The sequence below is a fragment of the Lynx rufus genome, unplaced genomic scaffold (genome assembly GCF_022079265.1).
Source record: "Lynx rufus isolate CCGP_SWC_20201006 ecotype Redwood Valley unplaced genomic scaffold, mLynRuf1.p SCAF_1, whole genome shotgun sequence".
Classification (NCBI taxonomy): Eukaryota; Metazoa; Chordata; class Mammalia; order Carnivora; family Felidae; genus Lynx; species Lynx rufus.
Genome location: NW_025814823.1, coordinates 766,476 through 910,654, shown reverse-complemented (window position 1 = coordinate 910,654; position 144,179 = coordinate 766,476). Strand labels below are relative to the sequence as shown.

The 144,179-nt window shown below is 37.5% G+C and overlaps 2 protein-coding genes across 8 annotated transcripts; both read left to right on the top strand.

The window, feature by feature from the left end:
* Positions 1-6,120: 6,120 nt before the first annotated feature.
* ZMYM5 (zinc finger MYM-type containing 5) lies at positions 6,121-38,321 on the top strand. Of its 6 annotated transcripts, XM_047077421.1 has the most exons (8): positions 6,121-6,278; positions 7,431-7,499; positions 15,626-16,145; positions 16,383-16,476; positions 28,863-29,148; positions 29,696-29,852; positions 30,792-31,004; positions 36,893-38,321. In XM_047077421.1, the coding sequence occupies exons 3-8, from the start codon at positions 15,636-15,638 to the stop codon at positions 37,643-37,645; spliced, it is 2,013 nt and encodes a 670-aa protein (XP_046933377.1). In that variant the 5' UTR covers positions 6,121-6,278; positions 7,431-7,499; positions 15,626-15,635; the 3' UTR covers positions 37,646-38,321. The 6 variants fall into 6 exon arrangements, with proteins under 6 accessions (XP_046933377.1, XP_046933384.1, XP_046933392.1 ...); XM_047077428.1 differs by lacking the exons at positions 6,121-6,278; positions 7,431-7,499 and adding an exon at positions 6,345-6,361; XM_047077416.1 differs by lacking the exons at positions 6,121-6,278; positions 7,431-7,499 and adding an exon at positions 11,192-11,208.
* Positions 38,322-59,256: 20,935 nt separating this feature from the next.
* On the top strand, positions 59,257-134,367 carry PSPC1 (paraspeckle component 1). 2 transcript variants are annotated; one of them, XM_047077401.1, is made up of 9 exons: positions 59,257-59,779; positions 68,390-68,691; positions 81,234-81,329; positions 85,392-85,588; positions 95,653-95,737; positions 109,906-110,011; positions 128,037-128,094; positions 131,664-131,833; positions 133,867-134,367. In XM_047077401.1, exons 1-9 carry the CDS (start codon positions 59,414-59,416, stop codon positions 134,050-134,052), a joined length of 1,566 nt encoding a protein of 521 aa, XP_046933357.1. In that variant the 5' UTR covers positions 59,257-59,413; the 3' UTR covers positions 134,053-134,367. The 2 variants fall into 2 exon arrangements, with proteins under 2 accessions (XP_046933357.1, XP_046933364.1); XM_047077408.1 differs by lacking the exons at positions 128,037-128,094; positions 131,664-131,833.
* Positions 134,368-144,179: the final 9,812 nt, after the last annotated feature.

Genomic DNA, 144,179 nt, shown 5'->3' with positions numbered 1-144,179 from the left:
ATAATTAGCAAACTAAAGAAAAGATAAACGAAACAAGAGTTTGGCGCCTGGAAGGGGGTGACGCTGTTATAAATTCCTAAAAATGTGCAAATGGCTTTGGAATTTGTGTGAAGGCTGGGAGATTTTGAAGAGGAAAAATTTCCCGATAAATACATTTTAAGTTACAAATTCCCTTTATATTTGCTTCGGGTTTTCTCATATATTTTAACATTTTGTATTCTAAAAAAAAAATTTTTTTTAATGTTTATTTATTTTTGACAGAGAGAGAGACAGAGCATGAGCAGGGGAGGGGCAGAGAGAGAGGGAGACACAGAATCCGAAGCAGGCTCCAGGCTCTGAGCTGTCAGCACAGAGCCCAACATGGGGCTCAAACTCACAGATTGCGAGATCATGACCTGAGCTGAAGTCGAACGCTCAACCGACTAAAACACCCAGGCGCCCCTAACATTTTGTATTCTTACTACCATTTCATTCTTAAGTATTTCTTCATTTTCTTGATAATTTCCTTTTACCCCAATAGTATTTAATAATCATTTATTTAGTATTCAAGTATTAGGGCTTATTAATTTTGTTATTAATCCTAAATATTATTAGATTACGGTTGGAGAATATGGTATCTATGATATTGATTTTTAGAATTCATTAGGGATACTTTAGGGCCAAATCTGATCTATTGATGTAAATATTTTTAATGTAAAAAATATCTATTTTCTCTTTGCTAATTCTTCATATACACATTAACTGGGTTAGTCAGATCCTTTTTTTAATCTCATCATATTTTTTAATTTCCTCGACGTATCAGGTTTTGAGAGTGGGTATGTTACAATCCTCAAATAATAACTGTTCATTGATTTATCTAAGTCTTACTTCATTTCCTTGTTTTGCTTTATAGCTATATTGTAGCTATATATTAGTTTTCAAGAGCTACCATAACAAATTGCTACAAACTTAGTGGCTTAAAACTACATAATTTTATTCTTTCACAGTTCTAGAAGCCAGAATTCTGAAATCAAGCTGTCAGCAGGGCCATGCTCCCTCCAAAACTCTAGTTTTGGAGTTCCCTGCAAAATTCAAGAATGATTTCTTGCCTCTTCCGGCTTCTGGTTTCTCAGGCATTCCTTATATTGTGGCAGCATAGCTCCAATCTTTGCTTCTGTCTTCACATGGACTTTTCCTTTGTGCGTTCTGTTTTAAGATCCTTAAGTATATGTACAAAGACCTTTTTTTCCAAATAAGATTACTTTTGCAGGTTCTGGATGAACATATCTTTTGGGGAGGGCAGCCTTCAAACAACTGAAAGTGCTATATTGAAGGTACATGTATGTATATGACAGTTGTACCTTCTTACTTGACTGTATATAATATGCCCATTATTTTACTTATATGTATATACATAACTATATAAAATGCATATACACAAATGTATACAATTATATACGTCTTATATCATGCCATGGAGGGGTAGGCAGCAGTGGGAATTTTTTGTTAGAAAAAATTTTTTTTAATGTTTATTTATTTTTGAGACAGAGAGACAGAGCATGAACAGGGGAGGGTCAGAGAGAGAGGGAGACACAGAACCGGAAGCAGGCTCCAGGCTCTGAGCTGTCAGCACAGAGCCCGACGCGGGGCTTGAACTCACGGACCGTGAGATCATGACCTGAGCCGAAGTCGGACGCCCAACCGACTGAGCCACCCAGGTGCCCCTTGTTAGAAAATTTTTAAAGTTTATTTATTTTGAGAGACAGCATGTGCAAGAAGGGGAAGGGCAGAAAGAGAGGGAGTGAGAGAGAATCCCAAGCAGGCTCCACAGTCAGCATGGAGCCCAACTCAGGGCTCACACTCATGAACCATTAGATCATGGCCTGAGCTGAAATCAAGAGTTGGACACTTAGCTGACTGAGCCACCCAGGTGCCCAGCAGTGGGAGTTTTCAATTGGGAGTTGCAGTGTCTGTAGGGAATTTAAAGACAATGATAAAATCTAAGAATTAGTCTGCATTTTATTATCACTATGGTCAGGCAATTTTAATTAATATCAGTGGTAAAATATTCTTAAAATGATCTCTTTTGTTGGTCTCGGTACAAAATAATTACTGCAGGTACTGTTGAGTATTAATAATAAACATGTAAATTCAAATTAACATGTTTTTATTGCTTTTCATTTAACAAACATTGTATTTTACATACAGGTTAATTCAGAAAACTCCCAATACCACTATCACCCTATAATACACATCAACTTATTTATACATCTTTGTTTTAAGAGTGAGTTTATAATAATTCTAAACCTTTAAAGCTTGCTTCATGTGCAGTTCAGGTCTGCAACCCTTTGGGAAACTACATATTACTTCATTTAAACAACAGGTTATAAATAAGTGATAATAACACAGTCATTTGAAAAAAATAAACAGAATTTGCGTAACCTTAATTCTGTTATCATATGTGACCACTTGGGTCTTTTGTCTCTGTTTAATAACTGCTTAATAAGAACAACAAAGCAATGTTATTAAATATTGATCTTTTGACATACTGCTCATGGAAAGGCAAACATTGTGACTGAGAATATATTCCCCAGAGCCAGATTGCCTGTTTGATCTTAACTTTGTCACCAGCTAGCTGTACGATCATGGGCAAGTTACTTAAACTCTCTCAGTCTCAGTTTCATCATCTTTTAAATGTGGGTAATATTGAAATATGGATTAATAAAAATACTTTAGAGCATTTCCTTGTGATTTAATGAATTATCACACATATTGCAGTTAGAATTACACCTATAACATTGTAAGAAATTGATAAATTTTAGCTTTTATTATTCTAATTCCCAAGTGGCTCAGTGGTACATCAAGAAAAAAATTCTCTGGGGTGCCTGGATGGCTCAGTTGATTAAGAGACTAACTCTTGATTTCAACTCAGGTCATGATCTCATGGTTGGTGAGATTGAGCCCTGCATCCCTGCTTGGGATTTTCTCTCTCTTCTCTCTCTACCCCTCCCCCACTCCCACCTGATGGTTGGCTCTCTCTCAAAATAAATAAACATTAGAAAAAAGAAAAAAATTCTTCATAACAATACTTTGATGAAACAAAAATATCTTTAATGTAAAATTAATGTATATTATTGTAATACAAAAGAAAAGATTTGGGGTGCCTGGGTGACTCAGTCAGTTAAGCTTTTGACTTTGGCTCAGGTCATGATCTCATTGTTCATGAGTTCAGGTCCCTCATCAGGCTGTCTGCTGTCAACACAGAGTCCACTTTGGAATCCTGTTTCCCTCTCTCTCTCTGTCCCTCCCTATCCCCTGTCCCCACTAGCTCTCTCTCTCAAAAATAGATAAACATTTGAAAAAAGAAGAAGAGAAGATTTAATGCTTGGAATCAGTACATAAAACGAAGAAGCTTTGAGAAAATATACTTGAAACCAAAATTTACTCCTGGAAAGTGGCTTAGTATATAGTTCTAAAATCATGATCAACAACAACAACAAAAAATCACGATCCAAGTATTTCATAGAATATTGGATCAAAACACTTGTGGGGTGAAGGATAGATGAGAAAAGTGACTGAGGGAATAAATGCTTATCCTGATAAACCACCACCAACGAAACATATTTTAGGCAATAAAATAAGGAAGACTAGGAAAGAAGGAACAGATTGGAAGCTTAAGATGGCCGATTGGTTTTTCTGTCTTTTCCCCCACTCTCCCAATATTTAAGATGACTGCAGTGATTTACTATAGAACTTTATGTAATGGTGGAAATATTTCTTATCTATGCTGTCCAATATAGCAGCTACTAAGAATGAGAGAGTTTAAGTACCTAGCTAGCTGATGATAGTCAAAGGTGATCTGGCTCCAGAAAGTGTACCTTAATCACAATGTCTCTCTGCCTTTCCATGGGCAGTCAGTCTTTAATTATCAAAAGATCCATAATAAACAGCATTGCCTTGTAGTTATTTATCAGTGTCACAATTTTTTTTTTATTTGGACCTTACAACACCCTGCATTATTTAATTACAAAATAGCAAGTGAGGTGGAAGTGAGGATAGTCATGGGTTTGTAATTAGTAGCAGACAAATAAGAATTTGAATGCAACTCTTCTGTCCTTGGAAGCTCGATGTAATTTATCCTAGAGCCTCTTCGGTTTGCTCTTGTGGTCTGTATAGGAATCATTGTGTCTACCTTTAATAATGAAAAGTTATTCAGAAAATACTTTAAATGTATTGAAGTAAATATTATCACCAATGTCGACTTTTGTTGTTCTAATTCAACATTCCTTGAAATCACGGCAGCATATCAAGGAAAGAATCTATGGACCTCTTACTCTTGTCATTATAGAGAAACAAATGTTATCATTTTTTCATCTTTGAACAGTATCAGTGCCAGAGAATTGTGAGCAAGATAATGCCTCCAGAAATACGTGACGTGTGACTACTGAATCTAGTATCTAACGTCTCTGACACAGACCTTACTTTAAATTGTCTATACAACTCTACCCTGTTAATCCAACGTACCTCTCTGGCTTGCCTTTACCACGTGCTTAAACAGGATAGGGATGGTTATAATTTGCACAGTTATTGAAATGTTGGTAATACATTTTGTTGCTTCATTTATTTCCAGACAATAATTGAGGAGTTAAAACGTAAAAATCTTGGTGACATTAGGGATGTCCACGCAATCCAGCACTACATATAAAGACTCTCGTCCATCTATGACCATGCTTTTGCCTTAGATGATTTGTGTCTGTCGCTCAATAGGCCTGTGTCTTCACCATATCCCAGAAAAAGTAATGAGGGGGTTCAATCGGTTTTTAAAATCCGTTTGTGTCATCCGTAATGGTTTTTTACCAACTTGTAAACACCGTCAGTTGTAATCCCACGAACAACCGCTAGGGTGGGACGAAAGAGGCCTCGCTTTCATCTTTACACGGAATCTTGGATGTCGCACGGCACCCTGACGTGCGCCGAAGACGTAGGTGTAGACGGTGAACAAAAGAGAAGCCCCATCGTCGATGTGGCTTCTCCGGGCACACCCGCCCCGGGGCGCGCCGCAACGCCGCGCACCTTCGCTCGGCTCCCCGCAGCCAGGCCGGCCCCGGTCGGGCGAAGCGATGGAGCAGGCGGTGGAGCGGAGACCCCATCGACCGTTGAGGACCAGGCGGTGGTGGAAGGCAGTGGGGAGGCCGGGTAGAGGCTGGGGGAGGGCAACGGAAAGAGGCCGCGGAGGAGGACGACGGCAGCGGCGAGGGACGCACCGAGGGGAGGCTCCGGCCCTTCCAACAGGCGGGAGCCCAGCTCCAGGGGAGCCCGCAGCTTCCTCCATCTTGGTTGATGGAGGCGGGGAGCGGCGTCTGGGTCCCTCCACCGTGGCGCCCGTCCCCCAGGGCCCCTCAGACGCAGACGCCGGCATCGGGGGCCGTCCCCCCGGCCGAATGGCGGAGCCCAGTTGGGGCTTCGCGGGAACAAGTTTCCCAGCCCCACGGGGTCTGGTTTTGAACTGGTCCCAAGTTCCCACAGCAGTCCCGACAAAATGGAGGACGTCGTCTCCTCCTGCAGCCATGACGGGAGGTGGGGGGACTATTCCCCACGGGGGTGAGGCGAGGGTGGAAGCGCTCCCACTCCCCGCGGCACGTTCGGGAACCCACTTCACCCGCCGCCCCGACCTCCCACTTGCAATCGCTCCAGCCCGTGCCCGGGGGCTCGCCCCTCTCGGGGGGCTTCAGGAACTGGACAGGGAGGGCGTTGGGGACATCGAGGCCGCGTCTCTCCTCGGGCAGGGTCGTTGGGAGCGGCTGCAGCAGCCTGGGCGCCCAGGCCCGAGCCAGGGCAGGCGGCCACGGCCTCAGATTCGCGGGCTGTCCCGGGCCCTGGAGGGCACCCCGGGCGCCCAGGGCCGGAGCCCGTGGCCGGTGCAGCGGGCGGCGAAACTCGGGCTGCCTGACCCTGACGGACCCGGGGGTGGGGGCGGGGTGGGAGGCGGGGGTAAGGAGGGGAGGGGACGCGGCCGAGGGCCGGGAGCGGGCGGAGGGGGGGAGTGGAACGGCGACGCCGGGGGGGTGTGGCCTGCGCCTGACGGACAGCCTTTCGGACCACCCCCCCGAGGGGGGTCCTGAAGGAAGGCAGATGTAGCCAATGGACGTGCCCGAGGCGCCGCGGCCCGCCTTTCCGGCCAGCCAATGAGGGCGCGGAGGGCGGGGCCTCTCCGGGCTCGGCCGCACCGCCGCCTCCTCCGTCTCCTCCGCCTCCTCCTCCTTACCAGCGCTAAACCCGGGACTGGACCGAGCGGAGTTGTGCGTGTGGCCGATGGCGGGGTGGGACTGGGGGTGGGTCAGGGGAGTGGGGGTTCGTTCCGCGGAGCCGCAGCCAGAACCGGGTGAGGCTTATCCCCGCTGTCTTTGCAGTCCAGATTCGCCGGTAGTAGGGGTGGCTGGGTGCAGCGCAGCCTCGGGAGGAGGAGGTGGAGGCGACTGGGGAGGCGGAGATGCGTGAGCCTCCCACAGACCCGGGATTAATACCCCGCGGCGCGGCCGCTGTTGCCGCTACCGCGTCGGGGCCTCGGGGTCTGCTCCGGGCTCCGCTCTTGTCACAGGCGTCTTCGCGTGCGGCCCGAAGGGCTGCGAGAGTGAGGGCGAGGCCGGGAGGGCTGGGTGAGGCGGACGCCAGAGGCGGGGGTCGCTCGGGGGGCGGGGGTTGCCCGGGCCGGGGCGGTGGGAGGTCGCGGGGTATTTTTCCCTTTCTTTCTTGCGGGGGGGGGGGGGCGGAGGAGGTAGAAAGGTGGGGGGAGGGGCGCCTCAGTGCGTTCTCCCGCTCTCGGGGCTGCGCTCCCGCTGTCTCCGCGGTAGCCCGAGGTCCCCAAGTTTTTCGGGGCGAGGGTGCTGCCTCTTCCCCCACCGGGTCCCCTCCGTCCCTCTTCTGTTCCCTGGAGTTTCTCGTCTTGTCTAATTTGGGCGAGTTCTAATGGCGGACAGGGACTGCAAAGTCTCCGAGTCAGAGCAACTGCTTGGGGCAAATGTAGGAGATTTCACCCGGCGGTGACGTGAGCCGCTCCTTACCTCCGAACTGGTGTCCCGATTGACCGGGATAGCGCTGGGTGGGCAAATTTAGGAGGGAATACAACTCTCTTGCTGGCGTCGAGGGAACCTTTTGCCTTCCACCAACCCCGCCCTCCCCTTCCCTTAGAGCAGGCTTGTTCTCCACCTCCCATTCTGTAATTTGAGGAACGAGATTTAGCTACATCTAGTCGTTTAGATCCCTGTAGTAGTTGTTGTGTGTTTTTTTTAAACCTCGCTTCTCCACCGCTCTGGGTTGGGGGAGGGAAGAAGAGCACGGAAACTCCTTGACTTCTTACCCTTTGCTTCCTCCCTCTGGTGGTTAGGAGTTGGTGCTACGTCCAGATGGGCTGTAATTAAATAGTTTCGCAGCTCTCTCTCCTGTCATCCTAGGATCAGGAATCACCTTCAGGCCAGTCTGGTGGGGCTTTGGCAGAAATTAAGGAAGAAGACATACCATTTGTGAGTAATTTTACCCTGCTTTTTCATTTAAATGCACTTAGTGCAATAGTTAGTCGACTTATCTTTCTGTTATCTTGATGGCAGAGAGCTAGTTGCTTAGATGGATGGACCCTGTCCCCAGAGCCAAGCCAGGGTAATCCCTGGGAAAGCACTGGGAATGTATGCTGATACACCACTGGATAGGATTTAAAGTAGGTTTCACTTTAAATGCTTTGAGTGTAACTTTTTTTCCCCACCTTCTCAGTGGATAAAAATATTTTTTTTCTTTGCTGTAGGATTAAGAAAGAAGTAGGGGCACCTGGGTGGCTCAGTCATTGAGCCTCCGACTTTGGCTCAGGTCATGATCTGGTGGTTTGTGTGTCAAGCCCTCCATCGGGTTTGCTGCTTGTCAGCCTGTCAGCACACAGCCTGCTTGGGATCCTCTGTCCCCCTCACTCTCTCTGTCCCTCCCCCACTGGTGCTCTCTCTCTCAAAAATAAACATTAAAAAAAGAAAGAAAAATACTCTGAATTTTCTGTTCTTTTAAGGTTGATGAAGAGAGTATTTTTTGTATGTTTGTCTTACATCTGAGAAAGCTTTCTATTTAAGTGCCCTGATAGTCCTCCAGCCAGCATCACATCAGGAGGTACATAATCTAGTTGTCACACTACTTTTAGTTCTGAGATTGACCACGAATTGGTAGTGACAGCTGGATCTCTCCATTATGATGTTAATGTATTTTTCTTTGTACCAGGAAGTAATCTATGTAATGTTTCATTTTGGTGCAATAAAATGCCCAATTCTCTGTCAGTTAATTGTTTTTTAACACCAATCCTTGCCTGAATCAGTAATTTTATTAGGAGTCTGAAGATGATGATTTTTTAATGTTTAGTTTTGAGAGAGAGAGAGAGTGTGTGCATGCACGCGTGCGCAAACGGTAGAGGGACAGAAAAGGGGAGACAGGATCCCAAGTGGGCTCTGTGCTGACAGCAGAGAGCTTGACATGAGGCTCGAATTGGCGAACCCCAAGATCATGACCTGAGCCACCCGGTCGCCCCTGAAGATGATGACTATAAAAAAAGAATCACTGATTCCACATCTATTATCTGGGATTCAGTACAGTTTTAGGTCCTGCCTATTTTGTTCTTTAAAGCTGTTCCTACACCTTACAGTTGGCGATTGAAATGAAACTTGTGATTAGAATAACTCACATGGTAGTACCCCTGCCTTCTCTTTGGCCTTGTTCTCCTTACCAGTCTTGTCTTTGCACTTAATGCTGTTATTCTTTAGTTAGTTAGATCGAGGACACTGTGTCAGGATGTAGACTGCTGTCTAGCTTTCAGGAATGGATATTGTTTTAATTCAGTAATTTTTCTATAATCCCTGCGTGGTGATATTTCACATTCCCTGGAGTTTTGTGAGGTGATGGGATGTAGGCACTGTTCTAGAGCTCTGCTGGGTATTCACAGAAAAAGGGAACCAGTGAGGGGTGAGTTTGACGGGGTAACAAGTCACTGACTCAGTTATTATCACTTAGAAAAGCCATTTTTCTCAGAGTATTCCTAGGTATTTGCAGCATGATGTAGTATAAAGAACTAGGGTTTAGTGCCAGCCAGATTGGAGTTAAAATTGCTGCTATCTTGGGGTGCCTGGCAGGCTCAGTCAGTGAGGCATATTTGACTCTTGATCTCAGGGTCATGAGTTCAAGCCCCATGTTGGTCATAGAAATTACTTAAAAAGTGGGGTGCCTGGCACTTGTACCCCAGTGTTTATAGCAGCACTCTCAACAATAGCCAAATTGTGGAAAGAGCCTAAATGTACATCAACTGATGAATGGATAAAGAAGATGTGGTTTATATACACAATGGAATACTATGCGGCAATGAGAAAGAATGAAATATGGCCTCTTGTAGCAACGTGGATGGAACTGGAGAGTGTGATGCTAAGTGAAATAAGCCATACAGAGAAAGACTGATACCATATGGTTTCACTCTTATGTGGATCCTGAGAAACTTAACAGGAACCCATGGGGGAAGGGAAGAAAAAAAAAAAAAAAGAGGTTAGAGTGGAAGAGAGCCAAAGCATAAGAGACTGTTAAAAACTGAGAACAAACTGAGGGTTGATGGGGGGTGGGAGGGAGGAGAGGGTGGGTGATGGGTATTGAGGAGGGCACCTTTTGGGATGAGCACTGGGTGTTGTATGGAAACCAATTTGACAATAAATTTCATATGTTAAAAAAAAAAAGTGGGGTGCCTGGGTGGCTCAGTCAGTCGAGCGTCTGACTTCAGCTCAGGTCATGATCTCACGGTTCATGAGTTCGAGTCCCACGTCGGCCTCTGTGCTGACAGCTCAGAGCCTGGATCCTGCTTTTGATTCTGTGTCTCCCTCTCTCTCTGCCCCTCCTATGCTCATGCTCTGTCTCAAAAATAAATAAACATGAAAAAAATTTTTTTAAAGAGAATACTTAAAAAGTAAATAAAATTTCAAAACATTAACAACAAATTTCTGCTATCTTATATATTTGGAAAGTGCAAACTAAATAAAGGTAAATAAATGAACATTTATTATGGGCATTTTATAAATGAGTAAATTACGTATATCTTCCCAAGATTGCTGTTAAGATTTAATTGACTATAAAAATAGGTAAAGTGCCTGGTCCATAAGTTTTGGGACACACACATATACACATACATACTGTTAATGGTAACTGTAATTCTTATCCTCTAGGTTTTTGTGTTTTTGTTTTTTTTATTACGTGAGATTTCCTCAGGATTATCTTTCAACTTAAAACTAAGATTTCCCTTACTTTTGTTTTATTTTTAAAATATTTATTTATTTTTGAGAGAGAGCGCACGTGCGCACATGCTAATGGCGCAGAGCTCCACGTGGGGCTTGAACTCATGAACCATAAGATCATGACCTGAGCTGAAGTCAGATGTTTAACTGACTGAGCCACCCAAGCTTCCCATAAGTTTTTCCTTTCTGCTAAGCTTTTAATATCTGGAGGCTCTTTATTATGTTAGAAATGTTAATTTGGGGGGTACCTGTTGGCTTAGTTGGTAGAGTATGCAACTGTTGATCTAGAGGTTGTAAGTTCAAGCCCCACGTTAGACATAGAAACCACACAAAAAAGTTAATTTTCTATGATCTTTACTCATCACCCAGATAGAGTACTGATAATTTTGTAGTTTTTCATTTTATGTTTGTTTTTCCTGCATTTATCTATCGTTCTTTTTTTTTCTCTTTTAACTATTCCTATTAGAAGCTTTCCTCAGATATTTCATAATTCTTGACTGGTCTACTTGTGATTAAGAATTCGGAACTAGAAAGCAAATCAGAAAAGTGTGGTTGGGCTTTCAATTTGGGAACTTCACTGTAGAATGGTTCTTTTGGCCAATTGATGGAGAATCTCTAGAGTCATTATCTTTAGGTCTTTTCCTGTTTTGATTGGTTCCTAATTTCATAGAGAAGAGTGTTTCTGACGCGCCTGTGTGGGTCAGTCGGTTTAGCGTCTGACTTCAGCTGAGGTCGTCATGAGTTTGAGCCCCGCATCAGGCTCTGCTGTCAGCACATAGCCTGCTTCGGATCCTCTGTCCTCCTCTCTCTCTGCCCTTCCCCTGCTTGTGCTCTTCTCTCAAATAAACTTAAAACGATTTTTGTTTTTAAAACATAGGTGAGTGTTCCTGAGAAAGAAGTCTTCCAGGGAAGAGTCAGGTCCTGAAAGATAAAGGTCTGGATGCCACCTCTGTGGGAATCAAGTGGGAGGAAACATTTCGTATGCATGATATTCAACCATTCATCCATGCTTGGTGAACCCCAGACAAAAATCTTCTGTTCTATCCAAAGAATAAAAGTCTAGAACCTTGTGCCAGGGTAGGGAAGAACCTGTCATCATCAACATGGAGGGAGACAATAGTTCTAGGATCTCCCAACCTCATTTTAGCTCCCCCATCCCCTGTTCCAGAGATATCTGCACCTCCTGGTTTCTGAGCCTTTTGAAGATTCTACGGCATAATCAGGAAGTTTCTCTTAGCTTGTTCCATCACTATTTTAGTTTGGCTGTCTCAGATCCACCGAGGTAGTTACTCATCCATTTGCTCCTCAGCTTACAAAATCTTGTTGCTTTTTTTCTTGTTCTTCCTTTCCTTGTGTGTAGGAACCTTACCATTGTTTATGGGGGTTTTAGAAAGGAGTGAAGTTAGTTGTGTGTGATTAATCTACCGACTGAATCCCTACCAGGCTATTGATTTCTAGATAGTAATTTTGTACTTGAACACTTTACTAATTCTCTTGCTATTTGTTGTAGTTGTTCATTTGAGTCTTCTTTGTCCTATCTGATTACATTTTTATACCTCCAGAATCATAGCACACCTTTATTTTGTTTCTGATCTCAAATGGGAATGCTTATAGCAGATACTCACTAAACATGAGTTGGCTTTCGAGTTGAGATTCTTTTTATGTAAATATGTAAATATTTTTATAGTAAGACCTGTTCTGTGACAATATAAGTCCACAAAGATGCAGTAGGACATGTTCTAGGACTAATTAATGATTAACAACGGTTTTTGTGGGGCGCCTGGGTGGCTTGGTCGGTTGAGCATCCAGCTTTGACTCAGGTCATGATCTTGTGGTTCACAAGTTCGAGCCCCACGTCAGGCTCTGTATGACAGCTCAGAGCCTGGATCCTGCTTCAGATTCTGTCTCCCTCTCTCTTTGCCCCTCCTATTCTCATGCTCTGTCTCTCTCTCTCTCTCAAAAATAAATAAACATTAAAAAAAAATTCTTAACCGTTTTTGTAACCTATGTCCTAATTATCTTTTATAGAGCCTACAGAATATAGATGGCCAAAAAAATGAACCTTTGAAACCATAATTTTTTTTATGGTGTGATTTTTTTCCCTAAGATTTTATTTTTTAAGTAATTTCTATACCCACCATGGGGCTTAGACTCACAACCTTGAGATCAAGAGTCGCATGCTCTAGTGACAGCTAGCTAAGCACCCCAATAATTAATTATTTTTAAATACTTTACTGCTGATTTTAATTTTTGTAGATTCATAGAGCAAGTTAGTTTACCTTTCTTATATGTGCTAATCTTGTCATATTAACATCTCAGTGTTTCGGGGCGCCTGGGTGGCGCAGTCGGTTAAGCGTCCGGCTTCAGCCAGGTCACGATCTCGCTGTCCGTGAGTTCGAGCCCCGCGTCAGGCTCTGGGCTGGAGCCTGGAGCCTGTTTCCGATTCTGTGTCTCCCTCTCTCTCTGCCCCTCCCCCGTTCATGCTCTGTCTCTCTCTGTCCCCCCCCCCAAAAAAAAACAAAAAAAAACAAAAAACATCTCAATGTTTCTATTTTAGCTTTAAACCACTGACAGATTCTTTGTAATAATGTAAATTTTGTGTAATTGTATGTAAACATTGAAAATTGAATGGCTATTAAATCACTCAACTGATAAGAATATAACAAAAACTTTTGCAACTTTTAAAAAGCATATTTTAAAAATTGACCATGTATGCTTAAAAATGGTTAAAATGGCAAGTTTTATGTTATATATATTTTGCCACAAACTTTTAATTTCCTTCAGGAAATAAAAACAACTGAGATGTCACTAAAGGTAAATACAAAAGGGCAAAACACTCTTTTCTTTGTTTTAATAAGTCTTATCTGTACCCCTAATTAAATACCCTGTTAATTTTACAAAGTTGTTACCAATTACCTAGAGATAGTCTGCATTTAACATTCTTATTTGGTCTGCAGCCTAACTTTTTTGCATGGTGGTGTTATAATCTTTTATCAAATTTCTCTGTGCAGATTTTCCTTTCCTTTTCCATTACTTGAGATTATATTAATTTTCATTGTATCAAAATGAAAATATGTTAAACATTGGTTATCAGTTGTAGATGATTAAGATACCAAAGGAGACTAGCTAAATGTTTAAGATTAGACACTTGTTGAAATCCCAGGATGTAAGCAAAGTATTTGCCTGAATACCTTCTCATAGGAGAGGGATTTAACTTTTTTACTTTCTTTAATATGATCCAAGCAGACGCCAGGGACTTACATGTCCAGTTATCTGAATAAAAACCTTGGAATTTTATATTATCCCCATTTGCAGTTTATAGTTTAGAAAAATTAATGAGGTGAAGTAATTTGCTCAGTGCCACACAACTAATCGCTAAAGTAACTTTTTCTGTTTTTGGATATTATAGAAGTAGTCAAAACTTTTCTGTAGTCTTCTGTTTCTGAAATTAAAGTATTTGGTCAAATTATATGCACAGTGAGTTTTAGCAGTAGTTTAACTTTTTTATAATCTGTGATTTGAGAGTAGATGAATACTTAAATCTTTTTTCAGAGATGGAGGACTGCAGTGAGCAAAGCATGAAGAATGGTCTTTCTTTTAATTTCTTTGAAAAGATTAAGACATGTCACCAGAGGATACTGTGGCGTCAGCAATAGCCCTTTTCCAGAAGTTGTTCTTCTCTGTTGTAGGTTTATTCAAATATAGATACAAAGGACTAAGAGAATTCATGTATAACAGCTCTTATATGTCATAATTCAGTTTAGGCTAAATTATTGCCTCTTTCCTTTGAAAATCAACCATGTAACCAGTTTACTGGATGAATGTTAATCATGATCCCAACTTTTGTGGTTTTTATAACCCTTTTAAAGTGGTCTCTTAGATTTGTTATCTTTTCTTTAAAATAGACTTTCTGAATGTTGATTTTGTTTTAATAAATTTATCTTAATAAAAGATAAGTAATTTCTAAAAATTGTTTTATACATTAATTGCATATAATATACTGGCTATGAAATCGATTCTAGAGTCAGATTTCTTAGATTTCAATCCTAACTCTATCCTTTGGACATTTGAACAGGCTATGCTGATTACGTATCTTCTGAGTCTTCATTTCCTAATGGGTAAAATGGGAAAAAGAATAGTTTCACTTCACTTTTATAAGCATTAACTGAGTTAATATTTAAAGATATAACACATACTAAGAATAAACTTTACATGTTGCATGACTTTATTATCAATTAAAATTAGTTGGGAAAATTTTTGAATAGAAATGTTATGTAGCATATTTCATTATGAGTTGTTTAAAATGGAATGACGACTGCCATATGAAATGAGTTTTCTTAATAATTTAATACCCATACAGTTCCCACGTTCTTTATTCTTGAAATTCTAAGAACATTGAGGCTGTCATATATAAACTTACCTCAGCTGTTCATTTATCATTTCTATGTACTTACAAATATTCCAGTTATACTTAGCTTTTCCTTGTCTTTCAGATAGAGGTGATTTTTTTTACTCATAATCAGTTTCATTACCACCTGTGCACATATCTCCTGTCTACTTTTAAGATCCTTGCTTCATCGGTTATTTACTTTTCCAGATTCTTCAATTATGTCTGTCTGCTGGATCCTTTCCTTCGTCATACCCTAGTGCAGAGCAGGTTCACAGAAGTATTTGTTGAATATAAATGAATGCTAAGAATTTGAGGCCTAGAGTTAGGGCCTGGGGTTTAAGTTCTACTCAGTCTTACCTAGAACAATTTAGTTGGTTTTCCTTTCCTGATTTGTAAAGTAGATTAAGTTATACCTATATTATGGAGCTGTTTTCAGAATTTTACATGAAAAACCCGTAGCATAATGTCTGGCAATTTCTGGACAAGGATAAGGAAGATTTAATCAAAGTTATGTTAGAAACGGAGAATTTGAAAAACAGTGACAAGGACGCTAGAGCAATAAGGATTAGATGATAGTCACTTATTTTAGTAGACAAAAGTATAGTATAGTGATTGTATTTGGATCCTGGGTGATTGGTATTTGATAGAATGATTTTGTTACTATTTCCTATTTCAAAAGAAGACTTAGATTTTTTTTTCATTGTAAAGGGTAAGTTAAATTGAGTACTATGAGTGCATTTTTTAAGGACTACTACAAACTGTATGATTAATTTCCATCAAACTCTGAGGTAGGCATTAAATGGTTAATGAGAGAGGAAAAACAAAATGAGTAACAATATTTTCCCTGAGGGTTGGATAAAACTCACCAGAATTTAAAATTTCATTTGTGCTATTTCATTGCAATAAAACACAACGATCATAATATACTAGAACTTTTGTTATTTACTTTCCTCTGTTACAGGTTCTTTGGCATGGATAAATGTTCAGTGAGAGGATTAGACTTGGCTGAACAGACTCCTGTTTTATTAAAGAGTAAAGCCATGGCAGCTAGCCTCATGGATGTTGGAAATTCATTTGGTGGCCCAACTAGTTCTTTAGTTAATAGATCTAGAAACTCATCAGTGGAAGATGATGATGATGATGATGATGGTGATGATGATGATGATGTTGTATTTATTGAATCTATACAACCTCCTTCAACTTCTGCTCCAACAGTAACTGATCAAAGAAATTTTATATTTGCTTCATCAAGAAATGAAAGTCTACAAGGAAATTATTCCATAATTCTTCCTTCCTCAAGAGATTCAGCTTCTCAGAAGGGAAATATAAGTGAGACAATTATTATCGATGATGAAGAGGACATAGAAACAAATGGAGAAGACAAGAAAAATTCTTCCAATTATATTGAATGGGGACTTCCTGGAACTAAAAATAGAACCAAAGATTTGGATTTCTCCACTTCCAGTCTTTCAAGAAGTAAGGTAAATGCAGGAATGGGTAATAATGTTATCACTACAGAATCGACTCTGAAATGCCTATTGCTAATGTTACAACCTTAGAAACAGGTATAAGCTCTGAATGCTGGGCGAGATATGAACTTAATGATTACACGTATAACATCACTGTAGAATACCAACTTGGGAGATGTCGCTAAAGGACTTCAGTCAAGTAATTTTGGTGTTAATATACAAACATACGCCCCATCTTTGACTTCACAGACCAAGACTGCAGTAGGACCTTTTAATCCTGGTAGAATGAATGTGGCAGGAGGTGAATTTCAGAATGGAGGATTTACAACTCATCATAGTCCTGGTAAGCAGTAAGTGATTTTATTGATCTTCTATACATGAAATACTTTTTTTTCTTGACTTTCATATTAAGATAGAATATTTTACTTGCAATCTACTTGGTCCCTGATTTTTCAGAAATTAAATCTGTTTTACCCACTGCGATTTACATCTGAAGTGTTTTAATTGAAAACCTCCATAATTACTACAACCACCTACCTAGTTTTTTTTTTTTTTTAATTTTTTTTTTAACATTCATTTTTGAGAGAGACAGACTGAGCATGAGCGGGGAGGGGCAGAGAGAGAGGGAGACACAGAATCCAAAGCTGGCTCCAGGCTCTGAGCTGTCAGCACAGAGCCTGACGTGGGGCCTGAACCCATGAACCACGAGATCGTGACCTGAGCCGAAGTCAGCCGCTTAACTGACTGAGCCATCCACGTGCCCCTAGTTTCAAATCATAGAATAAAAAAATGGATAGTGAATTGAAGAAATAAAGTAATATGTAATGATTTAATTTTATTTAACTTGTAATAACATAACTTGAAATTTCAATTTTTGCATTTCAAATGTTTACTTTTGGACTGCTTGTCTCTTTATTTTTGTTTTAAAATCAGCATATTATTAGTTCCTTTATTTTAAAAGTTATTTTGAAAACCCTATATAGTTTTTTCATTTTTTTGTCTATTTATTTATTTATTTATTTATTTATTTATTTATTTATTTATTTATTTTTGAGAGGGAGCAGGTGAGCATGTGGGAGAAGGGTGGGGCGGGGGGCGGGCGGAGAGAATCTTAAGCAGGCTCCACAATCAGCACAAAGCCCAGTGCAGGGCTCATACCCATGACCCTGAGATCATGACCTGAGTTGAAATCAGGAGTTGGACACTCAACCCACAGAGCCACCGACGCACGTATAGAGGCCTACATTTTTAAAGCTTATATGGACAGTCTTTTTCTGATAAAGTTAAAATATAATGAAAATTATTTAAAACTTAGCAGATCTTTTTGGCAGCTTTGTCATGATTTAGTGTGGTGTTTGAGAGTTAAAATTTTTGGTATTGGTTTTTGGTCATTTTAGTGCTTTAAGCTATTGACCAACTTAGAAGTTTAGGAAAGGACTGAAAAGGAACTAGATTTAAGAGCCTCATTTACTGCTTTTAATGGAATGCCAGAATTTTTTTTCTTTTTTTAAATTAATCTTTTTCTCTGGTTATGAGAATACTACATGATTATTACAGAATATTTGTAAGAAATTATGGCTAGAAATAAAGTATCTTTCACCTTATCCTACCAACTAGCAAGGACTACTCCTAAAATTTTGTTTTCAGTCTTTTGCCTCCATGGTTTTAAAAAATATAATTTAGAGCACATTATATATAATTTTGTGTTTCTGTTGGTTTACTTAATCTAGATTTTCACATCATTTTAAAAATAGAATTTTCCATGTGTATAAGATTTTTGTCTGAGATAACACATTCCTCTACCTTTTTATTAGCATTTGTATAGTATCCCATTTTTTACTGTTGAAACTGTCCACTAAATTTCTTTGTCTACGTTCTTTATTATTTCTACAGGACAGTTCTGAAACATTTTGGGCTCAGTTTCACTCTCAAAAATAATCGGGGGCCCCCAAGGTTTTTTAAATTTGTATCAATTATGTTATTAGAAATTAAAGTGTAAGACATTTTCTTAAGTATTTAACAATAATTACATATTATATGACAAAATATAATTTTTAATGAAAACTATTTTCAAAATTTAGTGAACAGTGCCATTTTTTCACATTTCTGCAAATCTCTTTAAAGTCTGGCTTAATAGAAGATAGTGAAGTGTATGGTATCTCCTCACATCTATCTATTTCTACATTGAATCTGTTGCAATATCTTGTTTTGTTTGAAGTATAAAAAAAATCTGGCCTCACATAGGTATTTGGTTGTAGGAGGGAGTACTGTTTTAGTGATCTTTTTAGAGAATTATGGATAGGTACGGGTTTTTTGATAACAGTCCCAAAACTTGATAAGTGGCAGTTTCTTACAGGTTCTTAACAATGTGGAATCTGAAATCATATAACGAAGTTTTCATACTTACTACATTAAGATTCATTGATCTGTGGATGGATCTTTTACCTTTGTATGATTCGATTACATTGTGCTTTGGTCAAATGAAAAATATATATATTTTGAAAATATCCATTCATTGAACTTCTAGATGTTGATGTGTTATTTTAAATGTTGACACTTTAGAAAGCTGTCAAGGTGACAGTGGTGGATACAGGTTTTCAAAGATGTTGATTTTCACTTGAAAGCTCAAATTTTCTCTTAGCAACAAATACTGTCATTTTTCTTGAAGTGAATTTTTCTTGATTTGTTTTCAAGAAAATGTCAGTAATCAGTTTGTTAGTTATTCTTTTAAGTAAAAATGGTATTTCGTGAAAAAAGCCTAGTTTAGCTTGCAATGTAACTATTTTATAAGTGCTTTTCCTCTTTGCCTTCAGACAACCATTGTATTTTGGTATGAAACAGAAGTGTTTTAGGCATGCTTCCCTGTTCATCACACAGAATATTAAGATATAGTCAAAGGCTGAAATCTAGTAAAATCGATACCAATTTTTATTATTTCATCGTGGACATCTGTTTAATAAATAATAACACTGGCCTTTGTCCTTAGGTCTTAGGACAGAGACTAAGTCCTTGGAATTTCCCAAGTATTGGGATTGTCTTTTCTATTTACGAGCCCTTTGGATCACATCTGAATTTGTTTGGGCGAAGACTTTGATCAGAGGAAGGCTGAGAGAGGGTCATCAGAAAGACCCATCATGTGATTAGAGTGTTGGAGGTTTTAGCCAGTCCAGCCTCGAGGGAGGAGAGGAAGGCTAGAGATTGAGTTCAGTCACATGCAGTGAATAAGTCTGTCAGTCATACCTATGCAATGAAACACCAATAAAAGCTAGACACTGAAACTCAATGCAGCTTCCTGGTTGTTGAGCTTATCAATGTGCCAGGTAGGTAACACACCTGATTCCAGAGAGAGTAGGCACAGAAACTCTGCATTTGGGACCTTCCAAACTTTACCCTTCTTTATCTCATTTGATTGGTCCTGATCTGTATCCTTTATATTAAAACTGTGATTGTGGGGCACCTGGGTGGCTTAATCCGTTGAGCCTCTGACTCTGGATTTCAGCCTAGGTCATGATCTCACTGTTTGTGGGTTCGAGCCCTGCATTGGGCTCTACGCTGACAGCACAGAGCCTGCCTGGGATTCTCTCTCTCTCTCTCTCTCTCTCTCTCTCTCTCTCTCTCTCTCTCTTTCTCAAAAATAAATAAAACTTGGGGGAAAAAAAACTGTGATTGTAAGTATAGAGCTCCTCTGAGTTCTATGAGTCATTCTAGCAAATTATCAAAGCCGAGAGGATAAATAAATCGGGAACCTCCTTGATTTATAGCCAGTTGGGCAGAAGTATGGGTGGCATCTGAAATGACTGGCAATCTTGTTGGGGGCTATGCCATTTAAACCTTTGGGGTCTGATGCTAACTCCTGGTTAGTATTAGAATTGTATTGACCATTTGGTGTTGGAATAACAACCATAAATAAGTGAAGGTGATACTTTTTCTTTTCTCAGATATATGGTAGTGAAGAAATACAGTTCAGTTCCACTGCCAGCAGTTATACCATCGCTGCTTTTGTTACCATTATTGTAAATGCCAACAGTGAAAAATGCAAATAATCTTAGTATTATTATGGAAATAGTTTGGCCTCACAGATCCCCTATTATTTCTTTTTCTAATACAGTGTTGAATAGAAATGGTGAGAGTATAGAGCCTTGCTTTGTTCTTGACCTGGGGTTAGGGTAGGGGGGCATTTGACATTTCATCATTATTAGTTCTTGTCAGATATAATTATCTTTTTTATGTTTATATAATCATTTGTTATTTGAAGTTGTTTCTAGTCTTTGGAATTGTAAACAGGTTTTTCATGAATATCTGTGTAAGTTGACACACTTCTTTAGAAAAGTTTCTGTAGGTGGAATTGTTAAGTCAAAGTGTCAACATATTTTTATTTTTCATTTAGTTTAATAATTTTAGTTGGTTTTTTTTGAGAGAGAAAGAGAGCACATGTATGGGGGAGGGGCCAAAGTGGGAGAGAGAATCTTAAGCAGGCTCCTTTCGCAGCGTGGAGCCCACAACCTCAGATTATCACCTGAGCTGAAGTCAAGTGTCAGACGATTAACTGACTGAACCACCCAGGTGCCTCCTCATCAATGTATTTTTAAAGGTTTTGATGGTTAATGCAAAATTGCCCCCACCAAAAAATGGTATTACTTTCCTTACAGCATAAATTTTTTCTCCATATTGTAAGCTTGGGGATAGGAGTGTTAATGTTTGCTGAACTGATCATTAAAAGGTGGTGTCATCTTAATTTACACATCATTGAATTTTAAAAAATATATTTGCATACTTTTTATGAATTTATGTTTGCATCTATTTATTATTATGTACATCTTTTGTTTATTGAATAAGAATTAAACCTGAGAAATCATATCATGAAAACTTGTGATCTCTTTGATGAAACAGTTGAAGATGTTGAAGACTTGAAATAATGTCCACTGAAAATCATCCTTTTGGATCTGTGTATTTCTTTTACTTACATTTTATTTTAGAATTATTTATTAAATTTTAAATAGCTATTTGTGTTAGCATGAATTCCATCTTATGTATATATAAGCTCTTAAGTGCAGTTAAAACCAGAAACCTTGCCATGTATTTTTTTATGTTTCAACCTTGGCCATTTTTCACCTTCTGAATAAGTTTAAGTTGTGTATTTATTGGTAAATGTGGATAAGTAAGATGCTTTTCAACTTAAAAGCATAGCATAGACTGATAATATAAAAAGCATCCTGTAGTTAGATGCTATACCATCATTCCACTGAAATTGTGGCTATAATTGAGACTTGCAAATGTTATTTGGAAGTGGTTTTGATTACTCTTGGCTTGTCATCCCTTTATCTCACTAATTCAAAGTGTATTTTACATTTTTATACTTTTTTATCATTTAAAGTATCAGTGATTTTAAAATACAACAAAGAAAACATTACATGGCTCAGTTGACACTCATTCATCTACATGGAGATGTTCTTAACTACATATGTTTAAACTGTTTATGATATATGACAACAAATTTCTATTGTTTATGAAGGGTAGATGAATTTACAGTGTTCCTGAGCTCTCTAAAATTCTGTTTTTGGGGACAAAAGTGACAGAACTATATCCTTTAAATAATAACCGTGTAGAATTCTAAAAAGAATGTTTACCAAGTTGTCAAGTGAAGAGTGATGTTTGAAGCTGGGGCTTCTGGATGGCTCAGTTGTTGGAGTGTACAACTCTTGACCTAGGGGTTGTGAGTTCAAACCCCACGTTGGATGTAGAGATTACTTTAAAAAAATAATAAATTTAAAAAATTTGTAAATGTTTGAAGCTTTCTTAAGTGTTAAGTCAACTGTGAAAAGGACAGTCTTTTTGTCATTGTTGCTATTTTTCCCTCTTTAACTTGAATATAGCAAGCATAGTAATAGTTGTCTAATTTTAGTATTGGCCCTAGGTTTTGTTTTTGCTTTTGCTTGCTATTAGCATTAGTAAAACTAATTTCTGCCGGACTTCTAGAAGAAGATGGCACCAATTACATTATTATTATAATTTTTGTTACTTAGAGCTTCTCCAGAGTGTCTTATTTTAGTTTATCTGTGTGTTCTACGTCTAAAAATTGAAGGATTTCCAAAAAAGGAAAAAGAAAAAAAATAAGAGCAAGATGAAGATTTTTGGAGTTGAGTTACATAAAAATCCAGGGCTTATAGGTTCAAATTTCATCATACAAAGTTATGGCTTTGCATAAAGTACACATAAAATTTTGCATTTCATCTTATAAAAATAAGATTATTGTCCATTGACTGGACCTTTGAATCGTTTAATCCTTACATTAACTTTTAGTGTTGACTCTATTTCAGTGAAAGTTATATATTCATCACCTATCTTTATATAAACAGCAAAAATCTCATCACAGAAAATACCTATAATGTAGAAATTGCTCTTGCATCTGTTTTATTTTTTATTGCATTATAAACATTTCTGGCCATTATTCTGATTTTAGGGCATTATATTTCTGCTCATATAAATATAGTGGAAAAATGAGGGCTCTAAGATCTAAGAGAAGGAGCTGTTACTTGTGGCTGCTTTTCTCTTGTGGGTGTGTGTTCAGGTCCAGAAAAAACTGCAGAGAAAGGCTGAAAATCTAAGTGGAACTTTGAGTAGATTCACAGAGGCCCACAAAGAGGGATACTGGTAAAAAACAAACATGGGGCACCTGGGTGGCTCAATTGCTTAAGCATCTGACTCTTGGTTTGGGCTCAGATCATGATTTCTCTGTTTTGTGAATTCGAGCCCTGTATTAGGCTTGGTGCTAGCAGCACAGAGCCTGGCTGGGGTTCCCTCTCTCTCTTTCTCTCTCTCTCTCTTTCTCTCTTTCTCTCTCTCTCTCTCTCTCTCTCTCTCTCTGTCTCTCCCCCCCCCCCCACTTCTCCCCAACTCGCATGGTCTCTGTCTATCTCAAAATAAACTTTAAAACATTTTTTAAAAACAAACAAAAAAAACCCAAACCAACAAACACAACCTTTCCAACCTTTAGTTTGGGATGCTGACCTAATCCAGAGCCTCAAATTTTTTTCAGTTTTTTATTTGTTTGTTTATTTTTGAGAGAGTGCAAGTCAGTGAGGGACAGAAGATCTGAAGTGGGCTCTGCGCTGACAGCAGTGAGCCTGATGTGGGGGCTCAAACTCAGGAACTGTGAGATCATGACCAGAGCCAAAGTCAGATGCTGCCAACTAGGTGCCCTTCAGTTTTTCATACAAACAGAATGAAAAGCAATCAGCAGCATGAAGATCCAAGGCCGTACGCCAGAAATCAAGAGGAAAACAGACAATAGAAGCAAGGTTTTGGGATCCAGATAATAGGATTATCAGACAAAGATTCTAAGGAACTAATCCTTTTAACTGCAGGCTGGGCAAAGCTGAAGAGTTGTAAGTGAACTGGAAGAAATCTCAGAGAAAATCATCCAGATTGAATCAGAGAAGTCAAAAGGGTGGAAATCCAGAAAAGAATGTAAAAGATGTATGACACTTGATGAAGAGGACATGTATTTAATGTTCCGGAAAGAAACAAGACAGAAGAGGTACAACTGAGAATTTTCTAAAATGGAGAGAAAGCATTAACTTACAAATTAAAGAACATTTACAAATCCAAATCCCAAGCAAGATAAATACATTAAGAAACTATTAGAAGACATATATAGAAATCATAGTCAAAATTGGAAGCAATCCAAATGTCCATCAACAATAGGATGGATGGGGCGCCTGTCTGGATCAGTTGGAAGAGCAAGCAGCTTGGGATCTTGGGGTCATGAGTTTGAACCCCACAACGGGTGTAGAGATTACTTAAATAAATACAACTTAAAAAAAATAGGGCAGATAAATAGTACTAGCCACATAATGGAATTTTCAACAGCAGTGCAAAATAATGAACTATATATTCAGTGTGAATGAAATTTACAGACAAGATGTTGAGTTAAGGTAATCAGGCACAAAAGAGTACATACTGTATGATTTTATGTATGTGAATTTCAAAAAAAAAAAGAGAGAAAACTAATCTTTGAGGTCATAATACGGATGGCTTGTGGGAAAGGCAGGAAATTATTCAGTGAGAAAAGACCAGGCTTCTGGACGGTAGTCATGCAAGTATATTCATTATAGAAAATTTAATTGAGCTCCACACTTAAGATTTATAAACTTTATGCATACATGTTATTCTTTAACATGCAAAAACAAACAGACGCCACTGAGACACCAAAAGAACTTTTCACTAGCAGACCAACACTAAAGAAATACTAGAATATTTTTTAGGCAGAAGAGTTTAGATGCAGGAAGAAATGAAGAACACCTGAAAGTCAATAGTGTGTCTAATATTTATTAGATTTTTGGATGAGTAATGTAACTTCTAGGTCTTAATTTTCCTTGCATATAATGAGGGATTTGTACCAAACAATCTACTTGGCCCCTTCTCTTAAAACATACTTGGGGTAGGATATGGAAGAATTTGATTGAGAGGTTAAGTTTAACCTGTAGACACAAATACCAAAAATAAAATGAAATAAAAATTTGATGAAATAAGAAACTCTGAAATTTCCAGAAAACAAATAGTTGTGGTATTAACAAAGGAAGCATTTGCTTTATGCACCAAAGCTAAAGTGAAAAAGAAATTTCAGAATCTAATTACTGTCCTGAGCATACATTGATGTCTCACATTCCGTAGTTGTATATAAATATGCTTCCCTTAAGTATGGATAACTCCCCAAAATTACAAAAACCAGTATTTTTTCTTTGGGGTTCTTATTTCTCCCATATCAATGGTAATAACAAATCTTGTAATGGTTCCTATCCTTTGTTTCTGTCATTTATTAAATCTAGTTTGGTATCTAGATGATACGCAGGGAACTTTGATCCCAGAAGAAGATGATACACAACCTATATTTGTTATATAGATGAATATGTAATTTTTGTTTTCTTTGGAATGGTTCAGAAGTAGGAAAATTGAGTAGTAATGAAACTTCTGAGTACTAGGTGATAAAAAAAAAAAGTTCATTGTACTATATTCTGTATTTGCCAGCATGTCATCCTATGGTCTGAGAGAGTTGCTTTTGTTACTTGTTCCATTCTATTTTTGCTTGTAAGATAAAGGTATCTTGAAATAGGACAAAGAAAATTAGAAGCAGTAGGTGGGTAATTTAAAACTGAAAGTATAGTTGTTAATGTTAGTAGTACTTTGAAAGGCCTTTGAGGATGTGATAGGTGGAGGGGGGCCATAGACTTCTTGTTAATGACCAAAGCTATTTTTGAAGAGAGGTGACAGAATAATTCAGTACTCTAGGGCCTCAAAGCTTCATCATCATGCAAGAGTTAGTTAGAAAGGGAGAACCCTGGGGCACCTGGGTGGCTCAGTCGGTTAGGCATCCGACTTCAACTCAGGTCATAATCTCACGGTTTGTGAGTTCAAGCCTTGCATCAGGCTCTCTGCTGTCCGCACAGAGCCTACTTCAGATCTTCTGTCTCCCTCTCTCTGCTCCTCCCCTGAGCTTGCATGTGTGCATGTGCTCGCTCGCTCGCTCTCTCTCTCTCTCTCAAAAATAAACATTAAAAAAAAAGAAAGAAATGCAGAACCTCAGGCCCTTCCCTAAACCTGTTGATTTAGAATCTATGTGCATGTATGTATGTATATATTTTTAAATATTTGACTTTTAAGTAATCTCTACACCTATTGTGGGGCCCAAACTCCCAGCCTCGAGGTCAAGAGTTGTATGCTCTACTGACTGAGCCAGCCAGGCACCCTTAGAGTCTCTGTTTAAACAAGATTCTTAGGTGATCTCGTGAATGTTATGAGAAGCATTACTACCTGTACATAATATTGTACCATTTTGAAGCTAACAATAATATATGATGGAGGAGTCCGTGTGTGAAGTTAGGAAAACTGAGACTTTGCAGAATAATCCATCACCTATATTAATGATTATGAAATAATATTTAGAAGGCTGAGAAGAAACTGTAGAAAGAGTTGCTTTAAAAAGTATTTTGGAAGGGTGCCTGGCTGGTGCAGTTGGTAGAGCATGCAGCTGTTGATATTGAGATCATGAGTTCAAGCCCCACATTGGGTGTAGAGCTTACTTAAAATGAATAAATGAAATTTAAAATAAATAGTGGTGCCTGGGTGGCCCAGTCAGCTGAGCATCCGACTTAATTTTGGCTTATGTCAGTGGTCTCATGGTCGTGGAATCAAGCCCTACATTGGGCTCCGTGCTGAGCATGAAGCCTGCTTAAGATTCTGTCTCTCTCTCTCCCTGCTCCCCACCCTCTGTCCCTCTCTTCTGCTTTTGCTCTCGCTCTCTAAAATAAAATGAATAAGAAGTATTTTAGAGGGGAGTATAATGATGTTCTGCATTTGCTTGAAATACACAAAACACATTGTTTAGAGGGATGAATAGATGTTGATAAAGCAAAAATAGTAAAAGGAGAGAATAGACTTGGTGGGCATATGAGTGGTCACTGTAAAATTTTTTCTTTTCTATGCTTTATATTTTTCGTATTAGGGAGGAAGTGGTTATGAAAATGGACATCACATACCAGATTCTGTACTTATCTTTGATTTGCATATTTGCTTTATTTTGTAATATATATATATATATATATATATTTTTTGTAATATATTAATACTTTCCTCTTTGAGACAAAAAAGTGGCTAAATATTTTTTTTGCAAATGCCCTGTGTACCAAACATACTGCTTTACTATATGCATTATCTCATTTAGTCTTCATAACACTCCGATGAGTTAGATATCATTTCCAGTTTGTAGTTGAGAAAACCAAAACACAATTTAATGTACTTGCACCATCTAGTAAGTCAGGAAATGCATTTTGAACCTAGGGTCCTTAAGAATTGATAACTACCGCATTGCACGATTCAAGGGCCACCATTTACAGTTTGGGCACAATAGAGTATCGTTCAAATACAAAGTGGATAGGGGCATCTGGATGGCTCAGTTGGTTAAGCTCTGACTTCGGCTCAGGTCATGATCTCACAGCTTGTGAGTTCGAGTCCTGCATCAGGCTCTGTGCTGATAGCTCGGAGCCTAGAGCCTGCTTTGGATTCTGTGTCCCCCTCTCTGGCCCTCCCCTGCTTACTCTCTCTCTAAAATAAACAAATGGCACAAAAACAGATAGTCAGATCAATGAAACAGAATAGAGAACCCAGAAATGGATCCACAAACGTATGGGCAACTAATCTTTGACAAAGCAGGAAAGAATGTCCGATGGAATAAAGATAGTGTCTTCAGCCAGTGGTGCTGGGAAAACTGGACAGCGACATGCAGAAAAATGAGCCCAGACCACTTTCTTACACCATATACAAACATATTCAAAATGGATGAAAGACCTAAACGTAAGACAGGAAGCCATCAAAATCCTAGAGGAGAAAGCAGGCAAAAACCTCTTTGACCTTGGCTGCAGTAACTTCTTGCTCAACACGTCTCCGGAGGCAAGGGAAACAAAAGCAAACATGAACTATTGGGACCTAATCAAAATAAAAAGCTTCTGCACAGCGAATGAAACAATTAGCAAAACTAAAAGGCAGCCAACAGAATGGGAGAAGATATTTGCAAATGACATATCAGATAAAGGGTTAGTATCCAAAATTTATAAAGAACTTACCAAACTCAACACCCAAAAAGCAAATAATCCAACGAAGAAATGGACAAAAACATGAATAGACACGTCTCCAAAGAAGACATTCAGATGGCTAACAGACACATGAAAAGATGCTGAACATCACTCATCATCAGGGAAATACAAATTAATACCACAATGAGATACCACCTCATACCTGTCAGAATGGCTAACAGTTAACAACTCAGATAACAGCAGATGTTGGTGAGGATGCATAGAAAGAGGACCTCTTTTGCACTGCTGATGGGAATGCAAACTGGTGCAGCCTGTCTGGAAAACAGTATGGAGGTTCCTCAAAAAATTAAAAACAGAACTACCCTATGACCCAGCAATTATACTACTAGGTATTTATCCAAGGGATACAGGTGTGCTGTTTCAAAGGGGCACATGCACCCCAATGTTTATAGCAGCGCTATCGACAATAGCCACAGTATGGAAAGAGCCCAAATGTCCATCGATGGATGAATGGATAAAGAAGATGTGGTATATATACAATGGAGTATTACCCAGCAATCAAAAAGAATGAAATCTTGCCATTTGCAACTATGTGGATGGAATAGAGGGTATTATTCTAAGTGAAATTAGGGAAAGACAAATCTCATTATTACTTCACTCATATGAAGAATTTAAGATACAAAACAGCTTAACATAAGGTAAGGGAAGCAAAAATAATATAAAAACAAGGAAGGGAACAAAAGAGACTTTTAACTACAGAGAGCAAACTGAGGGTTGCTGGAGGGGTTGCCTCCGGGAGGGGGGGACAGGCTAAATGGGTAAGGGGCATTAAGGAAGGCACTTGTTGATATGAGCACTGGGTGTTATACATAGGTGATGAATCACTGGTATCTACTCCTGAAGTCATTATTGCACTATATGCTAACTAACTTGAATGTAAATTAAATAAAATGAAATGAAAAAAGAATTCAAAGTGGATAGTTCCCCTGGGATTGTGCCACAGGGTTGCCTGGCTCTGACCATTTGCTTATAGGGCTGCCTCACTATTCTGTTAAACTTGCAAAATGAAAATTTTAAAATATTTTTGTGATGTGAATTTTGAATTGTTCCATGACTTTTTCTTGTATGTTTTATTTTTAAGATTCTTGGATCTCCCAGTCAGCATCATTTCCCCGTAATCAGAAACAGCCAGGGGTGGATTCTTTATCACCAGTGGCCTCCCTTCCTAAGCAGATTTTCCAGTCTTCAGTCCAACAGCAACTTACTAAACCAGCTAAAATCACTTGTGCACACTGCAAAAAACCTTTACAGAAGGGACAGACAGCTTATCAACGAAAAGGATCAGCTCACCTCTTTTGTTCTACCACCTGCCTTTCTTCCTTCTCTCATAAGCGCACTCCAAAGAAACGCAATGTAATATGTAAAAAGTAAGCTGTACTTTTCAACCTGGCTCCATATAATTGAATACTGGCAGTATAGATGTGGGTTGAATGTAATTGAGAGCTGTATAGATTCATGGATACAGTTGTTGCAGAGATATCTTCAAGTTTATTGAGCTTGAGTTATCCTAGAGTGTGTCAGAGCTGTGAGTTCATTTGTGCTGTCCTTACTCTTGGCAGGAAAGGAGAATGTAAAAATTGATCCTCTCTCTGCCACTGACTTTGCCTTGCTCCTTCCCATCTTTTACCTTCGTTCTACCAAGTTGCTACCACCTTTTTTGAGTCCTTCAAAAATCATAATAACCTGTGAGAAGGTTCTTGTGCTACAAAATGTTTTTACCTCCAAATCATCTCTTGCTGTACTATTTAGGAACTCTTGACAGTGAAACCAAAGGTGGGTTTTGCTAGATCCAAAAATTACAGTTGATTCCTAGGATTAAATCATGAGAAAATGAAAAATGTCATTTCTTGTTCATATATTTGACTTTTATTAAAATGTAATATTCTTAAGTTTCATCTGTCCCTTGTGTTTCAGAGATGCACCTACAAAAAAAGCTACTACTGTTCAAGTTGAGTCAAAAGAATCCTCCCAAGAATTTTGTCGTACATCTTTGCCTCCCTGTGAAGACAACCAGAATCTTAGAAAAAGAGTTAATAAATCAAGATGTATAATCTGTAGTAAACTAACAGAGGTCTGGATTTTTATATCGTATTTAAGCTACTATGTAGGTTAACAAGGATAATTTTAAGTGTTATTATATGTTCTGCCATCTACATAATACGCACGTCCTGGATCTACACAATGAAGTTAAAGGAAAGGATGAGGATATGTTAGAACTGTTTTGTGAACAAATATCCCATTTGCATGCTATGGAAAGTACACAGCTATTTCCATGGAAGTGGATATACTCCTAAACAAAGTAATGGTGAATTTTGTTCTTACTAGCCACTCTAAATAATAAAGTGTAGTTTCAGGACACGAAGGAAGCAACCAATCCTGGTACAAGAATATGTAGAACGAGTGGAGTGTAAGCGTGTTGAAAACTTCACGTTTCTTAAGTGGTATTGCCATCTTTCCAGTTGCCTAAAGAAGAAACATGCATACAGGCAGTCTTTACGTAACAAACGCCTTGGCAACTGAATTTGGTGTTCCTTGGAGCCATGCAAATTGAGGGCATGATTTTATCTCAGTTACCACAGAGCTGAGCAAAGCGAGAACCGTCTTATTTATGCATGTACAGACACCATCCTGAATATAGTAATACTGATTCTTTTAGCACCTTCCATGAATCTTCTAGGGCAGTGAAGTTTATAATAACAAAAATTACCAATCCATTTCTTTTAATTAGGTCGTATCAAGATCTTCTAAACAGTTTGTTTCCTCTAGTTTTTAAGTGTCTCTGGGGAAGTTATTACTGACCTTATAGCTTTTTGTTCCATGAATCTTACTTTATTGTAAGATCAAAGATAAAAATGAAAGAATAACAAAATGTAATTTTTACTCTTTTCCCTGAATATTTCTTCCACTGAGAAATTATTAGAGATTGTTTCTTTTTGAAGAAACTAGTTATCTCCTTGCTTACTGTGCTAATCTGGCTCATTTATTTAATAAATTCTGGCTTTTCTTTTAGATTCGTCATGAAGTCAGCGTTAATAATGTAGTACATAAACTGTGCAGTAACCAGTGCTTTAATAAGTACAGGTTAGCCAATGGTCTAATAATGAATTGCTGTGAACAGTGTGGAGAGTACTTGCCTAGTAAAAGTGCTGGAAACCATGTCCTGATGATTGAAGGTCAGCAGACAAGATTTTGCTGCCAAAGTTGTGTTAATGAATATAAACAGGTAATTATTTTCAATGCATTTTAAATGATTAAGTATACAATAGCTTTTCCCTGTTAGCTTACTTTAACCAGATTTATCTTAGAATCTCATTTAGTTCCATTTTTGTCAGTCACTGAGCTGTCGCATCTCAAACGAGTATTGAAATCAATTGATTGTTCCAAGCTAGTCTTCCTTCCTCTTCTGTGGTTTAGAATAGCTTGAAAAGAATAGGTATTAACATAAATGCTTGATGGAATTCACCTGTGAAGTGAGTCCTAGACTTTTGTTGAGAGTTTTTTGATTGTTGATTCAATTTCAGTACTAGTTATTATCAGTCTGTTCAAATTTTCTATTTCTTCCTGATTCAGTTTTGGAAGATTATATATGTTTCTGGAATTTACCCGTGTCTTTTATGTTGTCCGTTTGTCAGCATTTAATTTTTTATTATTGTATCTCCTTATAATCTTTTGTATTACTGTAGTGTCATTATTTCTTCCCATTTCTGATTTTATTTGAGTATTTTTTTTTTAATGAGTAGCTAATGCTTTATCAATTCTGTTTATCTTTCATAGAACCAGCTCCTGGTTTCGTTATTCTTTTTTTGTTTGTTTTGTTTTTTTGGAGAGAGCACGTACAAGGGGGTAGAGGGGCCAGGGGGGTGAGAGAGAGAGAGGGAGAGAATGAATCTCAAGCAGGCTCCATGCTCAGAGTGGAGCCCAGCACAGGGCTTTATTCCATGACCCTGGCATCATGATCTGAGCCAGAATCAAGAGTCAGATGCTCAACTGACTGAGCCACCCATTGTTTTTTTTTTTTTCCCCTATTGTTTTTCCAATCCTTATTTAAATCTATTTGTACTCTCATCTTTATCATTTTATTAGCTTTCAGCTCACTGTTCTTTCTCTAGCTCTTTTATGTATATGGTTAAATTGTTTTAGATTTGGCTTGTTTCTTGAAATAGACCTGTATTGCTGTAAACTTCCCTCTTAGAACTGTTTTTGCTGTATCTCAAAGATATTGGACTACTGGCATTTTGTCTCCATGTATTTTTTTTTTATTTCCTGTGATTTCTTCATTGACCCATTGATTGTTTAGTAGCATGTTGTTTAGCCTTCATGTGTTTCTGTTTTTTCCCATTTTTTTCTTACAATTGACTTGTAGTTTCATACTGTTGTTGTCAGGAAAGATGCTTCATATGATTTGATTCTTCTTAAATTTACTGAGACTTATTTTGTGGCCTAACATATGATCTGTCCTGGAGAATGTTCCATGTGCACTTGAATGTGTATTCTGCTGGTTTGGGATAAAATGTTCTATATATACCTGTTTGATCCGTCTGCTCTAATGTGTCATTCAAAGCCACAGTTTCATGTTGATTTGCAGTCTGGATGATATATCATTGATGCAAGTGGGATGTTAATGTCCCCTCTATTACTGTGTTACTGGCAATTTCTCCTTTATGTCTGTTAACATTTGCTTTAAATATTTAGGTGCTCCTATGTTTGGTGCATAGATATTTACAATTGTTACATCCTTTCTTGCTCTCTTTCCTTGTGGTTTGATGGATTTCTTTAATGTTATGCTTGGATTCCTTTCTTTTTTATTGCGTATGGATGGTTTTGAGTTGTGGTTGCCATTGGGTTCATATATGACATCTTATGTGTATAGCAGTCTGTTAAGTTGATGGTTGCTTTATTTCAAACACATTCCGAATGCACTACATTTTTACTACCTTCTCCACGTTTTATGTCTGTGTCATATTTTATATCCTTTTATTTTGTGTATTCCTAGATTAATTTTTGTAGATCTAATAGATTTCCTACTTTTGTGTTTTAACCTCCATACTGGCTTCATAGTGATTAGTCCTACTGCCTTTACTGTATGTTTGCTTTTACATGTGAAATTTTTCTTTTCATAATTTTCTTCCATTTATGGCCTTTTTTTTCCAGTTAAAGAATTCCCTTTAACATTTCTTATAAGGCTGGTTTAGTGGTGATGAACTCTAACTTTTGTTTGTCTGGAACTTTCTTGTATTCTGAATGATAGTCTTGCTGCATAAAGTCTTCTTGGTTATAGATTTCTTCTTTCAGCACTTTGAATGTATCTTGTCACTCTTTTGGTCTGCATTGTTTCTGCTGAAAAATCAGCTGGTAGCATTATGGGGTTTCCCTTGTATGTAACTGTTTTGTTGTTTTAAAAGTTCCGTATTTATCATTACTTTTTGCCATTTCGATTATGATGTGTCTTGGTGTGGCCCTTTTTGAATTCATCTTGTAAGGGGCTCTTGGTGCTTCCTAGACCTGAGGGCTCTCGGTGCTTCCTTCCCCCAGATTAGGGATGTTTTCAGCTATTATTTCTTGAAATAAGTTTTTGCTCACCCACTCCCCTTTCTGGCATCCCTATACTGCAAATGTCATTACCCTTAATAATGTTGCAGAATTCCCTTAATTTTTTTTTCATTTTTTATTATTCCTTTCTCTTTTTGCTGTTTAGCTTGAATGATTTCCATTACTTTGTCTTCCAGATCACTGATCTGCTCTACTTCCTCTCATCTCCTATTGATTCCCTCTATTGCAATTACTAAATTCTTCAGCTCTGAGTCCATTCTTTTTTATATTCTCTATCTCTTTGTTGAAGTGCTTACTGAGTTCATCCACTCTTATCTCAAGTCTAGTGAGTATCTTTATGACCATTCATGAATTCTTCATCAGGCGTGTTGGTTATCTATATTTTATTTAGCTTTTTAATTGTGATTTTGTCCTGTTCTTTCACTTGGGCCATGTTCTTCTATCTCCTTATTTTGTCTAATTTTCTGTGTTTGTTTCTATGTATTACGAAGGTCAGCTACATCTCGTCTTGAAAGTAGTGGCCTTATATAGAAGAGGTCCTGTGGTGCCCTTTTCTGGCCAGTCTTTTCTGGCCACCAGAACCAGGTGCTCCAGGTGTCCCTTGTGTGGGCTGTGTGTGCCCTCCTGTTGTGACAGAGCTGTGATTGCCTTTGGCCCAACCATCTGTAATGACCTACTTTGTTTCCTGTGGGCCCAGTGGGCAGGATTTGCTTCTGATGCCATTGAGAAGCCTGTCATAGTTGTTATGGGCTCATTTGTGGGTGGGGTGGCATTCAGCCTAGCAATTTGCAGTTAGCCTTTCTGTCACAGCTGCAGGGCAGGGCTTGCTCCCTGTGCAGCCAGGTAAGGATCCCAGTTGCAGAAACTGCAGGTGTGTTATTTCTCCCGCTTCCCTAGGGCAGGAATCACTTTAGAGTGGTCCCAGTCCTGGCTGGGGCAGGGCAGACGGTGCTAGCAAGTTAGAGGGAGAGTGTTAGCGTTAGCTTTTGCAAGCAACCAGTTATCTAGGCTGGGGGCGGTGGGGAATGCTACCCATCAGCACTTTTCCTAGAGTAATCTGCAGATTATTCTGGCACACTTCCCAAGAGGAGTCAGTAAATCTTCATGTATTCCTCAGATGCTTTTCAAACCGCTGCTTCTCTGGTGTGTCTCAGGTCAAGTTATTTAGTATATAGATTCCTTTAAGGGGGTGGACTTCATTTCCTATCATCTTCTTGCTATCCCAGCATTAAACCCACTGGTTTTTGAAGCTCCCAAGGCTTAAGCCCTACTGAATTTTTCTTCCTTCCTTCCTTCCTCCCTTCCTTCCTTCCTCCCTTCCTCCCTTCCTCCCTTCCTTCCTTCCTTCGCAGAGGCATTACTTTATTCAGGCAGGGATGAGCCAGACACAACATGGTAGGAATACAGGGGGTCAGGACATGGAAGCACACCCTCACCCAGTCACCCCAAGAGGGTGCAGTGAGTGGAGACGGGGTTGGCGAGCCCTATCACAAGGACCACCACAGCCCCCTCCTCTGGGAGGAGCCTTTCCCAGCTGACAGGAGGGAGAGAAAATGGGGTGCAAGTAAAGGAGCCTAGTCTTACAGCGGTTCAGCTAAGCTCCACTGATTTCTAAAGGTTTTGGAGTTAAGCCCTGCTGGTTTTCAAGGCCACACGTTATAGTGACTCAGATCCTCGGTGTCAAGAGTGCACAGTGTGGGGTCTGAGCCTCTCTTTTCTCCATGCTTGTGTTGTCCCTCTTGTTTGTGGTTAGTTACACCAGGTGTTTATTTGGTTCCCAAGCACATCTCGTCAGTGTGGACTTATCTCTGTGATTAGCTGCGGTCTTTAGGTCATTTTCAGAGTTCATTGTGTAGATGTAGCTGTTCTCTTGTTGTGTCCATGGAACGAGGTGAGGTCAAGATCCTCCATCAATTGGTACCAGATCATTTTTATGGGAAAAGTAAGATCTTTCTTGTTTTTATGTTTATTTTGAGAGAAGTGGGGCTTGATCTTACCAAGTGTGAGACGCTTAACCAACTTAGCCACTCAGGTGCCCCTTTGATCCCATAGTTTTAATTAATATATTTTGATGATTTCTAAAATATATCTGTAGATGATATTTTTTCCTCTTTTTTTATTTGAAGGTTGTTTTGTGTGTAGATATATCTTTCAATTTCAGACTATTCTATCCATCTGTAATCTCCATTTTAATGTTCCACAAATACCTCATATTCCATGTCTAAAGCTGAAACTCCAAACCTGCTTTTATTCTGTTTCCCATATCCTTATCTCACCATTCAGTCAGATGCCTAGGCAGAAACTTAGGGCTATTCTTTACTCCTCCTTCCTTAACCTCCAGAGTCACTCAGTTACCAATAATCCAGATTCTACTTCCTAAATATCTCTCAACTCTATCCTATCTCTATTCCTATAATCCTAGACGAAGCCACCATCATCTTTTCCAGAATGACTACCACAGTTTCCTGGCTGTCTCTGTACCATTTCATCTTCCTTACAGTTAGAAATGATAATACCATCAGAGCAGTCTAAGTACAAACTTGGTTATGTTGCTCCTGCCTTTTTTACTTCAGTGCTGCCAATATTGCTTTCAGGATTAAATCAAAACAAAATTCTTATAAGTTTTTTAAACTTGAACGCAGTGTTCAATTGTGCTTTGTAGAAAAATATTATACCTAATAGGATGCATTCACATTATATACATCTTTGTTATTTTGATTTTTTAAAATTTTATTTTATGGACTCTAAAATCAGTTCTATGTCTTTATTAAATGGAATCATACAATATGATACTTTGTGGCTGGCTTTCACGTATTGTACTGTGTCCAAGTTTCATCCAGGTTGTAGCATATAACTTCACTTGTTTTTATTGCCAAATACTATTTAATTGTATGGATAATACACACATATAAAAAAATTTTTTTTTAACGTTTATTTATTATTGAGAGACAGAGACAGAGCATGAGCATGGGAGGGACAGAAGCGGGGAGACACAGAATCCGAAGTAGGCTCCAGGCTCTTAGCTGTCAGTACATAGCCCAACGCAGGGCTCAAACTCACAAACCTCAAGATCCATGACCTGAGCCAAAGTCGGATGCTTAACTCTTGAGCCACCCAGACACCCTTTCCCACATTTCTTGTTTATCCATCAGTAATGGACATTTGAATTATTTCTACATTTTGTCTCTTATGAATAATAACATTGCTGTGAACACTTTGTACAAATATGTGTAGACCTCTATTTTCACTCTGGCGTTGGTGGGTCATATGGTAACTCTAACTTTTCAAAAATTGCCAGGCTGTTTTCCAAGGTACCTGTACCATTTTACATTTGCACTATCACCTTAGGAAGGTTTCAATTTTTCCACATCTTTGCCAACACTTGCCATTATATCACATATCTTTTATTATAGTCACCCTAGTGGATGTGAAGTGGGATGTGGTGGTTTTGATTTATATTTCTTTGATGACAAATGAGCAACTTTTCATGTGCTTATTGAGCAGTGGCATATGCATTAATCTTAACAATTCTAACATAAAATTGTAATCTGTTTCTCCCAGATGATGGAAACAAAATCAAAAAATTTATCAGCATCAGAAAACAGAAAAAGGAATGCTATTAGAGAAGAAAATGAAAGGAAATTATATGGATCATTGAATACTCTTTTAGGAAAAAAAGAGGGAATACCAGAAAAAAAGGAAAAGACTTCAGAGCTACAGGTGTTGGCAGAATGTAGGACAGATGATATGTCACTGATCAAACAGGATGTGAATTTACCTTCTATAACCATAGCTGATAAATTTCAAGAGCAACTGGAAGAGAAAAAATCAGAAGACTCCATTATATCGGTTGTACTTTCTGCAGACCCAGGTACATGGCCCCGTGTTTTAAATATTAAACAACGGGACATTCTTGTTGAAAACGATCCACCTCAAGTAAGAAATTTTAACTTTCCAAAAGACAATACAGGGAGGAAGTTTTCAGAAACTTACTATACACGAATTCTTCCAAATGGTGATAAAACCACTAGATCCTGGTTACTTTATTCAACTTCAAAAGATTCTGTGTTTTGTTTGTATTGCAAACTCTTTGGGGAAGGAAAAAATCAATTGAAGAATGAGAATGGGTGCAAAGATTGGCAGCATTTATCACATATTCTTAGCAAACACGAGGAAAGTGAAATGCACATTAACAATAGTGTTAAGTATTCAAAATTAAAATCTGATTTGAAAAAAAATAAAACTGTGGAAGCTGCAGTACATGGATTACATAAGAATGAGAAAAATGATGGTGTGCTCTTGTTGTACACATAATATACCTGATGTGGTTTTGACATAACAAGGTCATACATTTATTCAGAAAAGATCTGTAACCCTAACAGTACCATTTGTTGTTGTGAAGCTCCTATAACTTTCAACAGTTCATTAGCAATAAGTATAATAGCAAATAGTAAAGAATGTTTCTGTTTCAAATTCTAAAGCTAATTGGATTCAATAGTAATTAATGCGGGTTTCAATAAAGGCGATTGTTACTTTTTCATTCTATCAATTCACACCTTTAAAAATTGGCATTTGAGGGCTAACATTTGACAGGTTTGGTTAATTTTCTGTTCTGATTACTTTGAAAAAAGGAGAGAAAGGCTTAGATTTATCAGTAGTAGTTTGAACAAGATACTATGTGAACATTCTCATTATTATTAAAGTAAAAACATTTAGAAACAGTTTGAGAGTAGAATGGAATCCGAAACTGCAGCTTTTTGCTATTAAACCAAATACCTGCGATTTCTTTCTTTTGGGCAAAACATTGTTTTATTATTTGGGCAAAATGGCATTATTTGTTACTTCATATTAAGGTGATTACTTTGCATTTTATTTACTTTAATTTATAAATATTTTAGATTTTATTCTTGTGTGAGAAGTATAATAAAGAGTGTATACCTATTTTTATGTTAGTACAAATATAAGAAATATTAAAAATATATTAAGTTAACCTTTAGGTTTTGTGGCAATTTTTTTTTTCTTCTGAAGACTACATGCTTGAAATTTGAGAAACACACTAATGAAAATTAAGGCTGTCCACTTTTTCAAATGATCAGTGCTCCCATTACTATATATTTAGTAATTCTCCCTTTATATCTGATTTCGGATACCGACTTTATCATATATTAAATTCTTACATATACTGGGCTTTGTCTCAAAGCTTTGAAACAGAATGACAAATGAACAATGACTAGAGCAGAACTAGGTGTATTCTTTTTGGTGAGTGACACTAGGAGTACTTGGAGACTCTGTCACTGATGCCAGTGCTTAAAGCTATTATTAGAGGACCCACAAAAATCATTATCATTAATGTATTATAACCATTTTGTTTTTTGACAACTCGACCATTTCAGTCTTTCAGAGTTGGATCTGAATGAGGCTTTGGGACGTTACCAAAAATCCAATTTACTCTTAAAGGCCTAAGAGAATACTCTAGAGAATATAACACAGGATTTGAAGTTCCTTTCCAAATGTTTAATGTGCCCATTATTTCACTAAAACTTACCACTAATTGAATGACATTATATGGTTATATTCGATAGACGCTTGGTATCAGTGGTATCTGAGCAAGCTAATTAAATCAACCAGTGGCTACTTAAGATAATTTGCAAAAACATCAAATTTATCCATTGAGAAAACAAAATTAAATCCTGTCCTTTAAATTCTTATTTTATGTATGTATGTATGTATGTATGTATGTATGTATGTATTCTTATTTATTTTTTGACCATACTATGAGGCACCATAAGCTCTTGATGTAGTAATGAATTAAATGTGAAAAATTTGGGGGAGCCTGGATGGCTTAATTGGTGAGTGTCTGATTCTTGATTTTGGCTCAAGTCATAATTTCGTGATCATGAGTTGGAGCCCTGCATCAGGCTGTGCCAATAGCACAGAACCTGCTTGGGATTCTCTTTCTCCCTCTCTCCCTGCCCTTCCTCTGCTCACATGTGTGCATATGTGTTCTCTCTCTCTCAAAAAAATAATAATAAACATTAAAAAAATTCAAAAGACGTAGATGCTTGGGTGCCTGCATGGCTCAGTCAGTTAAGCGTCCAACTCTTGATTTCGGTTCAGGTCATGATCTCATGGTTTGTGAGTTTGAGCCCTGTAATGGGACTCAAACTGATGGTGTGGAGTGTGCTTGGGATTCCTGCTCTCTCCCTCTCTGTCCCTTCAGCTCTCTCTCTCTCTCTTTCAAAATCTTAAAAAAAAAAAAAAAAAAAAAAATTAGAGGCTGGGTTTTTCCATATTTACTGTAAATTTCTCATTCAACTTTTTGCTGTGTAAAATTTTTCATAATATTCATAAAATGTTGAGGGAAAAATCAACTAAATTCAGAACATAATAAAAACAAACATCTCCAGGCAGGGGAATGATTTTTTTCCGCCTTATCAAGTTTTTGTTTTTTTAAGTTTATTTATTTATTTTGAGAGAGAGGGGGTGGGGAGGGAGAGACAGGGGGAGAGAGAGAATCCCAAATGGGTTCCGCACCATCAGTGCAGAGCTGGACACAGGGCTCGATCTCAAGAACCATGAGATCATGACCTGAGCCGAAGCCAGATGCTTAACCAACTGAGCCATCTATGTGCCCCAAGTTTTGTTTTGTTTTGTTTTTTTATAAGATGAGTATGTTCTCACTATAAAAGGAAGAAAACAGTTCAAGTCTTGTTACCATCTCCTACTTTCCCTACAGAAGAATTTGTCAGCAGTGATCTGGACTATACCCAGCATTTGTTTTCATCTTTTTAATTTCATTGAGAACAGGCATTAGGAAATATTATCTCTTGCCACTAATTTAATATCAAAAATTAGTAAAGACAATTCAGAATAACAGTCCATAAGAAGTGGCAGGGGCACTTGGGTGGCTCAGTTGGTGAAGCGTCTGACTCTTGGTTTCAGCTCAGGTTATGAACTCCCAGTTCATGAGTTTGCTTAGGATTTCCTCCTCCCCCTCTCTATCTGCCTTTCCCTACTTGTGCTGTCTCTGTCTCTCTCAAAATAAGTAAACTTAAAAAAAAAAGAAAAGAAATGGCAATCTATTGGTTTTCTCATTTCACAGAAGGCAAGTGAAAATATTTTTGTAAATTTTTTCAGATTTTCTGTCTTTAAAATTCTTACATTTTACCATTTTCTTCCTGTGATTCCTAGACTCACCCCTGCCCCATCTCAGTGCTGAAAGCCAGTAAGAGCCGCTAATAGCTATTTTATATATACAAGGTAAAATTTGCTACATAGGATGGAAAAGTGGATAAGTGATTGAAGTAAAGACGTCAATAAAGAGTAATGCTTTATAATTTCAGGTCATGTCACTCTTCTGTTTCAAAGCTTTGAAGTTCCCCATTGCTTTTATTTTAAAACTGCAACTCCTTGGCACATCATGTATTGGTAGCTGCAATCATGAGTGGCAGATAATAGGGAAAAGTTGTAGACAAAAACAACATGAAGTACAAAATTGTAGAAATGGAATAGTGTTCTATAATTTTGAATTATAAAGTATGCCCGTGTTAGGATGAGATTAAGAATTTGAGAATATAACTATGGCTGAAAGAAGAATCTAAGCCAAGTACCCAAGTCTTTGTGTTCAAAAAATTAGGTTAGGAAAATAGTGGTGTAATATTGAGGACAATAAAAGGTTTTCAAAAGCTTGTAAATGATTTTTTTTTTTTTAAAGCAACAGTGATTTTAAATCTAGAGCGTTCTGGAAGTCACATCTAGAATGAAGAGCAGATAATCCGGTTTGCTTCTATACAGATAAATAAAGCAAGGGAGACCTAAAACCTGGGAAATCAGACTCACCTCACACATGTAGATACTAAAAGACTTTCATGGGACACCTCACTGGCTCAGTTGATAGAGCATGTGACTCTTGATCTCAGGGTCATGAGTTCAAGCCCCACATTTTAAGCTTAAAAAAAAAAGACTTTAATAATTCATGTGCCTACAAATTAATAAAAACCAAATTAATAGGGGCACCTGGGTGGTTCTGTTGGTTAGGCATCTGACTTGGTTTTGGCTGAGGTCATGATCTCATGGTTTGAGATCGAGACGAGCTCTGAGCTGACAACATGGAGCATTCCTGGGATTCCCTCTCTGTCTCTCTCTGCCCTTCCTCTGCTCATGTGTGTGCAAACACTCTTTCTTTTTCAAAATAAATAATTTTTAAAAAGTAAAAATAACCAATATCAAGAATCAGTGGAAGGACAACTAGCTGGCTCAGTGGAGTGTGGAATCCTTGATCTTGGGGTCATGAGTTTGAGCCCCATGTTGGGTCTGGAGATTACTTAAAAAAAAAAAGAATCACTTGAGATCCCATGGACATTTAAAACATAAGAAGGTTATGGTGTACCTGGGTGACTCAGTTGAGTGTCCAACTTCAGGTCACAATCTCATGGTTCGTGGGTTCTAGCCCTGCATTGGGCTCTGTGCTGAAGAGCCTGGAGCCTGCTTCAGATTCTGTGTCTCCCTCTCTCTGCCCCTCACCCTCACCCTCTACTCTGTCTCTGTCTCTCAAAAATGAATAAATGTTAAAAAATATTTTTTAATTCATAAAATAAAAAATAATAAACTTTAAAAAAAGCAGTCATTACTGTGAAAGGAATTAGCCTAGGGAGGTATATGAAAAGTTTAAAGACAAATACTATGTCATCTGATGCAAAGAATGGCCAAGGTGCCTTAGAAGGGGTGATCAGCTGACTTAGTGCAGAGTGGGAGGACCTGTGAGACCCTAACTTAGTGCATATTCAGAGAGCCAAGACATGGAAAACACAGAAGTTAGGAAGCAACAGTTTGTACAGGTGTTCATTATTCCCAACTTCTTTCTACATTTTGTCAGAAAACAAAACAAAAAACCAGGACTTTAGTGAAATTGAGTTGATTTAGGAAAGGAATACTAGGACAAGGGATACATTTGTTATATCCTGGTCTTTTTTTTCGGTTTTTGGTTTTTGGTTTTTTGGTTTTTTTTTTTTGGCAGGAAGAACTGTTTCATTCCAAGAAAACACCTTTTCTTTACTAAACAATAAGTTAGTTTATATCTTTGATATTTTTTCATCAAAGCCTAAAATATTAAAGTGAAAAATATAATGTTTTTAGACGATATAATCTCAGAACATTAAATAAGTTACCATCCTTAATTTGCTGGTACAGACATATTTCCCATGGCTTTCTCAGAAAAAAACAATTGTTTTCAGAGATTTGGAGAAGTGTTCTTAAATTTTAGAGAATCTAAGACCTTGGGAGCTTATTTAAACTGAAATGTCTGACATGTGGCTCTGGAACCTTCACTTTTACCGTATTTTAGGGGATTCTGGTGCAGGCTGTTGCCAGATCACACTTTGAGAAACACTGCGCCTGGGAAATGGATTCCTTCCAACTGAATTCAGCATATGTGTGCTTCTGTTTTTGCTGCTGCTGGTGACAACAAAATCCTACCTGCCACTGCTGAATTTTTGTGTTCTACAGATGCCATAGCCATGTTTCACACATACCTGATTTATATGCTGTGTTTCATCACCTTCCATTCTCTATAGGCCTTAAATTTAATTTGGAAATGGATTTTTAATTATATGTATATAACAACACAATACATCCCTATTTCATTTTACCTTATGAATATGAAGTGGGACATATTTTTTCCTAATTTATCTTGTAAACAAACCAACCAGTGTAGTTGTTTCAAAGCAACAGTGTTTTGTAGTTTTCAATGTACAAATCTTCTGTCTCATTAAGTTTACTCCTATGTATTTTATAATTTTTGATGCTGGGATTGCCTTCTAAAAATTTGTTTTTAAGTTTATTTATTTTGAGAAAGAGAGAGAGCAAGCACTAGGAGGTGAGAGCAGAGAGAGGGAGAGAGAGATTCCTAAGCAGGCTCTGCACTGTCAGCAAAGAGCCCAGTGCAAGGCTCGAACTCACAAACTGTGAGATCATGACCTAAGCCCAAATCAAGAGACAGACGCATAACCAACTGAGCCATCCAGGTGTCCCTAAAGATTTTATTTTTTAAGGAACCTCTACATCCAACATGGGGCTTAAACCCACAACCCCAAGATCAAGAGTCACATGCTCTTATAAGTGTGCCAGCCAGGCGCCCCATATTGATTGATTTTCTGATATTAAAACATCCTTGCATCCCTGGAATAAATTCCACTTGATCATGTTGAATGATTCTTTTCATGTATTGTTGAATTTGGTTTGCCGATATTTAGTTGAGGATTTTTGCATTTGTATTCATCAGGTATATTGGCCTGTAATTTTCTTTTTTGTAGTGCCTTTGTCTTCTTTTGGTATTAGGGTAAGGCTAGACTTGTAGAATGAATTTGGAGGCATTCCTTCCTCTTCATTTTTTTGGAATAGTTTAAAAAGGATAGATATCAACTATTTTTTAAATGTTTGTTAGGGGACGCTCAGTCGGTTAAGCATCTGACTCTTGGTTTCAGCATAGCTCATGATCTTGTAGTTAGTGGGCTTGAGCCCCATGTCAGGCTCTGCACTGCCACTGCTCGGGATTCTCTCTCTCCTTCTCTCTCTGCCACTCCCCTGCTCTCTCAAAATAAATAGATAAAAACTTTTAAAAAATTAAAAAATAATAAATATTGGGGCACTTGGGTGCTCAGTTGGTTGAGCGTCTGACTTTCACTTGGGTGGTGATCTCATGATTTGTGGATTTGAGCCCCAAGTCGGACTTGCTGCTGTTACAATGGAGCCCACGTTGGAACCTCTGTCCCCCTTGCTCTCTCTGTCCCTCCCCTGTTTGCACACTCTCTCTCAAAAAAAAAAAAAAAAAAAAAAAAATTGGTAGAATTAACCTATGAAGCCATTTGGTCCTGGGCTTTTGTTTATGGAGTTTTTTGATTACTGATTCAATTTCACTACTAGTAATCAGTCTTCAAATTTTGTATTTCTTCCTGATTCTGTCATAGAAGAATGTATGTTTGTGGAAGTTTGTCCATTTTTTCTATATTGCCCAATTTGTTGGCATATAATTTTTTGTAGTGGCCTCTTATAATCTTTTGTATTTTCATGGTCTTGGTTGTAACTGCTCCTCTTTCATTATATTTATATTTCATTATATTTTCATTATATTTATTTGGGCCCTTTGGGCCCTTTATCTTTTTCTCTTGATGAGTTTGGCTAAAAGTTTATCAATTTCGTTTATCTCTTCAAAGAATCAGTTCTTTTTTTTTTTTTTTTAAAGAATCAGTTCTTAATTTCCTTGATCTTTTCTTTTTTTATTTTCAGTCTCTATATCACTTATTTCTGCTGTGATCTTCATTATATACTTCCTCCTACTTTGGGCTTTGATGTTCTTTTTGTAGTTACTGTAGGTGTAAGGGTACATTGTTTATTTGAGTTTCTCTTGTTTCCTGAGGTAGACCTGTATTGCAATAAACTTTCCTCTTAGAACTGCTTTTGCTTCATCCCAGAGATTTTTGTTTGTTTGCTGTATCCCAAAGATTTTGGAATGTGTTTCAATTTTTGTATGCCTCCATATATTTTTTGATTTCCTCTTTGATTTATTTGTTGCCCCATTGGTTGTTTAGTAGCATGTTCTTTAGCCTCTAAATGTTTGTAGTTTTTTTCCATTTTTTTTTCCTACTTTCTTATTACTTTAGTCAGTGAAGATGCTTGATATGATTTCAATCTTCTTACAAAAAATTTTTTTTGAGACAGAGGGAGCACAAGCAGGGGAGAGGGAGAGAGAGAGAATCTCAAGCAGGCTCCCATACTCGGTGTGGAGCCTCATGTGGGGCTTGATACCACAAACCTGGGATCATGACCTGAGCTGAAATCAAGAGTTAGCCCAACTGAGTCCAACCAACTGACCCACCTAAGTGCCCTTCAGTCTCCGTAAATTTATTGAGATTGGTTTTGTGGCTAACATGTAGGTCCATCCTGTGGAATGTTGCTTGTCTACTTCAAAAGAATGTGTATATTGCTGGTTTGGGGTGGAATGTTCTATATATATTAAGTCCATATGGCCTAATGTTCAAAGACATTGTTTCCATACTGATTTTTCTGTCTGGCTGATCCATTGATGTAGGTGGGCTGTTAAAGTTCCCTACTATTATTACTGTTGATTTTTACTTTTATGTCTGTTAATGTTTGTTTTATATATTTAGGTGCATTTATGTTGGGTTTGTTTTTTTTTTCAATATTTATTTATTTTTGAGACAGAGAAAGAGCATGAACGGGGGAGGGTCAGAGAGAGGGAGACACAGAATCCAAAGCAGGCTCCAGGCTCCGAGCTGTCAGCACAGAGCCCAATGCGGGGCTCGAACTCATGGACTGTGAGATCATGACCTGAGCTGAAGTCGGACGCTCAGCCGACTGAGCCACCCAGGCGCCCCTGCATTTATGTTGGGTTTATAGATATTTACAATTGTTATATTCTCTTAGTGGCTTAATTGCTTTATCATTATGTATTGCCCTTCTTTGTCTCTTGTTATAGTATTTTTTTATTAAAAAAATTTTTTTAACATTTATTATTGAGAAACAGAGAGAGACAGAGCATGAGCATGGGAGGGGCAGAGAGAAGGGGAGACACAGAATTCGAAGCAGTCCTCAGGTTCCAGGCTGTCAGCACAGAGCCCAACACTGGGCTTGAACTCACAAACCATGAGATCATGACCTGAGCTGAAGTCAACCGCCATACAGACTGAGCCACCCAGGAACCCCATTGTCATATTATTTTTTTAAAGTCTATTTTGTGTAAGTAGTGGTTCCCAGCTTTATTTTTTCATTTCTGCTTGCCTGGAATATCTTTTTCTATGTCTTTACTTTCAGTCTCTTATGTGTGTGCCTGAAGTAAATCTCTTTTAGGTAGCATAAACATGAGTGGTTTTTTTTCTTTTTTCTTTTTTTTTTTTTTTTTATTCATGTAATCACCCTATGTGTTTTCATTGGAGGATTTAGTACATTTATATTGAAAGTAATTACTGATAGTTGTTTTTGTTTTGTTTTCTGGTTGTTTTTGTAGTTCTTCTCTATTCTTTCTTTTCTTGCTGTCTTTTTTAGTGATCTGATGACTTTTTTATTGTTATACTTGGATTCTCTTTATTTTTTGTGTTTCTATTATAGGTTTTTGATTTGTGGTTACCATGATGTTTGCAAATAGCACCCTTTAAAAAAATGTTTGTTGGGGCACCTGGGTGGCTCAGTCGGTTGAGCGTCTGATTTCGGCTCAGGTCACGATCTCGCGGTCTGTGAGTTTGAGCCCCACGTTGGGCTCTGTGCTGACAGCTCAGAGCCTGGAGCCTGCTTCGGATTCTGTATCTCCCTCTCTCTCTGCCCCTCCCCCGCTCATGTTCTGTCTCTCTCTCTCTCTCTCTCTCTCTCTCTCTGTCAAAAATTAATAAACATAAAAAAATATTTTTTAATGTTTATTTATTTATTTTTGAGAGATAGAGTGAGAAAGTGTGAACAGGGGGAGAGGGCAGAGAGAGAGACACTCAAGCAGGCCCTGCACTGACAGCACAGAGCCTGATGTGGGGCTCGAACACACGAACCATAAGGTCATGACTTGAGCCAAAAACAAGAGTCAAGATGCTTAACTGACTGAGCCACCAGGCGCCCCAAAATCCTTTGTTTATAGCAATCTGTTTTGTTAATGGTCATTTAAGGTCAAACACATTCTAAAAGCACAATTTTACTTCCCTCACAACACATTTTCTGTATTTGACATCAAGTTTCACATCTTACGGTTTTGTGCATCCCTTAACTAATTATTGCAGATATAGTTGTTTTTACTACTTTTGTCTCTTAGCCTTCATACTAGCTTTATAAAAGATTACTACATTCTCTATGTGTTTGCTTTTACCAGTGAAATTTTTTCTTTCATAATTTTCTTACTTCTGGTGGTATGGCCTTTTCTTTTTGACTTAAAACAATCGTTTAATATTTCTTCTAAGACCAGTTTAGCAGTGATGAACTCCTTTAACTTGTATTTGTCTGGGGAACCCTTTATTTCTTCAATTCTGAATGATGATCTTGCTGGGTAAAATAGTTTTGACTGTAGGGATTTTTTTTCTGTTTGGCATTTTGAATATATCATGTCACTCCCTTCTGGCCTGCAAATTTTCTGCTGAAAAATCAGCTGACAGTTTTATGGGTGATCCCTTCTATGTAACTAGTTGCTTTTCTCTTGCTGCTCTTAGGATTCTCTCTTTAATTTTTGTGACTTTAATTATTATGTATCTTGGCATGGATCTTTTGGTGTTCATTTTGTTTGGGGTTCTTGATGGCTTCTGAATCTGGATGTCTGTTTCCTTCTCCAAGTTAGGGAAGTTTTCAGCTATTATTTCTTCAAATAAGTTTTCTGTCTCTTTCTCTCTCTTCTCTTTCTTGGACCCCTGTAATGCAAATGTTAGTATCCTTGATGTTGTCATAGAAGTCCCTTAACCTACCCTAATTTAAGAAATTCCTTTTTCTTTTTGTTGTTCCACTTGAATGATTTCCACTACCCTGTCTTTAGATTCATTCTTCTGTATCCTCTAATCTACTATTGACTCCTCTAGTGTATTTTTAATTTAACTTATTGTATTCTTCAGCTCTGATTAGTTTGTTTTATGTTTTCTATCTCTTTGCTGAAGTTCTCACTGAGTTCATCCATTCTTCTCCCAAGTTCGGTAAGCATCTTTATCCCCATTACTTTGAACTCTTTGTCAGGTAGATTGCTTATCTTTTTTTTTTTTTTTTTTTTTTTTTTTTTTTTAGTTCTTTTTCTGAGGTTTTGTCTTGTTCTTCTGTTTGGAACATATTTCTCTGTCTCCTCGTTTTATCTGACTCTCTGTGTTTGTCTTTATGTATTAGGTAGGTCAGCTACGTCTTGTGGTCTTAAAGGTAGTGGCCTTATGTAGAAGGTACAATTTCTCTCTGGTTACAAGAACCAGGTACTCCAGTGGTGTTCCCTGTATGGGCTGCATGTGCCTTACTGTTGTGATTGATTGGGTCATGACTACAGCATGTGTACTGGTGGGCTGTAAGACCTGGCCATGAGTGGTGTGGGTGTGCTGGTGGCTGGGTTAGCCTACACCGAGTGTCTCACTTCCAACACATGGCTGCAGGTGTTGTGGACATGCTGGTAGGTGGGATTTTCCCCCATCCCGGCCCCTGACTGTTGAGGGTGTGCTGTTGGGCTGAGGTGGCCCTCGTTCATTGGATCAGGAGTTACTTGGAGGGGTAGTGTTCCCTGATGAGGCTGCCTGCTGGGTATTGAAGGGCAAAAACTCATTTTGGAGGCGTGAGTAGTGCTAGCAACTTAGATGTAGATGGTCAGAACTGGTGCTTATCAGCATTAGGGCAACTAGACTGAAAGAGGGCAAAAAAATGACACTTATCAGTCCTTCCATGCCCAGAGAAAGTTTCTATAGATCCCTGCCCCTCTGGCACATGCTCTAAATCAGTCAATAAATTTTCACTTTTGGCCCAGGCTCTTTTCACACCGGTACCTCTTTGTTGGGCCTTGAAGTGAGTGAAATTGTGTGCAAGGCCTTTAAGAGTACTGTTTTGGTTTCCGCTAGCCCTCTGGCTCTCCTGGAGGTAAGCCCCACTCATTTTCATAGACAGACGTTATGGGAGCTAATCTATCTGGCTCAGATCCCCCAGGGCAGGGGTTGCCCAATGTGAAGTTTGAATTCTTACTCCTTAGGGAATACCTCTTTGCAGGTGACATACCTCTTGCTTATGGGTTGCCATGCTAGGGGTTTGGTTCCTGATTAGACAGTGTCTTTGCCCATCCTACCCTGTGGCTTTTTGTTTATATCTTCAGCTGTGGAAAAACCGTTCTGCTAGTCTTCAGGTCATTCTCAGAAAGAGTTTTTCTTTGTGTACTCACAACCATGGTGGATTCATGGGAGGAGGTGACCTCAGGATCTTACTACTCTGCCATCTTTCTCATTTTTCCTTGGCATTCCATGATTGTAAAAGGGTCAATTTTCCTAGAAGACATAATAATCTTTAACTTTTAATGTGCCTAACAACAGAGTATCAAAATTCATGATGGATACAGTTGCATGGAGAAATAGATGAATCCACAATGACAGTTGGAAATTTGAACACCTTTATCAGAAATGGACAGATCCAGCAGGCAGAAAATCAGGAAGGACACAGTTGAACTCTACCATCTTTCAACTGGATATAATTGACATCAATAGACTACTTCACCAGACAATAGCAGAGTACACATTCTTCTGAAGATCACATGGTGATCACATGGTGAATGCACCAAGAATGATCACATTCTCAGTCATAAAAAATACCTTAAATTTAAAAGAATAAAAATTATATATGTTATCTCAGATCACAGTGGAATTAACATAGAAATCAATAACAGGAAGATAACTGGAAAATCCTACAATACATGGAGATTGAATAACACATGAGTGAAAGAAGAAATCTCAAGAGAAATTTAAAAATATTTTGAAGGGGAATGAAAATGCAACTTATCGAAATTTCTAGGATGCAGCAAAAACTGCTTAGAGAAAAATTTATAGCCTTGAATGCATAAATTAAAAAATAAAGTCTAATCTATAATCTAGGTTCCATGTTAGAAACCTGGAAAGAGAAAAGCAAATTAAATCCAAAGTAAGCAGAAGAGGGGCACCTGGGTGGCTCAGTCAGTTGAGCGTCTGACTTTGGCTCAGGTCATGAGGTCACAGCTTGTGAGTTCGAGCCCAGTGTCGGGCTCTGTGCTGACAGCTCGGAGCCTGGAGCCAGTTTCAAATTCTGTGTCTCCGTCTCTCTCTGCCCCTCCCCCACTCACATTCCTCCCCAACCCCCCGGCAAAAGAAACATTAAAAAAATCAAAGTAAGCAGAAGAAAAGAAATAAGAACTACAGTAGAAATCAATTAAAATGAAAAGTAGATATTTTAAAAAATATTTTTTAATGTTTATTTATTTTTGAGAGAGAGAGAGGAAAACATAGAATCTGAAGTAGGCTCCAGACTGAGCTGTCAGCACAGAGCCCAAAGTGGGGCTTGAACCCATGGACTGCGAGATCATGACCTGAGCCAAAGTCAGACACTCAACCAACTGAGCCACCTTAAATTGAAAAGAAGATATTATAGGAAATCAATAAAACCAAAAGTTAGTTCATTGAAAAGCTCAGTGAAATCAATAAGCCTCTAGCTGGGCTAACTAGGAAGAAAGAGAAAGGACACAAATTACTAATATCAGAAATGAAGGAGGGGACATCATTACAGATCCCATGGATATTAAAAAGATAATGAAGATATACCATTAACCCTTCTATGCCCACATATTCGATAGCCTAGGTTTTTTTTAAAACTCATTTATTTTGAGGGGCGCCTGGGTGGCGCAGTCGGTTAAGCGTCCGACTTCAGCCAGGTCACGATCTCGCGGTCCGTGAGTTCGAGCCCCGCGTCGGGCTCTGGGCTGATGGCTCAGAGCCTGGAGCCTGTTTCCGATTCTGTGTCTCCCTCTCTCTCTGCCCCTCCCCCGTTCATGCTCTGTCTGTCTCTGTCCCAAAAATTAATAAACATTGAAAAAAAAAAAACATTTATTTTGAGAGAGACAAAGACAGTGCAAGTAAGGCAGGGGCAGAGAGAGAGAGAGAGAAAAAAAAAATCCCAAGCAGACTCTGCACTGTCAGCACAGAGCCCAACATGGGCTTCGAACTTATAAAACCATGAGATCATGACCTGAGCCTAGACCAAGAGTCAAAGAGTTGGTTGCTTAACTGAATGAGCCACCCAGGTGCCCCTAGGTGTTTTTTTTTAGATTTTTTTTTTTTTTTTTGAGAGAGCAGGGGAGGGGCAGAGGTGGGGGGGACAGAAGATCTGAAGCAGGCTCTGCTCTGACAGCAGTGAGCCTGATGCAGAGCTGGAACTCACAAATCGCAAGATCATGACCTGAGCTGAAGTGGGATGCTCAACCGACTGAGCCACACAGACACCCCGATAGCCTAGATAAAATGAACTAATTCCTGCAAAGGAACAGTCTGCCAAAAATCACACAAAAACTAATAGGCGATCTGAATAGGCCTGCATTTTTTTTTTTTTTTTTTTTTTGAGAGAGAGAGAGAGAGAGAAAGAGCATGAGCAAGGGAAGGGCAAAGGGAGAGGGAGCGAGAGAATCTTAAGTATGCTCCATGCTAAACACAGAGCGCAATGTGGGGCTCAATCCCATGACCTTGGGATCATGACCTGAGCTGAAGTCAAGAGTTGGAGACTCCACTGACTGACCTACCCAAGCTAGTATAATTAATAATCTCCCAAAAAATAAAGCACTAGTCCCAGTTGGGTTCACCGGTGAAGTCTACTAAACAGGTAAGAAAGAAATTATACCAATTCTCTATAATCTCTTTCAGAGAGTAGAAGCAGAAGGAATTCTTCCTAATTCATTCTATGAGGCTCACATTACCTTAATACCAAACTAGACAAACACATTGCAAGGAAAAAAAAAAAACACTACAAACCAATATCTCACAGGAACATAGATAAAAACATCCTTGACAAAATATTATCAAATTGAACCCAACGATGTGTAAAGAGAACGGTACATCAGAAGCAAGTGGGTTTATCTCAGGTATGCAAGCCTGGTTCAACATTCAAAAATCAATTAATGTAATTCATCACATCAACAGGCTTAAGAATAAAATCACATGGTCTTATTAATAGATGCAGAAAAGGTATTTGACAAAGTCCAACATTCATTTTTTAAAAAAAATTCTCAGTAAACTAGCAATAGATGGTAACCTCCTCAACTTGAAGAATATCTACAAGAAACCTATAGCTAACATCATGCTTTATGGTAAGAAACCCAAGTGTTTCCTGCTGAGATGAGGAACAAAGAAAGGGTATCCTCTCTCTCCACTGCCATTCAACATTGTTCTAGAAGTCCTAGATATGCAGTAAGACAGAAAAAGGAGAAACAAGGCATAGAGATTGGGAAAGAAGAAATAAAACTGTCTTTGTCTGCAGATGATATGAGTATAGCAAGGTTGCGGGACACAAAAATGATTTTAAAAGTTAATTACTTTTTTTAATATACCAGCGATGACCAAGTGGAATTTGAAATTAAAAATACAATATCATTTACATCAGTGCCTGAAAACATGGAATACTTAGATATAACAAATTACAAGATCTATATGAAGAAAACCACAAATCTCTGATAAATGAAATCAAAGAAAAGCTAAATAAATGGAGAATTATTTCATGTTCATGGATAGTAAGACTTAATATTGTCAAGATGTCAGTTCTTCCCTTGGGGCGCCTGGGTGGCTCAGTCGGTTGAGCGTCCGACTTCAGCCAGGTCACGATCTCACGGTCCGTGAGTTCAAGCCCCGCGTCGGGCTCTGGGCTGATGGCTCAGAGCCTGGAGCCTGCTTCCAGTTCTGTGTCTCCCTCTCTCTCTGCCCCTCCCCCATTCATGCTCTGTCTCTCTCTGTCTCAAAAATAAATAAAAAACGTTAAAAAAAAAAAAAGATGTCAGTTCTTCCCAATTTGTTCCACAGATTCAATGCAATCCCAATCAAAATGCCAACACATTTTATTTTTGATATAGACAATCGGATTCTTAAGTATACATGGAGAAGCAAAAGACCCAGAATAGGCAACACTATATTGAAGGAAAAGAATAAAGTTGGAGAACTAATGCTACCCAATTTCAAGACTTACTATAAAGTTACATTAATCAAAAAAATACTGGAGAAAGAATAGACAAATCAATGAGACAATAGAGAGCCCAGAAATAGACCATCATAAAAACAATTCAACTGATCTTTGGCAAAGGACAAAGGTAATACATACTATGGAACAAAGATTGTCTTTTCAAAAAATGGTGCTGAACAACTGGACATCCACATATTTCTACAAAGGAGAGAATCTACACACACAAAAACCTTACACTCACTCTTCACAGAAATTAACTCAAAATGGATCACAGACCTAAATTAAAACACAAAATTATAAAAAACCATGGAAGAAAAATGGAAGAACATTAAAAAAATTTTTTTAATGTTTATTTTTGAGAGAGAGAGCAGGGGAGGAGCAGAGATGAGAGGGAGACAGAATTTGAAGCAGGCTCTAGGCTCTGAGCTGTCAGCACAGAGCCTGATGTGGGGCTCAAACTCAGGAGCCATGAGATCATGACCTGAGCCGAGGTCTGACACTTAACTGAGCCACCCATGTGCCCCTGAAGAAAATTTAAATGGCTTTTAGTTTGGTGATGACTTTTTAGATACAACACCAAACCAAAGGCATAATTTATGAAAGAAAGAAGAATTTATGATGAACTTCATTAAAATTAAAAATTGTGGGGCGCCTGGGTGGCTCAGTTGGTTAAGCATCCGACTGTTGGTTTCAGCTCAGGTCATGATCTCATGGTTCGTGAGTTCGAGCCCCACATCGGGTTTCACACTGACAGTGTGGAGCCTGCTTGGGATTCTCTCTCCCCATCTCTCTATGCCCCTCCCCTGCTCACTCTCTCTGTCTCTCTAAAATAAATAAATAAACCTAAAAAAAATTTTTTTTTTTAAATTTCTACTCTGCAAAAGACACTGTCATGAGAATAAAAAGACAAGCCATAGGTTGCCAGAAAATATTTGCCAAAGACATCTGATAAAGGACTATTATCCAAAGTATACAGATAACTTTTAAAACTCAACAATAAGGAAACAACCTGATTGAGAAATGAGCCCATGGCTTTAACAGACACCTCAGAAAAGATATATTGATGGCCAGTGAGCAGATAAAAAGATGCTGCATGGGCACTTGGGTGGCCCAGTCAGGCATCTGACTCTTGATTCTGGCTCAGGTCATGGTCTCACAGTTTGTGGGTTTGAGCCCCATTTCAGGCTCTGCGCTTACAGTGAGGAGCCTCTTGGGATTCTCTCCCCCTCTCTCACTCACACTCTTTTTCTCTCTCAAAAATAAATAAATAAACTTAAAAAAGAAAAGAAAAAAGCTGCTCCATATGGATATTATCTGGGAAATGCAAACTAAAACAAGAGGGAGATACCACTACACCCTGAGCAGAATTGTCAGAATCTAGAACACTGACATCACCAATGCTAGTAAAGATGTGGAGAAACAGGATCACTCATTCACTGCTGGTGGGAATGCAAAGTATAGCCACTTCGGAAGACAGTTTGGCAGTTTCTCAAACACTAAACATACTGTTAACATGATCCAGCTATCTCACTGCTAGGTATTTACCCGAAAATGTTGAAAACTTATATCCATACAAAAACCTGCACACATATCTATGGCAGCTTCATTCATAATCACCAAACTTGGTAACAACCAAGATGTCCTTTAGTAAGTGAATGGATAAATCAACTGTGGTATATTGGAATGGATAATGGAATATCAGATAACGGAATATTATTCCATACTACAAAGAAATGAGCTATTTAGCCATGAAAATACATAGAGGAACCCTAAATGCATATTACTAAGCGAAAGAAGGCAGTCTACAAAGGCTACACACTGTATGATTCCAACTATATGACTTCTAGAAAAGACAAAACTATAGAGACAATAAAAAGATCAGTGGTTGCCAGAGGTTGGATGGGGAGAGGGATGTAGGTGGAGCACAGTTTTACTTTTTACTTTTTTTTTTTTTTAAGAGAGCAGGGAAGGGGCAGAGGGAGCGGGAGGGAGAGAATCTCAAGCAGGCTCCACACCCAGCACTGAGCCCAATGTCAGGGTTGGATCTCATGACTGTGAGATCACGACCTGAGCTGAAATCAAGAGTCAGATGCTTGACCGATTGAGCTACCCAGGTGCCCCCACAGAGGAGTGTTAGGGCATTGAAAGTACTCTGTACAATACTATAATGGTGGATACATGTCATCATAAATTTTTCCAGACCCGCAGAACGTACACCACCATGTGAACCCCATTGGACTCTGTGTGATCACAATGTGTCAATGGAGGTTCACCAACTGTAACAGAGGTGCTATTATTGTCCATTAGGCTGATAATGGAGAAGACTGCATATGTAGGAGCTAGGAATATATGGGAAATCTCTGTACCTTCCTCTTAATTTTGCTGTGAATCTAAAACTTCTCTAAAAAATAAAGTCTAAAAAAATGACAATAATATCTACCTTCAAAGATCGTTATGAAAATTAGTCAGTTAATAAGTGCAAAGCAATTAGAATAATGCCTGGCAGATTTTGCCTGGCATCTAGTTGGTAGAAGCCAGTGATGCTGCTGCACATCAAATAATTATTTGGTCCAAAATGTAAATAGTGTTCAGGTTTAAAAAACCTGCTTTAATGCTTCTGAGGTACCTTGATGTGGATGGTCTGACTAGGGAATGAGGGTAGCTAAAGAAGAGAGAAGGACTTAGACCTGTGTTCTTCAACAATTGAAATGAAGATTCCTAAGAAAGACATAATGACTGAGGAGTGGCCAGTGAAGTATAAGAGAGAAAGAATACCAGAAGAATATGATTGTACAGAAGACAGAATTGTGTTTCAAGAAGGTAGAAGAAAAGTGGCCAATAATAGTAACATTTATGGGGTCAGAATATTTTCCAAAGATTAGACCATAATTCATTTACTATGCACAATAACTGTCAAGTAGGTATTTCCCATGGTGGAACTCGGGCACGGATCTACAATGTCAAATGCTGCTGAAAAGTCTGAGATTTAACTATTGCATCTGATAAAGTAGAGGCTGTTGCCCATTGTGTCAAGAGAGGTTTCAGAGGAATGGAATGTGGGGATAGACATCCAATTAATGTGGTTTAAGGAAAAATAAAATGATGAGCAAATGAAGACAGAAAATACAAACAGTTCTTGGGTTTCCTTCCTTCCTTCCTTCCTTCCTTCCTTCCTTCCTTCCTTCCTTCCTTCCTCTCTAGTAAAGAAACAGCTAGAGAACAACATGGGTCTAAGAAGGATTTTTTTATTACTTATTTTTTAAACATTTATTTTTTTTAAAGTTTATTTTTGAGAGAGAGAGAGAGAGAGAGAGAGAGAGTGAGTATGAGCCAGGAGAGGGGCAGAAAGAGAGAATCCAGCACGGAGACTTACACAGGGCTCAATCCCAGGAACTGTGAGCTCATGACTGGAGCCTAAATCAAGAGTCAGACGCTTAACTGGCTGAGCCACTCAGACGCCCCTTTCCTTTTTTTTTTTTTTTTAATTTAAAAAAAAAATTGTTTTTAACGTTTATTTATTTTTGAGACAGAGAGAGACAGAGCATGAATGGGGGAGGGTCAGAGAGAGGGAGACACAGAATCTGAAACAGGCTCCAGGCTCTGAGCTGTCAGCACAGAGCCCGACGCGGGGCTCGAACTCACGGACCGCGAGATCGTGACCTGAGCCGCAGTCAGCCGCTTAACCAACTGAGCCACCCAGGCGCCCCGCCCCTTTCCTTTTTTTTTAAGGTGATAGTTATTTCAACAGTTTGTTTTGTTTTGCAAATGGAAATAGTTCAATACAGATCTAGTGACTGACTAGATAACTGCAGAAGCAAAGTGCTTGGAAAGAAGATGTTATCCAGTGGGTTGGCCTTAAGAGGGGATCATTGGCAATTCATTCTTGTAATAGGAGGGATGGGTAGGGAGGGTAGAGGTAGGGAGGAGTATTGGTTTGAGGAGAGAGAAAATAGTCTGAAATTGTTAGGTGAGAGAAATAACTAGGGGCTGAGGTCTTACCTGACATTTGTGGTTGTAAATTTAAAGAGTGGTGAGAAAGCTATTACAGGGAGAAGGGAGAGTGAAGAAGAGGGAGAGTGGGAGAGGGAGCATAAACTCATGCTTATGTGGTCACAAGCTTTTTGGAGCTAGGTTTTTTGTTAAAGGAGAGGGAAAATGTTCTCCAACTTGCAAGGGGTCATGGAAAATGTATCCCATCCTCAAGTCTGGTGACCCATAAATAGAGGAAAAAAACCCATCCCCTTCTAGGGAGCCTTCTTGGCTGTTAGGGAAACAGTCCTCAGAGGAAAACCATGTTCCAGTTAAAGCAGGAAGATGAAGATATTCAGAGAAAAAAATGAAAGATTGAGGATTTTGCTGATGACTTGGGAGTGAGATTCCAAGCACTCAACAGAAGGCTTTGGAGCAACTGAGAGGGCTGCGGGGAATTGGGTTAGACTCAGGAATTTACAGAGCTATACGGGGATTAGAGTGTGGATGATTAGAATTTTGGTGGCAACTAAGGTAAGTAGGAATTAGTCTTGATGGTATTTTATTTTTATTTCTTTGGATAGTTTGAAATTTTTTGTTTAAAGTATAATTTAGATACAGTAATGCTGAGCCTTTTAGTGCACAGTTTACCAGGTTTTGGTAAATACAGTTGTGTAGCCACCACCTCAATAGTTTCAACACTCCAAAAATTTCCCTGTGTCTCTGTGCAATTAACCCCTCACCCCTCCACACTCTTGGCAACCACTGATATATATTCTATAGTTCATTCCTTGTATTGGTGAGTATATTCTATTATGTGAGTGTACCATTGTTTACCTATCACTAGTTGGACATTTGGATTGTTTCCAGTTTTTACTAATTACAAATAAAGCCCCTATAAACACTTGCATATAGTTTTTTTGTGTGAATGCAAATTTTCACTTCATTTGGATGGTTAGGAGTAGGATTGCTTTTCTAAAGTAAGCATATGGCTTTTTTTCTTTTTTTTTAATGTTTATTTTTGAGAGAGAGAGAGAGAGAGAGAGAGAGAGCGAGCACGCACACAAGCGGGGGAGGGTCAGAGAGCGATAGGGAGAGACAGAATCCAAAGCAGGCTCCAGGCTCTGAGCTGTCAACGCAGAGATGGATGTGGGGCTCCAACCCATGAACCTTGAGATCATGACCTGAACCCAAGTTGGAGGCTTAACCAACTGGGCCACCCAGGTGTCTTTTTCTTGTTTTTTCTTGTTTTTTGTTTGTTTGGTGTTGTTTTTAAGATTTTATTTATTTGAGAGAGAGAGTGAAGGGAAGGGATGGGGGGGAGAGAGAGAGAAAGAAGGGGGGGAGAGAGAGGGGGGAGGGAGAGAGAGAGAGAGAGAGAGAGAGAGAGAGAGAAGAGAGAGAATCTTAAGCCGGCTCCATGCCTGCTAGAACTCACCACCCTACTATCATGGAGATCATGACCTGGGCTGAAATCACCGCTTCAGGGACTGGGCCAATCAGGCAACCCTAAAGGAAGCATATGTTTAGTTTCATGAGAAACTACTGAAATGTTTTTCAGAGTGTGAATTCATTTCTTTTTAACACTCACTGAAGAGTACCTGCCCATGTGCCAGGAGAGGTACTGGGCAGAACCGAGTAGTTTGGCACACGCTGTATGGCTCACAAATCTTAAAATATTTGCAGTCTGGCCCCTTATAGAAAATGTTGACCCTTCTCACAGAATGTGGTCCGTAAGAGTTCAGAATTTCATAAGCAATTTCATGGAGTCCTTCTCTGAGGTGAATAATCAATAGCACAATTATTTTATAGTCTCAGTAAATATAATAAAAAGCTTGCTGTCGAAACGGGCTGAAATAAATGTGTTTTTACGTGTTTCAATTAGTGGGAAACATCTTCTTCAAGGCTATGCATAAAATCTGCAAATTTTCATTTTTTCATAGTCACTGAAAATTGAGCAGGATATTTAAAATATGGATGTTCCCCAATCACTGTGTTTTCACACACTGCTGCACACATCGCACAAATTTTCACCCGACGCAGTCCAACACTCGGCTAGCTAACTTAGGTCAGGAAACCGCATTTCCGCCAGTCTAGGAGCTTGCTTGAACCCGCAGCTCTAGTAACGTCGCGCTCCGGCGCACGCTAGCTACCGTGCCGGTTAGCGCCGATACTGCGCAGGCGCGTCAGCTCCGGCGCCGGCCTTTGCGGTGGGGCGGGACTTACGGCCGGCGTCTCTTCTTGTAGCTGCGGCTTGTGGCAGCGCCATTTTGAACGTGCAGCCGCCTCGGGCGTGAGTCCTTCGGGGTAGGGCAGCCGGCGTGGCGACCTAGGTGTCTTCTCTGACTTTGTCCTTCCAGATTCCGTCTCTGTAGGTATATATAGTGATACGGCTATAGATCTAGAATTCTATCCGGTATAAGTGAACTCACTAAGATGATGTTAAGAGGAAACCTGAAGCAAGTACGCATTGAGAAAAACCCGGCCCGCCTTCGCGCTCTGGAGTCTGCGGCAGGCGAGAGCGAGCCGACGGCCGCCATGGCGCTCGCGCTGGCTGGGGAGCCGGCGCCACCTGCCCCGGTGCCCCCGGAGGACCACCCCGACGAGGAGATGGGCTTCACCATCGACATCAAGAGCTTCCTCAAGCCGGGCGAGAAAACGTACACGCAGCGCTGCCGCCTCTTCGTGGGGAACTTGCCCACGGACATCACGGAGGAGGACTTCAAGCGGCTCTTCGAGCGCTACGGCGAGCCCAGCGAGGTCTTCATCAATCGGGACCGTGGCTTCGGCTTCATCCGTTTGGTGAGTGTCGGGCCCGGCCGCAGCGTTGTCCGGGGAAGGGGGCGTGAGGGAGCGGGGCGCCGCAGGCAGCCTCCACGCCGGACGCCTCGGCGAAAGCCCTGGGCGCAGCCGCGGCCCTTTCTGTGGCCTGTGAGCATCGCGGCGCCTGTCGTCCCGGTCTTCCCCCGGCGCGGCGTGGTAGCCCCGTGTTTCCGACGAGCGGGCCCGGGCTCCCCGGCCCTCCGCCGTGGCCGTCGCCGACGTTTCGGCTGTGCGCGCGGCGGCCTCCGCTGGCCCGCGCTCCGGGGGCTGCGGCTCCCCCGCCTAGGGGTTCCCGTCGCCTGCTTCCCACCGGGGGCAGGGGAGGGGGCCGCCGTGTTTTGGGGTGAGACTTCTCCCGGCGAAACTGTGTCGTGAGGGCCTTAGATACGGATTTGGAAGGGCAGCTCCGGTCTCACCAGAAATTTCGTGGGGCATGGAAGAGCAGCCAGCGGACTCGCTTCTTAAAAACGTTTTCCGAACGATCTCCCTGGTTTCAGCCAGACTTGGAAGCGTGTAAAGGTAAACCGTGTCGTTTCTCACCCCGCCTCAGCGCAGCACATCTTAAACCGCCTAGTTCTGAAACGCTGCAGTATCTGGACGGCGTTGGATTATCGGATAGCTAATGTAATATGCGTCCTCTCCCAAACATTCTGGAAGTTTCTACGTTGTTTTTTTTTGGGGGGGGGATGAATTATATATATAAAATCATATATAAATATATTTAATATTTTATGGTCATGTTTTGTTGCTGGAAGAGTACACATTTTACCTTTTTTTTAGTCCAGATCTTTTCCGATATCATGCAAAAATTGTGCCTCCCTTCCATCGAACAAAAAAATTCATCAAACAGCGAGGGTATACTCTTCTTAACAGGGCAAATATCTACGCTCTTCAGTTTTCCTGAGTGCTTTGTGGTGAATCATTGTCACTTACACAGCTTCAATGTAATTCATATTTAGATGCTAGGCTTTTTCCCCAAGAAAATAACTTTGTTGGAGACATTTTTACACAAGTACTTTTTCTGCGTGTGTTGCCTTTCTAGTTTGACCCTCAAATTTTATGTGCTTTGCAGTTTGTGGAAGCTTCTTTTTGGAACTTTAACTTTCAAAATTGCGTTCTCTTCATGATTGACCCAGGCAAAATTTTAATATGTAGACAGAATTGATTGTAATTTTGTGACATTGTATTTTTTTTAGGGAGAACGTTTGAACATCTAAAATCTTAAATGGCTTCAAGAGAAGGGTAAATCTTCATAGAATATTAATGAGACCTGAAAATGTCCTTGAAATTCAAGTTAAATAATCAGTGCGTTTTAAACATAAAATTATAAATCATTACCTTTAGGACAGTAGGGAAACAGCCTGTCATTTGGTAAAGTTATTTTTAATATAAATCCAAAAGCTATTTTAAAGGAAGTGAGGTTAGGCAACTTTTAGTAAACTTTCCAAAAGGATGTTATTTAACATTTTCATAGTCTTTAGCTTCTGGCACCATGTTGGTCTGTTCTAAAGTTTACATTCGGGAGGAAGAATGGTGGGACTCCATTTCCCTTTGTTTTGGGAGCCTTGCACTTAAAAATAAGCCAATAGTAAATATCTTAACATGGAAAAATCTTACTCCTTTCTGTCTTTAAAGCTACTAAGAATCCTTTCTCCTTTAGTGTATTATTGGCCCTGCCAATAGAACTTTCTGTAGTGATGGAAAATGCTATGTGTATGTGCTGTCCGGTGTAGTAGCTACTAGCCATATGTGACTCTTGAGCGCTTGAAATGTAGCACTTGTGCCTGAGGATTTGAACTTTAAATTTTACTTACTTTTAAATTTAAATAGCCACCTGTGGTTAGTGGCTACTGTGTTGGACAGCACAACTCATTGCTATTAGTTTCTTTTTTTTTTTTTTAATTTTTTTTTTTTCCAACGTTTATTTATTTTTGGGACAGAGAGAGACAGAGCATGAAGGGGGGAGGGGCAGAGAGAGAGGGAGACACAGAATCGGAAACAGGCTCCAGGCTCTGAGCCATCAGCCCAGAGCCTGACGCGGGGCTCGAACTCACGGACCGCGAGATCGTGACCTGGCTGAAGTCGGACGTTTAACCGACTGTGCCACCCAGGCGCCCCTTTAATTTTTTTTTAATGTTGATTTATTTTTGAGACAGAGAGAGAGCATGAATGGGGGAGGGGCAGAGAGAGAGGGAGACACAGAATCGGAAGCAGGCTCCAGGCTCTGAGCCATCAGCCCAGAGCCTGACGCGGGGCTCGAACTCACGGACGGTGAGATCGTGACCTGAGCCGAAGTTGGACGCTCAACCGACTGAGCCACCCAGGCGCCCCTAGTTTCTTTTTAAAAAAAAGTCTTAATGGGATTATGAAATGGGGAGGTGGGAGGGGCTGCTGTTGTCTGCTCCTTTGGGATATGCTCCTCTAAACCTGTCATGTTATTTTTTGGTGTAGGAATGTTAAAAATTTGCCAGTAGGAAATTAGAATTTAGCTTAAAAGATTTGACTTTATGGATAACTTTACTGTTTAATCTGAGCTCTATGATAAACAGGTAAATTTAAAAGCTTTAAGTATTTCTGAGTTATGTATCTTTCTGCTTAGGAAAACAACATAGTGTATACCTGATCTGAACGTAAGTAATGATATAGTGGCTGTAGTGTGTAGTGGTGGTGTAGTGGCTCTAAATAGTGGCATAATTTTATCTGATATATATTTTTAGATTATATTTTCATTTAAAAAACAATTAAAAAATTTTAATGTTTATTTTTGAGAGAGAGAGAATGGGGGAGGGGCAAAGAGAGAGGGAGACACAGAATCCAAAGCAGGCTCCAGGCTCTGAGCTGTCAGCACAGAGCCCGATGCGGGGCTTGAATCCACAAACTGTAAGATCATGACCTGAGCTGGAGTCGAACACTTAACCAACTGAGTCACCCAGGTACCCCAAAACAATTTTTTTAATGTTTATTTTTTGAGAGAGAGAGAGAGACAGAGCCCGAGAGGGGGAGGGGCAGAGAGAGGGAGGACACAGAATCTGAAGCAGGCTCCAGGCTCTGAGCCATCAGACAGAGCCCCATGTGGGTCTGGAGCTCAAGAACCTAGAGATCATGACCTGAGCTGAAATTGGAGGCTTAACTGACTGAGCCACCCAGATGCCCCTGGAAATACTAAATGCAAATAAATTGTCTTACACTGGTAGTTGTCGTTTTCCAGTTAATTGGTAAGGTGAGACAACATTTTTGAGCTGTTATAGGGTCAGCATTGCTCATATGTAATGGTTGGGAAAAAGAATTTAAGTGGCATTTCCTCATAAGATCATAAAGCCATATTATGATGTGAGCCTGTGGTACTTTAGGGTTGAAATAGACTGTTTATTTTGGATACATTTTGTGGAATTTTAGACCTAAAAGCTTCTTTTTAGGTTTTGGCTTGTTACTGACAATTTAGATTGGATAAATTAACTGAAAAGTTGTAGTGCATTTTTTAAAAAAAAGATTATTTATATGTATTATAACCTTTAAAAAAAGATTATATTATATGTATATATGTAAGTAATCTCTATACTCAGAGTGGGGCTTGAACTCACGAACTCCAGAGCCGCTCACTACTCAGACTGAGCCAGCTAGGTGCCCCTGTGGTGCATTTTACAGCTAGTTTAATGTTGTTAAAACTGGTATTAGTTTGATCTGAACTCAGTTTCTGCTTTTATCTTTTTCTTCCCCCTACTTTTAACTTTAGTAGACCAGACTTCTGGAGCGGTGATTTATAGACGTGTGTTCCTGTCCAGCAGATTCAGGTATCCTCCCAGTGTAAGCAGAAGGCCACTTATATTCCCTACTATTCACGCTAGCAGTGCTAACTACCCCATCTAAAAATTGTCTCACCTCATCAGTTAACTGGGAATTTGTTGGAAATGCAAATTCTAAGGCCCACCCAGGATCCACTGAAACAGAAATTGTGGGTTGGGGCCCTCAATCTTGGGTTTTAGCTAGCCCTCCATGTTATTCTTATGTTTGCTAAGGTTTGAGAACCACTGTTGTAATTAAAGAGTTAAAAATCAACTGAATTTAATATAGTCATCGCGGATTAAACCCTTTCCCCTCGTGCTTTTTGTTTTTAAGTATGAAATGCTGTGTGTTTCTTATGGAATGTCAAACATTAGAGAAGATGTTGCACAATCTCCTTAGTAGGCCTGTCTAGCATATAATTTCAAATGCTCTTTTAGTTCAGGGAAGTTTTCTTACTACAGTTTTAATTTTAGTGAAAGATTGTCCCCTAACACATTAAATGTAATCACTGTTAATCTTTCATTTTTCCATAAAAATCAAACCATACTATATACTCTGTCGTGTTTTGAGGTTTTCATTTAATATATCTGGTATCTTTTATGTCATGAGATTGATTTTTAATGACCATATTGTATTTCACAGTATGAATGGACTGCCATTTACCCGATCAACTTTCTATTGATTGACTTGAAGGCTGTTTCCAATTTATCTCAGTGGATTAGTACTATTACAGTGGGAACTTTTAACTGTTAGTTGAACAATGAGAAAAATATCAGGTGCTTTGGAATGAGCCTTTGGAAAGGATCCAATGTACATCATTTGACCCTATTACAAGCAGTCTGTAACTTGGGATAGTCACCTAGTTTCTTGATACTTTTTGTATTATTTTTAGTTAAGAACCTGTACTTGTACTTTTTATACAGAGTAATGCTGGGACACTAGCTGAAAGGAGGGATTTATGATGTATTTGGTAGAGATTATGAATTTTGTATAGATCTTTGGCAACTTATTTCTTTTGTTTGTTTTTACTAAATATAATTTATTGTCAAATTGGTTTCCATACAACACCCAGTGCTCATCCTCACAAGTGCCCTCCTCAGTGCCCATCACCCACTTTCCCCTTTCCTTCATCCCCCATCAACCCTCAGTTTGTTCTCAGTATTTAATAGTCTCTTATGGTTTGCCTCCCTCCCTCTCTGTGACTTTTTTTTTCCCCCTTCCCCTCCCCATGGTCTTACAAGTTTCTCAGGAACCACATAAGAGTGAAAACATATGGTATATGTCTGTCTCTGACCAACTGATTTCACTTAGCATAATACCCTCCAGTTCCTTCCACGTTGCTGCAAATGGCCAGATTTTTTGGCAAGTTGTTTCAACCTCTCTAGGCCTGTTTACCTATAAGTGAAGTGGGGATAGTAATAACCCACTTTATAAGATTGTTGATGAGACCAGTAGAAGATAATGCATACATATTTGTGAATATATATAAAATAATGAAGAGCTGGAATATACTACCTGCTTAGTAAAAGTTACCTCGGTATCATTATTCTGAGTCATGAAGTAAACAAATATTTGGTTTCATTTCAAACACATAATTTTAATTGATTTTACAGATACTTTAGTACAGATTTACAGCAGTGGTTTTTGAGCACATGCATGCCAGTGGGGGAGGGGCCTACTGAAAGGGAGAGAATCCCAAGGAGGCTCTTTGTCCTTCCATCTCACAAACCTTACAAACAGTGAGATCATGACCTGAGTTGAAACCAAGAGTTAAGCGGAGGCTTAACTGATTGAGCCACCCAGGCATTGCAACCCCCCCCTTTTTTAGTAGGCTCTGTACCCAGCATGGAGCCCAATGCAGGGCTTGAATTTACCACCCTGAGATGAAGACCTGAAGCTTAATCAGCTGAGCTACCTGGGTGCCCCAACAGCAGTGGTTCTTACATGGAGTGGTTCTGCTTCCCAGGGGACATTTGACGATGTCTGGAGACATCTTTCATTGTCAGAAGTGGGGGTTGTTTCTATTGGCTTATTAAGTCTCCTGTAATGCACAGACCCCCTCCCTCCCCCCCCCCCCCAAGAATTATCTTGCCCATAATGTCAATAGTGCTAAAGTTGAGAAACTCCGGTGTGGGATTATTTAAAACCATGAAGAGTGTAAACTTTGAAGAAGGATCATGGCATTGAAAATTCCTGACAGCATAAACATTTCATTTGGCTCAAAAGTATTAAAAATTGAATTCATTGCCAACTGTAAAAAAAATTACTTGATTTAACATAAAAATTGGGGATTTTCTGCTTCCTCTGTGGAAAAACAAAATATATGACATTGTGATTATACTTGACTGAATTTGAAGAGGAGACATCCTCTGGAAGCACTTTTCACTTTTAGAAAGTCCTCACCAAGTTCTCTTTATTCTTCTACCCCTAACATTTTATTATGAAAAATTTCAGATACATAGAAATGAACATCCATAGATCCACCATCTAGATTCATACTTAAGTTTTCTTATAATGTGTTTTTCACATATCTATTCATCTTTTCATCCATCAGTTCTTGACTCTTAAACACTCCAGCATGCTTATTATTAAAATTTTTTTTTTAATGTTTATTCATTTTTGAAAGGCAGAGCACAAGCAGGGGTGGGGCGGAGAGAGACGGGGCGGGGGACACAGAATCTGAAGCAGGCTCCAGGCTCTGAGCTGTCAGCACAGAGCCTGACGCGGGGCTCGAACTCACGAACCGTGAGATCATGACCTGAGCCGAAGTCGGATGCTCAACCGACTGAGCCACCCAGGCGCCCATCCAGCATGCTTACTAGTAACTAGAGTCCAATATTATTTTTGAGGTATTTGACCTCTGCATACAGCAAAATGAACAAATTTTCAGTGTACAATTTGGTGATTTTAGATAAATAACATTTGTTTAATTCAAACTATCAGGATAGAGAATGTTACCATCTCTTGAAATTTCCTTCTGTCCCTTCCCATTCCCAATTAAACTTAACAGCATTCTTCTTATTTTTAATATTTGTTTATTTTTGAGAGAGAGTGAGCAGAGAAAGGGCAGAGAGAGGGGGAGACAGAGGATCTGAAGCACGCTCTGCACTGTCAGCACAAAGCCCGACGCGGGGCTCCAACTCACAAACTGTGATATTGTGAACTGAGCTTCAGAAGTCAGGTTCTTAACTGACTGAGCTACCCAGGCACTCCATACTTAACAGCATTTTAATTCAAGACTTCATTCTTAAAATCTACCTCTTAAGAGTTGTTGGGTCATATGACAGATTAGGTGCAAAGTGCCTATCCCCTGTTAGATATTTATTAAATGTTTGCTGGTATTACTATGTTAAGAGTAATTTTAATTAAAAATTTCTAAGGGTAATTTTTAAAAAAATAGCCATTTTGAGGGGCACCTGGGTGGTTCAGTCGGTTGAACATCCAACTTCGGCTCAGGTCATGATCTCACAATCCATGCATTCGAGCCCTGCGTCAGGCTCTGTGCTGACAGCTCAGAGCCTGGAGCCTGCTTCAGATTCTGTGTCTCCCTGTCTCTCTGCCCCTCCCCTGCTCATGCTCTGTCTCTCTTTGTCTCAAAAATAAATAAAAACATTTTTAAAAAGTAGCCATTTTGAGTATCTGTAAAAAGGTTAGATTTGTTGGGGCACCCCGAGGCCCAGTTAGTTAAGCATCTGACTTCGGCTCAGGTCATGATCTCACAGTTGGTGAGTTTGAGCCCTGTGTCGGGCTCTCTGCTGTCAGCACAGAGCTTGCTTTGGATCCTTTGTCCTCTCTCTGCCCCTCTTCTGCTCGTGCTCTTTCTCTCATAAATACACATTAAAAAAAAAGGTTAGACTTGTCTTTGTAAAATTAGTTCTGTAGATTTTTGTGTAAGTTGTAGTAATTTAAAGTTGTTGTATTTTAGGTATTAAATAAAGATCTGTTGTGACCTTAGGACTTTTTTCATAAGACAGTATATTTTTACTCTTACTACAAATGCATATAAAACCTGTTTAAATTCTCACTGTAGAGTTCTCACAACACAAAGGAAAAGAACATACTTATATTAAACTTGTTTGTTGATTATGTTTAGATGTCTGTATTCTATACCAACTTTGAATTCTTCAAGAAGGAAGTTCTCTTGTGGTTTCAGCATTGAACATATTTTCTAGTTTATAAACGGGTGTGCACTTGATTTTCTGTATAATGGAGATAACTCTTACAGCCCATGAATGTATGTGTTTGCTTCTCTCAATATAATGGAGAAATGTGTAGCCCATGAAAGTATTTTCAGGAGACCTGGTTAACAACATCTAATAGTAGTTTTCATAGGAAATGTAAAAAATGAAAGAGGAAAGGGGATTTGTGTAGCATTGGAGAGGTGGGTTGTTTTAATAAAAGATATAAATATCAAAAAACAGTATATACTGAAAATTATTCTGTTCAGTAATAGCTTCTAGTAACCGGTGCTTGGTCTCAAAAAGTAATTATGATTTTCTTTTAATATATGTAAGAGATTTAAAAAAGATACTGTTGTGAATATTTAATAGCTGGTAATTTGTGTATGAGTAGACCACCTTTGATGACTTGGGACATTGGGGTTGGGATTTTCTAATTAAAATGTTTACAGTTATTTTTTGAACACTTAATAAAATGCATGTGATACGAAAATCGAAAGACACAAAACAAAGTGACCCTATCAGCCATTTCCAAAAGCTACCCAGCTCTTCTCCCTAGAAACCACTATTTAAAAGTATTTGTGTTTATTACTATCATCTTTAAAAAGTGATTTTTCCTCCTAAAAAGGAATCCAGAACACTGGCTGAAATTGCAAAAGCAGAGCTGGATGGCACCATTTTGAAGAGCAGACCTCTCCGAATTCGTTTTGCTACACATGGAGCAGCCCTAACTGTCAAGAACCTCTCGCCGGTTGTTTCCAATGAGCTTCTAGAGCAAGCATTTTCCCAGTTTGGTCCAGTAGAGAAAGCCGTTGTGGTTGTGGATGATCGTGGTAGAGCTACAGGAAAAGGTTTTGTAGAATTTGCAGCAAAACCTCCTGCACGAAAGGCTCTGGAAAGATGTGGTGATGGGGCATTCTTGCTAACAACGTAAGTTTTAAACATCTCATCATCCTGTGCAGTTACATATGGGCTTCTCTCTCTGTGCTGAACTTCTGTCTTTCTTTATACAGTTCATACTGTCTTGTCATATGGTAAGTAGGTGTTGAATAAATATATAGTGAATATAAACAGGAATTTTTGTGTGATTCCAAGAGTCATACTTCAGACTTCAGTGTATTGATTCATACTTGAATCTTAGAAATGATTTGTATTACGATTTTTATTCAGTTTGCTGAATGTTATATGCAAAGTAAAATTTTATATTTAAATAATGAATGGATGAATTACATTTACTCAGGTTTTTTTAAGGCATAATTTGCATGAATTAAAATGTTCCCAATTTTAAACATAGAACTCAAGGAGTTTTAACAGATGTATGTAACCTAGCACCACAATCAAGATCTAGAACATTTTCATCATCCTGACGAGTTTCTTTATGCCCTTTTGCAGTTTCTCTCTACCCCTTAACCCTGTCCTAGAAAGCTATTGGTCTTTCTGCTCTTATAAATTAGTTTGTCTTTTGTCTTTTCTGGTTATTTCATATAAGTGAAATAATTTGTACCCTTTTGTGTCTCATATCTTTTGCTTAGCATAATGTTAATGAGATTCCATCCATATTATTGTATTAGTATTTTGCTCACTTTTATGGCAGTTTTATTCCACCATATGGACATAATTACAGTTTGCCCAGTGACCTAAGGGTGGGTGAATGTTCGAGATGCTCTCAACTATTAGCCATTGTGAATAAAGCTACTATGAACATTTCTGTACAGGCTTCTTGTGAACATTATACTTTCATGTGGCTTGGGTAATTAGGGATAAATGGCTGAATTTTCAACTTCATAAGAAACTGCCAAATTGTTTTTCAAAATGGTTGTGTCATTTTACATTCCTACAAGCAATGAGTGAGAGAGTTCTAGTTGCTCCATACTTTCACCAACACTTGATAGTTTTAGTCTTTTGGATAGTCTAGTATAGGAGTGTCTCCTGGTGAGTTTAAATTTTATTTTCCAAACAACTAATGATTAGCATCTTTTCATTTGCTTTTTGTCTATTTTTATATCTTTTGTGAAGTATCTTGAAATTTTTTGCCTATTTTTTAAATTTAGTTTTTATTTATTTATTTATTTTTTAACGTTTTATTTATTTTTGAGACAGAGAGAGACAGAGCATGAATGGGGCAGGGGCAGAGAGAGAGGGAGACACAGAATCAGAAGCAGGCTCCAGGCTCTGAGCCATCAGCCATCAGCCCAGAGCCCGACGCGGGGCTTGAACTCACGGACCGCGAGATCATGACCTGAGCTGAAGTCGGAGGCTTAACCGACTGAGCCACCCAGGCGCCCCTAGTTTTTATTTTTAAAAAATATTTATTTTGGAGAGAGAGAGAGAGAGCACAAGTGGCAGAGGGGCAGAGAGATAGAGGGAGAGAGAATTGCAAGCAGGCTCCATATGGTCATCGTGGAGCTCGACCTGGGGCTTGATCTCAGCAGACCATGAGATCATGGCCTCAGCTGAAATCAAGAGTCAGATGCTTTAATTGACTGAGCCACCCAGGTGTCCCTGTCTATTTTTTAAATTTTTTTTTTCAACGTTTATTTATTTTTGGGACAGAGAGAGACAGAGCATGAGCGGGGGAGGGGCAGAGAGAGAGGGAGACACAGAACCGGAAACAGGCTCCAGGCTCTGAGCCATCAGCCCAGAGCCTGACGCGGGGCTCGAACTCACGGACCGTGAGATCGTGACCTGGCTGAAGTCGGACGCTTAACCGACTGCGCCACCCAGGCGCCCCATCCCTGTCTATTTTTTAATTGGGTGGTTTGCCTTATCGAATTAAAACATCTGGATACAGGTCTGTTTTAGGACTATTTCTCCTAGTATGTGGCTTGCTTTTTAATTTTCTTAGTAGTGTTCTTCAGAAAGCAGCAGTGAAGTATAATTTACATTTTTTTCTTTTATGATTTATGTTTTTTGGATCCTTGTATGAAAATTTTTTCCCTTCCTAAGGTAGCAAAGCTTTTCTTGTCCTTTCTTAAGACATTTTATAGCTTTTTTTTTCTTTTTTAAAGTAGGCTCCATGCCCAGTGTGGACCCCAACGTGGGGCTTGAACGCATGACCTTGAGATCAAGATCCAAGCTGAGATCAAGAGTTTCACGCTCAACTGATTGAGCCACCCCAGCATCCCTAGCTTTTTTTATTTATACCTGTGATCCATTTTGAGTATGCTGTGAGATAGTAGATTTTTTTTCCGTATAAGTGCCATTTGTTGCAGCACCAGTAATTGTAAAGATTATGATTTCTCCTTTTTTACCATTTATCTTTATCAAAAATCGAGGGGAAGAAAATCTGCACTCTTTCATTTCACCGATTGGTGTGTCTTTTACACCAGTACTGTCTTTCACTCTTTTTTTTTTTTTAAGCTTTTATTTTTAAGGGGCGCCTGGGTGGCTCAGTTGCTTAAGCGTCCAACTTTTGGTTTCGGCTCAGGTCATGATCTCACAGTTCGTGAGTTTGAGCCCCACATCAGGCTCTGCTGACAGCATGGATCCTGCTTGGGATTCTCTCTTTCCCTCTCTCTCTCTGCCCCTCCCCTGCTCAGGTACTGTCTCTGTCTCTCTCAATATAAATAAATAAACGTTAAAAAGAAAAGAAAGAAAGATTTTATTTTTTAGTGATCTCTACCCAGTGTGGGGCTCGAACTTAAAACACCGAGATCAGCATTTGCATGCTTTACTGACTGAGCCACCAGGCACCCCACACTATGCTAAGGTTTGAAATCAAGTAGTATCACCCAACTGAATTGTTTTTTTTTTTTTTTTTAATTGTTCTGGGTGTTGTGTTTTTTGTTTTTTTTTTGGTATAGCCTTACTGATTTTATTTATTTCCCAATTTGAGTGTAATTAATGTACAATGTTACTTTAGTTTCAGATTATCTTTACTGATTTTATTTTATTTATTTATATGTTTTTTAAAGTTTATTTTGAGAGCAAGCAGGAGAGAGCATGAGTGAGGGAGGGGCAGAGAGAGAGAATCCCAAACTGGCTGTGGGGCCAAACTCATGAACTGTGAGATCATGACCTGAGCTGAAGTCGGACGCTTAACTGACTGAGCCACCCAGGCACCCCCTGCATTTTTACTGATTTTAAAATCACCTTGTCAATTGAAAAAAGTTTTTCTGGGCTTTTGATTAGAATCGTGTTGAGTGTTCAGGTCATTCTGAGGAACATTTTGACATCTTCATAATACTGACTTTTTTCTAGTCCATGAATGGTGTATCCATTTACTTAAAAATATTCGTAAGTAATTATAATAGTCATTCAACCTGTTGCCGTATTAACATGCCTTTGCTTTCAATTTGCCCAGGGTGGTGTTCTTGATGTTCATCCTTAGTCTTTAGACTGGATTTGGTGGAAAAGTTCCCTAGTTGATTGCTGCATTGATTCCTTTATCTCTGTTAGAGATAAAGTATCCATTTACTTTACTATTGGTTGGGAGTATTCAAATGTTTTAAGGTTTGGGGAATTGGACACAAGGTCAGTGTAAAACATCTCTGCCCCATGGAGCATAGTTTGGTGATACGTAAAGCATTTTTCAATTTGTTTGGGACTGTCAGGTGTTCATGCTAAAGCTGTAATTCGTGTTACATATGTTTTACAGCACTGCCAGTTCTCAGAGATTTTGGTCTTACACTCTGTTTAGAGAATGCTTGCTCTCCTTGTTCCACTTTATTCATATTTTGCTAAGAAACATCTTAGAGAAGCTGTTTTATCTTCATTTATTCATCCCCTCTGCAGTATCAACTGATACTCTCCAATTTATTTTTTGTTATAGCATTTACTGGTTTAATTTGTAGGTCTTTCTCTGCAGGAGAATGCCAAGTTCCATTGAGGGCAGGGACTTGGTCTTGTTCAGTACTATAATCCTAGCACCTGTATTTTTTTTAATTTAATTTTAATTGCAGTACAGTAAATATATAGTTTTATGTTAGTTTCATGTGTACATACAATACAGTGATTCAACAATTCTGTATATTACTCAGTGTTCAGCAAGATGAGTGTACTCTTAATTCCCTTTACCTATTTCACCCACTTACCCTGCTCTCTGTTGTTAAGATTGTTTTTTGTTTTTTCTTTTTTTTTTCTTCTTTGTTTCTTAAATTCCACATGAATGAAATGCTATGGTATTTGTCTTTCTCTGACTTATTTCATCTACCACGATACTCTTCTAGCACCTGTATTTTAATAATTCCTGGCTACAAATTAAGCTAATAATAATAATTTGTTAAAGTTTTTTTGTTTATTTCGAGAGAGAGAGAGAGAGAGAGAGCGCGTGATCAAGTGGGTGCATGGGAGGGGCAGAGAGAGAATTGTAAGCAGTCTTTGCATTGTCAGCATGGAGCCTGTTAAGGGGCTCAAACCCATGAACTGAGATGATGACCTGAGCAGAAATCAAAATTCATGTGCTTAACTGATTGAGCCACCCAGGTACCCCAGCTAATCAATTGTTTAATGAAGGAAGGAAGGAACTAAAAATACTCAAGGCATGTGATTAGTATTTTTTCCATTGCAAGCTTTGATTAATTGGTATTTTTTAAAAGTTACAGCCAGGCATTGGAAAACAACCATGTCTTACAGGTAGCTTTTAGAATAACTTAAAAACAATTTTGAGGGAGTGGGCAAGTGTTGACATTGTATTATCCATTCTGTTTCATAATCATGGTCATAAACATAAGCATGTTGGATTTTGTATTTTTCAGATGAGAAAACTGACCCAGAGATGTTAAATAATTTGTGTAAGATTGCACAACGAATAAATGGTGAATTTTAGCCTGATGCCACATCCCTTTTTTTTTTTTAATTTTTTTTTAACATTTACTCATTTTTTTGAGAGACAGAGCAGGAGTGGGGGTGGGGGAGGGGCAGAGAGAGAGGGAGACACAGAATCTGAAGCAGGCTCCAGCCTCAGAGCTGTCAGCACAGAGCCCAACATGGGGCCCGAACTCACAGACCATGAGATCATGACCTGAGCCAAAGTTGGATACTTAACCGATTGAGCCACCCAGGCGCCTCATCCTTTCTTTTCATATTGTGCTATAGGTGGAGTGATTTTTTTTTTTTTAGAGACTCTTCCTTGCTCAGGAACTTTGTTGTTAGTTAAGCCTTCTAATGGAACTCATGAGATCATGACCTGAGCTGAAATCAATAGATGATTAACTGACTGAGGCACCAGGTGCCCCTATTTTTTTTTTTTTAATTTTATGTATTGGCAAAGGTTTAAGAATACCCAGTGAGTGAAAGTGAAGTCACGTGAGTGTTTTATGAATCCTGGTGCTGATGGAAATTGGTCACTTGGAGGTATTTAGTTACTGAGTATAAAAACCTTAAGGTTGTTTTGCTGTTATAATAGAGGTATATTTTAAGTAAGTATTTGACTCAAAACTTTGGTGTATTGCTTTATATCTGGTTTATCATGATTGGCTACATCTAAATTTCTTAATAGAGAATTGAGTAAGTATATCATATTTCTAGTGGATTAGTGTGTATTTTTTCAAGAATATTTCGTGACATCAGGAAATGTAACTCATGAAAAAAATTCCTTTATTATTTTTTAAGTAATCTCTGTGCCCAGTGTGGGGCTTGAACTCATGACCTTGAGAAGAAGAATCACATGCTCTATTGACTGAGCCAGCCAGGTTCCCTGAAAAATTTTTTTAAAGGGAGTATATACCACAGAGAAGAGAGTAGACTAGAGGTTCAGGGAAATAGGGAATTCATAGCTAATGAATTTGGGGTTTTTTGGGGGGCGATAAAAGTATGCTGGTATTATATCATGGTGATGGTTACACATACTAAAACCCATTGAACTGTACACTTTAAAATGGTGAATTTTATGGTATGTGAGTTATATCTCATTAATGATACAAACAAAACTAAACACATTGCAAACTCCACATCTGTTTATGGCAGGGCCTTTGGCTATGCATCTGTGCTAACTACTGCTCAAAAACTTAAATTCATGTAGATAAATATATATAGGGGTGCATGACTGGCTCAGTCCATAGAGCATGTGGCTCTTGATCTCGGGGTCATGAGTTCGAGCCCTCTGTTGGGCGTGGAACCTATTTAAAAAAATGTATATTTATTTTCTATAAATAAAACAATGTAGCAAGTAAAAAAAAAAAAGGGACGCAAGACAAGACTAGATGTATGCTACGATCCAAATTTGTGTTAAGAAACTGATCAGAAAAAAAAGAATGGAAATAAAAATGTGAGTATGTCAGCAAAAGTTATATTTGATAAGTGTGCTTACAGGTGTATCTTGGAAGTCTCCTTGGTTTCATGATTCACTGGTTGGACTCAGGCCTAGCATATAGTTTTACGTCTAAGATTTATTACAGCAAAAGAATACTTAGAGCAAAATCAGTAATGGAAAAATGCACACCAGGTAAAGTTTGGAGGAAACTAGGTATAAGCTTTCCAAGAGTCCTTTTCCAGTTGAGTTGGAAAAGTACTTGGCTTAATTCTGCCAGCAACTAGTTAAGACAATAGAATGAAGTGTTAACTACCAGGTGAAGTTTAACTGATCATAGTAGCCATGTCCATATATAAGGAGTGGGGTGGAGGGTGGTTGGTTTTTTAAGTTCCCACTTACCTGGCAAAATACCAGAATTTAGGACTTCATGAAGGAAAAAAGCTTAGATGGTTTGTGTTCAACATAAACCACATTGTTTGCACAGTTTTGGCACAGAAAATCAGCCTTATCTGTTAGCATGGTGGGATAGCTGTTTCAGGCCTATTTTGGTAACTCTTTAAGCAGATAAGGGATTGATACATTAATTTTTTCATACCTTTCCTATCTTATATTCCTACTTTCCAGGGATTACTTTTCCATCATTTTATTTGCTTCATCACATCTTTCTGTTAAATGGGGTTCTTTTAGATTCAGAAGAAATACTTAAATAAAAACAATACTGTAATATTGCTTTTGCTTATATAAATTGGAAACACAAGAGGTATCTAGCCATACCTGCTGGTGGTGGAAGTATGAATTACTATTTATTTACCTTTCCAGAAAAACACCCATAACTTTTACACTGTTGGTGTCATTTGGGTCCAGTTTTAGTTTTATACTCGTTTTTGAGAAGTATTTATAAAGGTTGATATTTTATTATTTATTAGAGGTCTTCAGAAGAACAAAAAGAATATTAAATAAACTTTTTTTCTCCATAAAATTTACCATATGGGTCCATTGGGTTATTTTGTAATCTGAGATCATATAGGTCCTAGTGATTTTATTTTTCCTCTGTCATAAAACGTACTTTATCATCCTAAGAATTGTTTATCATTACTCTTCAATTCTCAGCTATATTAAAGACTAAAATTGACAAAACCCTGCAAAAATGCTGTATGTGTGTAAGAATTTAGTAGTGAAACAAATTGTCCTTACATAATCCTTTTTTTAATTGCATACGCAAAAGGTTGCATCATCTTTTAAGTCATCACGTCACCTTGTTCTCACCATTCTGCTTCTAAAGAGATCCCTGAACAAGTGAGGAAAGATCAGTCACAAATATATATTTTTTCTAAGTTTATTTATTTTGAGAGAGACAGAGAAAGGGTGAGTGGGGGAGGGACAGAGAGAGGGAAAGGGAGAATTCCAAGCACTGCCAGCGCAGAGCCCGATGCCTCGAACTCACAAAACCATGAAATCATGACCTGAGTCGAAACCAGGAGTAGGATGCTTGACTGACTGAGCCACCCAGGTGCCCCAGTCACAATTATGTTAATCATTCTGTTTCATTTCAGAAAACATAGAAACCTTGAATGTCCACCAATAAGTATGGTTAAAAATTATGGTGCATGCATACATCTGAAATGGTGCCATTTTATATTGAATGATAAAGGATGTCTGAAGAAAGCATGGACAGGTGAATTATTCTGTGTAAAATTATATATATCTAGCAGAAAGGAAAATCTGAAGAGATGTTCATGAAACATAATCAGAGGTCCTTTCCAAATGGTAGGATTTCACAGGACTCACTGACTTCTGTAAAACGTACTATGGACAATTATCAGTATTACAGCTAAACCAGTGATGGATTAGTTTAGAGCAGAGTGAGGAGAAGAAACTCTACACATAAGAACCTCCAGATTGAGCATTAATGGTTGATCACTGATTTGTTTCCTTTTAGTCTTTATACCTATGAAATATTTTTCTACACTACTAAAAAGAGTAAATTTAGTAATTATACCTATAAACAGAACTTATGTTAGGTTTTAAAAACTTTTTTGGGGTGCCTGGGTGACTCAGTTGAGCGTCCGACTTTGGCCCAGGTCATGCTCTCACCATCCTTGAGTTCGACCCTTGCAGTGGGCTCTTAGTTGTCAGCGCTGAGCCTACTTCGGATCCTGTGTCCCCTTCTCTATCTGCACCTCCCCTACTCGTGCTCTCTATCCCCAAAATATTTTCAAAAAGAAAACAACACAATCCTTTTTTTTTTTTTTTTTTTAACACAGATCAAAGTGAAATAAATAAGATGTGTGAGATAATGGACAAAAGGAATTTTTACAGGCAGTGGTGCATACAGTGAAACCATAAATGTTCACATTTTAACATACAGCCCAATGAACAAAAATAAGAGTCTCTTAAGGACATCTTTTGAACACTACACATGGTCTTTCTGTTTTATGTAATGTGATGAACGTGGTTGTGACTGCCTGATCTTTGCTCACTTATTCATGTATCTCTTTAGAAATGGAATCCTAGGTGTAGGTATAAATATGTAACATTTGTTTTTTTTTTTTTTTAATTTTTTTAACGTTTATTTATTTTTGAGACAGAGAGAGACAGAGCATGAACGGGGGAGGGTCAGAGAGAGGGAGACACAGAATCTGAAACAGGCTCCAGGCTCCGAGCCGTCAGCACAGAGCCTGACGCGGGGCTCGAACTCACGGACCGCGAGATCATGACCTGAGCCGAAGTCGGCCGCTTAACCGACTGAGCCACCCAGGCGCCCCATAACATTTGTATGTATTGGTTAAGTTCTGTCTCAGAGAGCTGTATTCACTTTGATGTCTTGTGTCTGGTGGCCCATATTCGTATGTTGAAAATTGAAAAATTTTTGTTACAAACTCAGCATTATTTGGGAGTATAGTAGAGATGTCATTATATTCTCTAATTTTGTTCATCATTTCCTTGACTTCATAAAATTAATTTTGTCATTTCTAAGTAATTCTGTCATGTTCTGAGCGTGATGATTTGCTTAGTACGTTTTCCTTCTTGAGTCTCCTTTTCTGATTTTTCTTTTGGATGGTAGAGGCCTTCTGGTATTGAAATAGGGGGAGTGTGAGTTTCTTTGTTGGCCTTGCTCAGATGTAGTTCTTACCCGGCCGCATTATTTTTCTGGTGTGTGTGGTCCTGCAGTGGCTTCCAGTGGGTAAGTGGTCCATATAGTGCATTTTGTTCATTTGTCCCTGGACCTCTTTGGGTCCTCTTAGAAGTAACACATCCTCCCAGGGTCTCAGGAACTCTCAGCTGCTTTCTCATACCTCGTTGGCTTGCATATGATCTATGAGGCTGTATTTACTCATTCTTTTTCTTTTTTTTTTTTTTTTAAAGTAGCTCCAGTGTGGAGGCCAGTGTGGGACTTGAATGCACAACCCTGAGGTCAAGACCTGGGCTGAGATTAAGTCAGACATTTAACAAACAGCCACCTAGGCGCCCCTGTATTTACTCATTTTATTTATTTGTTTATTAGAGACAGAGAGAGAGACAGAGTGTGAGCAGGGGAGGGGCAGAGAGAGGGGAGACACAGATTCTGAAGCAGGCTCCAGGGTCTTGAGTGGTCAGCACAGAGCCCGACATGTGGCTCGAACTCACGAACCGCGAGATCGTGACCTGAGCTGAAGTTGGACGCTTAACTAACTGAGCCACCCAGGCCCCCCACTCATTCTTTATTACACTTCTGCTTTTAGATGTTAGATATGAGGTCTCACCCTTAAAATTGAGGCCTGTAAGGCTCTTTTCTTTTGGGTTCCCACTTAATTTATCTGCGGTTTCTATAATCTCATCGTCACCCCAAGGTATTCCGCACTTGATTCTATTTCTTATTCTGTCTAAAATGTCTTCATTAGTCCCGGAATAATTTTTTTAAATAAAGATTTTAAGTAATCTCTACACCCAGTGTAGGGCTCAAAACTCACAACCTGCAACCAGAGGTGCATGCTCCACCAACTGAGCCAGCTTGGTGCTCCCCAGGAATCATTTTTAATAATCGTTTTTAATAACAGTTTAGAATTTGAAGTCTTTGTTACTCTCAGGATCTTTATTTGTAAAGGGAAGCTTTTAGAATCCAGAAAGCCCCTTTACTTCTTAGTTCTTATGTTAAAGCTGCAAAAGTTAAGTGATTTGTTTTTTTCTGAAGGCAGTATAGATTTTACTATTACTTACATGGTAAGAGACTGATAGGAACAAAATTTCTTTCTTTCTTTTCTTTTTTTTTTTTTTTAAGACTTAGGCAAAGATTTTTTACTTGTGGTTAGGCCTACATAGTTCCAAAAGGTGAACATAATCAACAAAACATCTGCAAGTACCAGAGGAGGTGCTCTGTTATCAGTAGAAGGCACTGATGATAAGAAAGATTGATGTGGATCTTCATGTACAGATGATGGTTCAGTCCTGTCAAATGAATATGCTGTATTTTGAGTGTGATAATTGGGAGGCAGGAGCTGGAAGAACCAAAGCCTCTTCTCTACTGGATTAGGCAGCCACGCCCTCCAGAGGTATTATTAGAGATGACATGTAGGGGACTGTGATGGTAGCAGTGACAACATAGCAGGTGTGCCAATGATGATGTCATCACCAACAGTTTGACAGGATCTATAAATCCTTAGGTGCTTCTCATCCAGCTGATCATCTGTAATCCATTCCTTGGATAGGCCATCAAATCCACTTTCACAAAAATGAATCCAGTGCATTCAGTTATCACTGAAAACACATCAGTCCTGGTATTTGCTAATTTGGAAAAAATGGTAAAAATACTGTTGGATCATTTTAGAAATGAGTCCAGTCAAAGCTACAAGAAATGAGTCCAGTCAAAGCTACAAGAAAATGTTTGTACCAAACACACATGGGTACTTTTGGTGGTATAATTTTTAAATCTTGCTCTTGGCTATAAAATCCTTACAAAGTTAATAGCAAGGAAAATTTTGATGTCAGCATATCATCCATTCTATTTCCTTTCCCTGTTTTGTCTTCCTCAGTGAACTTTCCCATCCTTTTGTTTTACTTAGGAAAGTAGTAAAGAAGGAGGGTTTACAAGTCTTATCTTTGATCATCCACTCTTGTCTCCTCTTTCCCCCAACCTCCACCTTGAATGTGTTGTGTCTTCTGGCTCTCTCCTTCTCTATTTGCTTGGCTGCTTGGCCAGTGTGTTTTAGATGTCATTTTAGGTTTTAGGAAGACTTTTCTGAACAAGACTGGTTAGACGCAGGGAGGCTGGAAGGTGGTTGGATATGGGAGTTTGGGATGGTGGGATATGGGGATAATAATTCCACATACATAAAATATGAATCAGGTGCTCATTCTTTTCCATTGTGCTGTGTAAAAATTAACTACAGTGGTTATGTAGGTTCACAGTTGTTGATTTACTCCTCTGTCATTTTGAATAGGCAGCGCTCTAAAAACAAGCGTTCATTTTTGTTTGACTTTAACGTTCATTTGTATCTGGTGCAGCAAATGTTTATTGACTAATTTTAAGAGTATATGGGGGGGGTGGGAGCACCTTGGCTCAGGTCCTGCTCTCGCGGTTTGTGAGTTCGAGCCCCATGTTGGGCTTTGTGCTCATAGCACAGAGCCTGAAGCCTGCTTCGGATTCTCTCTTTCTGCCTGTCCCCTGCTTGTGCTCTGTGTCTTTCTCTCTCTCTCATAAATATTAAAAAAAAAAAAAAAAATAGAGTATATATGGTAACTTCTGAGACATTTTTCTCAAGAAATTTCCCAAGTATGTATCTTGGAATTATTATTATTTTTTAATGTTTATGATTTTTTTTTTAAAAATTTTTTTTTTTTCCAACGTTTATTTATTTTTGGGACAGAGAGAGACAGAGCATGAACGGGGGAGGGGCAGAGAGAGAGGGAGACACAGAATCGGAAACAGGCTCCAGGCTCTGAGCCATCAGCCCAGAGCCCGACGCGGGGCTCGAACTCATGGACCGCGAGATCGTGACCTGGCTGAAGTCGGACGCTTAACCGACTGCGCCACCCAGGCGCCCCAATGTTTATGATTTTTGAGAGAGAGAATGAGCAGGGGAAGGGCAGAGAGGGAGACACAGAATCTGATGCAGGCTCCAGGCTCTGAGCTGTCGTGGGACATAAACTCATGAGCTGTGAGATCATGACCTGAGCTGAAGTTGGTCGCTCAGCTGACTGAGCCACCCAGGCGCCGCATGTATCTTGGAATTAGTATAAAGAATTTCTAGGAGGATGTTAATTCTAGACATTGTATTAATTCTTATGCTTTTTACCTATCCAGGACCCCTCGTCCAGTCATTGTGGAGCCTATGGAGCAGTTTGATGATGAAGATGGCTTGCCAGAGAAGCTAATGCAGAAAACTCAACAATATCATAAGTAAGATTTTACTAATAAAGATATTTTTAGATATGTGCTTTCAAGGATGTTACATGACATTTATTGTCAAGTATTGTTGGATTACAAGGTTTTCTGTCCAGTCATATAATCTGGTTAATAGAGTGGCCTGGTCTACATGGAATGCTCTTCTTGTATATAATGGGCAGAACATTAACTTAGGAAAGTCTGCTTTTATAACTGGGACCGGAGTAGGTAGCTAGATGGAGACTATCAGTAATTATGACAGAGACACAATATAATTTAGGTACCATGAAAATATTTTTTTAATTAGTATGCTTTAGTTACATTACAGGTTAAAGGGAGACTTTTGGTGGGGGTAAAGCAGGGGAGATCCTAGTTAGATAATGTGGCACAAGATAAGCACTCCTAGTGGTAAAAAAGAAAAATAGCCAGTTTTCAAAATGTGTATTATTCGTGTACTAGTTGCTTTTTGCTCGATATGTTAGAAATACTTTTACATAAGTTGCCTGTATGAATATATTTTATTACTTTTAACCAGTCACTTGTTCATTATGGTAGATAAAACACGAGCATGCATGAATTCAGCAAATAATGGAGTGCTTTTGTGCTAGGCACTATTCTAGGTGTGGTCAGTGCAACTCTGAACTGTTTCTGCCCTCCTGGTGCTGACATTTCTTGTGGTGGAGTCACACAAGAAATAAGGAATCAAAAATTACAAAACCCGTATTAAAGGTTAACATACGATGTTATAGGTATATGTATGGTCTAAAAGCTTAGATCAGAGGGTATGCATATTTAAAATTGATTAATACTGGCAAATGGTTTTCCAGAAATAACATACCAATTTATACTCTTTGGTATGTATAAAGGTGTTTTTCTTTATCGTGACAAAAAACGGATGTTATGATTTTAGGATTTGATAGCTGATGTTTAAAATGGTATTTTATTCATGTTACTTTAATTAGTGTTCTTTGATTATAGGGCAGTTGAATGTTTTTCTTTATGGTTGATTTAAATGAGAAATATGAGTGCTTATTACATGCGTGGTACAGGAGATGTTTCAGTGAACAAAATAGGCCAGAAATTCAGGCTGTGTTGGGGTGGTAAGGAAGGTAAACAGTAAAGTTAGTAGAACAAATACGGCAGAAGGACAGGGGAAAGTGGCTGCTGTGAGCAGAGTGGTGTGGCTCTTTGTATAGGTGGTTGGGGAGCCTACCTGAGAGGGTGGCGTTTGATTAACAGCTTGAAGGGGTGGGGAGGAAGCTAGCTATGTAGGTATCAGACGTGGATGGAATAGAGAATAGTGATCTCGGCACAGGAAATAGTAACTATAAAGTCCAAGAAGGAAGACTCTGGAGAGATTCTAGGAACAGTAGAGAGGCCCGTTTAGTTGGAGCATAATGAGTAAGGATGGAGAGATGAGGTAGAGATAAAACCTTGGGAGGAGTGCAGATTATTGTGTCTTGCTGGGTACTGAGCTGATTGGGCTTTTTGTATTGTATGAGAAAGGAATGAGCAGGGTAGTGGCTTAAACCTAAATTTAACAGAAGCTCTTTGGCTACCGATTGATTTAAGAATAGATTGTCAAGGGTGGAATTGGGCAGATAAATGAGTTAGGAGCTCACAGTGGTGATGGTGAAAAGTGGTCAGATTCTGGATAGATATAGTTTGAAAATAGACTTTGGAATTTGCTGATGGACGTGGGAGAAAAAGAGTTAAAAAGCACGATTACTTGGTTTTTGGCAGAAGTAACTGGAAATAAGGAAATTGCTAATGATTGATCTGTAGAATCCTGTAGGAGGAGCAGTTTGGGGGGAGGAAGTTCAGGAACTTTGTTTTGGACATGTTAAACAGTTTGAAATGGTTTTGAACACCCAAGTGGAGATGTCAAGTTAGTAGTTGGATTTGCATCTGGAATTTAGATGAGCTCTGTGGGCTGCAGTTACCACGTGTGATAGAAAACTGTGTCAAAGGATTGAGCCCTGGAATACTCCAATATATAGAGGTTTGGAATATCAGAAGGAATTAGCAAAGACAGGAGTGGGAACAGTCATTGGTGTAGGGGGATCAGCCAGCAGTGTGTCCTTGAAGCAAGGAAAGAACGTATTTTAGGAGAGAAGGATCAGTTATAATTCAGAACCCCTTTGATTTCTCATATGTTTTTTTTCCAAAGACTGATTTACTAGATGCTTGACTTTTTTTTCTGGTTATAGTTTACCATTACAAATTTGAACTAGAGCATACTTTCTGGATTCAGGGTTTAGAGAACTGGAATTGTAAGGGTGTTACAAAAAGTGGAGTTTATATGCATATAGGAAAATTTGCTTATATAATGGTTTAATTAACCCAGCAAACCTTACAAGATCTCATTATATTTCCAGTTTTACTGCTAAAGAGTTGTACTTAGAAGGGAATGTTCACAGCATAAGAGCCATGATTCAAATTTAGTTTAACTCCCCAAATCCATATTGTTTCAGTAGTGTTTCCCTGGAGAAAATTAAGATTTTTTAATATTTACAGTTATAGTCCAAGTGTGACCTAGGAACTACTGAATAATAAATAATTCTTTCAGAAAAATTAGTGCATGGTTGATTCCCCCAATTTTCCCCTTTCCCAGTCCATGTTTAAAAAAGAAAAAGTATTTTTTAGGTATAGAATACCTAGATCATAGTTAACTTTGTTTTTTTTTATGTGCCTCTAAAAATATTTGAAGCTGTTTCTTGTGACTACATCTTTACCTCTGACGACCTCCCCCTTTATCTCCCAAATTTGTCTTACCTACCCATCTTTCCCTCCCCACCCTAAAATGAAAGTTAAAATTTAGGATTGCAGGAAATGTATATTTTTTGTTGTTGAGACATCTATACTTTTATTGGTGGGGTACGGATTATGTTCTTACCAATGTTTTAAATTTTATTTATTTATTTTCAAAAGTTTATCTATTTTGAGAGAGTGCACATGAACAGGGAGGGATGGAGAGAGAGAGAATCCCAAGCAGGCTGTGCACTAACAGTGCAGAACCAGGAGATTGTGACCTGAGCCAAAATCAAGAGTTGGACACTCCATTGACTATGCAACCCAGGCACCTTACCAATGTTTTTTAATAGAAGCTATTATAGGCAAGAATAATTGAAAAAATTCTTTGAATTTCAGGTACATTAATACGTCATTCTTTTTTTTTTTTTTAATTATTTTGGTCATTTGCTCATCTTTTATGCATTCATTCAAGAAATAAGTACTAAATATATACAGTGTGCCAGATAACGTGCTAGGTATTTGAGGTATAGCATTTAACAGACATATTTCACATCCTCATTGAGTTCATAGTCTAACAAGGAAAAACAAGTATTAAATAACTACAATTGTAATAAGTTTAGGCCTTTATTTTTTGGTGTAGCCAATTAACACATAACACTCAATAAACTATTTGCTTTTATTACTATGCCTAAAAGTTACTTAAAAAAAATTTTTTTTTTAACATTTACTTATTTTTGAAAGACAGGCAGAGCATGAGCGGGGAAAGGGGGGAAAAGAGAGAGGTACAGAATCTGAAGCAGGCTCCAGGCTCTGAGCTGTCAGCACAGAGCCTGATGTGGGGCTCGAACTCATGAACTGTGAGACCATGACCTGAGCTGAAGTCAGACGCTCAACTGACTGAGCCACCCAGGTGCCCCTAAAGGTTACTGTTAGAGAACAACTTTGATTCTAGACAATTTATTTAGGGCATATTTGATTCCTGTGTTGCATGTTGCCTTATATAAAATTGTTGAGGGAAAACCAGAAAGCCTTATTGAAGGTGATAATTAGGGGAGTGCAGCTTGTAGGTAGTATCAGATTGCTTAGTTTTGAATCTTGGTTCTATGCGTACTAGTTGGGCATCCTTGGGCAGTTTCTTAAACTCAAGCTTGTTAAAACATGAATTACCATATTGTCATGAGGTAATTCATGTAGAGTACTTGCCCAGTACAGTGCCATGAACATTGTAACTGCTTGCTAAATGGTAGTTCTTGTTGTTCTTATTTGTTGTTTTTTTGCCTTTTAAACATAGATTTCTGTATGTTTTCAAATGTAAACTCTTAGGGAAAGAGAACAGCCACCACGTTTTGCTCAACCTGGGACATTTGAATTTGAGTATGCATCTCGATGGAAGGCTCTTGACGAAATGGAAAAGCAGCAGCGTGAGCAGGTTGATAGAAACATCAGAGAAGCCAAAGAGAAACTGGAAGCAGAAATGGAAGCAGCTAGGCATGAACACCAATTAATGCTAATGAGGCAAGGTAAAATGGGTTTTCATATAGATATAGTATGATTTTTTTTTTTTTCTTAAGGCACATACTATTTAAGTTGCTGTTTATGAGTTAGAAGGTAGTTGGAACTCACTGTAACGGAAACAAAAATCTCCCTTTTCCAAGAGAACTTCCTTAAAAAAAAAGCAAAATGGGTGCCTGGGTGGCTCGGTTGGTTAAGCGTCTCACTTCGGCTCAGGTCATGATCTCACGGTCCATGAGTTCGAGCCCCGTGTCGGGCTCTGTGCTGACAACTCGGAGCCTGGAGCCTGTTTCAGATTCTGTATCTCCCCCTCTCTCTGCCCCTCCCCTGTTCATGCTCTGCCTCTCTCTGTCTCAAAAATAAATAAACGTTAAAGAAAATTAAAACAAAACCATAGAACTTACTAAAATAAGTTTTGCCTACATAAGTAGTATTCTTGGATGTTATTAAAGTGGTTAAATTTTGCCAGTAGAAGATAGATGACTCTGCTGGCAAAAAGAAGCACAGTGGGTAATTCTTTTTTTTAAAAAAAATTTTTTTTTTCAACGTTTATTTATTTTTGGGACAGAGAGAGACAGAGCATGAACGGGGGAGGGGCAGAGAGAGAGGGAGACACAGAATCGGAAACAGGCTCCAGGCTCTGAGCCATCAGCCCAGAGCCTGACGCGGGGCTCGAACTCATGGACCGCGAGATCGTGACCTGGCTGAAGTCGGACGCTTAACCGACTGCGCCACCCAGGCGCCCCCAGTGGGTAATTCTTGGTATGTGGATTTGGCAAAAGTCACATCAAATGTTGTACACCTGACACTAATATAGCACTGTATGTTAACTAAGTGGAGTACCAATAAAAATTAAAAAAAAAAAAAAAGTTTATTGGGGCGCCTGGGTGGCTTAGTCGGTTTAGTGACCGACTGCGGCTCAGGTCATGATCTCATGATTCATGGGTTCGAGCCCTGCTTTGGGCTCTGTGCTGAATGCTTGCTCAGAGCCTGGATTGTGCTTCAGATTCTGTGTCTCTTTCTCTCTCTGCCCCTTCCCCGCTTGTGCTCAGTCTCACTCTGTCTCTCAAAAATAAATGTAAAAAAAAAAAAAAAAGTGTATTTATTTTGAGAGAGAAAGGGAGAGCATTCACACATGTGCATGAGCAGTGGAGGGGCAGAAAGAGAGAATCCCACGCAAGCTCCATGCTGTTAGTGCAGAGCCCGATGTAGGGCTCAATCCCATGAACTGTGAGATTGTGACCTGAGCCAAAATCCAGAGTCGTTGGATGCTTAACCAACTGAGCCAATGATGCTCCCCTAGAACAAAAACTTGTACTTTTATTTTTAAATTTATTTCGAGAGTGAGAAATCATGAGCGGGGTAGAGTCAGAGACACAGGAAAGAGAATCCCAAGCAGGCTCTGTTCTGTCAGCGCAGAGCCCAACTTGGAGCTCGATCTCACAAACCGTGAGATCATGACCTGAGCCGAGATCAAGAGCTGGGTTGAGCCATCCAGGTGCCCCTAGAGCTGACTGAATTTTTAAGAACAATGATAATGGGTGATAATTTATTCTCATAGTTACTGGTCAAATACCTAACCATAAGACAAGCTGCTTGAATATATGTAGAAGCCCACTTCTTTCCTCTCTGCTAGGTTTCTTTTTATGCCTATCTTTACTGTTTATCTTTCCCCTTCTTTAATTCTCCAAATAATTTCTTCTGGTAATTCCTGTCACTCATTTTTTCAACTATCTGTAATAATTTTGTATTTTTTTTTAATGTTTATTTTTGAGAGAGAGAGCATGTGCGTGCACACGCGAGTGTGGGGGAGAGGCAGAGAGAGAGGGAGACAGAGGATCCCTAGGATCCCAAAGTAGGCTCTGTGCTGACAGCAGAGAGCTTGAACTCACAACGGTGAAATCAGGATCTGAGCTGAAATTGGACACTGAGACACCAGTGTGCCCCATAGTTTTGTATTTGTTAAAAATAAACCTCTGATTGCTTTCTATTGTGTTAATTTTTTTGTTTTTGTTTTTTAAAGTAAGCATTTAGTAAACATTTATCTACCTTCTTTGACTACCTCCAGAGATCAAGGCACTATAGATATCTACCTAGATTTCTGCCTTCTTTTTTTTTTTTTTTTAATTTTTTTTTTCAACGTTTTTTATTTATTTTGGGACAGAGAGAGACAGAGCATGAACGGGGGAGGGGCAGAGAGAGAGGGAGACACAGAATCGGAAACAGGCTCCAGGCTCCGAGCCATCAGCCCAGAGCCTGACGCGGGGCTCGAACTCACGGACCGCGAGATCGTGACCTGGCTGAAGTCGGACGCCCAACCGACTGCGCCACCCAGGCGCCCTGACTGCCTTCTTATTGGACTGTTATTTAATCTTTGTCTCCTCTAAAGTATTTTTTATACTAGAGCTGGTATTTCTTTAAAAGGTGAAAATGTGATCATCATTCATCTTTTTAAATCCTTTTGGTAGAGGGGCGCCTGGGTGGCGCAGTCGGTTAAGCGTCCGACTTCAGCCAGGTCACGATCTCGCGGTCTGTGAGTTCGAGCCCCGCGTCAGGCTCTGGGCCGATGGCTCAGAGCCTGGAGCCTGCTTCCGATTCTGTGTCTCCCTCTCTCTCTGCCCCTCCCCCGCTCATGCTCTGTCTCTCTCTGTCTCAAAAATAAATAAACGTTAAAAAAAAAAAAATTTAAATCCTTTTGGTAGAGTTTTGATTACTAAAAGTCCAGTGTTTGTTTTTTCTGTTCAGTAAAAGTTTATTGAACATGTATGAAGTCACTAACTGTGCTGATGCTAATTAAATACATTAAAAAACAATCCAGCTCAACAACTATAGAAACTAGTCAGACGTTTCTGGTTTCATTTGGATTCTAAACTTAGCAGTTCTGTAAGTTTACTCTTCAGAAAATTGAACTCATTTATTGTCATGTACTATGTTTAAAGATTAAGTCTCTTATGTAGCAGAAAATTTGAAAATTGTTTTATGTGATGAGGTTTCAGAATCATTTGCTGCTTAGAGCTGGAAGAGAGGCCTTCAGTTTTATCTAGTCTGGTGGTTTTATGGTTTTAACATTTGGTTACACATGTGAATCAACTGGGGGATTTTAAAAAATTTAGTTTCTTGGGCTCCATGATTGCTCTAGTACTTCTCTCTAATATGAATTGTTTTCTGCTCAGAGCCTGCTGGGCACTTTGCCACTGTCTACAGTCATGCCATAATCTTAGCACATAACTGATTAAATATGGAAGCATTTATACATGTATAAGCTATTTGTTGCTGCTGCTGATAAATGGTATTATAACAGTCATTTCTTCAGCACATAATGTCAGTTGAAGAAGACACTGAGGTATTTGAGGATATAGTGTTGACAAACAGCAATATTTCTTTAGGCCTTATAAAGCTCTTCTGAGCTTTTAGAAGATTTGCCTCATCTCTAAGGACATTGTATGTATGTATGTATGTATGTATGTATTTATTTTTTAGAGAGAGAGAGGGAGACAGAACATGAGCAGAGGAGGGGCAGAGAGAGGGGGAGGAGACACAGAATCTGAAAGCAGGCTTCAGGCTTAGCTGTCAGCACAGAGCCCAACTCTGGGCTCGAACTCGACTGTGAAATTATGACCTGAGCTGCAGTTGGACGCTTAACCAACTGAGCCACCCTGGCACCTCCAGTTTGAGTTCTGAAGCACAGTAATTTTGCAGTTATTTCCCCTGAGCTTTTGTTTTTTCATTGTTTTTTGTATGTTTCTTTGTAACCCCTGTTAACGGTATTTTTGGTTTATAATATTAGAAAAGCACATTGATTAGTTTATATTACTCCTGGTTTTACTTTTGCTGAAGTACATCTTACATTTATTTCAGCAGATATCTGCTGGTAATTTGTTTCAGTGTTAGTTTGTTTCATTGTTAGTCAAAACTGTTTTTAATTTGTAGTTTTCTTTTATTCTATAATTTTATACTTCATACAGCATTTCCAAGGGTGTATTGGGGTGGTGGAGAGATTTTAGGTAATCTGTGTTCTGTGGCTGTGCAGAAACACAAACAGGGCTCTCTGGTTGACCTTTCATGGAAATAGAAAACCCAGTTAGTACAGAAAATGTGTCTCCTCCCCTGTCCCCCCTTCTGCTTTCTTGTAGGAATCACAGGTTTCTTCTATATTTTAAGTTTGTTTTGTATATCCCTTAATGAAAAGAAAACTTGAATATGTCAGTAGATATGTATGTGTATTTATTTATAACCAAAGAGTCTTCTGTTTATCTTTCTCTGTACCTTGTTATTTTACTTTCTACAGTAGTACATACTTCCAGATCTTGGTTTTTTGTTTTTAATTTATTAGAAAAATTATTTTTCAGTTTATTTATTTTGAGAGAGAGAAAGCATGCTTGTGCATGAGTGGGGGAGGGGCAGAGAGAGAGGGAGAGAGAATCCCACGCAGGCTCAGAGCTGTTAGTGCAGACCCCGATGTGGGGCTTGATCTCCTGAACCATGAGCTCATGACCTGAGTCAAAATATGGAGTCGGATCCTTAACCATCTGAGCCACCCAGGCATCCCCGTCTCAGTTTTTAAATGGCTGCATATATTCTGTTAAGTGGGTATAATTAGTTTAGCTCATCCTCTGTTGATTTATCTGTAGTTCTCTTTCCAGGTTGTTGGTAAAAGCAGTGCCTCAGTGAATGTTTGTATATCTATACCTTAGCAAAGTTTTGTGACTTTTTTTTTTTTTTTTAAATTTTTTTTCAACATTTATTTATTTTTGGGACAGAGAGAGACAGAGCATGAACGGGGGAGGGGTAGAGAGAGAGGGAGACACAGAATCGGAAACAGGCTCCAGGCTCTGAGCCATCAGCCCAGAGCCTGACGCGGGGCTCGAACTCATGGACCGCGAGATCGTGACCTGGCTGAAGTCGGACGCTTAACCGACTGCGCCACCCAGGCGCCCCTTGTGACTTTTTTTTTAATGTTCATTTGTTTTTGAGAGAGAGAGAGAGAGAGAGAGAGAGAGAGAGCGAGCTTGTGTGCAAGTGGGGGAGGGGCAGAGAGAGAGGGAGACACAGAATCCAAAGCAGGCTCCAGGCTCTGAGCTGTCAGCACAGAGCCCAACACGGGGCTCAAACTCAAGAGACATGAGATCATGACCTGAGCCAAAGTTGGATGCTTAACCAACTGAGCTATGGAAGCGCCCCAGTTTTGTGAATCTTAATTCTTCTTGGATACACTGATACGTTTTAATAGTTGTACTTTACTGATGTTTATTTAATGTTTTCTAGATCCAAATCCCATTATACTTACTACAGGTTTTTTTTTCCTTCTCCATTTGTTTATGATCATCAGCATAGGAGCAGTTTCTGAATTTTCTTCATGGTTATTTTGTGTTATCTTTGTTCCTAGAGTTATAAACTTTGAACAGATGAAATTTAACTCTGCGTGAATTTTGTTATTACTCTCTCCTCTTCCACCACTGGGTTTTTATGATTGTATTTTCATTCTTTATATGTGCTATCAAACTGGTAAATCAAGTAGTAGAAGTATATTGCCTTTATAAATATCTTTTGATTCCTGATAACTGAAGGAAAGAAAACCAATGGAATAGGCATATTTTATTCCTCTTTCATTCTCTTTTCCTCTCAACTTTTATTTATTTTGCATCTGATTTGTTTGGATTTATTTAACTTAATTTTTTCTTTTTCAGTATAAAGGCTGATTTTGTTTATTTTTCTGGTGTTTTAGAACATTCAAGTTTTATTCTCTTAGTAGTTTTCAGTTACACAGTAATTATTTAAAACATAGCCACTATGTTACACATTAAATCCTCAGGCTTTACTATTCTTAAGGGCAGAACTTTTATCCTTTTACCAGACTCTCCCTGGTTACTTTACTTTCCAGCCCCTTGAAAGCCACTTTTCTAATGTTTGTTTCTAAGAGTTTGATTTTTTTTTTTTTTTTTTTTTTAAGATTCCACATGTAAGTTCTACCATGCAGTATTTGTCTTTATTTGACATACTTTACCGAGCTTAATGCCCTCAAGGTCCATCTGTGTTCTTGGAAATGTAGGGTTTCATTTTCTTGTGGCTGAAATAATATTCCATTGTGTGTGTGTACGTATATTGTGTGTATGAGGGTGTGTAGATAGATGTATATTGTGTGTGTACACCACATCTTTATCCATTCTTTCATTGATAGATAACTTAGGTTGTTTCCGTATATTTGCTTTTGTGCGTAATGCTGCAGTGCACATCAAAGTGCACATATCTCTTCAATACTGTGTTTTCATTTCAAGTTAATGTTCTTTAATTTGATAACGTTCATGTGTTTTAATCTTAACCCTATTAAATAGAGGAGTCATGACTTGTCTTTTCATCATTTGGTGTTTATCCTCATGATTTAAGAAGGGTTCATAGAAACAACATTCCTTGAGTTCTTGCATGTTCTAAAATACTGTGATCCTTAACATTTTAAACTGGTGCTTCGAATTCATGGATCTTTTTCTGTCTTCCTTTCTTAAGTACTTGATAGTATGTTTCATTGTCTTCTAGCACTGAATGTTTCTGTGGGGAAGTCTGAGGTAAGCCTGAGTTTTTTCCCATCTTGTCGTAATTGACTCCATCTTGATTCTTTCTTCTTAAGTAAAGTTCAGTAGCTTATTTAGGATATGTTCCCCCCACCCCCACCCCCCCCTTTTTTTTTTTTTTGCGAGAAAATTTGAACATAGAGTTGAAGGAATTTTAAGGTGTTTGCCACTTAGATTCTGTTACTAACATTTTACTATACCTTATTACTGCTTTCTGTCTGTCAAGATGCATCTTGTTGTGCAATACAGTGTTTCAGCTTTTCCTTGGGGCTAAATATGCCCTTACAATCTGTAGATTCAATGCTTATATTTCTAGAAAATAGACTTGTTAGGTCAGAGAGTATACATTCAGTTTTCATGAAGGATATTAAGTTGAGAAACACTTCTACAGTCTAGTAAATCAAATTTTAAATTTGTCTGTATTCTCCTTTAGTTCCTTATATTCCCATGTATTTGATATATTAAAGTTATAGATGTAATTTTATGTTATTTATCATTAAATTAGGCAAGGATTTTCAAATGTTATTTGGTCTAGTAATCACTAGTGCTTCAGGGGCGCCTGGGTGGCTCAGTCGGTTAAGCCTCCTTCTTCAGTTTAGGTCATGATCTCATGGCTCATGAGTTTGGGCCCTACATCTGGCTCTTTGCTGTCAGTGCAGAGTCCACTTCAGATCCTCTGTCTCCCTCTCCCCTGTGCGTGCGCGCGCTCTCTTTCTCGCTCGCTCTCTCAAAAATGAATAGAAACATTAAAAAAAAAAACGTAGTGTTACATCTGATGTCTTTATGTGTATGGATGCCTTTGGATTCCTATTTTTTTTAATGTTGATTTATTTCAATAGAGAAGCATGAACAGGGGAGTGACAGAGAGGAATGGAGAGAGAGAATCTCAAGCAGCTCCAAGCTGTCAGCATGGAGCCTGATGTAGGGCTCAATCTCATGATTGTGATATCATGACCTGAGCCAGAATAAAGAGTTGGACACTTACTAGAGTTGGGCATCCATGTGCCCCAGGATATTTTTTTTATTTTTTTTTATTTTTTTTTATTTTTTTATTTAAAAATTTTTTTTTTCAATGTTTATTTATTTTTGGGACAGAGAGAGACAGAGCACGAATGGGGGAGGGGCAGAGAGAGAGGGAGACACAGAATCGGAAACAGGCTCCAGGCTCTGAGCCATCAGCCCAGAGCCTGACGCGGGGCTCGAACTCCCGGACCGCGAGATCGTGACCTGGCTGAAGTCGGACGCTTAACCGACTGCGCCACCCAGGCGCCCCCCCCCAGGATATTTTTTTAAGAAAATACCTGTTACTGTGATTTACTGAAATCAAAGTAAAAGTGTTTTTTACAAAGGAAAAAACACTCTAGCTCTCTCTCTATTTTTTTTTGTAATTTTTTTCCCCAGAAGGATATTTCTCTGGCAGTGTTTAATATATAAGCTTTGGTGAAATTTCAGGAACTTTAGTGTTGGGTTCTTTGAGCTAATTATTTTACCAATGTTGCAGATGAGGAAATACTGTCTGAGAGGGTAAAGCAGCTTTCTCAACAGGCATAGCTTAAAAGGAGAAAATCTAGTTGGAAAACAAATGTCTTAGTCCTTTTCGTGGAAGAAAATGCATATTTTTACATTTATTATATGTGGTAATTTGTCCATGATTTAAGAGAAGCTAGCCTACAAACTCATGTTAAAATTATTATAGGATATACTGAATAGACTTTTTTGGATAATCAGTGATAAAGGGACACTGTGCACATTTTGGCTTATTGAGGTAGATAATATATTTTTGGTGTCTACTAGCTTTCTCCAGCTAAAGTAATTATATGATAGTTGTATGGTTCTCAGTGGTTGTACAGTGGAGTCAACTAGGGAGCTTCAAAAAAAAAAAAAATACTGATATCTACCTCCCAAGAGATTTTGTGGTTAAAAGGTACTTAAGTAGTTCTGATGAGCAGTTAAGGATGACAACTAATGGTCTGAATGTTCAAAATCATTGTAGTAGTGTTTGGTGACTTTTTAAGATAGCTAAGTGTTCTGTCAACTGGCATGTTGACAGAATCACCCGGTCCCTACTACCTGTGTCGCTACAGTACATTTATAATCAGTCTGAATGATTTTTTTTTTAAATGTTTTCTTTAATCAGTGTACCCCTCGTGGGGTTCGAACTCATGACCCCTAGATCAAGAGTTGCATGATCTTCTGACTGAGCCAGCCAGGCCCGTCTGTCCAAATCTTTTTTCGATGACATAATTAATACATAATTCGATCTGTTTTCAGTCTGTAAAAATGGGAAAGATAATTATCTTGTTAAGGTTAATGATGCCTACTTTGTCATGGTTATGATATTAGGGTAACTGACTCATAGAATGTTAACTGTGACTGTTAGTATTTTGGTATGTTCTCTTCTTTTTAAGTTTACATATTTATTTTGAGAGAGACACATGCAGGAGGGGCAGGGAGAGAGGGAGAGAGAATCCCGAGCAAGCTCTGCACAGTCAGCACAAAGCCTGATGTGGGGCTGGCACTCATAAACCGTGAGATCATGGCCTGAGCTGAAACCGAGTCGGACACATAACTGAGGTAGCCACCCAGGCACCCCTGTTATGTTCTTAATAATAGTGATTTGTTAAGGAACATTTAATCAAGATAATTTATGTTCATATTAGAAATTTCAGATAACATAAGGGAAAAGGGAAATAAAAGCAACCAGTAATTGTGCTATGCAGAGTATTTTAATATTTTTTGATCCATGTGTGTATGCACACATAATAATTTGGTAAGATATTACAAAGATTCTTTAGCACTTGGGCAAAACAAATGTACTTTTTCTCATCTTGTACTACTCTGGAACCCCTGTTCTTGATATAGCAAAGATTCATGACAGCAGGAATGCTCATCTTGTTTAAAATTAAAATGATCTTGTTAATATCAGAATTCAGCCTTTATTCCCCTTATAAGAAAGAATTCTCTCATTGCTTGTTTTTATAAGAAATTGACTTTGCATAGGAGGAATCTTACACTAATTGTATTTTGGGGAGGGATATTCTTTTGGTTTTAAGCAGCATCTTATCTCTTTATTCTGTTTGTGTGTTCTGGTCTTATGTGCCCTCTGTTCATGTCTCCCAAAGCATCTTTTTGTGCTTTATATTCACTGCTGAAAAAAAATTTTAATGTGTTTACGAGTGTACATGAAAATATGTCTGCCATTTATTCCATTTTTAGTATGTTCTAGGCCTTATGTTAAAACAATTACTACCCATTTTAATTTATTAACATAAGGATGAATTTTATTATTTTCATACCTATGAAGAAACAAACAGGTCCAGAAAAGATAGTAATTTGATTATACAGCTTATATAACCTTTCATTATAAGATGGTATAATAGACAAAAGAGAAGCTAGGTGCATGAATATGAATAAGTTACTAAATATATTGTCAGTAATAATATGTTTATTGATTTAAAAATACAGAAAGAGAAGGTAGAAATATTAATGTGTGGTTTATTTTATAGATCTAATGAGGCGTCAAGAAGAACTCAGACGATTGGAAGAACTCAGAAACCAAGAGTTGCAAAAACGGAAGCAAATACAACTGAGGTAAAAGAACATCACCATAATACATATGTGAACATACCCAGTTTTTGTTGTGTGTGTTATTGATAAAATTCCCTACTGCCTATTATAAACAAATTGTACAAGTTGGAAAATACAGAAAAGTAACAAAATTTTCCATTTTGACTATAAACTAGCATAGTTCTTTGTTATTCTTATGTTTCCTTTATTTTTTTAGCTGGTTATGGACACTTTGCATTCACTGTGAACGTACATAAGGGACTTAAGTGCTTCATATAATTTGTAAGAATGTATTATGATTTCCTGGATCGTTTTTTTCTAGAGATGGCTATATATTAACTGCTCTTAGTTTTAGTTTTTCTTGTTTTGGGCTTCTGATAATTTGCTTAAAGATTTATGGAAGGGGGATACATGATTAAAAAGGGGTATGGGCATTTAAAATCTCAGTATACGATAGACAACTGTGATGGTCAACTTAAAATATTTTAGGTTAAATAAGGATGTTTGGGAGACTGGTTGATCTAAGATGTATAAATAAAAATTAACAGCTTTTCTTATACCAGAAATATTTAATTGTGAAATATAATGAGATAAATGTTACTTTTAAGAGTTGTTGAAAATCATAGTAATTAGGAAATGTTATAAACAGAGCTATGATATATTTAAAAATTTTTTTCTTTTTTAATGTTTATTTTTTGAGAGAGAGAGTGCGAGCAGGGGAGGGGCAGAGAGAGAGGAAGACACAGAATTTGAAGCAGTCTCCAGGCTCTGAGTTGTCAGTACAGAGCCTGACATGGGGCTAGAACTCACGAACTGTGAGATCATGACCTGAGCTGAAGTTGGACGCTTAACCTACTGAGCCACCCAGGTGCCCCTCAAAGCTATGATACATTAAGCACACTTAAAGTTTGTTTTTTTAAGTGTTATAAAGGTAGTAAGTGCTTGTGGTAGAAAGTAAGGTGATCGTGGGAAATAAAAAAAAAAAGACAAGGTGAAAAACCTTGAATAAATGTCAAGTATGGTCTGGAGATAGATAGTATTCAGTATATTTTAATGTATTTTTTCTAACTTTGTGCTTGATTAAAACAATGTGTATATGTTTCTGTCTTGGAACTACTCTGATTTCACTCTAACCTACTTATTTTGAAATTATGGAATTTCGACAGGCAGCATTCGCATTTTTTTTTTTTAATGATTATTTATTTTGAGAGAGAAGGAGTGAGGGAGTGGCAGAGGAAGGGAGGGCAAGGGAGAGAGAGACAGAGACAGAGAGACAGAGAGAGAGAGAATGCTAATAAGCAGGCTTTGCTCCGTCAGCACAGAGCCCAACGTGGGGCTTGATCCCACAAACCGAGAGATCTTGACCCGAGCTGAAACCAAAAGTCAGACGCTCCACCTTCTGAGCCACCCAGGTGCCCAGCATTCTATTTTCAAGCCTCCACATCCCCCAACTGGTGAATCAGAAATGGTAGGGGTGGAGACCAGCCAACTGTGCTTAAAAATCTTCCAGGTGATTCTAATGCATCATAAAGCTTGAGAACCACTATTGTATAAAACGCCCTGCATGTTTTCCTTACACAAGGGACCTTTTGCCAACTTCTTCCTTGTTGCTTCTTTTTATGTAAATATGTTAAAGTCTCTTCTACTTTTACAAGAAAAGGAAACCTCCCCTCCCATACATAAAACTATGACTCCATCTTTCCCTGATATTTATACTTGACAGCTAGACTTTTAGAATTAGTACTCTACCCTTCATCTGCTAAAAAAAATAACCAGTGTCGGAGAACCCATAAAAGGGCATAAAAAGAAAAACAAATGGGGGCCTGGCTTAGTTGGTGGAGCATGCAGTTCTCGATCTCAGGGTTATAAGTTTGAGCCCCACATTGGGTGTAGAGATTACTTAAAAATAAAATCTTTTTTTTTTTTTAATTTTTTTTTTTTTTAACGTTTATTTATTTTTGAGACAGAGAGAGACAGAGCATGAACGGGGGAGGGTCAGAGAGAGAGGGAGACACAGAATCTGAAACAGGCTCCAGGCTCTGAGCTGTCAGCACAGAGCCCGACGCGGGGCTCGAACTCATAGACCGTGAGATCATGACCTGAGCCGAAGTCGGACGCTTAACCGACCAAGCCACCCAGGCGCCCCTAAAAATAAAATCTTAAAACAAAAGAACATAGTTGTATTGCAAGTGAATAACATTATCACTCTGAAAGGGGATGGGGAAGGAAATAAGGACCCTAAATAACTTTGGAAAACACTGTCTTGACAGTATAAGCCAATGGCAAGAAAAACAGTACATCAAAATTTTAATCTAGTTAATGTGTTTCTCACAGGGATATGGGCTAGCAGTTCTGAGACGACTTTTTAATTTTTTTAATTGTTTATTTATTTTGAGAGAGAGAGCAGGGGAGGGGCAGAGAGAGGAGAGAGAATCCCAAGCAGGCTCCATGCTGTCAGTGCAGAACCTGACATAGGGCTTGAACCCACGAACCGTGAGATCTGACCTGAGCTGAAATCAAGAGTTGGACGCTTAACCGACTGAGCAACCCGGCTCCCCTGATTAGGTCTTTAATGGAAAGAATGTATATGTATTTTTTTTTGAGTAAACAGATGAACAAATGTAGATAATCAAATGCAGGTTTTCTCCTTGTTGGAGAAAGAGAAAGGCTAAAACTAAAATGAATCCTGGGGTGTTGAATTGGGATCAGAGGTATTGGTATGAACTCAGTATATTTATTTATTTATTTTTTTTTAAATTTTTTTTTTTAACGTTTATTTATTTTTGGGACAGAGAGAGACAGAGCATGAACGGGGGAGGGGCAGAGAGAGAAGGAGACACAGAATCGGAAACAGGCTCCAGGCTCTGAGCCATCAGCCCAGAGCCTGACGCGGGGCTCGAACTCACAGACCGCGAGATCGTGACCTGGCTGAAGTCGGACGCTTAACCGACTGCGCCACCCAGGCGCCCCTGAACTCAGTATATTTAATTTAGACAGAAATATAGATGTGTGTGTGTATGTGTGGGTTCACATACATACATGTATTTCATAATCCTTGTCCACCTAGAAGTGGTGAACACACATTGTGCCCAGATTTTGGTTTCTAAACACCATTCTGTAATAAATGGAACCAAGGCTTTGTGGGGAAGTGGTTGATTACTGGACTGGAAGGTGTGAGATGATCCTGGAATGTTGTGCCAGAGAATAAGAAAGTACAGTTGTACCTCTGAGATACTGCAAGTTTGGTATCAGACCACTGGAGTAAAGTGAATATTGCAATAAAAGGTATCAGATTAATTTTTTGGTTTCTCAGTACATATAAAAGTTAACATTTACACTATACACTGTATAAAGTGTATAAAGTGTGCCAAGAGCATTATGTCTAAAAAAATTTACACACCTTAATGAAAAAACACTTCTTGATTAAAAAAAAAGTGGAGGATGCCTGTGGGGCTCAGTCGGTTAAGCGCCTGACTTCTCATTTCGGCTCAGGTCATGATCTCATGTTTCACGGGTTTGAGCCTCACCCTGGGCTTTGTGCTGATGGCACGGAGCCTGCTTGGAATTCTTACTCTCCCTCGCTGCCTGCCCGCCCCCCCCCCCCCAACTTGTGCTTGCTCTCTCTTAAAATAAATAAACTTGAAATTTTTTTTAACATTTATTTATTATTGAGAGAGCGAGCATGAGCAGGGGAGGGACAGAGAGAGGGGGAGACACAGAATCTGAAGCAGGCTCCAAGCTCTGAGCTGTCAGCAGAGAGCCTGACACAGGGCTTGAATTCACAAACTGCGAGATCATGACCTGAGCCAAAGTCAGATGCTTAACTGACTGAGCCACCCAGGTGCCCCAAAATAAATAAATAAACTTAAAAAAATGAAAAAAAAAATGCTAACCATCATTGAGCTTTCAGTGAATTGTAATCTTTTTGTTGGTGTAAGATCTTTTCTTGCTGTTGATGACTACTAACTGATGAGGGGCTTGCTGAAGGTTGGGGAGGCTGTGGCAATTTTTTTGACAATTCACAGATGATTTCTCTGTCGTATGTGATGCTATTTGATAGCATTTTACCCACAGTGGAACTTATTTCAAAATTGGAGCCAATCTTTACAAACCCTGCTGATGCTTTATCAGCTTCATTTATGTAATATGCTAAGTTCTTTGTTGTCAATTCAACAATTTTCACAGCATCTTCACTAGTAGTAGATCCCACCTCAAGAAACTAATTTCTTTGCATATCCATAGAAGCAGCTTCTCATTTGTTAAAGTTTGGTCATGAGACTGCAGCAATTCAATCACAACTTCAGGCTTTACTTGTAATTCTAGTTCGTTTGCTCTTTCCACCACATCTGCATTTACTTCTTTCACTGATATCTTGAGCCCCTCAACTCAAAGTCATCCATGAGGGTTGGGTTGGAGTCAACTTCTTCAAACTCCTGTTAATGTTGATAGACCTCTTCCTTTGAAGCACAGATGTTCTTAGTGGCACCTAGAATGGTGAAATCCTTTCTGGAAGTTTTTCATTTTACTTTGCCCAGATCCATCAGAAGAATCACTGTCTAGGGCATCTCTGGCTTTGTGAAATGTATTTAAAAAAAAATTTTTTTTTTTAACGTTTATTTTTGAGACAGAGAGAGACAGAACATGAACAGGGGAGGGTGAGAGAGAGGGAGGCACAGAATCTGAAACGGGCTCCAGGCTCCGAGCTGTCAGCACAGAGCCCGACGCGGGGCTCAAACTCACGGACCGCGAGATCATGACCTGAGCCGAAGTCGGACGCTTAACCGACTGAGCCACCCAGGCGCCCCGTGAAATGTATTTTTAAAAAAATAAGACTTAAAAGTCAGAATTGCTCCTTGGTCTGTGGGCTGTAGAATGGATGTTGTTAGCAGGCACAAAAACATTAAAGTAATTGTATATTGCCACCAGAGCTCTTGGGTGACCAGTTAGTTGCATTGTCAGTGAGCAGCAATATTTTGAAAGGACTCTTTTTTTTTTTTTTTTTTTCTGAGCAGAAGATCTCAGCAGTGGGCTTAAAATACTCAGTAAACCACATTATAAAAAGATGTGCTATCATCCAGGCTTTGTTGCGCAATGTATAGAACAGTAGGTTGAGCATAATTCTTAAGAGCCCTAAAATTTTCAGAATGGTCAGTGAGCATTGGCTTCACCTTCAGGTCACCAGCTCCCTTAGCCCCTAACAAGACAGTCAGCCTTCTATAGCTATGATAGTCCTAGATTGCATCTTCTTTCAGTATAAACCTATTTAGTCTACATTGAAAATCTGTTGTTTAGTGTAGCCACCTTCATTAATTATCTAAGCTACATCTTCTGGATAACTTGATGGCAGCTTCTACCTCTCTGCTAGCTTCATAAATTTTTTTCCTGTAGTTTCTTCACCTTTTTCAACCTGCATAGAATTGAATAGCATTAGGGCCTTGTTCTGGATTAAGTCTATAGGGAACCTTGTGGCTGGTTTGATCTTCTATGTAATGTACTTAAAGTCCTCCATTCCAGCAACAAGGCTATTTTGTTTTCTTATCATTCTTGTGTTCACTGGAGTAACACTTTTTTGTTTGTTTCTTTAAGAGATAGCACGATTCGGGGGGGTGGGGTGGGCAGAGAGAGAGGTGGAGAGAGACTACCAAGCTGGCTCCACACTGTCAGTGCGCAACCCAGTGTGGAGCTTGAACCCATGAAGCCATGAGTTCATGACCTGAGCCGAAACCAAGAGTCAGACGCTCAACCAGCTGAGCCACCCAGGTGCCGGTGGAGTAGCTCTTTTTGGTTTATTTCTTTGAAGAACTTTTCCTTTGTATTCACAGCTTTGCTAACTGTTTGGTGCAAGTAGCCTAGCTTTTGGTCTCTTTTGGCTTTCACCATGCCTTCCTCATGAAGCTTAATCATTTCTAGCTTTTGATTTAAAGTAAGAGACATGCAGCTCTTCCTTTCACATGAATACTTAAATACCATTCTAGGATTAGGCATTGGCCTAATTTCAGTATTGTTGTGTCTCAAGGAGTAGGGAGGCCCAAGGAGAAAGAGAAGAGAGGGGAGGGAGAGGGGGAATGGCTCGTTGATGGAGCAGTTAGATTATACAGTGTTTATTGATCATGTTTACTGTCCGGATGCGGGTGTGGTTTGTGGTGCCTCAGAACAATTACAGTAGTAAGCAACATCAAAAATCATCACACATCATGGGGCGCCTGGGTGGCTCAGTCGGTTAAGCATCTGACTTCAGCTCAGGTCACGATCTCACCGTCCGTGAGTTCGAGCCCTGCGTCAGGCTCTGGGCTGATGGCTCAGAGCCTGGAGCCTGCTTCCAGTTCTGTGTCTCCCTCTGTCTCTGCCCCTCCCCCGTTCATGCTCTGTCTCTCTCTCTCTCTCAAAAATAAATAAACGTTAAAAAAAAAATTAAAAAAAAATCATGACACATCAGCCTTACAAATATAGTAATGAAATATTTTGATAATTACCTACCAAAATATGACACAAAGACACAAAGTGAACAAGTGCTTTTGGAACAGTGGCACCAATAGCCTACAGAGTTGCCACACCCTTAGTTTGTAAAAAAAGAAAAAAAATTGTATAAAAAAATACTGTATGTGCAGTAAAGCAAAACCCAGTACAATGTAGTAGACCTATATTCATAAAAGATGAGACATGTTGAAAATACATAGGAGCCACAATGAAGGTGCTCCTAAATGGCCAAACTTGGAAAAATTTCAACAACAAAATAAAAAATGGTAGTATTAGATTTTATTTATTTTTCTTATAGAACTTTTTTTTTTTTTTAATATTTTATTTATTTTTGAGAAAGTGCAAGTAGGGGAGGGGCCGAGAGAGAGGGACAGAGGATCCAGAGTGCACTGAGTAGTGAGCCTGATGCGGGGCTTGAACTGCCAAACCAGGAGATCATGACCTGAGCTGAGGTCAGATGCTCCACCAACTGAGCCACCCAGGAGCCCTGATAATACTACATTTTAAACTGCAGAATAAATTAGATATCCAGAAGCTCATGCTGATAAAAGTAAACAATTGAATGAATAAATAAATGGAAGACAATGGACAGCTTTTCCTTACAATAGAACAATCAGTATGGAAGAAGGAATGAGAGAGAGAAAATCACCAGTGGGCATGCCATGTAGTAATAATAATTGTTACAAACAAGATTTACTGATGGGTGTTTCAAATTTATTCCCAAACTTGAGAAACGCAGTTTACGTTTCTCTTTTGTATTACGTACTAATGGAAAAATAGTAAATTTAAAGCGGAGAAGCAAAAAGCATTAAGGTTCATGTCACCTGTAATGAGACATTGACACCAGATACTGCTTGATACAATATACTCAGAAGGATACATTGTCATTTTTTTGTGTTTTTGTTTTTGTTTTTTTTTTTTTTTTTTTGCCAAACATTTCTAGCATTGGACATTTTCATGAGGGCATATAACATGAGCCCAGCTTGAAGGACATTGCACAAAATAATCAGTTTTTTTTTTTTTTTTTTTTGAAGTGTCAGATTCACCCTGAGGCTGGTGGGGAAGAAGGTGTGCTGAGTGCTCAGGCTAGAGACCGTGGCCTGTGCACATGGTAGACCTCTGGCTGCCAGGCTGGCAGGGCAGGGAGGCAAGTGCTGCGCACCTGACCATGGCAGCACATAGGTGGGCTTTTGCCTCAGCTGGGCATGGTACCCCCTGAGGACCTTCTGCCCCACATGTCCAGTACAAGGTCTGGCAGTCAGTGACAGAGCAGGGCTCCCACGGCCCAGGTGCCCCCAGCAATCCCATTCCTGCATTCCTGGAATGCCCCAAGGATTCTAGTACCATGGCCTGGGCATTGTACTAGCGCATCATGACGGAGCCAGGAGTGTGGTTTGCAGTAGGAAGGAGAGGTGTGTAAGATGATGAAACAGGTTGAAGGAAAAGCAGGAGAGAAGGAAGAAAAAGTAGATGGAACCACAGAACACATCCTGAAGTTGCAGGAGAAGCTTGTGGCCCTACAGGAAGAGGCAGTAGCTTTTCCTACAGCCCAAGAAAAGTTTTACATGAAGAAAAATGGAGGAGAAAAAGCAGAGGACCTGACCACTCCGACATCACCTGCATACCAGCAGAGTGACTGTTTATGCAGGATCTCACCTCTTCAGCACATAGCGGGGGACGAGCCCTGGAGCACAGAATCACCCTGGCATCCTTTTGGCAGCTGATAAAGTCAAACAGAGATGCAGACTCCCAGGTGCTTACAACCCAGCACTACATGGGTTCAGCAGCTCTTTTTGCAGAGGCAATAATAATGGCCCAGAGCGTAGGCAATCCCCAGGCAGTCCGTGAGCGTCCATGGGACTGCTCATCCCCCATCTCACTATGGACCCAAGATGCTGGCCTGTAGTCCTAGTCAACAGCTCAGCACCTTCATCATTTACTGAAGTGCAGTACCTGTCTCAGCCACAGTTACAGCCCTATGCTGTGCCTGGTCATTTTCAGCCCACCCAGATAGCTTCCAGCCTGGTGGTGCCCTGTACTTACAAAAGCAGGTGGAACATGGTAGCTAACAGACTGGCTTCTCTTATTCCTCCCTGTGCCCCATGCATCCAGCTTTTGGACTCTGTACCTCCCAGCTGCTTCCTGCAGGTGTAACCAGCAGGAAAAGCTTCCTGCTGCACCTGCATGTGCAGTCCAGAGAAAAATTAGACTTTGCAGTTACCAGCTAACCAGGCCCTTGGGTCTTTTTCAGCAAAGACAGAACCCGTGATTCTACCACAAACCATATTTTATTATCAACCTCATCTCCATCCCCTCCTCACCCTGCCATGGGTGAGGATCCCTAGTCTGTCCCAGGCCCGGGCAGTGAAACCTACATGGCACTGGAAAAGAAAAAAATGCCAAGTTCATGAAAGACCAAGAAAGACTGAAAGTGAAGTAGACTAAAGAGAATAGTTAAATGCAATGTAATGGATTCTAGAAAGAATCCTAGAACAGAAGAAGGGCATTAATGGGGAAACTGGTGAAATCTGAATAAAATCTGTAGTTTAATTGTAATATACTAATGTTAACTTCTACTTTTAATAGTTGTACTATGTTTGCGTTAAGATGTTAATATTAGGGGATGCTGCATGAGGGATAGACATTCTGTACTGTTTCTGCAACTTTTTTGTTAAGTTTTGTTAACTTTTTTGTTCTAATTTGAAATTAGAAATAAGTTAAAAAAAAAGGATCGTAAGTATTAGGGATATACTTGGGAATAAAAGACACAAGTACAAGTTTTGCCTCTTTGGAATTTAGAGAAGCATAGGGAGGCGGATAGTTGGAATGATCAGATTATTAAAGTGAAGTGCAGAAACTATGGAGTACTTAGTAATTTTTAAAAGGGTACCTATTTGCACATTAGGTGAAATGTTGGTTGCTTGATGTGAGGAGTGTTCTGTGTGTGTGGTAATTTGTAATTGAATGTTTTTTCATTAATCTTACATATTTTTTAAGTTTATTATTTTAGCAGTATGCACCCATCGTGAGGCTTGAATCCACAACCCTGAGGTCAAGACTTGTATGTTCTTCTGACTGAGCCAGCCAGTCACCCCTCATTTATTTAATATGCTGGAGTATATCAGATTCAATTTGAAATTCAGATAGCTGTGTACTATCAGCAAGAGTAATTCAACATGTGATGATCTTATGGGTAGTCTTGATACTTAGCTGTATTGTAGCAGATACAGGCAGTGATAAATCTGTTAACAATCTTAACCCTATGTCTGCCAACTAGAAAGGCTTTTTTTAATATTTTGACTAGGAAGTTTCTTTTGAAATTAACTGTAAGAATCTTGATTTAAGAAATGTGAACAGGGGTGCCTAGGTAACTCAGTCCAACTCTTGGTTTCGGCTCAGGTTATGATCCCAGGGTCTAGATGGGGCTCCATGCTGGGTGGGGGCATGCTTGAGGTATCCTCTCTCTCCTTCCCTTCCTCCCTGCCCCCCGCCCCCATCTCTTGTGTGCCCTTAAAATAATTCTTAAACAAACAAACAAAAAAACAAAAAGAGGGACGCTTGGGTGGCTCAGTTGTTCAGCATCTGACTTCGCCTCAGGTCATGATCTTGCGATCTGTGGGTTCGAACCCCACATTGGGCTCTGTGCTGACAGCTCAGAGCCTGGAGCCTGCTTCGGATTCTGTGTCTCCCTCTGTCTCTGCTCCTCCTTCACTTGCACTCTGTCTCTGTCTTTCAAAAATAAACATTATTAAAAAATGTGAGCAAGTTGTCTGAAAATTGAGCAGTTTTGCAGTATATATAAAGGAAAGGGGACAATGTGTCTTGGAACTTTCACTAATAATTGTCAAAAATCTTCTGTACTTTCAAGGGAAAGCAAATAAAATTATGGCACTTAAACTGAAGAAATACATCTGACTGAGGTTCCTACCATACAAAACAGCTTTAATTATTAAGCCAGATAATTTGGACTCTGCTTTTTTGTTTCACTTTAGTTAGAAGATTGACAGAATGGCATAAGAAAGTATGTTTTGAGAGAAATTAAATAATTTATCCAGGGTATACAATTTTCTGGTTTCCTTTTAGTGCTACAAATAAATTATTATGTTTCTCACGGGTCACTTAATTCTTCAGAGACCGTGGCAGTGAAGAAGGAAGACTAGGACAAGGTGTTGATGAGCTTATTCAGACTGTGACTTGACCACTTTAGTAGTTCATTTATTTATTTATTTCTTCATTCCTTCTCTTACCACCCTTCTGCTCACTCATCTATCCATCCACCTGTTTTCCTTTTTTATGTCATTTCAACACAAAGATCTTACTTAGCCCTGCAACATGTGTGGAGGGCATGTGCTAATAAAAAGGAACAAAGAATAGCAGGACACTTTTATCCATTATTTATATCATCGTTTAGTTTCTAGATCCTTTCTATTTTTCAAAGCCCTACAAAAATATGTGAGGCCTGAGAATAATTAGTGGGTTCAAATTAAATTGTAAAATTGAAGTTTTATCACTTTGCAATTAAGTGTAACATGAAGGATGTTGAAATTTGCCACATCTTTTTTACTTATTAGTTCCATTTGTAAATGTAACCTAGGAAGTTATCCTTCACTTGAAGAGACGTTAAATGTACATGTAAAGATACTCATTAAAGCATCTTGTGGAATAGAAAAAATTAAAAGCAAACGTATATACAATAGGGAATATTTCTGAATATTGTCTGTATGTTCAGATTTTGGAATTACCGGTGTGGTATCAGAACTTATTTCAAAATTAAGTAGAACTTCTCGAATTTATATACAAAGGAAAAGAAGGGAAAAATAGCTGTTTAAAGTGATTATACGTTTTTATCTTATTTTTCCTCCTGGTTTATAAATCTATTCTTACATTATATCAGGAAAAAACCCTGCTTTAATAATGACAGAAGTACATTACAGATTTTGTTTAAAATACTTTATTTTGTTTTAATTTTAAAATGTTATGGCAGGGGCGCCTGGGTGGCTCAGTTGGTCAAGCATCTGACTTCAGCTCAGGTCATGATCTCGCGGTTCATGGATTTGAGCCCCGCTGACAGCTCGGAGCCTGGAGCCTGCTTCGGATTCTCCCTCTCTCTCTCTGCCCCTCCCCTGCTTGCACTCCATCTCTCTCTGTCTCTCAGAAAAAAAAAAATGTTAAAAAAAATGTTAAAAAAACCAAAACTCAATGATACATTACATGTATGAAATAAAAGAGTTAATGGTCCTGTTCTCTAGAGTATTCCCACTGTGACAAACTTTTTCTACCTTCTTCTGTTCTCACACAAATAATTTTTAGAAGCAGTAATAGGAATGCTGTTTTTTTACTTGCTTTTTTTTCTGGCAGCTTTACCTTGGACTTTGTTTTGTGTCAGTAAATGCAAATCTGCCTTTGTAACAGTTGTTGTGTGTTCCTTGGCATCAATGGGCCATCCTTGTTTCCCGTTTTTTTTTTTTTTTTTTCCAACGTTTTTTTTTTTATTTATTTTTGGGACAGAGAGAGACAGAGCATGAACGGGGGAGGGGCAGAGAGAGAGGGAGACACAGAATCGGAAACAGGCTCCAGGCTCCGAGCCATCAGCCCAGAGCCTGACGCGGGGCTCGAACTCAGGGACCGCGAGATCGTGACCTGGCTGAAGTCGGACGCTTAACCGACTGCGCCACCCAGGCGCCCCATCTTGTTTCCCGTTTATAGTTGATTGTGTCTTCAACCTTTTCCTTTTAATTAATGCCACAGTGTATATCTTTACAGTGTGTATCTGTACATACATCCTTGCATATTTGTGCAGATATTTCTTTTTAGTTTACTGGAAATGGACTTGCATATTTAAAATTCTATTACATCTTACAAATTATCCCTGAACAAGGTCTTTGTTGCAATTCTGAAGACCAAAGAACTTTGAAAACCAAAATGTATCATTTTGTGGCAGGATCTGATAAGAGCCTATTTGATGACAAAACCTGACGTGTATTTAGGTCTGTGGTCGTATCAGACCTTTACTATTTTCACCAAAATGAATGTTCATCTTACTGGGGAAATGCCAGTGTGGTTGACTATTGGGTTCTGTCCCAGATCTTACTAGTTATATAATAACTGTGCATGAACCCTTTTCGAAATCAGGAAAACTGAATTTCAAAACATACGTAGAATTAGAGTTTTTGAATAGGAAATTAAAAAAAAAATTTTTTTTAATGTTTACTTACTTTTTGGAGACCGAGAGCAAGCAGGGCTGAGGCGGAGAGAGAGGAAGACTCTCCTCCAAAGCAGGCTCCAGGCTCCGAGCTGTCAGCACAGAGCCCAACACAAGGCTTACAAACTATGAAATCACGACCTGAGCTGAAGTCAGACACTTAACTGACTGAGCCACCCAAGCGCCCTATTGAATAGGAAATTTTTACCTGTACCCGCATATATTTTCAGCTATGTGAATATGAAAGTGTTTTCTTTATAGTAAAATTTATGAGTGTGTTAACGTCCAAGAAGTGGATTAACCATTTTACTTGAATACTCAGTTTACAGTGGAAATGTATATTGGAGACTTAGACAAAAATCTCAAAATAGTCTAGATTTTGCTTAAAATTTCTTAGAAACATTGTCTTGTTACTAACCTGTGGTCTGACACAAATTCTTCAACCAGTGGTTTTTGTGCTGTCTGTGAGATATATCATTTCTTTTAAGTTCATGGACTTGTATTTAGGGGAGGAAGCATTATACAACAAACAACAGAGTATCTTGAAATTGGATTGTTACACTTAGTGTAATAAGGTACTTAAATGAGCAGTTTAGAAAATGTGACTTAATGAGAGGACATCAGTATTATATAGTCTTCACTATTTAAATTATTTTTTATTGTTTGGGTGGAGGCATATACACTTGAATTTGCATTGACATAAAAGCCAATATAATGTGAGCCTGTTAACTTCAGTGTTATTTTGTAGGTTTTTTCCTTGTAATCATAAGTAATTGCTGATTTACTAGTAATTGTGCACACATATTATAGTTCAATATTTTTTTCTCTCACATGCTTAAATATACCTCTAGGACTGAGGTTGGCAAACTTTTTCTTGGAAAACGGCTAAGGACTAAATGGTAAATATTGTAGGCTTTGCAGGTCATATGGTTTCTGTCTCAACTACTCAGCACTGCTCTGACCCAGTGGTAGCTATAGACATTAAGTAGTACATGATTGTCTTTTACAACTTGATGTACAAAAACAGATGGTAACCTGACACCTGTTCTAGAGGTTTTCTTCAGGGGGTTAATAAAATGGAGAGAGAGTTTGTTAAGGATTCCTTAGACACGATAGATTTTTTGACTAGGCAGTTTTGTTCTTTGCAGTGGCTTAGATTGGGATTGGTTCTGAGTGCCTTTATGCCAGTGATAGATCCCACCCTTTCTCTTTATATACAGTAAGAGAGTACATGTTTGAGCTTTTGGACTCCTGATTTCTTGACCATAAGCACATAACTAACTCAGTTACATGTTGTTACTCTGTTTTTTGATTTACCCTAGGTACTTTTATTTCTTTGGGTTACTTGATTAATTAAGGCTTAGAGCAAACTAGAAGAAGGAAGGTAAATCTAGTAAGTCAATCATTATTCACAGATTTTGCATAAAGTTACTTATAAATGGTTTTGTTTTACATGAAATACAATTCCTGGTAATGGCTTACATGTTGCAATTTTTATTTAAAAATCTTTCAGACATGAGGAAGAGCATCGTCGCCGTGAGGAAGAAATGATCCGACACAGAGAACAGGAGGAACTCAGGCGACAGCAAGAGGGCTTTAAGCCAAACTATATGGAGAATGTAAGTAAAGTACTAGTTAACTGAAATTATTTTATATTGTTAGGTGCACAGTGTATATTTAATTTCTTTGGATATTGGTTTATATATTTTTTAGTCTTCCTGAATTTCTCGTGTTTATGTTAAACTAATGATTTTCTTAACTTCTTACAGGTAATAATTTAAAAGTAGTTTCTGAACATACTATTAATGTTTTATGAAAAGGATGTTAAAAATTTTCCACTTTATCTTTTTTAAATATATGGTACTAAATTAGAACTCTTGATAAATCTATATTCTCTACTTGATTTCATCATTTACTGATATTAAAAATTCTTTGTATTAGATGATTTTAGATATTTACAAATGTAGAATGGTATATACAAAGGTACACTAGTATGTGCTTATTACCCAACGATGACCGTTATCAACACATAGCTGGTCTTTTCATCTTTAAGTATACCCACTTTCCTGAATTATCATTATTTTTTAAATGTTTATTTATTTTGAGAAAGGGAGAGCACATGTGTGAGAGTGGGGGAGGAACAGAGAGAGAGAGGGGTAGAGAGGAAAGATCCCAAGCATGCTCTGCTCTATCAGCATGGAGATATATTTTATATTTTATAAAATATAAATAAAATTTATATATTTTACTTATTTTGTTTGTTTACAATTGGTTTCTTCAAATTGGCTGATAAATCTAGTGTTTTTAGTCTGTAGGTTTTCTCTTCCCCCTTTAAATTTTTTTTTATCTTTTTAAGAAACAGATCCTTGTTGTTTAGAGTATTTCACATCCTATATTTTGTTGAATTTATCCTTGCAGTGATGTTTAACAAGTTTCTTTATCCCTGAGTTTCTCATAAACAGGAGTTCCAAAGATTTGGTCTAATTCAGGTTTTTGTTTTGGGTAGGCAAAATGGTAGGGCAAACACGAATACTTGCAATATGTTATAATGCACATGTTCTTATTGTTAACTAACAGTCTTATTCTTCACCTTTAGATGAATGCCATTTTAACAGTCATTATTCTGAAAAATATTTACTAGTGTTTTTTTCTCTAGCTGTTCAAAAGCCATGATTCCTTAATATTATTAAGTCATGACTCTTTTTGCTGGCCTTCTCTGTCCCTGTTCTTCTGTCCCTAGAAAAATTTTAAACTTTTTTCATTAAGAAGGATACACACAGAAAAAAAATACATCCTAACTTGTGTAACAACAAGAAATTTTTATCTTAGCTTGCATCAAGTCAATATCCTTTGACTAAAAATTATGTGGCATTTAAATTCAGTTAGGAAAGTTTCTTTTTACTTATAAATCATACTAAAGGTTTAATTGATACCTAAATTCCATTACCAAATTAGTTGAGCGTTTTAAGCATTATAAATTTTCTTTTGAGTAATTTCTAGCATTATTTTGCAATTCTCTTTTTCCTCCTTGGATACATAGTATTTGCTTATGATATATTTTAACCTGTGGTATTTGGTCTTTTGGTTGTTACATGTGAATATAAATCTGTTGGATTTATCAATGCGAGGATATTTTATGATGTCATGAGAGTATGTGGAATTAAAATTTTGCAGGCCCGTGCTCGCTTTGGCAGCACATACACTAAAATTTTGCAGGTCCATGTTTTGGAAACTAGTGATTACATGTTTTTATCTTCAAATATTATCAAGATGTAAAGCACCTATGATAACATTTCTTAGGGAAACTATTTCGTAACATTTAGGATTAGGAAATTGTTCCTTGTCCCTTTATGTACCTGAACATTTCTTTTCCTAAAGTGCTTGCTTATGGTTAAAGATGGCGGAATTATCTTTCTTACTATTCTTCTGGCATAAACTTTAAATTCTTGGAACACACTTGTAGCTATTTGTAATAACGTCATATACGTAAATCATTTAGGTGACTTAGGAAAAAATTAAATGCATTCTGCTGTTTAAGTTGGCTATATCATAAACTTGATTGCAGACTCTTCTTTGAAATTATTTCACAATTTTTAAAATACATACCACTTTTTAATATATGTTCAGTGGCATTTAATATAGGTATAATTAATGAAGGGCAGATTTTAATTTTCTCTATTAAAAAATTATTTGGAAATGTTGCTACAATTTAAAATTGGAATATGTAGATTCTTTAATTTGAAAACATTTGTTATGTTTAAAATTCATTTTAATGGTAAAATTTTACAAATATCCAGTGAACTTTGAGAAGAAACATATTTAAAATACTCATGATGGATTTTTTGGCATTTCAAAAATAGATTATTGTTTCACAAGATTATGCTCTTAGAAAATGTAGATGATGATCTATTTTAACATTAAGATATCTTTGTTTTCAAGTAGTTACTTAAAGTATATATTGCATATTTGAAGCATCATGAGATTAATTTGGCTAGAGTAGAAGTCAGCAAACTATAGCCTGGGACCACTGCCTAGTTTCATACCACTCTGCCACCGAGCTAAGAATGGTGTTTACATTTTAAAGAGTTGGTGGATAAGAAAAATAAAAGAATGTTAGAAAGTATTTGTGACTCACAAAACCTAAGATATTTACTCTTTCACCCTGTACAGAAAATGTTTGCTAAACCCTGGGCTGGAGAGTTGGTACTGGGTTTTTTTTGTTTGTTTTTTGTTTCTGTTTTTAATTAATATTCTTGTTAGAGCGCAGCATTACTAGAGTCTTAATTTTCTGAAGAGAAACTGTATTTAAAATAGTATGTAACAATGGAATTAAATATTTAGGGGAAAATATAGTCTCTGTCGGATTTTTAGATTTTTTTTGAGACTAGAAATTATAGATAGACAAGTTTTTCATCATTTTGGTATCAGTTTTATTTGGTTCCTAGCTTCATAATGCTTGTTAATATAAGCTAATGAAACACTAAAGAAATGTTAACAAAAGCTCTTTATTGGTCTTGACTATTCTTTGTTAATAGAGAAAACATTGAATTGTATCAGTTATTCTTCATTTACTTTGAAAACTGTCTTTGGGAAAAATTTTTAAATTAATGTTTGTTTTTGTTTTTAAAAGCTTTGAAATTAGGCCCTCTTATGTGCTTTCTCTTTTTTCACTGTTCAGTTTAAAGGGAGGAATCAAATGGTAAGTGTTCAGCTTGCCCAAGTAGTAAGAGTGAAGTATAAAGTAGATTTACTTGGTTTAAGATGCCACCACTCATTTCTTTCTAATATTCCTATTAGATATATTCCAACACAAATAATAGTATGGGTTTTAAAGTATGAAATAAAAGCTGATATTCATATTTTGTTCCTTGAATAATAATTTTTTTTTAAGTAATAAAACAGGGAAAACACACAGTCATGTCTGGTCATGTTTTTCTTTGCTAGCCTCAACTTTATCATAATTTTATGACATATGAACATATTTTTTTTTTTAATTTTTTTTTTTCAACGTTTTTATTTATTTTTGGGACAGAGAGAGACAGAGCATGAACGGGGGAGGGGCAGAGAGAGAGGGAGACACAGAATCGGAAACAGGCTCCAGACTCCGAGCCATCAGCCCAGAGCCTGACGCGGGGCTCGAACTCACGGAGCGCGAGATCGTGACCTGGCTGAAGTCGGACGCTTAACCGACTGCGCCACCCAGGCGCCCCCATATGAACATATTTTTAAGGGTTTCAGAGATATGTCAGAACTTCTTCAACTAGTGGTTGCCATTTTAATTTCATACCTTATTTCTTAGAAGTCAAGCTCTTTGATAATAGCTCTGGTAATCATAAACATGTTACTTTTCATTTCTATAGCATAATATATTTTTGGCTACCATAACAATGTATATATTTTTGTGCTGTGCCCTAAGTACACTTAGGCTTATCTTTATTATAGTTGAGTGTATTTGAACGATTTTCTAGATAGTACTTAGTAGGTTGAGATTTTCTACTTACACAATTTAATAGCTTTTGAGGTTACTCCACTTACTATAGATTAAGTAGTTTATTTTTTATTTATTTTTATTTTTTATTTTAAAATGTTTATTTTTGAGAGAGAGAGAAAGTGGGAGTGGGGGGCGGGGCAGAGAGAGAGGGAGACAGAGGATCCAAAGTAGGCTCTTTGCTGACAGCGGAGAGCCTCCTGTGGGGCTGGAACTCAAGAACCTTGAGATCATGGCCTGAGCTTAAGTCAGATGTTTAACTTCCTGAGCCACCCAGGTGCCCCTAGACTTAGGAGTTGAAACATTTAAATACTACAGTGTACCAGTCTTTTTCTGTGGATTCAGTTTGCCTTGGAGTAAAGTGGAGGTTTTAATTAGAATATTTTTTAATGAAGTTTCTTAGAGTAAACTTGGCTTTCTTGAGAAAATGATATTATAAAAACATGTACATGCTACTGTATTTGTATGTAGTTGTATCAAGTAGTTATAAACTACCTTGTTTAGGTAAGTTGGGGCAGTGTTTTAAGACTTTAGAAGTATTTTTTTTTTTATTAGAAGTTTCTTTTTGGTGTGGTAAATATTAATATTTGTTTTTTAGTGAATAAAAGAATAGCCCTTCAGATTTTTGAAATACATACATGAAGAATATTGAAGAATTTTGAAGAATTTTTATTTTTGTTTGAGTAGGTGGGAATAGCCTTGGATATTTAAACATATGTACATAATAAACCTGAAAATAAATGTACATTACATGCTAAGGCAGTAATTTGATCCAGTTATGTGTCTTTTGTTAGAATTGTTCCATTGTAGCTACCTAATATGTTAGTAGGCCAAAAGCATTAAAGAGATGTAGCCAGAGGCTAAGGGTATAATGCCTCTTCCATGGTAGTGTTTCTCAAATAGTGCATAATAAACACTCAGGGATCTTTTTTAAAAATGTAGGTTTTTGTCTTAGGTCTTCAACCTACAAATTGAATCATTTTGTGATTCTAGTAGAATCTAATGCATTCTCCGTTGATCACAGTTTTGGCTAAATTCACTAGTTTCCAACCTTTGCAGCACATCTTTGGAACTTAAAGAAAAATGCCTGCTTTCCAATCCACTACATATTTTTGATACAGTGGGTCTGGGTTGGAGCCATGGGATCTGCATCTTAAGAAGCTCTTCAGCTTGCTTATTTTCATTAGCAAAAATAGACTATTAGCCATACGTTGAAATGAGACATAGTCGAAATACTGAAATAAGAATAGTAGTAGTTCAGTTTTTTATGGGATCTGGGGAGTTGAAGGGAGGGCTCAGAGTCAATCAACTTGGGGAATAAGATTCATACACTTAACAATGTAAGTAGCACAACATTCTGTGTGAATAGTGTTCTGTGGGATTTTGGTGTGACAACTTCGGTGTGAAAGTTGAGCTTTCAGCCTATATGTGGACAATACCTACAGGTATTGTCTCAAATCATACATTAACTTTTTAAACTTTTTGTTTTTTAAGTATTTCATCTAGACTGGGGGTTGACAGACTAGGGTAAGCCTGGTCAAATCTGAACACTGCCTGTTGTGTTTATGTTTTGCTTATAGCTGCTTTGCCCAAAGATAGCTGCTTTGCCCAACCGTATGAGACTATTATCAAGCCTCTCTGGCCTGCAAAGCCTGAAATACATATTATTCTGGCCCTTTACCAAAAAAGTTTGCCGACCCCTGGTCTAGGTCCAGATTGTTGGGAGTTGGGAGGAATCTGTAAAAAGTGACTCATGTTAACCAAACTCAAAGAGTTTGTGAATTAAAAGAAATTTATTAATTAATATGCTTTTTTCCAGTGTTTTTGGAAGTCTCATTGAACAGAGCACCTCTTATCCTAGAATCAAAGTCCCTGAAGAGTCCAAATTAGTGACCTGAAGGTTTATTGGTAGTTATGGTTATAAATCAGAGCAAAAGTTATTAGAGGAACTGTTTGATAAGGCATCATTGCCCCACAGCTGATATCTTAGAGTTTTCAAATGTTTTCTTAGTAGAGACATAAAGCATTGTTCTTTCAAATGTTACCTTCTCTTGATCAGCATTGCCAAATTTGACCTATTTAATCAGCCACTTCTTTATGTTAGTCTTTTTTCCTCCTTCTTGAGTGGGCATTGTTTCTCTTAACTGATTTACTTACAACCCAGCTTTCTCTGATGTGCCATGTACAAAACTCAAAACAGAAACTCTAGCTAGTAATAAAATTTCATTAATAGATGCTGGCACAGAGAACTGATGATAATTATTAATTATTAATAAGTAGGTACAAATAACATTTTCTGAAATGATCTGTGAATTTTTGAGAGAAGTTGCCATTTTGTGGTTTCCACGTGGCTATTACTCCTCTTCCTATAAATTATTTAGCTCTAATAAATAATTTGATTTTATTGCAGAAGAAGATTATTTTTTAGAAGTCTAAATACCTGAAGCATTCGGAAAAAGGACATATTTTACAAGGGATTTTTATAGCATCTTCATTATTCTGTGGAAATAACGGAAGAATTATTTGCTGTAGAGCTTGGTGTCAGATTTAGGTGTGACCTGGGGGGGCAGGTTAGTACCTATTGCTGTTATAATAGCAGCTCACTATAGTGGTTTGGGCATGATGATGATGATGATCATGATGATCAAAATTATAGCATTTACATTGCAGTGATCTCCCATATAATGTTCTAGTTGTGACCAGTTTTTTTATTGTTAATGTTTTATTTATTAAAATAATTTAATGTGTTTCTTACAGTGAGACAAGAACTTTTCTGAATATTTGGGATGGAGCGTAATTGGAACTAGACTTATATTTTTGTAGTCCAGTGAATACAAAAATTAATATATGTTTATGTTTGTTATGTTCATATATACTTTGGAAGTGATCGTTAGAATTTTGACGATTGGGGGTATTTGGGTTGAAGAAATGTATCACTTTTAACCAGCTGTTGAAATCTTTGATCACTTCTCAAAAGGATTTTTTAATAGTTTTAGTATTATCTAATCATTTGTAGGGGAAAACCTCAAGAATTTTCAACCAAACTAGGACAACTGAATATAGGTACTATTTAAAGTTACTTTTTTTTACAGCAGGCATAAAATGGGCAGTCTCTTGCAAACCAGGATGTATGGTTATCTTAATCATACATTATGATTACAATTAATGGTTTTTTCTTCTTCTGTTTTATCATTCATATTTAAAAGTCTTCCAAATGACTCCAAAGGGAAATGCATACTGAGCCTCTCTTAAAACTCTCTACCAACTTTACCAGAGGATACTTTATTGTACTTAATTATTTTTATGTCATATTAGATGACTAGTGCCTTTTTTTTGTCTTAACCTTCCATTAGAGTTTCAGAGAGGCTTATAATCCAGAAAAATTTCTTTATCTCTTTTCTTCTCCTGGAGAATGTCTGCATACACTCAGTGCATGCATAACCTTCTGTTACTACTCACCTCAGCTGTATCATTTTTAATAATGATTCTTTTTTAGTACTTACCACATTGCATTCTAATTATTTTCTGACTTTGTTGTCCACTAATGGATCTTATCATTGAGTTTTTTGAGTTTGAGAGTGTTGGCATTTGTCATATTGTGGTTACTTAGATGTAAACAGAGAATTAAATAGTTTGGTGTCTTATTTTTCAGATACCAATGCAGCTTAGTCACATGGTTTTCAGTGTTGTTTATGGGCCACTATACTTTGGTATTTATTGAATACTAATGTCTCATGTTAAACATCTGTAGTTTTGAAACGATTGGTGTTAAGACTATTGATGTATTTTTGTAGACTTCATATTGGAATCCCACAATGAAGAGTAAGTTTTTCAAAAACAGTCAAATAACAATTTTTGATGTTTGGTTTTCAGTACACCTAACTATTCATTGATCTCACTTGGATATCCCATCAGAGTGTTAGACTTACAGAAGGATTTTAGAGGTTTCCATTTAGTAAGAAAATTTGGTCACTGTTTTTACTGTGTTCAAAGTGCTGAGTACCATCGAGGGTACAGAAGTGAATCAAGTTGAGGATTAGGTCTTTGTGTGTCTTATTTATTTTGTTAAAAAAAATTTAATGTTTTATTTATTTTTGAGAAAGAGAGAGAGAGAGAGAGTGAGCGAGCATGAGCGGGGGAGGGGACGGAGACAGAGAGGGAGACACACAATCTGAAACAGGCTCCAGACTCTGAGCTGTCAGCATAGAGCCCTGTGCGGGGCTTGAACTCAAGAACTGTGAGATCATGACCTGAGCCGAAGTTGGTCAACTGACTGAGCCACCCAGGCGCCCCGTCTCTTTGATTAGAGTATTGTAGGTGCAGAGTATCTGCATAGAGTGTACAGAGATAAAGCTAAAAAGTTTTGAGAGTCTAGGGGCACCTGGGTGGCTCAGTCGGTTAAGTGTCTTAACTCTTGATTTTGGTTCAGGTTATGAGCTCATGGTTCATGGATTCAAGCCCCACGTCTGGCTCCATACTGACATCATGGAGTCTGCTTTGGATTCTCTTCCTCTCTCCTCTCTCTGCCCCTCCCCTGTGTGTACGTGTGTGTTCTCTCTTAAATAAACTTTAAAAATAAGTTTTGAGAGTATAGAAAGAGATTGCAAAGGGAGTGTCGAGTGCATTGAGTAGCCTCAGCACTGTTGTGGAACTTATTTGGGTGTATTTTTTTTAATGTTTTTTTAAAATTTATTATTGAGAGAGTGAGCAGGAGCGGGGAAAGGGCAGTGTGGGGGACGGGGACAGAGGTTCCAAAGTGGGCTCTGCATTGATAGCAGCGTGTTCGATGGAGCGCTTGAACCCACGAATTGTGAGATCATGACCTGAGCCAAAGTCAGATGCTCAACCAACTGAGCCACCTAGGCGCCCCTGAGTGTTTTTTTTTTTTTCTTTTAAACTGATATGATTGGTTTATTATTCCACTGTGTTGTAGGTATACCTCATGTCTTTTCCTTTGAAATGGTAAGTTCTTTGAATCGTACTTGGTTCAGAATGGTAAGACTTTTAGCTTAATGTTTACCTTTTTTTGAGGGGTTGGAGAAGAGGAAAGTCAAGATTGGTAAATAGAGGTGTTTAACTAAAGTAAACACTTTTGAGATGTCAAATATGTATAATAAAACTAGTAAGAATTTTTACATATTAAATAATTTGAATTAAAAAGATTCTATGAAGACATAAAAATTTAGCTTGTTATTTCTGCTTTGTGACTTCTTAATGGAATACTCAGAAACCCCCCTTTAAGTTCTACAAGGTGATTAAAAAAAGTTGTTTTTTTTTTTAGGTCAGTCTCAATCTAGTATCTTCTTTACTTTATATTGAGAACATGAAGTTCTGTCGTGTCACCTGAAATATCAGAGTTTTATAACAATTTAGACTAAATAAATGTGAATGTCTATGGATAGTTATTATCTAACTGTTAGTGGCAGGAAACTTGGGTTTGTGAGCATTCTCTGCTGATGAAATGCATTTATTTCTGTTTAAAATATCAAGTAATTGAAAAGTATATGGGTAAGTTTGCCTGTACTTTGTCTTATGATATCCTGCACTATATTGTACACCACGTTTCAAAACCTGTTTTCTGGTTGTAAATTTACCATGTTTCTCAGAAGGTAACTTCTTCATTTGTCCTGTTACTGGTTTTCCTAAATTTTGCTTTTAAACAATTGATATGCTTATAATAGTAGTTTTTCTTATAAATTTGTGTTTTAAATACACGGATTTTATTTAGTTACCACTTAAATATTTTTAAAATTACTATAATTGAACCTGTTGTTTTGAGTTGTCTACTTAAGAAAACTATGTAATTTGTTAAAATTTCATAGCTTATGGTATACTAACTACTAAGATAATTTGTTTAATACCTAGCATCACACATAGATTCCCCATTAAATATATACTTAATTCTTTATACATTGGAACACTTGTGCTTTGTTTGCACCTTCCACTGCTTTTTTCTGTTGATGGGACCAGTTTGGAATTGCTTCTTGTACAGTTTATATTTGTTCTTTTGTTTCATCCTTCATACCTTGGTCTGGCCAGTCATGTTAGTTGTTTTGACTTTGATAAGGAAATGTACTGGTTAGGAGGATATGAGTGAAGAGTTGCAAACCAATTACCAGTATTATGTGAGCTTTAATAGGGTAGTACTAAAAATACTGTGTTTGTGTTGTAGCTGATACCATCATGGATGATTTCTTTAAGAGTTTAGGATAAAATAACTAAATTTGAAGAATAGATATTCCTAATCAGTTTCAGTCTTTAAAAGCCTGTCTTTAGAGTTTGCTATGACAAGTGAAAAAAGATGATGATAATGATAATTTTGAAAGTATCCCTTGGATATGTGATTAAAACTCTTCTCAGCTGAATATAAATTTGTTTAAATATAAGTTTATTCTCTTCTGTCTTTTGACATATGGTGGATTATTTGTAATTAGATTTAATTAATCTTCAGGTAGAAAATCACTCTATTTATTAAAAAGCAGCAATTAAGTTTTGAATTTGACAGGTGGCACCAGAATAATCTTTTAAGATTCCTGAACCAGGCTTTAAAAATACATTGAATGAATTTAGATTCAGAGGTATGTTTTGAGGTTAACAAATGCAGTGAGCTAAGAGTAAGCCCCCCTTTTTGTATTTGTTGTTTCATTTTATTTCTGATTTGAAATTTAACAAGTAACAAAGTTTTATTTTATGACTAAAATTTGTAGTATAAATTTATATATGGAATTGATTATTCAAAAAGAAACATTAAATTTTTTTAATAGTTTTTATTTTATTAGTTTTTAAATATTTATTTAGAGAGAACGAGTTGGGGAGAGAGGCAGAGGGAAAGAGAGAATCCCAAGCAGGCTCTGCGCTTCAGTACAGAGCCTGATGCAGGGCTCCATCCTTTGAATCGTGAAATCATGACCTGAGCTGAAATCAAGAGTCGATGCTTAGCTGACTAAGTCACCCAGGTGCCTCTAAGAGACTATTTTTTATTAATTAATTAATTATTTTATTTTATTTTATTTTATTTTATTTTATTTTTTATTTTTTATTTTTTTTAGGAGAGACTATTTTTTAGAGCAGTTTTAAATTCATAGCAGAATTGAGCTGAAGATAGATTTCCCATATACCTCTTTCCCCTAACTTACCGACTCCTTCACTATCAAATTGACACATCCTCATCACCCAAAGACCATAGGGTTCACTCTTGGTGTTGCACAGTCGGTGGCCTTTGGCAAATATGACATGTACCCATTGTTAACACTATACAGGATAGTTTCACTGCCCTAAAAATCCTCTGTCCTCTGCCTGTTCATCCCTCCCTCCTTCCTTATCTTGGGCAAGCACTGATTTTGTTACTGTCTTCATAGTTTTGACTTTTTCAGAATGTCATATAGTTGGAATTGTAATATATAGACTTTTCATATTGGTTTTTTGGTAATGGCATTTTAGGTTACTCTGTGTCTTTTCATGGCTTAATAGCTTGTTTATTTTCAGTGCCAAGTAATGTTTCATTGTCTGGAGCTACCGCAGTTTGTTGATCCATTCACCTAATAAGGACATGTTGGTTGCTTCCAAGTTTTTGCAGTTATGACTAAATTTAGTTGCTATTAACATCCATGTGCAGGTTTTTGTGCGGTCATAAGTTTTCATCTTTGTGTAAATATCAAGGTGTGTGGTTGCTGGATTGTATGTATGTATGTTTAGTTTTGTAAGAAACTGTTAAATTGTCTTCTAGAAAAGTAAACATGCCATTTATAATCCCTATCAGCAATACATGAGAATTCCTATTTCTCTACATCCTTGTCATGCTTTGTGTTGTCAGTGTTTAGGATTTTGGCCATTCTGATTGATGTGATATCTCACTGTTGTCTTAATTTGCAATTCCCTAATGATATATGGTGTAAAAATATCATTTTAACAACCACATAACCGAAGAACATTTCTCCAGTATTCAGGGGTGCAGATATCATGGAATGCATGTATTCAAATTGAGGGTAAAAAAATCACCATAAATTGTATTTATTGAAAGACTGTCTCATGTTACTTAAAAACATCCCCCCTTCTCTTTCTAGTAGTGAGTAAGTAGTATGTTTGGGAAATTCTTGTTTTTAATTACTTGAAGTAGAAATTTTAAGTCTTCCAAGCATTCTCTGTTGGTTATGTTGGAAAGTTTGCATGCTATTATTTATATCCGTGGAAACATGTCTTACTTCCCTTTTTAGTTTAAAATTATTTTTATTTTAACAGTATTGTAACACTTTTTAAAGGAGTGAATAATTTCTTGGCAAAGATACCTAGTGGTTATTTTTGTAATTTTTCTTTATACCTATTTCTTAATATTTCACGTAATTGATTTTTATTTCAGTTTTTTTCCAGATATGTTGTGTTTGTTATATAGTGAAAATTTCAGATACTAATAGTTTATTTCTCCTTAAAAGTTTAACTAGATATCTAATAATCTTATTATTCTTTTGTGTAAACTTCTCCAGTGAAGGAAAAGATAGATTTCTGAGTGCTAAATGTAATTTATATTTTGGAATGTTTAATGATAAAAAGGCCGAATCTTGTTATTTCCCAAAACTTAGAATCTTCTCTAAAATTATATATCATTTAGTAGATTTAAATGTTCTGTATCAGTATTTTTACATCAAGAATTTTAGCATTTTCTCTATTAAGACATTGAACCTAAATGGTACATGGTGATCCCTTGTCAATCCCTAGAAGTTTCTTCAGAAGTATACATGAAAGATGTTTACAGATTAAAGAATAATGATCCTTGTCATTCTAACAAGGATTTAGATTAATGAGTGTTAGATGAATATATTCTATCAACTCATTGCAAAGTGTTGTGTCAGTTGATACTATGTTGTCATTTCTGTAGCTCACTTTTCTAAACCTTAGGCATATAGTATAATTTATTTTAACCTTGTTTTTGTATTGTGTGAATTCTTTAAATTTGGTTATCTAAAAAAAGTAAACTACGAGATCTTTAAATTCACAGGTTGGTATCCTGAGTGTTAAGTATTAAAGGAAAAGATCCTATTTTACATAAAATAATGTTTAGTTTACATTGGTGCAGATTTTCTGCTGCTTAAATTTTCATGAGCAAATACTGACCGGAACTTAGAAGCAGTGGTTCTTAATCTCTTTGGTTTTGATATCTTTCTACACTATTAAAAATTATTGAAGACCCCTAAGAGCTTTTGTTTAGGTTATGTCAGTGTTTACCATATTAGAAATTAAGAGAGAAACTTGAAAGAAAATGGGTTGTAGTGGGAACAGTCGCCTTATATTATATTTTTGCAGATCTTTTTGAAGTTCCACTTTAATGTAGTGGGAAGAGCGGTATTGTTTTACTCTTTTATAAATTTATTCAATGTTTGGCTTTATAGGAAATGGCTGGATTCCCATATTTGCTTTTGCATTCCATCTGTTGCAAAATGCTCTTCTGGTTGAAGTGTATGAAGAAAATCTGGCTTCACTTAGATAAATTAGTAAATAGAGATGAGTATATTTTAACATTTACAGATAATTGTGGATATTTTTGTTTAATATTACAGTGAAACTTGACAGTTTTCATTGTATTACAATCTGTTGGGCTGCCTTAAACTTTGAATGGATCTTTTATCAGTGCATGATTTTGTAATGTCATATACCAAATATTATAAAAATATTGACCTATTGAGTTATGCAAATCTTCCATATTTTAATGTATTTTATTATACAAAATAAAAAACAAGTCACATTTTTAAAATATCAACCACTGATCTTATCAGAAAATGTGTACCAAACACTGTCCAAAAGTATAGCATTCCTGTGATACCTTTTGTAAGCCAAAATGGCATAAAATGAAGAAGCAGTTACCATTAATATTTATATGAAAAATGTTTTGAGGGTTTCCAGGCCCAAAAAATAACCCCTTAGGCTTCTCTGAAACCTTAGGACACATCTTGGTAGCTGATGCACAGAGTAAGTCAAGTTAGAGCACAGATGTTCACAGATATAGGCAGCTTGGTGTTGAGATGTTGAGTCTAGTTCCCAGGGAAAGAAAGAGCTTGGCCATGCCAGTCTTGCTGCTCTAGGTTTGTGCTGCCTCTGAAATTGCTTGCTGCAAAACACACTGAACTTTATTTTTACTTTTTGCCTTTTTTCCATAAAAGTGAAAATCTTTGGGTGCTGTTTGGTTAGCAAAAACACTACAAATGTAGGTGTCTCATAAAAGCTAAGTGGTGTAATGCATGCACACTTTCAAAAAGCAAGGAATACCTGTATACAAGTCAGTAACCATAGTTTGTCAGATGACATCTTGTTCAGTTTGCAACCCAGTCATAAGAATGGTTTTTCTTGAAGAACCACCCTATTTCAGAATGCAAGCAGAAATGCTTTATGTATGTATCTTGTTGCATAGATTATTAAAAAGGCATGTGGTGGTTTAATACTCATTTTAACTGCTTCATCTAGGTACTCATAGTTGAAAATTTAAAACTGCAGTTTGTGTGTGAAGAATACAATGATAGTTACTAGTAAAAATTGAATGGAAGTGCCTTGATTTGTGCTAAAATCTCAACATTTTTGCCTGTCATTGCTTTTGCATCATCCACACAATAGTTGATAGACTGAAAAGCCCAACTAGATCATAGTCTTGTATCCATGTTCTAGTGTTAATTTTTTTTATTATTTTTTGTTATATATTTTAATTTTTTAATTTATATTCAAGTTAGCATGTATGTTCTAGTGTTTAGTAAGACATGAAAAGTTTTGAATTTGTGTGCTTCCTGAAAAGTCTTGCGGACTCAGTACTCACATCAACCACACTTTGAGAATCCACTGTTTTAATGGAATGCTGCTTTGATATGTGGTTCTGGAAATTAGTCATATTTTGCTTCCTTTTTTGGTCACCTGTGAATATAAGCATAGTTCAGTGACAGGCTCAGGAATACATACATACAATTTAAAAAAAATAATGTCTTTTTAAAATTTTAATGTTTATTTTTGAGAGAGAGAGAGAGAGAGAGAGAGAGAGAGAGACAGAGTATGAGTGGGGGAGGGGCAGAGAGAGAGGGTGACACAGAATCCAAAGCAGGCTCCAGGCTCTGAGCTGTCAGCACAGAGCCGTATGTAGGGCTCGAACTCATGAACCACGAGATCATGACCTGAGCTAAACAGACGCTCAACCAACTGAGCCACCCAGGTGCCCCAGAAAGGCACAACTTCTTATGAACATAGAATAAATTAAGAACCTTCCCTTTTTTAGTCTTTGTTGGAATCCTTGAAAAAAAAAAAAAATGAAGGTGCTTTGTGAAGGTGAAAACTTTATGAACTCTATTTTGGCAGAATTTCATAGGTCAGTTCAAGCTTGAGTAAGTTATTTGACAGTGCTGTGCCTTAGTTTTATGATCTTTAAAATCAGATAACAGTAGACCTATCTTACAGGGTTGCTATGAAGAGTAATTGAATTAATTAAACCAAATTTTTATCATAGCTTTATTATCTTGTTACAGTGCAGTCTTTCAAAATTTGGTTTATATTATGCGCCAGTTCTGACTTCAAATATTAGAATTCATGGAAGTGAAGGTCTTGTGTATTGCTTTTTGGATGGGTACATAGTTACAGTGAATTTCAAGTGTTTCTCACTGATACTTGATAAATCAAGTTATAATGAGAAGTATTGTCTTAATTTTCATTGTTTAACCTACCCTTAAATATAATGTGACTTGCATTTTACTAGAAATAAGTAGCAGTGAATTTTTAGAAAATAACAGTAACCTTAAGACATGACCTTATAGGAAGCTGAAAAGTTCTTTTGCTCTTTCTAAAATAGCTAAAAAATAATCTGTCATCTAATTATACCATCTCATTTTCTTAGTCTTACATGTGAAGCTGTATAAAATAGTACTTGGTACTTTTCTTTAAGGAAATGTCAACAAATACTAAGTATGGAATATATGTATGTTTAGTGGAAAATGCTATAATATATATATTGGTGTTTTAGCATAGTGATAGGCTACATTAGCATGGATTATCATAAGACATTCTGATTATCTCATTTAAAGAAAGATATTATAGAACTGGAATCAGTTTCTAATAGAGCATCAGAAAGGGAATGTTATGGCCACTGTTGAATAATTGACTTAAAATCATAAATCTAGGGGCACCTGGGTAACTCAGTCAGTAGAGCATGTGACTCTTGATCTTGAGGTAATGAGTTTGAGCCCCACACTGGGTGTGGAGAATACTTAATTAATAAAAGCTTCTTTGAAAACCTATAGTCTCTCCAGAATTCTGCTAATGAAGGAAATGGAATAGAATAATTTAAGAACAATTTTTTAAAAGTACTTTGTGAATAGTAAAGCTAAACGTTACTTTGGAAAGTGATAGGTAAAGCTGAAATTGTAAGGAGATAGTAAAAAAGTTGTCTCCCTCCTTGCCCCCACCAGTGAATCACAGGCACCAGTTAGCATGTCAGAATTTATAAGGGAGATTTGAAAATTGAAGTCTCAAACAGTAAGACTGTCATAATTACCATGTTAGTGGCTAGATGCTACATTTCTCATCTTTAATAGTTAAGGCAAATCCAAAAGTAAAAATACAAATTATTAATCCCTTATTCCCCAAAAATGTCATGATCAAAAAAAAAAAAAAATCCATGTATTTTACTGTGGTGCTGAAATGGACCAGCTTTTCAGTAACAAGAATCTGCTATAACTAATACCTGGAATAGTTTGGATATGCTGAAGCAGTCCACATTTTATCAGGTTTTAGTGATGAGGAAATGACAACTTGGTTTGATTTATTGATGATAGTATTATATGTGATCATAAAATAGTATTTTCCATATGACTTCATCAGAAATCCATTCTATAAAATAGTCTAGCTCTTTTGCTAGTCAGTAGTGTCCGTCACTAGCCAAAAGTTTTATGAGAAGAGACAAATTTGTTTTTTGTAAAGTTTAAAAAAAAACAGTGTAAAGAAAGATTTGGGATTTCCATTTTCTAAATAACTTGATAAAACATTTCTTTATGATGCTGTGTGATGTTTTCCTTGTAACAGTTTCATTCAAAGTTACGTCTTGAGACATATCTATTAGGTTACATCTGGGCAGTTGATTTGCTGCTTAATGGCATTTGTCTACCGTAAGCTTTTCTTTATTTCTAGCTTTTATAGGTGCTTTCACTGGTATTTTGTATTACTAAGTGGAATTTTAAGCACGTTTTAATAAAATTGCTTTTAAAAGTAGAAACAGGGTGCTTTTTAAAGATTTAGACATTGCTACAGTTGTCTTAGAATGTGTTTTATGATTGCTACATTTAACACTGATTTGATAATTGAAAAGATCATTAAATAATAGTGCAAATTTCCATCACAGTATGTTGAGTAATTTCACCTAGAGATTTCATTGAAGTTACTTCTATGTAACTACTGGTAGTAAATGAAGTTTTTTAGAAGCAGTTGAATTTTACTGAAATTTAAAACATTTTGTAATTTGCATGACCTTTGTATCACTATTAACCTTAGCATTTTGTTTCAGAATTTGGCAACTGTGTAATAACACTTTTATTTAGATTTGCAAATAAAGGAAGCAGTGCTATGTTGAATTTTTAATAATTGTGTGCTGGGAGACTTTCATGGCCTGTATAGGTCATATCTTGGGTAAAACGATGCTTGGATATTTGAATAAAAACTCAAGTGTGTATTACAGTATTTCTAAAATGAAAATTGTCTATAACTTTATTTTAAGCTTAGTGCCCACAGCTGTTTGTGTTGGATGTTTGAAAACATTTGCATATAAAAGGATTAACGGTCATTTCTGTTTTAAGACTTCAGTGAAATAGTGGGTCCTGGTGGTTATTAATGCTAGATTTTTCTTTTTTGGAATCTAGCCATTGATCTATTGAACTAAGAACATTAAAAACATCTGTGGTAGATTTTATGTAATCTGACAGTATAATCTAGCAGTATAAACTGAATGCTCTAAGCACTGTGGCATATCGAACCTGGGAGACCGAAGTTCTTTTCAGGTTTATTAAGTAAGTGATGTTGGAAAATTTTAATTTTTTTTTAATGGAAAGTGATGTCCCAATTTATTCTTTTCTTTCTGATTTTAGATGGGAAATGTAAAGTCATAAGATCGATAGGTTGACTGTGACAACTATGCTTACTTACAGAGAGAACAGGAAATGAGAATGGGTGATATGGGTCCCCGTGGAGCAATAAACATGGGAGGTAGGGATCTGAAGCAAAAGTCTTCTGTAACTTGTAATTCTTTGGGGAACTGTACATGCTGTTTGTGGTATCTACATATCAGTAACAGTCTAAAATTTGGAACCAACATTTGTAACAGTGAAATCTCATATATTTAGTAAGTTGAAAAAAATAGAAGTACATTAAAAACAGTGTGCCTAAAAACACCATTTTCATTTTGTTAACTTGACGGCTAAGGGTATATTATATTTTAATAGATTTAATGAAAGAAACCTGTAACCAGGTTTTGATACAACCTGAAACTTGTTCAGTCATTGCATGGTGTAATGCAGCTATGTTGTTGCATTTTTAAAAAATCAAACTTCATGCTTTCAAATTGGCTTTTTTACCTTAGAAATTGATAGTTCCTGACTTTGTAGTGTCTTTAAACTTTTTGAGAGTATTTTATAAATTTCTATTGGTAAGGTAACCTTTTGTGTAACTTTGGAGTTATTTTTTATTCATTTTACTGAATGTTTAACTTATTTTGCCGTAACCTAACGTATTGTGCACAGAAGTACATTGTTTGGAGGCATCTGTGACATGTCAAGGAAATGATATGTGTCTTACACATCTAGGCTAATGCATAATTTTAGAGTTGATGTAAAGGTTTAATGAAAGTGCCTACATTAACATCTCTACTAGTGAGGGATACTGTATCAAGTGAACAAGGTGAAGGGAAAATAAGTGTGGGATGTTTTTGTAGGTCTTTTTAAGTTTGAAATGTTATATACTTAAAAGTTAGATAAGCTTTTTATATATTCATTTCATATTGTCCCATAGAAGCTGTCATGAAATTTAAGTCTTTACATAACATAATGTGAAGGTTAATTACTGTAGCATTCTAATATGCATAATATATACACCCACTGAGAAAATCCTGATTGTACTTAGAATATGTGGTGTAGAGAGTAAAAAAACCTTAAAGCATCTAATATCTGGAATTAGCTTTTTCTGTGATCAACCTTTTCCCCCTACTTCTCATGCCTGTTTCTTTGCTGCTTGTAGTCAGATCATCTAAAACTGTTTATTCCTGTTTACTTGGTCACTTTTCTTACCTGCCAGTAAAAAGTTACTTAGCATTTCTGGTATACAAAGGAAGCATGAAACATGGCCCTTACTCATAAAGATCTTAATTGTGATGTTAGTTGCGATGGAAACATGAAATAATTAGTGAACAAAGAATACAGAAGTTCTTCAGGCTTCGTTCTAGTACATAAATTCTAGAGGCACAGTTGAATATATAGTAATGTACAAGAAGTTAAATTTTAAGTCTTTTTCAAAGTAAAACCATAGAAGGTGTGTAATACAATCCAGGTGCTTTTAAGAGTTGTAAGTGTGAGGTTATGGATTGTAGGTACCTTGAAATACCATAATTATTAGATTGCTGTGAACATCAGAAACAAATGAATTATTTCTGATGTGCAGAGGCCTTGAAAACATTCTGACTGCTTGATTAGCAACTTTATCAGAAGAATAATGAGAATATACTTTTAGATTCCTTATTAAGAATTTAAGAGAATTAAAAATTTTTAGGGCATTTTATTTTACCAGAGAACCATATTACAATTGATCACTTTCTCAACTCTCCTAAAATCTAGTCCATTTAATTTCTTCCTTTTTACATTTTATTCAATCTGAGACTTTATCCTAATGGTTTACTTATGAGTCATTATCATTCAGTTGAATGTCACTGTCAAATCAGTAAATTGTCATGTCCTATCAAGTTACGTTGATGGAATGTGGAAATAGACTTTCTGGTGTATCACCAGTTTATCTACCAAGGAAATCACAGATTATAAAACTGCTTTTCAGGGGACCAGATAATTCTAACATTTCTTAGATCTTTAAATTTAGTTTAATATAGCTGTGTGATAGAAAGCTTAATTACTAGAAATAATACTCTAATTATTGATAGTTGAAAATGTTATTTTTGATTTTTTTATTGTACCCATAGTTGTATAGCTGTATTTGAATCTTATAACAGTTAACATTTTATTAAAAAGAGAAGTAAACCTAACCCTTGATGTGTTCTTTTAGGGAAAGTTAAGATTCCTTACAGATAATGTCTCCATTCTTCCTCATTTCCATGTGAGAGATGTTGTGGAAATATTTTTTTAAATTAAATTTTATTTTATTAAAAATTTTTTTAAGGTTTATTCATTTTTCAGAGACAGAGAGTGGGGGAGGGGGAGAGGGGCAGAGAGAGAGGGGGACACAGAATCTGAAGCAGGCTCCAGGCTCTGAGCTGTCAGCACAGAGCCCGACGCGGGGCTCAAACTCAGACTGTGAGATCATGACCTGAGCTGAAGTGGACGCTTAACTGACTGAGCCACCCAGGTGGCCCAAGATGTGGGATTCTCGTAAAAATTTTTATTTATTGCTCTGCTGAGGGAATAGAAATATTCTTGGATAGATAGTGTAGATTTATCATCAGGAACATTTTGGGATTAAGGAAATAATCTTCCCTATGCAGTGGCTGGGTTCCTGGGGATTGAGTTGAGAGTCCGTATCATATATTGCCAGGGACTGGTAGGGAGTAAGAATTTTTTCTCACAGCTGCTCCCTAGGCTCAGTTGTCTGTAGAATTCAGCTGCATTAAGATACTGTGTAGAGTTGTGGGTTTGAATGAAAATGTCAACTCTGCTTACATTGTGTTTTTGAGAAATTGAATTCTGAGTGTCATAAAATTGACCTATCAAACAAAATACTAGAAGAAAACTCTTAAGTTAGAGTCAGTCTTTGTTACGAATTTTTGATGAAAAAACGTATGAGTACTTCAAAAATAACAAAATTCAAAGTAGATACCTAAAAATGTTGTATTTGAAGCCATTATAAATATAGTGTTACAGCTCAGCCACTATTGCAATTAACATGAGGCCAGGTGGATATCTTTTTGATGAAAAAATTTGAAGTACATCTAGTTGTCCCCATTTCCGGAATTTTAGCATGTCAAAAAAATTCAAATAGCTGTTAATATTTATATTTGGTTACAGTTGCTTTTTAAAAATAAGCTTTGTCATGATGAGCCTTTTTTTTTTTTTTTTTTGTTTAGATTGCCTATTTCTACATAAAGTTAAAAAAACAGTACCTCCTATAGTTTTGGGATATATTCAGTAACTTACATAAAAGTCAAGAGGTTAGTTTTAGTGAACTTTATATATTTATTCGTAGTTTCCAAAGTGCTAATCCTTTGCTGTTAATTTAAACTGGTAGAGTATAGTCACCATTGTAAGGGAGTAGTTGGTTAAAAAGCAGACTATAGCAAGTAACACTCATTTTTTAAAAAAATCTTTCAAGCTTTGACAGTCGCAGATATCCTGAAATAATTAATAGTTGTTTCACTTGTTTTGTGTACATTTGATTTGGGGATGAAAATTCTATAGTGTAGGTAATGCACTGTTACAGAGTAGATAATTGAGCATCCATTCTCGAAGAAGGAAAATGATTTTGGTAATAGTCTTGCTATATAGTTTGCATAAGTATTGTTAAATTTTTAATGTTTACTAAACTAAGATAGGACAGCTCTAAGTATAGATTGTTTTGCGTAGATGCATTTAGCCCAGCACCTGCTGGTAACCAAGGTCCTCCTCCAATGATGGGTATGAATATGAACAACAGAGGAACTATACCTGGCCCACCAATGGGTCCTGGTCCTGCCATGGGACCAGAAGGAGCTGCAAATATGGGAACTCCAATGATGCCAGATAATGGAGCAGTGGTAATGTATCATAAACATTATTTTGATTATATTCAGTAATATATACTTTTCTGCCCCAAAGGTAACTTCACACTTAACATAATTTGGCATCATTTATTTTGGCGGTAAAGATCAATATCCACTGAAGAAAAAGTAATTTTGTGCAGTTATATGTTGACTTATGTGAAAGGCAATTTTTAAGTATCACAAGAATTAGGATTACCAATCATGGTATGCTTTTGTACTTAAGTATATGGCCAATATACATTTTAATTATAGTTATTTTTATATTGCTTTTAGTTTGTATCCACTTCTTACCAGTATTCAATGTAAAGGTCAAGATTTTAAGATTGTGTTCTTTTTCCTGTGTGTAGACTCCTTACCTTTGGTGGGGAATAAAACTCCAGTATGTGTGAAAACACAGTTTTCTGTAAATATTTTTTAATAACAAGATTGCTTATGATTAATTTCAGAGAATTTAACTGTAAAATAAGGTACTTTAAGGTTGTAAAATATATTTTAAATCACATTTTGCAATCTTACAGGATTACTAATTATATTTGTTATAAAATTTAAAGTATACAGTTTTATGTGTGGGTTTGAGAGTGTGAAGATATCTTTGTGTGGGTTAAGTAATTATAAAAGCAAAATTTTTCAATAATAGTTCTTATTTTGCGTGTCAGTAGCAAGACTAATAACTTCTCATTTCCTTTAAAGTCTGTCACTATTTACATGAGGTTTTCTATTGGCAAAACATTGTTTCATTTGGTTTTTGTTAATGGTTGTTCTAAATAGCATTTAAAGGAAAATTGGTAATGATGGTATACTTTGAAAGGCAGTTTTATTTTGGAACTACCACAACATGTGTTAAGGCGCCATTGCTGCTAAGAAAGAAAAAGCACTGCCAGTTAAATTCAGAAATGCCATTGACTGTAAATCCATACTGACTTCAGAGATACTAAAAGTGAATGTGTGTCTTAGGGTTGATGGATACAGTGTTTCATCATTTTTAAATTTATTTACTTTAGATGCAGATCTTTAAACATTTTGGAAAAATTGGACATGTAACAGTTTTTTATTTTAATGAGTGTATAGAGAGATAGAAAAGCAGTGCCATAATATCTACTATGATCAGATGGCGCATAATTAGTATATTTGTTTCCTTCTCTGGAGGCTTTATTTTACAGTAAAATGTCTGAAAGCTAGTAAAAACTTTGCTTCGGTTAAGTTTTTGTGTGGCTTATAATCATCAGTAGTAACTTAAAGTAGTATTAACTGGCCCGTTTTTCCACCCTTCCCTCTGAAATTGTAACTGTTATTTAAATATCACCCTGGATTTTTTTCACAGTGACATTTTACTACTGCATGTAGGGAGTTCTGTTCAATCTTTGAGATTAACATATGTGGTTATTCTTGTAAAGTTTTCCAAAGCAAAGAATTCAGATATTTAATTGTGCTGTTAGTAGTACATGTTAATAAATTGTCAGTTTTTAAGAAAACCATATTTTCCCATTGATAGTCTTTCCAGAAAAACACATCAAAAGTTTTAATATTGAAATAATAATTCTGTGTGTGATTGTACTAGTACTTTCTATGTTCAAAGCACTGCTGTTGAAATTTTTAGGATGTTTATACCTTTTCAGTGTGATGCTGCTCCCCAGTTTTATTTCTTTGATTTTCAAAAAGTATTTTTTTTGCACAGCACAGTTGTATGCAGTATAAACTTATTTTTTTATTAAAAAGATCAGAACAATATTGTAATACTGATTAGGTTTAAAATGGCATTCCCTTCTTAAAATCAATTCTTTTTTCATGAAATTGGGGCATAGCATTAGCAATATGTAACTCTTCAGATGCTTTATTTAATTTTTTTTTTTTTTTTGACGTAGTAACTAATTAAATTGCTCCTTTCTTCCTTCTATGTGTGATCCTGATTCTGCTGGACTTTCTGCTGAACTTCATGACACCACCACTTGGGATTTTGCCAATTTTTCTTGTCACTTAATATTTGGCGTGTTCCAAATGGACTTCATGTTTATTATGTGGTATTATAGCATAATGATAGATTTCCGCAAGGACCGCCATCTCAGATGGGATCACCTATGGGGAGTAGAACAGGTTCTGAAACCCCTCAAGCACCAATGAGTGGTGTAGGTCCTGTTAGTGGTGGTCCTGGTGGTTTCGGTAGAGGAAGCCAAGGGGGCAACTTTGAAGGCCCTAATAAGCGTCGTAGATATTAAACGTTCTTTCATTCCTGGCTACTTAGAGAAAAAAAAACCTCCGTGGTATGCCTTTATACTTGTACCTGTTACCTGGAAGAAATGGTTTTATTGTTAATGTATGTAGACTTTAAAGTTTTTCTTTTGTAAAACTTGAGGTTTTTGTATTTTTCTTTATTCATACATAAGCTTTGTAGATTAGAATGGTGATGATGATGCTCATCATTGTGAATGTTAAAATGTGTTTGTGACTTTAGCTAAATATAAATATGCCATAGAACTGTGAAGTCTATGTAGTTACTTAATCTCAATAAAGAAATCATTTTGGATAATTTACAAATGTTATTAGTATTCTCTCATAGTTTTACTAAACTTTGCTGTAACAGTAGTACTTTGGTTGCTTTAATTAATTCCAGCCATTTAAAAATGAAACTGATTTTCTGCTTTTTAGGTTGTGCAAGTAGCACTGAAGATAGAAGCTTAGTGAAAGCTAATGTCAATAAGGGGTAGATAGAATAGTATATCGGGGAGGGGTGGGGATGGGAGTTTACATTTGTATAAACCATTGATGTTCTTTCTGTGAAATCAGAGTTGCTGTCTACATTTCATATAGATTCTAAATATTCAAATATTCTGAGAAGGAATATTAAGGATATCTTTGTCCTGTGCTGATTTTTTCAAATAAATCTTTTGAATCTTGGAAAAAAAAACACTGTTTGGAGGCAAATCTCTTTTGCTTATAAAATAATGTCTATTTTTAATCTAATCTGCTATTATTTGGTGTCAGTATCTAGAGCTTACCCTTTAAATTTCCTTACAATCATGTTAGGTTGGATGTTCCATGAAGATTTGGTGTGATTTAGAAGAAATTAGGCATTTCTTGAGAATGTTGTTTTATAGAAGTACTAAAGGTGGATTAACTCTGCAGTGTTGTAAATATCTTCCCATAGTTGGGTAAGTCTCTCCAGTAAAACGTGTCTGACAGGCTAGTTGTGTTTGTTTCCAAGGGAAACAGTTCAAGTGGTGATTGGGGGGAAAAAAAACAACGAAAAGGAAAACAGGAAATTGAGAATGTGGCTAAATAAGGTCATTGGAATCGGATTAGATCCCTGAAGTTTGATTTTCAGTACTAGGGAAAAACTGATTTAATCACATTATAATTGTTATTCTAAAACAAAGTCCTTGCTATATTTAAAATATTGTATGTTAGTCACGTCTAATTTAAAATTACATTTACGGAATTTTATATTCACCTTAAACCACAAATCGAATGCATCAGCCATTGATCATAACGTAGTTATTTCTCATATAACATTTCAGTGTGTTACTGTATCATACTTTTAGCATTTTCATGAAGAATAATGTGCTATTTTGAAATGAATAGTATGTAAATATTAATTCATTTTTGCATGGTATATGTTTATGCTGGAAGGCATACTTTGGAAAGAAATAAATTTGGTTAATTTAAAATCTTGCACAGAAGCAGTTAGGTATAAAGCAAAACTGAGATGCATTCCTTTGTAACAGTGAAAATTTTCTTGTGTACTATTTCACGTTCTATTTTTTAGACACAGCAGTATGGATGGAATTTTCTAAAATTGTGGTATTCATAGGCTTTTGTTTTTGGCAAATCTTTAAAAACATGATTTGGAGATTATAAAATAATAGTCAAAGACTGTTCTCATCACATTTTCCATGTACATGAGTTGGCAGGGAGTGGGATTATTTTATTAAGTACAGTGTAGGGAGTTTTAACATTAACTATAATTTTTAAATGATATCTATAGCACCTAAATACACTTTTCCGGTCACCTGTATTTTTATTCATACAGTTCTTAGGTAATTTCTAGCACTGTATTTTGCTTCAAAGCTTAATTAAGAGTGGAAAAAGCTTGATCCTTTGATGTTAATACCAAGCTGTTTTTGGCCAAGGTTGTGAAATTCTGTAACATTGATTCAAGAACATTTGAAAGCCAGTGCACAAGGAGATGTCCTAATCTTCTGAACATTCTAGTGTCCGGCTCAACTCTGGCTCCAAGAATTGAGTTCTACACAGCTTTTTCCTTGCATCAAGAAAATCTTTGTTCCAGTGCTTACCAAGTTTACCCTGGGAACAGTCAGCTTCTGAGTGACAGTCAAGTGGAGCATCTGGGAACTTCTAGTTATTCAGTTTTTAGTGTTTTTGTATAAACAACTTTGTGGCTGGTTCAGTCAATATTTTTTTCTGGTCAATTAGCATACATACCAGGAAAGATATTTAAATGTCATTTTCTTAAAAGCAGTAGATATAAAAATAAATAATAGTATTAGCTTTTTAAAATAAGTGTGAATTTGTCATGTTACCATAATTCTGTCCATAAAAAGGTAATTTGAAACATCGTAGAATTATAATATCACAATATTGTGTTTCTTTTTGTGTCATGATTTGAAACAGTTTGAAGTCTGTAGGATTTAGATCTCATGGCAATTAATATGTAATTTGCACAAAATAAAGGAATACCCATTTTCCTAATTATTTTGTCAGAGTTTCCCCATTTTTGTTTTGAAAATAAACAAACTTGGACAGATCTAGTTTTTAAAGAACTTACGGTTCACCCATATTTCATAAAGCTCAATTTGTTATTCCTTGAATTTTTGAGTTTTTCTATTTAAAATGAGTACCGATCATTCAGCGAAAGAGATTAAATATTTCTTTTTAACCCTACAGTATCAGTAATATTGGGGAAAAAGTAACCTGGTTTCACCAGAATTGACATTTAATAGAACTAGAAATATCAATAAGGACAGTAATGAAATGTTGGATCTTGTTTCTCAAATACTAATTGAAATTACACCTTTACATTTTATGCAAAAGCATACTTTGAACATTTCAGTAACTTGGTGTTTATATTTGAAGTCTGTAGTAATTTGCTGAATATCAGCGTGAATGATTAATAGTCACTAAGTAATATTTGGGGATTTGGTTGATAATTACAACCTAGATTCTGAATGAGAAAAAGATACATGGTGTGATTGAAAGAAAATGCCTTGTGAGAGAATGTGATCAAATTTATGTTTAAGCTTTTTTAAAAAGGTTTGAAATTTATTGTCTAATGGAACTAGTCAGAAATCAAAAGAATACATTATTTTGCATAAGTAGAGGAAAATTTCTGGGGAATGTTGTGGTATTTAAATGTTCTGTGTGTGCTGTTGTGTTATAATGTCTAATAATATGTTAAAATAAATTCCTGAAATATGAAAGGGTAGTAATGATGTAAAAACTCAGACTTAATACTTTCAAGAATAAGATGGTGAACACCCACATATCTAACTCCTAGATTAGACAGTTGTATTTTTCTGTGCTTGCTTCATAGATAGTTGTAGACATGAACTTATTTAGTGGGGAGAGGTGGGAACTACTTCAAAGTAAGTAACAAGTCCATCAAAGTTGTATAGACCCATGTGGGTTTATTTCATCCTAAAGAGAGCAGGATTAAATAAATTGAGAGTTTTATTTTCTTTATTTTAAAGTTTATTAATTTGAGAGAGACGCAGCAGGGGCAGAGAGAGAGGGAGAGAAAGAATCCCAAGTAGGCTTCGCGCCGTCAGTGCAGAGCCCAGCACAGGGCTCGAACTCACGAACCTTGAGATCATGACTTGAGCCAAAACCAAGAGCCCAGTCGCTTAACTGATGGAGCCACCCAGGCACCCTGAGAGTAGTTTTGTATTTCACAAGAGCATTATATCCTTTCCTGCATCCTTCAGAACTAAGTTTCTAAAAATAGGAAACAATTTTAGTATGCTTACTTTACATAATTGTTTTTCACAGTTGTGTAAAATAAAGCATACATAGCTTCCTGAGTGAATGTGGATAGGTAATTCATAGAATGTCACTCTGGGGAAATCGTGAAGAATTTCATTTTCATAGTATGTAATCTTAAGTTTTTAAAAACACAGTATCTGATTAAGATCTGTATTTTGCATTGTATGTTGTATTAGGTTTTTTTTGTTTGTTTGTTTTTGTTTTTGTTTTTGTTTTTTTTTTTTTTTTGTTAAAAGCACTTGTCTTCTAAGTGTAGAAAAAACAGTTTGGAAGTTTCTTTTGTTTACTGGATTACCGAATAGCAGTATTGGTGATTGAGGTTTGAATCTTACATGACTGAATATTTAAAGGCCCAACCAGAACACTGTTATCTTGGGAATATTACTTGACTTCTTGCCTTTTTCTATAAAATCACATTTAGGTTATAAATATCTCCAAGGTTTCCTTTTGGTTGAAAATTACTCTTTGATTATTTTTTATTTACTTGGTGGAATCAGTGGTATGTACTTTGTTTTATGATGTATAGTTTTCCTTTTCAGTAAGAGGATTTTATTTTCTAGATGGAGAATTTTCTAGATTTTCTAGATGGAGAATACTGCATTTCTTAAAGTGAGCTAGCCAGAATTCATAGTGCACATTAAAAAAAGTTATCTTTCAAGGATATTGTTTTATGGCTTGAATCACTGTTACCAGGACCAACTCTTCCTTCCTTTGCAACAGATACTAGGTTTCGTTGACTATGTTTATATAAAAACCCTAAGGTAGAATTACTGTTTGCTTTCTGAATTAAAGAAGTTGGTTTTAAAAGATGGTATTGTGCTTGTACATGTACATAAAATTTCACTTCTTCTACAGTATAATTCAAATTTCATGTAAGGTACGTCCGTCTTAAAGTTAAGACTAGTTAGTAGGATTAGATACAATTAAGAAGTGTATTTAGTTTGAATACATGATTTTTGAATTTTCAACTTTTTTTTTTAAGTATAGTTAATAAGAAATGGTTTTTATTCATTAAGAATGAGGGCCCTGCATTGCATGAACAGTAACGTATAGACGTTAATTGAATAGTAATGTAATGTACCTTGTGTTTCTTAAATGCTCTGTGTAAGTGTGTTTTTGGTAATGTTCAAGACTTTGGAACTGATAGTGATATCTATAATTTGTTTCTGGTTCTGAAATCATCATTTCAGATATTTAACGTAGGATATGTATGTATATGAGTTACTGTCAAAGCTTAAAGGAGTAACCACAGTAATCCGTTACGTTTTGTGTTACATCCCTGCCTGGATCTCTAAGACATACTCTTCCTTGTTCCATCTTCATTATGCAAAATGTCAACTTAGCAGACTTTGGTGAATGCAGATGAGAGTTTGTGTATGTTTTGGGGTTTAGGAAACTATATAAATACAATCCTATTGCTATTTGCCATGTTTGGCCTACGAATTACCTACATTTTAATTTTTGTATTCTTGTTGGAACAATTTATCTTGCACAGGTTATTTATATTGTTTTATTGTACATTTTGCCAGAATAAGTTTTTCCTCAGGGTATTTTCAGATTATTAGATAACATTAATCAGTATCAAATATGATGCATTGCTTAGATTTACAAATGTCTGGTGTTTTTATGTAATGAGAAAAAGTAAACAATTTAACACATAGTGATTCTCTTTTAATTTGTGATCTTTTTAGAAGTGTTGGAGGTAGTAGTAACTTACTCAGTGGTTATTGCTTAGTTTATAATGCAAATTCTTAGAATTGGTTAGAATATTTACATGTTCATGGACTTGGTTAGAATATTTTATTTTATTTTATTTTTTTTTTAAATTTTTTTTTTTCAACGTTTATTTATTTTGGGACAGAGAGAGACAGAGCATGAATGGGGGAGGGGCAGAGAGAGAGGGAGACACAGAATCGGAAACCAGGCTCCAGGCTCTGAGCCATCAGCCCAGAGCCCGACGCGGGGCTCGAACTCACGGACCGCGAGATCGTGACCTGGCTGAAGTCGGACGCTTAACCGACTGCGCCACCCAGGCGCCCCTTGGTTAGAATATTTTAAACATTAGGGGTCCACAGTTCAGCAAAGTGAACATAAAAATCAGAGTGTCTACAAAGTGATACTTTCTCAGTCATAAGGAATTTATGGGGGAGCCATGTCATTCAGAATTGTACTATACCCATGTATTTATTTTACCAGTATGTATTGAAGGGTCCTGTTGTTTGCCCTACCTGTTCTCAAGGCTGAGAGATACAACTGTAGAAAAACAAAATCCCTGTTCTAAATTAAAGGACAAAAGTCATGAACATCCTCCAGATTAGTAGTTCTCACACTTAAGTGTGCATTAGAGTCATCTGGAGGGCTCATTAAAACAGCTTTTTGGGGCCCACCCCACAGTTTTCTCATTCAGCAGGTCTCAGGTAGGACTAAGTAATGTACATTTCTAACAAGTTCCCTGATGTTGTTCCCTAACAAACCCCTGATGTTGGGTTTGGGGACCCCACTTTGAGAGTCTCTGTTCTAAAGTATCACTCAAAAGAATCACTGTAACATTTTTGGTTGGTTGATTTTTGTTGGTGGTGGTGTAGGTCATTGTCCTGCTGTTTAGGATCCCTGGCCACTCATTGAGACCATCCAAATACTCCCAAACTTTTCTCTGCCAATTGACGCGTACCACACAAAAGCCATTAAAATTTTTTTTTTTTAAAAACATTTATTCATCTTTGAGAGACAGAGACAGAGCATGAGTGGGGAAGGGGCAGAGAGAGGGAGACACAGAATCTGAAGCAGGCTCCATCCAGGCTCTGAGCTGTCAGCACAGAGCCCGACGTGGGGCTTGAACTCATGAACTGCGAGATCATGACCTGAGCCGAAGTCAGACACTCAACCTACTGAGCCACCCAGGTGCCCCCCAAATCCATTTTTTAAAAGCAGGCACTGTCATGGCTATTGATTGCTAAATCCTAACAGGTGATATGTATTTATCCTTTTTTGAACTAGGATTTAATTTTTGTGTCACAAGCCTAGTTAATACAAGTGAAGAGGGAATGCAGAAAAGTATAGTTTGAAAATTTTGTAAAAGTTTTTTACTCAAGTGACTTTAAGCTACTTACACCAGTATGAGAAATGAAACAATGTAATAATCTGTTTTGTATCAGTGTATTTGAAGATGGGTATGCCTGATAGGTGAAAAGTTCTAGAACTGTCCGGGTCTTTGCTTACCATCTTGGTAAATATGAATAGAATTACACCATTTTGATGGATTAAAATGATGGTTTGACCTTTCTCTTGTGTGAACTGGTTTTTTGCTTTTGTAGATTAAAGATAAAGATGTCATAAATGTATTTTCTAAGACCATGAGTATATTTATTAAATGTAATTCCCTCTTGCTTTGCAGCTTCAATTTTCATTAGTCGTTTTAGAACATAATGCTGAACAAGGAGTTCAATAAATGGAAATTGTTAAGTAGTTTTATGGTAAAAAGTTACAGCCTGGATTGTGAGACCTTACAAAGACTTACGCTACGTATATGTATGATTCAAAGTCTATTCAGAATTATGCAGTACGTTAAAACAATCAAATCGGTCCATAATGAGAGCATATATAGTTGCTATTGTTGACTATAGTTTCTTCAAAAAGTTTTTTGAATATATTAGTGCAAAGAAACAATCACCTGGTTTGTAGCCTTGTAAAAGTCTCAGCAGGTAGTTTCTAAAACATTGTGGTGTATGTCTGCTAAGAATATCTGTGTATAGAAAACAAGGATAGCGACTTGTTTGTAGTTGTAATTCAGATGTCACCTGGGTGCCTGTCTGTTCTTCCCAAATACTGCCCTAGCATAATGTCCTCTCAGTTTTACCAGGAAATCCACATTGACCAAGCAATGTGACTCTGAGAGGTTACATTATCTGTCATCAAGGAAGACAACTTAGCTACCCTTTCAACTTTGCACCAACCCACATCTCCCTCACTTTTTTATTAAAAAGTCAGATTTCTTGCTCTGTGGAAACCCAGGACTTAAGAGACTACAAGGTTTCTTCTCCAAGGTGGCTTATTTAATCTGTTTTCCAAATGAGGAATTTTCATGCAGTCTAATGAGTGAAACTTTGTTTCATTGTTTACTTCTAAAAAAACTTATGTGAATAGATTTCTTATACATTTGGTTTTCCTGTTATTTATTACTCATTTTCTCCAGTCAGAAAATGATTTTTTTAACTTCTGTGGCAGTACTTGGACACTACAGCGAATTCTGTTTCTACAGAAGTCAACGCTTAACTTTATTTTTAGGTACACAAATGCAGAAAAATAGCGTAAAATTTGAAAAAGGAAACTGTTAATCTATGCATTACTCAAGTTTTCTGATTCAGATTATAGTTTCCCTATATAATAGTGTCCCCTTATCTAAGGAGGGATTATTCCAAGACCCCCAGTGAAAGCCTGAGAGCACAGATAGTACCAAACCCTATATAAATAATAAGGTTTTTCCTATTTACATACGTATCTGTGACAAAGTTTAATTTATACATTAGGAACAGTAAGAGATTAACAGTAATGACTAATGAAAACTACAATTATAATAATATACTGTAATTAAAGTTATGTGAATGTGGCCTCCCAGAATATTGTAGTCATGTCTGTGGTGATGTGAGATGATAAAATGCCTATGTGATGAGACAAAATGAGGCGAATGTTGTAGGCATTGTGATGCAGCATTAAACTACTAGTGACCTTCTGACCATATACTCGGGAGTGTCATCTACTTCCAGGTTGTGGGTAACAAACTGTGGAGAGCAAAACCACAGATAAGGAGAACTCCTATAACTCTCTGCACACATGACCTCGTATTTAACAGCCCCTATTATCCTAGTAGGCAGGTATAAGAACTTTAGTTTTGTGCTTGATCTGTTGCTGCAGCTGTTCAGAATTACACATGATTAATTAGGAAGATTCGAAAGACCTAATTTTTTTCTTTCTTTAGGTACGTTCGCCTTTATCTGGAGCCATTAAATCTTGAAAATGTTAGAAGAGATCACAAGTTTTTGGAAAATAACAAGCTCCAAATTTTGGGGGTAGGAAGTATAATATAGAAAGCACAAGTATTCGGATTCTTAATGTCTACCTTTCTATATAATACGCTTATATTTTAGGAAGAGTAAATTTAGTTTATGTCCCAATATTTGTGCTACAGATGATAGAGCTGAGGTAAACTAAGGTGTAGTTAGGTTCGTATTATGATCTTTTAGATCTGTAAATGGATGAGCTCTTCCTTTTGTTGATTGAAATTACAGATCTCATAATTTGGATTGTGCAGTTGCTTGAACAGTGTGGAAGACTACTTGTCACAAGCAATTTCTAGTCATTCTATCCAGTAGATTACATAAATATGTACATGTTGAAGAATATAGCAACATTTAAAACATTCTATACTGGTTTTGTACAATTGCTGTGTTGGCAGTTTCTTGCAGTCTTGGCACTGCAGATAACTGCACAGAGGAGAGCAGCCCTCGGCTCCCGTGGCACTGGTGTTCCAGACATGGGAGACCAAATAGAGTTGAAATGATTTGTGTAGTCATAGGGTAGAGAAAGGGACAGCTCTTTTAGGTAAAAGGACTAGAAAATGTGTGTCTCAGGAGACAAAGGGACAACATTCTCTTTGATTTAGTCTGTGCTGATAAAAGACAACATTGTGATGGATGAAGTGGATGCCATAATTCTGTTGGAGCTGTGCTATTTAGTGTGGTGGCCATATGTGGACTATTGAATCTTTAGAATGGGACTAGTAAGACTGTAAGATTTCTAATTTTATTGTAATTAAATTCAGTTTATCAATACAGTGTTTAGCATATATGGAACACCTTGGGTAAGCAAATCTATTTTTGCATCTTTAATGAAATCTAAATACACGTAAATATTGGAGAAAATTTACCACTTAAACAGATGTGTAAAGTACAGAATTGCAACGACTTGGTATGAAGAAAATGTAAAGTATCAATAATTTTTAATATGGCCATATGTTGAAATATATTTTGGATATGTTAAGTTAAATAAAATACACTGTTTAGCTAATTTCATCTGTTGCTTTTTTCTCTTTAATGTGTTTCTTAGAAACTTAAAATTTCTTACAATGTGTGCATTATTTTTCTTCTGGACAGTTCTGGTCTAGAATAGTAACTTTGTCAAATTTTTCTTTTCCTTATATGGATATAATCCCAGAATCTCCCTACATGGTGTAATTATGCAGTTCACTTATTTTTTTCTTTTTAAAATGAAAAATTTGAAGTTGAACTTCAGAGTTTATGTATTAGACATTAGGTGTTAGTGACGTTGATTAGGTGTTAATGAGATTGAT

Excerpts from the sequence above, each read along its gene's own strand:
- PSPC1 (XM_047077401.1), top strand. The coding sequence starts at position 59,414 with ATGATGTTAAGAGGAAACCTGAAGCAAGTACGCATTGAGAAAAACCCG. Across the intron at positions 110,012-128,036 it reads AGCCAAACTATATGGAGAAT|AGAGAACAGGAAATGAGAAT; the intron begins GTAAGTAAAGTA and ends GCTTACTTACAG. Across the intron at positions 131,834-133,866 it reads TGCCAGATAATGGAGCAGTG|CATAATGATAGATTTCCGCA; the intron begins GTAATGTATCAT and ends GTGGTATTATAG.
- ZMYM5 (XM_047077421.1), top strand. The coding sequence starts at position 15,636 with ATGGATAAATGTTCAGTGAGAGGATTAGACTTGGCTGAACAGACTCCT. Across the intron at positions 29,149-29,695 it reads CGCAATGTAATATGTAAAAA|AGATGCACCTACAAAAAAAG; the intron begins GTAAGCTGTACT and ends CTTGTGTTTCAG. Across the intron at positions 29,853-30,791 it reads TCTGTAGTAAACTAACAGAG|ATTCGTCATGAAGTCAGCGT; the intron begins GTCTGGATTTTT and ends CTTTTCTTTTAG.